The sequence below is a fragment of the Phoca vitulina genome, unplaced genomic scaffold (genome assembly GCF_004348235.1).
Source record: "Phoca vitulina isolate PV1807 unplaced genomic scaffold, GSC_HSeal_1.0 scaffold3, whole genome shotgun sequence".
Classification (NCBI taxonomy): domain Eukaryota; kingdom Metazoa; phylum Chordata; class Mammalia; order Carnivora; family Phocidae; genus Phoca; species Phoca vitulina.
Genome location: NW_022589706.1, coordinates 84821877 through 84966055, shown reverse-complemented (window position 1 = coordinate 84966055; position 144179 = coordinate 84821877). Strand labels below are relative to the sequence as shown.

Sequence of the window (144179 nt, the reverse complement as noted above, 5' to 3'; positions counted from 1 at the left end):
TGTATTTATTTATTTGACAGAGAGAGACACAGCAAGAGAGGGAACACAAGCAGGGGGAGTGGGAGAGGAAGAAGCAGGCTCCCCATTGAGCGGGGAGCCCGATGCGGGGCTCGATCCCAGGACCCTGGGATCATGACCTGAGCTGAAGGCAGATGCCTAACCGACCGAGCCACCCAGGCGCCCTGCCGTATTTGTTTTAAGGCAAATCCCGGGCTTATGATATTTTATTCTTATATACTTCAAGAAGCATTGCTTTAAAATAAAAGACATTTTTCTTACATAACCCCAGTATTGATATCATGACACCTAGCAAAATTAACAATTTCTTATTACCATCTAATGGCCATTTTTCAACTTTCCCTGGCTATCTCCAAAATGACTTTTTAGAGAGATCTCCTCCGACTTTTTTTTCATGCCAATTTAGAGAAACAGGGCCAGTGGTCCTATGAAATGTCCTACATTCTGGATTCTCTGATTGTTAGCTTGTGGTATCATTTAACTTACTTCTCTGTCCTTAGCATTGCCTATAAATGAGAAATCAGATCTTCAATTTTCATTATAATCAAGCCTAAAATTTTCAGCAACAACATCTTAGGAGGTAGTGCGTCCTTCTGAAGGAGGCACACGATGCCTGGATGCCCCACTTCTAGAGAGTCTCAGATAGTCCCCGTGGCTCAAATGGCAATCTGCCCCCACTTTGTAATGTCAACTCTCCACCCCCACCCCCACCCCAGCATATACTATAGGCTAGTACTTTGACATCTTCCAAATGTCCAGTTCCCTATAAACCTTTCATCTAATCCTTTTGCCATCCATTCTGGTAATAGTTGCCTGAATCCTTTATTTTATTGAGGGATGAAAAATTGAGATTTTTATCATTTTATTTTTTGTCCACCTTAACTAAAATTCTTTTGCTTAATTGGAAAGCATTCTTCATGAACTCGGGTCATTTGGGCATCCTACAATAAAATTTATGTGCGGAACTATATAGGTAGGCAGGATAAATCCTTTCTTTTTTTAATTCTTTCCTTAAATGGCAATTTTCAGAGTACCAATTTGGGGCACCAACCACCTCTGATAGTGACAAATGAGTTCTGAGATTTTTTTTTTCCTTTCACTCCCTTCTTTTTCTCATTATCTTTATGAATTCACAGATTTGTATATATTCAATATGTTTCAACCAATCGTAGTCATTATTCTCTTTTGGCTGCTCAAGTTATCCCATTTTGGGTCAGTGGGAGCCCTTTAGAATGGCTGCTTTATCATTTTGTCATGACCTCACAAGTCTGACGGCTTCCTTTCCTTTTGGCACAACAGGATGTTTCTTTTAGTGGGGAAAATTACCAATTTTTTCTCTCTAAAGTATTTATATTTCACAATGAATCTGAATTTAACTACGTCATCAGGTTGAAAATCAACTTATTTCAAAGACTAAAAACCTACTCATGTGCTGCTCACAAAAGACATTTTAATTAATATAGTCAGCAGGCACACACAAGTAAGATTATCAAAGCACTTTGGGCATTTCCTCACTGGTTCTGCAATATTCCTATTAAGTTGGAAAAAGACAGTTTTATCCCCATCTAACAAGGTGAGCTGAATAGAAAAGGAGAAATTTAATTGTACAGAATATGAGATGCATGTAAACTAAGGCATCAGTCGTGTTCTCTCACTATTAACAGAAAGCTAGGCAAGGTTTTAAAGAAATTGTACAAAGCAGTCCAAAAAGTATTATGTAAATGAGACTAACTGGCAGTTATTTAATTAAATTCTAGTTAAGTTGTTTAAAAGAAGTGTTTTGACCATAATTTTAAATATGTATTCCACATAAAAATAGGTAAAGATTGACCAGGGATGTAATGTCCTGACGAGAACATTCATTTATTTATGTAGTCGGTAAATATTTTTGTCCCTAGAAATATGAGACGCTAACATTTAGTCCATAGAGCTGTGATGTTTTAAATTAATTTCTAGAGATAGGAAGCTTTTTCTGTGACTTTAAACCATTCACAATCAAACTATTCCACAACTGTCAAAGGTAGGATTAGAGTATGGTGATATATTTTAAAGACAGATATATGAAGAAGAAATGGGCCTAATTTCCCAAGATATCAAATCCCTTGAGGTCATCAGCACTTGGCAGTTGATAGTCCTTTGTTTTTCACTGTGGTTGGGTTAGGGTTTCAAGCCATAAATCTGCTTTCTTCTCATTTTAGTTGCCAACTTGTCATTATCACCAACCCAGCCAGCCCCAGCCACCTCATTGTCAGGAATCCTTTGTATCAAAGGGTAAGCTTGAGCCAAATGTATTCTTCCTCAGAGGACTCTCCATGGCTGAAAGGCCCAGGTGACTTCCAATAGGGGGATTTTCCATTCAATTTTACGTCTTTGTCAGCAAACGCCTTGTCACCAGGGCTGTTACTTTTCAGTATGATTTTTCAAGTGTTGCCTGACGGCTCGCTTCAGTTTACAGGGCACCACTGTGGAAAGAGCTCTGATCGAGGAAGTGAACATTCTAGGCTGCCTATAAGTCACTCTGAATTGTTGCGTGTGCTCTTGCTCAAGTCATCGACCTTCGGTGACCGTCAGGTTCCTCAACTCCAGATGATCTGTGAGGGCCGTGAGGACTCCAGCATTTTCCCCAACTAAAATTAGATATTCCTCTCCGCAGTCCTCCTAGAAATCCACATCAGCAAAGGGAAACATGCTTAAGGTCTACTTTCCTCATTTGCATCACTGTGCTTTGGGTTTTCTTCAGCTGGTACAAACTCAATCAATAAAATGCAGTCAAGAATTTAGGAGAACTGACTTAAAAACAGTAATTGAGGACCTAGAAACATTCATCAGCAGCTTGAGTTTTTCAAAAAATGGGCTGCCAAATAGAATTGACTAAATTCATCCGAAAATAACCCAATTCCTCATTTAACTTTTTTGCAGGGATGCGACCTTGCTTCAAAGTACCTTGCACCTTGAAAGCCTAGAGGGACCTTCTTTTAGTTGTGGTTATCCCCTTGGAGGCTGCGTAGCAAAATAATAAAGAACATGTGCTCTAGAGTCAAACTACCTAGGTTTAAATTTTACTCCATCTCTTACCAGCTGTGTAACCATGGGCAAGTTACTTAACCTCCCTTTACCTCAATTTCCTTATCTATGAAATGTGGGTAGGAATAGTATCTCCCTCATAAATAAATACATTAAAGTTCTTAGATAGCGCCTGGTACATCCTGAGTCATCAATAAATATTAGGTAGCATGCAGCAAGCCAAGCCACCATTCCTGACCAAAAAGAGAATTTTGATCTCTTTCAACATACCACCATCATCCTTCATCACCTACCTCCAAAAGCTCACAAGTCACTACAGTGTTTTACAGATCACACAACACCTACAGGGACAGTTAAATTTTCAAGGCAGTTCAATAGAGAAACCGTAACTTCCAAATATTTCTAGAACACTTTTTTCAAGTTAGTACCTATCCAGTTGCAAATCAATCAAACCCATGTTGGGTCATTATTGCTCTCCTGAGAGCTACTCAAAAACTCTGTCTCCTGGCAAGGGAAGCAATCTACCTCTTTGGCATTTTTTTCCTGAAAGGTCATATCTACTTGTCTTAGAAATGTCTGCAAATACCGAAATGTGTAAGTTTTTCCCTTTTAACAGGATACTTCAGCCCACCACTCCTATACCACAGACTTCAGCAGCTTTCACTTCCAATATTCATAGCCAATAACCTGCACGAAGATCGATCGAGCACTTCCTCTCCCTATGATTACTACAATGGTTATAATATTTTCATAAGAAAAATTTATAAATAGGTTTCACAAAGAGCAAAATTTTCCCCAAATTCCTTCATGTATGCTGAAGAAAATTAGTTATTTTCACAAAAGTGCTTTTTTTTCCTATTATGAGGACTAGCCAGAGTAGCTTGAAACTATAAGAACATGCCTGAGGATTATTTGCTTGTAAATTAAAAATAGATTCATATTGAAAGTTCAATAGATGACTCTGGAAGTTCCCACCTACATAGTCAACCTTTTTTGGATCAGAAGGAATAATATGAACTAAGGGCAGAGCCCAGAGCTGGCTTGGCATTTGGGGATTGGTTGACTAGGTATACTGTGTTTCTGGTCAAGTGGAGCATTCGAGGACAAGTTTGGGTTTCCCGACAAGGTACCTGGGCAGAGCAGCTGCATCTTGGGCCTAGAAATTTGTTTCCCCAGCTGATAACAACTCAGTGGAGAACTGCCAAGCTTTATGTCTGCGTGTTGGGGCTGGGGGGTGCAGATAATGCACACTGTGATCTGGGGCAAGAACTGCACTGCAGAATTGGTCCCAACAAGGGTAAGGAGCCCGTCTTTTGTATCAACAGATGGGGCCAATTCTGCAGTGCAATTCCTGCCCCAGATCTTCCATGAGGAAAAGCTAGTCTCTAGCTTCCATCACACCCTTGTTTAGTTTTTCCTCCTTGCCTTATCACTACTTCTCCCACTCATCCAGAGAGTACTTTACCAAGAAATAACCTGAATGAGAAACCCCACATCCTAAGAGAGCTGGTACTGCATATGGTCCTAGGAAGTAAAACTGAGGATGGGACTCTGCATCCCTAACCTACTAGCTGGAAAGGAGACCACATCACGGGTGGGAGGTGATGGGCTACTAATTCCTAGCATGGTGATTGCGAAGACATTTAGCGGGAGAATGAAGATAGAACACAGGTGGAAAGAGGTGCGCTAACTGGTGCAAGAGACAGGCATTTAGAAGGTATGTGGGAAATAGTAACTGTAGGGGCTTGAGGATCCATAAAGAGAGAAAAATGACTGGCAGATCTGTTCATCAACAAGTTAAAGCAAAGTGTGAGAATAAAAAAAGAAAACTCTTCATCTCCTACAGCTGGAAGACTTAATTGTAAGAATGGCAGAAGTTGAGAGAGATTGGATTCCCAGCACAAGCCAAGGTCAGGGCCTTGATGGGAAAGAAGTGGGACCCTGAGAATGGAGATGGGGATATTATAGTAGATGCCCTTGAGAACCTTGGCACTTGTACCCCACTTGAACCCACTGATTCCTTAGCACCGCTTCTCGTCACTTTACTGAGTGGTTCGGGATCCACCACCGAGGCCTGTGTGGAGTTGGCAGCAGTTGCTCACCAGAGAAGGGCCCCTGCCGCTTTGCCTTCAGCTGTGTGCAAGCAGGAGGTGTAGGCCCTGGTGAGTCACCCCTAGGACACCATTCAAGTACCCTCCATTCACCGCTTAATCATACGCACAGTCCTTGAACCTCAACTTCCTCACTATCTGCAATCACTCTTTGAGGTATATGAGAGAGTACCAACCAGAAGTGCAATTACCCAGCTTCGCAACAGGAAGCCATATTAATGGATACTGTGACTAGGAAGCCACTGAAGGGAAACGTACTGGCAAGCTTCCTTCCAGTGCCACCAAATGACTGAACGTCACCTTTTCCAGATGGCTGGGCCAATTGAAATCACAGGATTACATCAGGTTACAGGAGCCTTCATCCGAAGACAGAAGGTAGGATTACTACCAGAGGTGTTATCAGATAGCATTGAGATCTTGTGGCAGAGGTTCTGGTAGTTTCAGCAGCAACGATCGAAAGAGGCCGACTGAGAAAAGAGAAGGGAACTGGAGCAGGAGATCTCTTGTCTCATGTGGGGCGCCAGAGAAACACCTGCGGAGCACGGATTTGCCCAAGAATCTCAGCCTCCCCCAGGGCCCTGTCCCACCCCACTCCACCTCACACAGACTGTGGAACCCCGATGGCCAGGGCAACGAACCAGTCTCTTCCTGGCTTCCATGGCGGCTCCCCGGTAAACTGATCAGCAACACTTCTCTTCAAACCTGCCTCCTGACTGTTGAGGAATTTCATAAACCTGACTCTGCCGGAATCTGCACCTAATCTCTACAAACCACCCACAGAAGTTTCTGTAGAGACAGATGTTTACATAAACAAGCAAAGCCCCCCTAATCCATGAAAATGATCTTGCAAAGATGTGCCCTTGATAATAAAAGAGGCACTCATCAGGATTCTCACTTAAAATAACAGAAACCAAAGCCACGCTGGCTGAGGCAATAAAAAAAGGTCCTATATGAGCCCACAGCTCGGAAGGTCCAATCGATAGAGCTGGAGTCGATTGTTTAAATGATGTCAGCTCTTCATAGTCTCTCTCAATCTGTCTGTCTCTGTCTCCTCTCTTTCACTCTGTCTCTCCCTGTGTGTCTCTTCGTGTCTCTGTCCCTCTGCCAGTCTCTTTCTCTTTGTCTCTCTCTGTCTCTGTCTCTCTTGGTCTCTCTTTCTGTCTCTCTATTACTGTCCCTCTCTGTCTCTGTCTCTCACTTTGTCTCTGTTTCTCTCTCAGTCTCTCTCTGTCTCTCTCTCTCTCCAGCTCAGCATGGGACTCAGTCTCTTGAAGGCTCTCCCCAGAGGGTGGCAAAGTGACTCCCAACAGTATCATCATTATGTCTTATTGGCTTAGCAACTCAGGCAGAAAGAAAGGGCGTTAATCTTTCTCAGTAGCACCAGTGAAAACTGCACAATCAAGTGGTATGTTTTGACTGAGATCAAGGGTCCACCTCTTGACCAATCAGTATAAACTGAGGGATGGGAATGCCGGGAAATAAGGTCAGCCTCAACTACCCTGACAATGGGGGGAGGCTGCTGCCCAAAGGAAGAGCAAGTTCCTCTTACCAGAGAAAGGGGAAACAGACAGCAGGTTGACAAGATATGGGTCTTTCCGCTTTCTAAGGTATTTCCTCTTCTGCCTTATTCCTCGGTTAGAGATGTTGGCCTGCAGAGCCTCTCTCCACACTGGGCTGAATGATTGTCCTTCAACCGTAGTCGTAATAGTAGCTCATCCCTTATGTGGTCATTACTATGTGCTACTTTCATGTTTTTACCCATACATTCCTCACAACTCCATGTGAATTTGTTCCTATTATTCGCCACATTTATAGATGAGGAACCCGAAGCACAGAGAAGTAAGGCAAGTTGCCTAGATCTCACAGCAAGGGAGTGGTAGAACCGGGGAGAAACCCAGCTGGCTGGCGCCAATGGGTATGAATATCCATCTTGCTATTTTGCCTTTGGAATACAGATTTCCTTTGTTTAAAGCATGGCCTGAAAAGCAGGGATGACACCTGAAATCTTTTTCACCCTAGGCTTACATAGAGTTCTAATCTCAGAGCTCAACAACTCAGTAGTGGACAACGGTAATTGAAATGTCTTTTTTTTTTTTTTTTTTACATTGAGGTATAATTGACATATAACATTAGTTTCAGGTGCATGGCATAACAATGCAGTATTTGTTTTTGTTGTGAAATGATCACCGCAATAAGTCTATTTAACATCTGTCACCATACACTTACCAATTTTGTGTGTGTGTGATGAGAACTTTTAAGATTTACTGTCTTAGCAACTTTCAAATAGGTACTACAGTATTATTAACTATGTTATATGTATGCTGTCACTATGCTGCACATTATAATCCCATAATTTATTTATTTTATAACTGGAAGTTTGTACTTTTTGAAACCCTTCGTGCATTTTGCCTGCCCCCCCAACTCCCACCTCTGGCAACCATCAACCTGCCCTCTGTATCTATGAGTTAGTTTTTTGTTTAAATACCACATATATGTGAGATTATACAGTTTTTGTCTTTCTCAGACTTTATTTCACTTAGCATAATGCCCTTGAGTTCCATCATATTGTCACACATGGCAAGATTTCCTTCTTTTTTATGGCTGAATAATATTCTATTGTATATATACCACATCTTCTTTATGTGTTCATCCATTGATGGACACTTAGGTTGATTCCATATCTTGGCTGTTGTAAATACTCCTGCAGCGATCACGGGGGTGCATATATCTTTTCCAGTTAGTGTTGTCATTATCTTTGGATAGATACCCTGAAATGAAATCGCTGAATCTTAAGGTAGTTCTATTTTTAATTTTTTTGAGGAACCTCCATACAGTTTTCCATAGTGGCTGCACCAGTTTATATTTTCACCAACGGTGCCTGAAAATTCTCTTTTTTCCACATCCTCACCAACACTTATTTCCTATATTTTTTTATTCAAGTGTAATTACCATAGCATTATATTAGTTTCAGGTGTACAATACAATGACTCAACAATTCTATACATTACTAAGTGTACTTTTAATTGCCTTTATCTATTTCACCCATCCCCCCACCCTCCTTCCCTCTGGCAAGCACCAGTTGGCAACCTCCCCTCTGTATTTAAGAGTCTGTTTTTTTGGTTTCTCTCTCTTCTTTTTTCCCCTATCTTTTTGATAATAGCCATGCGAGCAGGTGTGAGGTGGTATCTCATTGTGGCTTTGATATTCATTTCCCTGATGATTCGTGATGCTGAGCAACTTTCTGTGCACCTGCTGGCCATCTGTACATCTTCTTTGAAAAAAATGACTGAATTTCTTAAAGATTTTTACATGTTGATATTTTGATTCAATCCAAAAAAGCCAGGGAAATAGAGGAAGTCTGAAAAATAATCTCCTCTATAGCAGCATTTCCCAAACTTCACTTATTCACAAACCACTTCCAAATTTTGCTATATCCATATACCACCTCAACTATTATTTATCTGGAATTTTAATTTAACTTCATCTTAAATTGACACACTTTTTATTTGGCCCTGGCTCCAGCCTGATATACTTGAAATCATAGGCTCAATGTTCTAATTGTCTTTTTCCTAAAACAGATTAAGTATAAACACCTGGGAAATCAAATTACAATCACAATCACAATGAGTACCACTTATATTGAAAGAAAGGGTAAAAATAAAAAGACTGACGATGGGACAAGCAAACCACTCACTGCTGGTAATGTAAAATGGTACAACCACTCTGGAAAAAAATTCCCTATATTTCCTATAAAAGTAAAAAAATATACCTATTCTATAACTTGACAACTACAATTCCACCCAAGGAAAGTGAAAATCACTTTACACAAAAAGAATAGAGTATTATTCAGCAATAAAAAGGAATGAACTTTTTACAAGAGGGATGAAGAAAAAAATTAGGCTGAGTGAAAGAAGCCTTATGCAAAAGTTCCATTTATTTGTGGTTCCAAAATAGGGTACACTTACCCATGGTTAAAAAATATATATCTCGGAATCATGGTTGCCTGGGGATAAGAGGTAAGGATGGGGATTAAGGAAGAACAGGCCTCAGGGAGCTTTCTGAGGCGATGGCAATATTGTATATTTTTATAGGAGTTTGGGTTACACAGGTATATGTATGCATTTTGTCAAAGACAGTAAATTTTACTCCCACAAAAAAAATAAACTATAAACAAATATTGAACTCTCAATGATCTGCATGCTAAAGGGTTTTAGGAGAAATGTACTGGTGTCTGAAATGCATTAAAAATAAGATGCATAAAATGCATTAAAAATAAGAGGAGTTGATGGCTAAATCAAGGGAAGGATAGAAAGTTATGCATGTGATAAAGCAAGTAGAATAAAATGTTAATTGTAGAATCTCGGCAGTAGGTTTATGGGTGTTCATTGTAAAATTCTTTCCTATTGGCTGTATTTTGAAATTTTCCATAATAAAATGTTGGATGAAAAGTAAACACGTAACCATTATAATAAACTGTTTGCATAGGTACCACTTGAAAGTGCATCACCTCCCTCCAATATTACCTGCTCGTAGCCTCCAAACATTGCTCTAGCAGAAATTCGCTTTTCTTGATGCCTGGAGTTGCAAAAGAAGATTATTCCAGCTCTGTTTAAGCCTATACAGCTGAGTGAAAAATGTATGGTTTAGATTCATATCCAACTCACTGCTTTTCATGTCAAAAATTACACATTTCCTCCGATTTGTCTCAATCCCAAGCTTTTCTGAAACAAAGGAGCAACTGACTAAAATTGGTAAATGAGCTCTATTCTCCTTTAGGAAAAAGTCATTCTTCAGGAAAAAAGAGGACTTTGGCTTCTGGAAGTCTTGGTCACTGCACAAATATGTCTCTAATTTAAGGCATGGTCGAAAAAAAAAATCAAAGTTGACAATTACAGAACTTGGTAAGTTTCATAAGTGCTGCCACTGAAACCATTCATTGCCTGAGATGCTGTTGACCATCAGCAGGAAAGGCTCAGTTGCCGTATGCAGTTATCAAGCATATAAATCTAATGAAAACTCACATCAGTAGTGGTTTGGACTAAAATATTTTTTCTGACAAATTAATGACAATCATTCACAAGATTTAAACAGTAGTCCTCAATCAGAAGAAACTGAGAAAGCTAGAACAGCAGAGCAAGCAATATAATACAAATTAGAATAGGGGATTTGGAGCATTGGCAGAATAAACAAAATGATTTTTTTTTTTTTAGCAAAGGCAATTACTATCTTGGTCAAGGGAGAAAAAGCACTAAAGACAAATATTCAGCAGTCTGAATAGAGTTTGAAATGGAAAGAGTTTGAATAGATTACATCTGTGAAAGAAAGAAAAAATGGCACATGGGCTTTCTACTTGCTATTGGTTATTCAAAAATTCAATGCTTATAAAACATAAGAATCATCCTAATAGGCACTTATAATGACTCTGTTTATTGAAACTGTAATTCAAATGCAAACTTCCATTTTACAAACTCTCGCATTAAAATGAATAAATTACTTGCTGTTGGTGAAAAAAAAATAACCCCACAATATGCTGTTTGCTTTGTATCTATGAATATGTGTGTCAACTAACAGAGGGGAGGAATCAGATTTATTTTTCTCTTCTTATAACACTGACATGAAAGTCATACCTATTGACTACCTAGATGAGATCTACTTAAGACAGACTAACATAATGAGTTTCATATTCATATTAAGATTAGGGAAATGTCTCTAAGCCTTCAAAATTGCCCCCAAAAGGAAGAGGCCAAACTTCTGTGGCTACACCAAAGATAACTTAAACACAGCTTAAAAGGACAAAAGAGACCCCTGCCAAGAAACCAGAGTGAGGAAAGTATGGATTTGGTCTTGATGTCTACCATTTGGCAAAAAAGGAAAACTTTTGTTGAATCAGTGTGATGGATTGACACACCATGAACATGGCCAGGATCATGCATAATGCAGTGGTACAGATGCTAACAGACTCACAAAGGACACTTCCATTTATTTTTTATAGGCTTTGAAAATTGATCTCTAAAGTGGTCCCAGGTGAATATCTCCTTGGCCCAACAAATCTCTGAGAGTACTTTGATTTTCTTTGCATCCCAAATAAATCTATCCATTGTGGCTTATGCCTCTTAATTGACAAAATGAAAAGATGGAAAAGAAGCCAAGTTTCTGATTAAACTAATGTGCCAGGCCTCTGAATTATGGAAGCCCTCTTGCAAACCCCAAATGGATCATATGGTTTTTCTAGGACTAGTTTTTAAAAAGTGAATAAACAGCAAGACCAACTCTGACAATCCAGGACTGAAATGAATTGCTACAGGATTTCTTTCGAAGCTCCCCAAGCTGGAATAGTTTCCTTCCCCTCCCCAGTCTCATGCCAGAGAACTTTCTCATTATCCTGGCTCATCCATCCCCATCATCCTCTCTCTGTTGCATACTCCTTCAAGTACTTCAATCGCTAGAAACTTCCTAGGTGCTTGCAGCTTAAAAAAAAAAAATAATAACAAACAAACAAACATTGGAGCCCATTGGAAGGGGAAAGGACCACAGTATCTCTACCAAGGAGTAAGCATCTAGGTTAGGGAGTAAAAGTAAAATGCTGCCCTCATTTCCAGTGTCCTTAATGCAGTGGAAGAGTGAGCATACTGCACAGTATGTGGGTGGGGGAGTGTAGGGTGTAGGTTTCAGTTCCGAACTACAATGTTTCCCTCTAGACATCATTTGTAGTTTGGAAATCACACTCAGAGATCCCCGAAAGGCCATACAGGCCTACCTGGATAGGCTGTTGAAAAGGGACATTTGACCATTATAACGCAAATTTGCACTGAGTCCAGGGCTGGCACAAAGATAAATAATATAATATAAAGGGGCTCCTTCTTTAGGATGGCTGGCTGAAAGCAAGTCTTTCATTTCTTCCAAAATCTCACTGAAATGACAGAAGAATAAAATCTAAAATATGAAAACTAGTTTACGAGGACAATTCATAATTTTTTTTCTTTTCTAGACTATTTGAATTTGACAGGTATAATCCTTAGGCAAACATCAGAAACAAGTTTAGCTTAACTGCATGAACTGGGTTTAAAGGAAATCAGAACCATACCAATTATGTTGGAAAATGGTAGTCTCTCCCATCAAAAAAAAGTGCACAAATGCAACATGTGCAAAATTTGGTTTCGTGAAGGGGCGCCTGGGTAGCTCAGTCGGTTAAGCATCCGACTCTTGGTTTCAGCTGGGGTCATGATCTCAGGATGGTGGGATCGAGTCCCACACCGCATAGGGCTCTCCACTCAGCAGGGAGTCTGCTTGGGATCCTCTCCCTCTGCCCCTCCCTCAGCTCTCTCTCTCTCAAATAAATAAAGCCTTTAAAAAATTTTGGTTTGGTGAGCCATTTATATAAACATGATCCTAGGGTGTTAGTTGACTCCCGCTGTAGATGTATTTTAACATTTGGAACTACCCAGTCTACCCACATCTCCTGTTGTAGAGGCTGACCAAAGTGCATGTTTGTCTTCTGTCCATCTGTTTTCCCACCAATAGCTAATAAAAGCAATGTAATCCAGGGTGAGCAAACCCAAAAATTGGACCAGGATAATCAGATACCCTCTTCCACGAATTTGGAATTGGGAAACTGGATCAGCTGTATTTTGATTCACTTGCTACTCAAAGTGGGATCTGTGGGCCAGAGGCATCCATGTCAGCTGGGAACTTGTTAGAAATGTACACTCCTTCCCGAGACCTAATGAGCCATTATTTGCATTTTTGACAAGATCTCTGCATGATTTTGTGGACATTCAAGTTTGAGGGACACTGAGCTAGATGCTAGGGAGGGGGCACTTGAAAAGGAAGGTGGTATAGAACTTGGACTAGGTTGTTCATGGCACCCTGGAACACAGGCAAGTCAAAGTCATGAGAAAAAGGCCATGATATCAGGAGAAGAGGGAGAGTAGAGCAGAGCAGACCTACCGAGAGAAGCAAAGATGAGAGGCCCCCAGGGCAAGGGACTGAGAGTCAGCCCAACCCGGATGTTCCTCCCCAGTCGCGGGACCTGGAAATATTTCACTTCCACATCTTGGAGGGATGCCCTGTGAACCGTGGCTGAACACTTCTTCACACTGAACACTTCTTCAGCACAGGTAGCTCCAGTGGGAGTCCGATGCTAATCCCTGGTTGTTTCTATATGAGCTTCCTATGTGACAGTTTCTACCAAAAGGAACAAAATTTGGGAAGTTTAGTGAAAAAGGGGGAATAAAGCACTTAGTACTCCACGTGATCCACACGACATCTGGAGTATCGTGCTCAGTTTGGACATCTCGCTTCTAAAAGGACACTGACGTTCTGGAGCCCCACCTCCAAGGACAGGCACCAGCTATTCTGAAAGGTTTAAAAATATAATTGATAGAGGAATGCACAAAAAAGGCAGGGAGATTTGGCTTCTGGGGGAGAAAAAAAAGATTTTCAGGAGACATACCTTGAAAAAGGAGATACTATTTTTTAATATTTTAAGGATTAAATGAAGAATTGGTCAGCGAGCCATCAGAGCCGGTCCAGTGGATGGCTGTTACAGGAAGAACGTTCTTGAAACTCCACTGGCATAACAGCTGTCCTCTGAAGTACAAAGCTGCCTGTGACTACAGGCAGTAAGTAGAAAGTGAAGTGAAAGGACCCTCTTCAGAGACTTGGGAAAAGAAATTCTACTTTGAGCATGGAACTAAACCTTTAGGGTATGTTCTATATCTAAGATTGTCCAGTTGCAAGGCCAAGATTACAAAGGCTCTTTTCTCTCTTCCGATCATGAGGAGGTACCATGACTGCTTTAGGGAACTGAGTGATCACTGAAGTCCAGATTTTTCTTTTTCTTTTTTTTATTCTTTTTAAGATTTATTTTAGAGAGCGAGCATGAGTGGGGGGGAGGGGAAGAGGGAAAGAATCTCAAGCAGACTCCCCGCCACCCGACCACCTACGAGATCATGACCTGAGCTGAAACCAAGAGTCCCATGTTTAACCGACTGAGCCACCCAGGCGCCCCCAGATTTTTCTATCTGCTTTATTCTCTGAGAACTTTGCTGAGTTTTATGGCAGTTTTTGAATAAGAAGATGGTGAAAACTGTGGAGGAATACAAAGTTGTTTGGAGTCCAAGAGACAAACTGAAAGAAAGCTGTGAGTTTGGAATGAGAAAGGAACAAACCTGGTCCCAAGAGTTCGAATGTGGCGGAGGATTAAAAATGCTGATGGAGGCAGAGGGCCTTAGCTTCTACTTTCTTCCATTTTGTGATCTTGATTGCCTTTCTGCTTTAATTACTTAAAAAATTATCCCTACCCATTATCTCATGAATTCAAGAAGGACAGACAATTTCCTTATAATTTCCAGCTTGGGACAAACATACACATTGCTATATGAATCTGTTGAATAATTGAGCAAACACAGAAGGCTGCACAAGGATTCGAAAAGCAGAATTTAGAACTGAAAGTTAAGGAGAAAAATGGAACAACGGATTGCTAAAGGTCAGATTTGGTAATAGAGGGTCAAAGCAAATCAAATCATCAACATATGAACGACCCTTCTCCTCATAATTATCTTTTTTTTTTTTTTTACCATACCCAACCAGGTAATTCCAAATGCCAATTTTTATTTTTTTCTATGTATTTCCTCCTTTGTTGTACACAGCCTTTCTCTCCCCATAACCTCCATGATCTCATTCCTCGTTTTGATCCCTCTATTTGCCAAATGTGTTCAAAGTGTGTGGTGAATAGCATTTTCTGCCCTTCTTCAGGCTCTTGCAACTGTGGAGGAAAATTCCCAGCTCAGAACGTGTTAATCCAGCCTGCATGCTCCATGGCTTCAGAGAGCCAGACTTCGGAAAGCCCAGCTCAGATAAATGCAAGGAATGTCAATAATTCTGCTTTGGAATCCATGAAGTGCTTAGTAAAATTTAGGGACAGTTTCTATTGTGTTCTTTTCACCATTTTGCTTTGGAACTGTGAAATATACATTTTCCCCACTTTTTTTGTATTACATGTGGACAGTTTACAGAGAAATAATAATTAATAATAATAATAATAATAATAATACCTTTGTAGGCACCACCAAGACTTAGTGATAGAATATTATCAGGATCTCAGAAGTCCTGGACACCTTAGATACCCATCACTGAAAGCATCCTCTCCTGCCTTCAAAGACAACTAACCTTCAGAATTTTTTGTCAGCAATTTCTTTATAATTGTACCACTTAAGCCTGCATCCACAAACAACATATTATTGGTTTTACCTGCTTGTAAACTTTATATAATGGAATTATTTAGTATGTAAAATTCTCTTCTGTCCTGTTTTACAGATTAACTCAGATTAAACCCTGTTTTTCAGATCAAACTTTTCATGTGTGTAGCTACAATTCACTTATTTTTAGCTACAATACAGTATTCCATAATAAGACTCTAAATAATTTCTTTTTAAGATTTTATTTATTTATTTGAGAGAAAGAGAGCATGAGCAGTGGGGGAGAGGCAGAGGGAGAGAGAGAAGCAGATGCCCTGCTGAGCATAACCTGAGCATGACCTGAGCCAAAGGCAGACACTTAACCGACTGAGCCACCCAGGCTCCCCGAGACTATACAATAATTTCTTTCTCACGTAACTGTTGATGGATATTTATGTGGTCTCCAGTTTTTGTTATTATGAACTCTTTTTTATGTGCCTTGAGATATACAAGTGTAAGGGTTTCCCTAGGATATATGCCTCAGATTAAACTTGATAAACTGTGGAATATGAACATGTCCAACTTCACTTGGTAGTGCCAACGTGATTATGCCAATCAACAGCCCTACCAGCTGTGTGAGAGTCCTGGTTGTTCCACACTCTTGCTAAAAGTTGGACTTGTCTGAGTGAAATGTCTGCCAGAAGCAGGGTGTGAAATGGCATCCCATTATGCTTTGTTCCCTGAATACTAATGTAATGTATTTTGTGTGGTCTTTAGGTCACCTTTGTGTTTCCTCTTCTGCCTAATTTTCTACTGCATTGTTTTCTCTTTCCTATTGCCTTTAGGAATTATTTATATATTTTAGATTTATAGCAACCTTTGTCAGTTATATCTGTTGCAAACTTCTTCTTAACAGTACATCTTGTATCTTGACCCTCCTTATGGTGTATTTTGAGAAAGAGAAGTTCTTAATTTTCACGATAATTTACTGATATTTTCGTTTTGGGGTTCTTGATTGAGAAATTCTTCTTTAACCCAAGGCTATTAAAAAGTGTGCTCCTATAAATGTTTCTAAAAGAATTACAGTTTTGCCTTCTACATTTAAATTTATATTCTACCTTGGATTGATTTTTATGTAAATGTGTAAGATAAGGATCTGTTTCATTATATTCTATATGGATAACCAATTTTCTCGGCTGTCCTTACCGATAGTCCATTCTTATCCCACCAATGTGCATTGCCCGCGCTATCATCTTTCAAGTTGCTATGTGTGGGTCATTTATATTCCATTTGTCTGTTTGTATATTCCTGTAATAGCAACTACACTTCTTAGTTGCTATTGCTTTATAATAATTTCTGCTATCTGATAGATCAAGTCCTCCTATTTAATTCTTCATGGGTAACTTGTGATTTTTCATACACAGTCTATATGCATTTAAATCTACCCACATATATTTGCCTTTTCAATTATTCCTCATTTCTTGTATTTTCATGATTTGATCTGGGATCATTTTACTTCTGTCTGAAAAATTTCCTTTAGTATCTCTGTTGGTGCATGTTTCCTGGTGTCTAATTTTTTAGATTTGTGTTATCTAAAGTTCTTATTTTGCCTTCATTTTTGTAAACAATATTTTTGCTAGATGTTGAAATCTAGTTATTTTCTTTCAACACTTTAAATATATTATTCTGTTTTCTTCTGGCTTTCATCATTTCTGTCATCTATCTTATTTTTGTTCACTTAAAAATATGTTTCTTATTTCTGAACGCTTTTTAAATTTTCTCATTTTCTTTGTATTCAAGGTTTTCTTTGTATGTCTCTTGTTTGGTTTTGTGGCATTTCTTCAATCTGGTTTATTATTTTTCATCTATTTTAAAATATTCTCAGACATTATCTCTTCAAATACTGCTTTTACCATTCTCTCTTTTCTAGCCTTCTAAAATTAAATATATATTTATTTTCTATTGACCTATTTTCTAGCTTACTAATTGTCTGTTCAGCTGTGTCTAATCTTTAAACCCATTTACTGAGTTCTTTATTTTAGTTATTGTCATTTTCAGTTGATTTTTTAATCAATTCAAATTCTTGCTGGAATTCTTTTTCTCAGGATATATTCTTCAATATATAAACCTAAGTTATTTTGAAATCCATGTCTGATAACTTCAATAATTGAATCTCCTGTAGGTCTATCTATTTTTCCTGATTTTTTTTCTTTTCTTTTGGTTTTTGGTCAATTGTCTTATCTCCTGGTTTACCTGTTAATTTTTTGTTGAATACCAGACATCACATATAAAAAAAAATTAGAGAAATAATCAGAAGTTTTGAATGATGTTATGTTCCTCTAGAGAGGATTCACTTTTGTTCATAGCAAAATTAAAAATGAGGTCAGATCACCTTAATACTACTTGGGAATGGACTAATTTGAATCTGTGTGTCTTTGTGAGAGCTGGACTGTATCTAGTTAGTTCTTTTGCCTAGGCTGTAGCCATTCAAAGATCCTGTATGAAAGCTTGGATTGGTTCTGAGGGCCACTCCTCTTTCTAGGCCCTAACCTCTGATTCTTATCTCCTCACCTCCATAAAACTGTCTGCTCAAGAAGACAAGTGACACTGAATATCAGTTTTATCTCTTTGCATTTCTCATTCTTTCTATCCAAGATTTTAACCCTTCAAATCCTCACTGCTTTAGTAGCTCTCTGATGCCTTCAAATGGGCTTTTTTTTAAATTTTATCCAGTTTTCTAATTGTTCACAGCAAATTTCTGATACTCTACATTCTCATAGCCAGATCTTTCTTTTTAAATTTTAAAATTAGCTTGTCAAATTTTATTTTTAAAACATGACATTTATTAAAATATTCTTGAGTTGACATATTTGGTGATAATTGACAACTTCCTATCCGTGAACATGATAAGGCCATCTTTCATGTCTTTTAATTAAATTTTTTATTTTCTCCACAAGGGACCTGGACCCGCTTAGATTTATTCATGGTTACTTCATATTTATATTACTATTGTAATTGATATATATTTTTCTACTACACTTTCTAGTTAGTGTTACAAAGATATAATAATTTTGTGTTACTTCTTGTAATTTAATTGTAGATTCTTTTTGTTTACAAAAAGAACAGCTATATCATCTAAAAATAATGAGAGTCTAATTTCCTTGTTTTCAATACTTGCATAGTTTAAAAAAATTAATCTTATTGTTTTGGGAATATTACCATGCTATCTACAACATCTAGTACAATGTTGAATGAAAGTGATGATAGTAGGACATCTTTATCTTAATCCTGATCTTCAACATTTCACCATTAAATATAATGTTAGCTGTGGGATTCTGGTAGATTTTTCTTCATCAAGTTAAAGAATTTTTCTTTTATTATTTTGCTAAGATTTTGTCATGAATGGATGTTGAATTATATACTGAAAACTTTCTCTGCGTCTAGTAAAAAGTTTTTTCTCTTTTGTTACTTTTTTATACTGATTGGCTTTAAATATTTAGTCAATTTTTCAGTTATTATAGAATTGCCACTCAGTCATGATATGTTATCTTTTTACTATATTGCTAAATTCATTTGTTAGAATTTTGTTCAGACTTTTGCATCTCTATTCATAATTGAGCTTAGCCTGCAATCTTTCTTTCTTGTTCTGTATTTGTCTACTTTAGAAATAAGTGTTGGGCACCTGGGGGCTCAGTTTTTTGAGCATCCGACTCTTGATTTCAGCTTAGGCCATGATCTCAGGATGGTGAGATCAAGCCCTGTATCAGGCTCCATGCTCAGCAGGGAGTCTGCTTGAGATCCTTTCCCTCTTCCTCTCCCTCTCCCTCTGCCCATCCCCTCACTCTCTCTCTCTCAAATAAATAAATCTTTTAAAAAAAGAAATAAGGGTTATATCAACCCCATAACATTTTTTAAATTAAAAAAAGTTTTTTAGGACTTTTTTTTAGAGCAGTTTTAGGTTCATAGCAAAATTGAGAGGAAGTTATAGAGATTTCCCATAAACCTCTTGCCCCCACACCTGCCTCCCCCATTGACATCCCCCACCAGAATGGTACATTTGTTACAACTGATGAACCTACAGTGACACATCACAATCCCCCAAAATCCACAGTTCACCTTAGAGTTCACTCTTGGTGTTGTACATTCTATGGGTTTGGACAAAGGTATGACACATATCTATCATCTGCCTTGTCATACAGAGTATTTTTACTGCCGTAAAAATCTGTGCTCCACCCATTTATCCCTCTCCCTTAACTCCTGACAGCCACTGATCTTTTTATTGTCTCTATAATTTTGCCTTTTCCAGAATGTCATGTAGTTGGAATCATACAGTATGTAGCCTTTTCAGATTGGCTTCTTCATTTAGGAAAACACATTTAAGGTTCCTACATGTCTTTTTTTTACTTGACAGCTCATTTCTTTTTAGTGCTAAATAATATCCCATTGTCTGGATGCACCACAGTTTATTTATCCATTTACCTACTGAAGGACATCTTGTTGCTTCCAAGTTTTGGCAACTATGAATAAAGCTGCTACAAACATCTATATACAGGTTTTGTGTGGACATATTCAAATCCTTTGGGTAAATACCAAGAAGTTGATTGCTGGATCATATGGTCAGAGCATGTTTAGTTTTGTTTTGTTTTTTAAGATTTTAAAAATTTATTTATTTTTGCGAGAGAGAGAGAGAGCAAGCACGAGCAGGGGGAGGGGCAGAGGGAGAAGCAGACTCCCTGTTGAGCAGGCAGCCCGATATGGGACTCGATCCCAGGACCCTGGGATCATAACCTGAGCCAAAGGAGACACTTAACCACCTGAGCCACCCAGGCACCCCAGAGTATGCTTAGTTCTATAAGAAATGCCAAACTGTCTTACAAAGTGGATGTACCATTTTTTATTTCCACTAGCAACAAATGAGCTCCTTTTGCTTCACATCCTTGCCAGCATTTGGTGTTGTCGGTGTCCCAGAATTTGGCCATTTTATAGGTGTGTAGTGGTATCTCATTATTGTTTTAAAATGCAAATTTAAGATGATGTGGAGCACATTTTCTTATGCTTGTAATTTGACATCTGTATATTTTCCTTTTTTTATTCTGTGGAAAAATTTGTGTAATATAAAAATTAGGCATACCTTAAATATTTGGTTGAATTTGCTTGTTAGATCAGTTAGGACTCAATCAAGGAAGCACATCACTGGATATTATAAAATAAAAAATTTATCATTTAGATCTTGCGGGGCACCTGGGTGGCTCAGTTGTTAAGCGTCAGCCTTCGGCTCAGGTCATGGTCCCATGGTCCTGGGATCGAGCCCCACATCAGGCTCCCTGCTTGGCAGGAAGCCTGCTTCTCCCTCTCCCACTCCCTCTGTTTGTGTCCCCTCTCTCACTGTCTCTCTCTCTCTGTCAAATAAACAAAAAAAATCTTAAAAAAAAAAAAAAAGAAAGGAATTAGATCTTGCATAATTTCAGGAGGAACTGGGAAAGTAGGGCCCAGACTGGTAATTTAGAGGATCAGAGGAAAATCACTGATCAGCACTCCTGATGCAATGAGATGAATGGATAAGGTAAAGTTTGCAGAAAAATCTACAAAGCCAGGTGCTCTCACCTTCTTAAGTGGGAGCATGAAGCAGAGCTGGTGCAGAGGTTAATGGAAGACTTTTGCATCTGTGGCAAGTGGTGGCTTGGGATCACTGATGTGCATTAGACCCAACAGTCAAGGAAAAGAGATGAACACCAAGTAAGGGAGAGGGAGAACAATCTGCAACCTGACAGCAATCACCATGGGGAAGAGTGAGACCTAGTGGCACCAACCAATTGTATCACACAAACACACAGAAATAAAATTCTGGGAAACAGTTCCAGTTGACCAAGTTGACACAATGCAAAGATACCAAATATTTAAAGTTTATATTTTCCTTGTGGAAAGATTTTTAAATTTTTTAATTTCTTTAATGGGTTTAGGACTATTCAGGTTTTCTGTTTCTTTCTCTGTCAGTTTCGGTAAGCTGATTTTTTTTTTTTAAGCAATTGTCCATTGGCTTAAATTTGAAATTTTATTGTCAGAAAGTCATTCATACTATTCTCTTACTTTTCAAATTGCTACCACGCCTGTAGTTTTATGCCCTTTTCATCCATAATATTAGTTGTTCATTCTCTCTTTTTCTTTTGATTAATATTGTTGTATATTTGTTAAACTTTTTCAAACAACTAACTTTTGGTTCTTTTGATCCTTTCTTATAATTCTTTTCCTATTTCAGTAATTTCTCCTCTTATCTTTATGAAATCTTTGCTTATACTTTCTTTGGATTTATTCTACTTTTCTTTTTTAACTTCTTCAGTTGGGTGCTTCTTAACTCATTAATCTTCTTTTTTTTCCTTTATAAGGATAAGGATATATCCTTTATAGGATATAATTCCAATAAAATTCCCTCTCAATTCCAGTTTAGTTCTATACCATTCATTGTGGTATATAGAATTTTCACAATTGTTCAGTTCTATGTATTTTCTAATTTCCATTATGATTTCTTCTTTGGCCCATAAGTTATTAGGAAATGTTTTTGTAATTTACAAACATTTTAATTATCAATTTATTATTAACTCTAACTTAAGTTAATTACTTAAGTTCATTACAATCAGAGAATATGGTCTATATCACCATATTCATGTGGTCCCCAGAAATTTATTGAAGCTACATTATGGACTAGCACAAACATATTAATTTCCATGAAGTTATATGTGCACCATATATATCCAATTCTAATTACTGTATTTTAAAGTCTTCTATGTCCTTACTAATTTTTCTGTCTCCCAAGTTTATTAATTACCAAGAGTAGTATGGTAAAATCTACTGTGATGCTATTTTCTTCAATACTTCTGATAAATTGTCAATTTTTTGCTTTATATACTTGAGGATGGGTATTATGTATATATGATTTTACAATTGTAATATATTTCTGGAAAAATAAACATTTTATCATTATGAAGTAATTTCTTATCTCTAGTAATATATTTTATTATTCATCTTCAATTTTCTTCAACTTTGGATACAAAGTTGAACAAGTAAAATGAAAAAAATATCTGCTCCACTAACTTTTTTAGATTGGATGTGAGAATTAATGAGGTCAAATAAGATAAGGAATACAAGAATTAGAAGCCACAATGAAAATGTAAGATATAATTCTGGAGAAAAATATTTTAATTCCCCAGATTCAAAGACGTTTTGGTAGTGCAAACTATCATACATACCCACATCTATAAAAAATGGGATTTGGGTATAAATGGTTTAAAAGCTCAGTCATAGCCCACTCATTGCCATACTTCTTTTAGGTGGTATTTCCTTACCATTGAGGCAACAGATGGAAATACTAATAAAAGCAGGTGATGATAGTGAAAAATTTTTGAAAGTTGCTGTTGACAGAGATCAAGTGGTTCTAGAACTCTAATTATATACTTGCTTACCTATCATTAGAAGCCACCACCTATGTCTTTTGTGCTGCTGTCTCCGAATCTAACAAATTAATATGTATTTAAAACTAATGTCCACATTTGACAGTGTATTTCTACTTGGCTTAACAGCTGCCAACAAATGCTAGAGAAATATCTCCCTAGAATATATAGACAAAGGGGTTATTCTCATAACACATGGGATATTTAATTACTATTTGAATTATGAAAGTAAACTGAGATTTTCAGAAGCCTTATGAGGTTTCTCAAAAACCTCTTCTGCTTATAAGCATCTTGCCTTTAAAAAAAATAGATAAAAACAAAAAAAAAAACAAAAAAATAATTTTCCCAGCTCTACCTGGACATAGATAAACTGTACAATGTTGTCTCATACTAATATAGTCATAATTAATGCTCTTTATCCAATGCACAAAACTTGATGAATAAATGACCAACATATCCCAAACATATATGTCTAAAGTAGTCTTTTTTTTTTTTTTTTTAAAGATTTTATTTATTCATTTGAGACAGAGATACAGAGAGAGAGCGAGAGCATGAGCAGGGGAGAGGCAGAGGGAGAGGGAGAAGCAGGCTCCCCGCCGAGCCAGGAGCCAGACGTGGGGCTCGATCCCAGGACCCTGGGATCATGACCTGAGCCGAAGGCAGACGCTTAACCATCTGAGCCACCCAGGCGCCCCTAAAGTAGTCATTTTAATGTAAAAATGAAATTGAATGTTTAACCTGTCTTGATATTTGTGTACAATGCCTCTTGAAATTCTGACCCAGGTGTTTAGGGCTCTGCTCTTAGCCCCATCTTCATGTGCCACTTGCCTGGATTAGAAGCAGTACAAACAAGTTTACCATACTATAAGCTAATACTATTGAAACAGTGGTCTCAAGAAGAGGCAAAATAATAACAATAATAATATAGTTTAATTTTGTGCCAAGCATTAATGGTAAGCACCGTGCATGCATTATTTCACTTCAAAGCACAACAATCCTATGGCAACAGTAATGTTATTCTCCCCATTGTGGAGATGAGGAAATTGAAGTTTAGAGAGATTAAGTAGTTTGAACAAGGTTACAAAGCTAGTAAACTCCAGTCCTGTGGACTTCAGAGACCATCTTTTTAACCACTACATCATGTATTGTCATTATATACATAATGACATCACCTCGTCTATTTGGAATTGTTGTATCTGCAAGCTAATAATGCAGCTGAAAACAGTAAGGGAAAAATAAAAGGATGCAACATGCCAAAAGTCTAAGAGCTAAAATTTATATACTTTACTTAGGAAATGTTTGTAAACTTGCCTTCAATATACATTTATTCTTACTTTATTTACAATGCTAACTTGCTTGGTTATCTGAACACCACATTTACAAAACAGAAGCAACAAGGAAGGTGGGATGAGGAGCTTGCATGGAAGGTAATTGATGGAGGCATGAGGGCTGACAGCTTGAAAGTACACAGGAAAAGTAATGTAAATAATAGGTTAAAATGTTTGGACTCAAGATTTAAGAACCTTTAATATACAGTAAAGGAGCTCTGATCATCACAAAATGATAGCACTTTATTATGGCTGATATGTAATGAAGCTCTTATTTTATCAAGAAAATGTATACTTATGCTCAACATGTTTTTGTTTTGTTTTTTAAAGATTTTATTTATTTATTTGTCCGAGAGAGAGACAGAGAGAGAGAGAGCACAAGCATGGGGAGCAGCAGGCAGAAGGAGAAGCAGGTTCTCTGCTGAGCAGGGATACCAATGTGGAACTTGATCCCAGGACACTGGGATCATGACCTGATCCCAAGGCAGACGCTTAACTGACTGAGCCACCCAGGTTATGCTCAACATGTTTTATACAATGATAGATATACTTATGCTCAACATGTTTTATACAATGATAGATATACTTATGCTCAACATGTTTTATATAATGATAGAGGAGTTATCCTAGACTGATAAAAGAACATTGGTATTTAAAGCAGTGAAGCCTACAGTATCTCAATACGTTGGAAATAGTAATAATACCTTAGTGTGTATTGGTGCTTGCTGGGACTTAAGTTGTTTTCACACAAAGAATGTTTCATTTTAGAGCTAAAGAAACCAGGGTGCAAACATTTAACTCACTATCCAAAATGACTCCCTAAATGTTCTGAATGATAACAGTTTTACTATACTTTCATTATTTTGGCAGATGAATGGTATAAATTAAAAATAAGAACCCAAATAAATCAGGCATTAATTTGGGATTTATAACTCTTCATTTGGAATACATCTTGGCAACTGGTTGGAAGATGGCAGTGGAATAGGAGGACCCGAAGCTCTCCCTGTCCCACAAATACAATTAGATAACTATGAAATCATCCTAAATACCCCAGAAATGAACCAGAAGACAGCTAAACACAACTAAAGGTAGAGAAGAGGCCACACTGAAGAAGGTAGGAAGTGTGGAGATGGGCTTGGGAGAGAAATGGATCACGGCACTGCTGGAGGTGGGGAGCATGATCATAGAGAAGGATGAAAGACAGATTAGTACACAGGGGAGCACACAGGGAAAAGGAATCCCCATAGCAATTGGCTTGGAAATTAAGAGGGGCCAAATTTCATGAGTTCTTGCAACCAGTGGGGGTTAAAGTTTGGAGTTTAATGCTTGGCTCTGGGAGAACTTGGAGGGCACTTAGGCTGCTATTGGAGAAAAGGCCGGCAAACAGCCCAGAAACACACAGTATGGAAACAGTGATCTGGAGATCACCTGGGGCACACAGTGGGAAGTTATCCACTCATCTCAGAGCACATCCCAGAGAAACATTCATGGAGAGACTGCTCTGGGAACAAAGAAACTGGCAGTGCCATGTCCCTCTCTTACCCCTCAGCATAAACACAGAACCACCTGTGGGAACCAGCACAGCACCGATACTCACTACCTAACTTGCTTACCACCAAGCCCCACCTCCCTGCACTCCACTAGAACTGCCTCTCCTGGTCATGTTTACCTCAGTCCCAGCACAGCAGGCCCCCTCCCCCGGAAGACCAGCCCAAAGCCCTGTTCAAACCATCTCCTGACCTAGAGTTTTGCAGAGCCTTGGTTCTGGTGGTGGTGGTGACAGGGCTCATTTCACAAACAGACCAGCACACACCTGGCTAAAACACGGCACCTTCAGGCCGGGGACCAAATACTGCCCATAACAGGCAAAGAGAGCTGCTGATGACTGGCCCGAAGGATAAAGTGGCCAGGACAAAACGCAGAGCATATGCAGCACACATTGGAGACATTCCTGGAAGCACCAGGCCCTAGGAAGCAGGGGCCACTACATGGCAGGGCACTACAGGATCTCTTCTTCATAAGGCCATTACCCTCAAGAACAGGAGAGGTGGTTGACTTTCCTAAAACATAGCAACAGGCACAGAGACTTAGACAAAATGAGAAGACAGAGAAATCTGTCCCAAATGAAAGAACAGGACAAGGCCAGCCAGAGATCTAAGTGAAACAGGTATAAGTAACATGCCTAATAGAGAATTTAAAGTAATGATCATAAGGATACTCACTGGACTTCAGAAAAGAGTGGAAGACATGAGTGAGACACAGGAAATAAGGAATAACATAGCAGAGATAAAGGGCTCAATAAACAAAATGAGAAACATGCCTGATGGAATGAACAGCAGGCTGGAAGAAACAGAGGAATGTAGAAACATCTAACATGCAAATGGATGTCAAAAGAAAGCGGGAGTAGCAATACTTATATCGCACAAAGTAGACTTTAAAACAAAGACTGTAACAAGAGACAAAGAAGGATACTCCATAATAATAAAGGGAACAATCCAAGAAGATATAACAATTGTAAATATTTATGTACCTAACATGGAGCACCCAAGTACACAAAACAGTTAATAACAAACATACAGGAACTAATCGATAATGATACAATAATAGTAGGGAACTTTAACACCCCACTCACATCAATGGACAGATCATCTAAACAGAAAATCAACAAGGAAACTGTGGCTTTGAATGACACACTGGAACAGATGGATTTAACAGATATATTCAGAACATTCCATCCTAAAACAGCAGAATACACATTCTTTTCAAGTGCACATGGAACATTCTCCAGAATAGATCACATATCATCAGCCCACAAAACAAGCCTCAACAAATTCAGAAGATTGAAGTCATTCCATGCATATTTTCTGACCACAAGGCTATGAAACTAGAAGTCAACCACAAGAAAAAAATCTGGAAGACCACAAATACATGGAAGTTAAATAACATGCTACTAAACAATGAATGGGTCAACCAGGAAATAAAAGAAGAAATAAAAAACCACATGGAAACAAATGACAATGAAAACACAATGGACAAAATCTCTGGGATGCAGAAAAAGCAGCTCTAAGAGGGAAGTTTATAGCAAGACAGGCCTACCTCAAAAAGCAAGAAGAATCTCAAATAAACAACTTAACCTTACATCTAAAGAAGCTAGAAAAAGAACACAAACAAAACCTAAAACAAGCAGAAGGAAGTAAATAATAACTATTAGAGCAGAAATAAATGATATAGAAACTTAAAAAAAAAACAATAGAGCAGATCAATGAAACCAGGAGCTGGTTCTTTGAAAACATCAATAAAATTGATAAACCTCTAGGCAGACTTACCAAGAAAAAAGAGAAAGGACTCAAATAAATAAATTCACAAATGAGAGGAGAGAAATAATAACCAACTCCACAGAAATACAATTACAAGAGAATATTAGGAAAAACTAGATACCAACAAATCAGACAAGCTAGAAGAAATGTATAAATTCCTAGAAACATATAAACTACCAAAACAGAAACAAGAAGAAAATTTGGACAGACCAATTGCCAACAATGAAATTGAAACAGTAATAAAAAAAACTCCCAACAAATAAAAGTCCAGGACCAGATGGCTTCACAGGCATAATATACCGAACATTTAAAGAAGGGTTAATACCTATTCTTCTCAAACTATTCCAAAAAATAGAAAAGGAAGGAAAACTTCCAAATTCACTCTATGAGATCAGCATTACCCTGATACCAAAACCAAATAAAGACATCACTAAAAAAGAGAACTACAGGCCAATATCCCTGATGAATATAGACACAAAAATTCTCAACAAAATACTAGCAAACTGAATCCAACAATACATTTAAAAAATCATTCACCACTATCATGTGGGATTTATTCCTTGGTGAAAGGGTGGTTCAATATTTGCAAATCAATCAATGTGACACATCATATCAATAAGAGAAAGGATAAGAACCATATGATCATTTCAATAGATGCAAAAAAAGCATTTGACAAAGTATAACATCCATATAAAAGCCCTCAATAAGTAGGTTTAGAGAGAACATACCTCAACATAATAAAGGCCATATATGAAAAACCCACAAACATCATCCTTAATGGGAAAGAACTGAGAGCCTCTCCCCTAAGGTCAAGAGAAGGCTGTCCACTCTCACCATTTTTATTCAACATAGTACTGGAAGTCCTAGACATGGAAATAAGACAACAAAAAGAAACAAAAGGCATCCAAATCGATAAGGAAGAAGTAAAACTTTCACTATTTGCAGATGACATGATACATTATATAGAAAACCTGAAAGACTCCACCAAAAACCTGCTAGAACTGATAAACAAAGTCAGTAGAGTTACAGGATACAAAATCAATGTACAGAAATCTGTTGCATTTCTATACACTAATAATGAAGTAGCAGAAAGAGAAATTAAGAAAACAGTCCCATTTACAACTGCACCAAAAATAATAAGATACTTAGGAATAAACCTAACCAAAGAGGTAAAAGACCTGTACTCTTAAAACTATAAAACCACTGAATGAAAGAGGAAAGAAACTGAAGACGACACAAAGAAATGGAAAGATATTCCATGCTCATGGATTGGAAGAAAAATATTGTTAAAATGTCTATACTACCCAAAGGAATCTATACATCTAATGCAACCCCCATCAAAATACCAACAGCATTTTTCATAAAGGTAGAACAAACCATCCTAAAATTTGTATGGAACCACAAAAGACACCAAATAGCCAAAGCAATCTCGAAAAAGAAAAGCAAAGCTGGAGGCACCACAATTCCAGACTTCAATTTACATTACAAAGCTGTAGTAATCAAAACAGTATGGTACCAGCACAAAAATAGACACATAGATCAACAGAACAGCCCGGAAATAAACCCACAACTATTTGGTTAATTAATCTTTGACAAGGCAGGAAAGAATATCCAGTAGGAAAAGACAGTTTCTTTTTTTTTTTCCTAATTTTTTTTTAAGATTTTATTTATTTATTTGACAGAGAGAGACACAGCGAGAGAGGGAACACAAGCAGGGGGAGTGGGAGAGGGAGAAGCAGGCCTCCGGCTGAGCACAGAGTCCGGTGCGGGGCTTGATCCCAGGACCCCGGGATCATGACCTGAGCCGAAGGCAGAGCTTAATGACTGAGCCACCCAGGTGCCCCAAAAAGACAGACTCTTCAATAAATGGTGTTGGGAAAACTGGACAGCAACATGCAAAAGAATGAAATTGGACCACTTTCTTTCACCATACATAAAAATAAATTCAAAATGGATTAAAGACCTAAGTGTGGGCGCCTGGGTGGCTCAGTCGGTTAAGCGACTGCCTTCGGCTCAGGTCATGATCTCCGGGTCCTGGGATCGAGCCCCGCATCAGGCTCCCTGCTCCGGGGAAGCCTGCTTCTCCCTCTCCCACTCCCCCTGCTTGTATTCCCTCTCTCACTGTCTCTCTCTCTCTGTCAAATAAATAAATAAAATCTTAAAAAAAAAAAAAGAAAAGAAGACCTAAGTGTGAGACCTAAAACCATTAAAATCTTATAAAAGACACAGGCAGTAAGGTCTCTGACATCGGCTGTAGCAACTTCTTTCTAGATATGTCTCCTGAGGCAAGGGAAACAACAGCAAAAATAAACTATTGGCACTACATCAAGATAAAAACGTCTGCACAGCAAAAGAAACAATCAACAAAACTAAAAGGCCACCTATAGAATGGGAGAAGATATTTGAAAATGACATATCTGATAAGGGGTTAGTATCCAAAATACATAAAGAACTTCTAAAACTCAACATCCCAAAAACAAATAATCCATTTTAAAAACTGGGCAGAAGACACGAACAGACATTTCTCCAAAAAAAGATGTACAGATGGCCAACAGACATATGAAAAGATAGTCATTATCATTTACCATCAGGGAAATGCAAATCAAAACTATAGTGAGATACCATCTCACACCTGTCAGAATGGCTAAAATCAGTAACACAAGAAACAACAGGTGTTGGCCAGGATGTGGAGAAAAAGGAACCCTTGTGCACTGTTGGTGGGAATGCAAACTGGTGCAGCCAGTGTGGAAAATAGTATGGAGCGTCCTCAAAAAGCTATAATTAGAACTACCCTACAATCCAGCAATTGCACTACTAGGGATTTGCCTAAGAATACAAAAACATGCACCTTAATGTTTATTGCAGCATTATTTAATAATGGCCACACTATGGAAGCAATCCAATTGTCCATCAACTGATGAGTGGATAAAGAAGATACGGTATATATATATATACACAATGGAATATTATTCAGCCATAAAAAGAATGAAATCTTACCATTTGTAACAACATGGATGGAGTTAGAGAGTATAATGCTAAGTGAAATAAGTCAGTTAGAGAAAGACAAATGCCATATTTTTCTCATATGTGGAATTTAAGAAACAAAACAAACAAGCACAGGGAAAAAAAGAAAGAGAGGTAGACTAAGAAGCAGACTCTTAACTATAGAGAACGAAGTGATGGTTACCAGAGGGGAGGTGGGTGAGGAGATGGGTGAAATAGGGGATGGGGATTAGGAGGGCACTTGTGATGAGCACTGGGTGTTGTATGGAAGTGTTGAATCACTATGCTGTACACCTGAAACTAACATAACACTGTATGTTAACTAATTGAAATTAAAATAAAAACTTAAAAAAAAAAGAAGAATGCATCCTGAAGGCTTAATTGTTGAGTGCAGCACATCTTAATTTTCTTCTGGCCCATCAGAAACTGAATCATGTCAGAAGGGCCAAATATTCCCTGTAGAGGGGGAAAAAATTTTGACCACCAGCTAGGAAATTTTCCTGTTTTATAATTTAGATGCCTCTGTTTCAGATGTGTCCATGATTAACATGATACTAAATGTCTGCACGTATTTTCCTATGGAGCTCTGCTGTGGCTAGCGTATGGCCACTGGCTATAGACATACTATGAAGTTCTAAATGGGAAAGTGTTCTCTGCCTCAGGCATGTCTAACTTTGAAGAGCTGAGGTTGAAACAATGCGTAGAACTAGGGTTTCTCATTTAAAGACTTAAAAAAAGAAAGAAAAAGTAAAACAAAGCAAAGCATAACAATACCTTGCCTGTCACAGCTACTTAAAACGACTAGGTATTTTCTTTTTCTCCCAGAATTATTTTTAAGGATTTATTATTTAGTGCTTTTAACACATTTTCGAATTATCACACAATAATCATTTATTCACATGAAGAGGACATGAGCTGCAAATCAAGGCTAATATGTGGAACTGGTTTTAAAAGAATACAGTGTCCTAAGCCTTCATCAGATGCTAGAAAAGAGTTCTGAATGCTCATTTTATATGTAGTGGGCAACACGTAGTCAAATAGAATCACAATCAGGCATTGTGCCCAATGAGACCGTGAGAGTTAGGAAATAAAAATATTTAGTCTGGAAAAAATGCAAATCAAACATCTCAGATGAAAATGCTCTTTTCTAAAAATAAATTTTTAAAGGAGGATATTTCTAGTAGAAACGTGGAAGCACAAGAAAGGAAGCTATCTCTTTGTGGTGACTTGTTGATTACAGAACGCTAAGGATGTTTTCCTTTAATCTGACCGGGGAGCCAGTGTTAGAGCCTGGTTTGGGATTTAACATGGTCCCAATTTATGAGGTATCAGATTCATTGAAAGTCTTGAAGGAAACAGGGATTATCTGGTTCAAAGATAATGTTACATTCTGAGCTACTGTGGTCTCATGTCATCTCTTTAATTATCATTGAAATTCTAAAAGAAAGAGGTAATAAAATTTTTAAAAATTGTATTATCTACACCCTGAAAGCTTCAGAAATACTCACTTTGAGGAGGAGAAAAAAGATTCACACTTCAGAATATAATTTCCCCATAGTTGGCAATGTTCTGAGTATTGTTTTCTGAGGTCATTCCATTCATTAGAAAAAAAAATAGGTCTTCTGATCCTTCAGGGTATCAACTGTCACAGCAAAACTTTATATAGGATACAGAAAAATCTGTATTTGTATAAATCTGGGAAAGGGGTCATACTGAATAATTAAATAAGTTATCCTCCTCACCACTAAATCTTTACCAAAATTTCTAAGTATCTACTTGGAGAGATGTGCTTCAACTCCTTTTTATGCTGACTTCTGGTCTAACCAAAGTCTAAGGAGTTGAAGAAAAATGTAAGAAAAGATAAGCAAAGGGACTAGCTGATGCATAAACTGAATAATCCAAAGGCCCAAACAGTCTACACTTACTGTATTAGGTTGTATAATTTGTAATAACAACATCTTAGCTACAAGAATAAGATTTAATTAGAACACCTTAGGAAGTTTTACTTTATAAAGTTACAACAATAAACTCCAAAATTATTTTTAGAAATGTAACAATAGGAAGCTTTGACAATCACTTTGGCAAATCACTTTCATTCAAATCTAATATTCCTTAAACTATAATTTCTTCCTTAACCAGGAATACAAGAAAATGTTTGTTTTATGGTGATTTTATTTAAATAATTAGAAGAGATCGATTATTCAAAATGAAAATAAACCTGGAAATTTGCTTCCAATCTCATATTTGAAAGTAAGTAAAAATTCTGTGCCAACACATGAAAGGAAAATTTACCATTTTTTTCATTAAAAAAAAATTCCGTGGGGAAGGGATAGTAATGTTTGAGAAACACTGATGTCTCTTGGGTAATTTTTTTTAAATAAAATGTTTTCATTCAAAGATTTTAAAATAGAAAAAATAAGCCAACTAATTCTGAAGAAATCAGGTTCTAAGTTAATACATTTTTTGGTTAATTTATCAAAATTCATTCTGTGAAATTACCAGCATGGACCACACCAGTGATAGGTTAAATGCCCACAATGTATCATACCAGCAATTTTAATATTCTAATCATTTTATGAGATTGAGCTAAATGTTCTGTCCAGATAAAAGGAATTCCCTTATAGCTGAGTAAACTGGTGTGGTTGCCTGCTTTAACCCAATTTCTTCTGGGGCTGTAGAGAAAAAAGTACCTATCTGTATTGACTATTGAAGACAACACAGTTTACAAAGTAATACTGTGCTTTGGTTTCTAATGAGTTACCTAGTGATTCTCCCAGTTACTCATACTTGAAAATCTGCAACAGGACTGCTTGAAGGAAGAAACAAAAGGATGACTTCCTATTTGTCTCCAGGAGCCTGAGTGGGTGATCAGTTGTAGAGATTGTGGAACCCAAATCTGTATTTTCCCTCTACTTTTTGAAATGAAGTATTACCCTTTATTGGTACAGTTTATCCTTTTTGACCTTCCTTTTAATTCCAGTTTTCACCGAGTCAGCTTCTTTTGGTGTGATGGCTCTGGGGCCCTTTGTTGCAATAAGGGTTAGCTGACAGGAGAGAATGTGGCTTCTCAACCCCCAAAGCAATGGGCTGTGCCCCACAGGATGGGAGAGAAAAGCTCTGCTTCGTTGCCTGGGGACCAGAGCCTCTGTCACTGGGTGGTGGAGTGCGGCAGCCTTGCTCTGTGCCCATATACATCTGGGGTTCATTTCTCCATGACGGCCGTTGCATTGCGCCTATACGAAAGGAAAAAGAAACTTGAGGATTCACATCATTCACAATGTCCAGCAAGAGAGGCCCTAATAATAGTGATTGGCGAATAGGCCTGAAAGATGAGACACAGAATGAACCCATTCTCAGACTATCTGGACCCAATTTCTAAAAAATTAGTCTTGGTTGGATGAGATGACTCAAAGGCTATGCTCCCTGACAGTCCTCTCTGACCTTCTCTGTGCACTTCTCTCCCCTTCTGGGAGACTGGAGAACAGAGCTCAGGTTTTCGATGCACTTGTATGCCTATTCCCTAGCATGGTACTCTGCCCGTAGCACGATGCTAACTTAACCTGCACCAACTCATGTTGGCTGAGGTCAATGACTATGGTTCCATGGATCCACCACTAGTACAGCCTGGGTTTTAATGGGTTTTCCAGGAGCAGGGCAGGAATTGGCTCAGAGCGAATTTCGATCTTTTACCTCATTCTCCATTCCCTTTCCCTACTTTAGATCTCTTCGTGCACTTTCAACTCATGCACGCTATGAGACAGCTGGCCATGATTGGGGGGTTGTGATTACTCAAACTGGGAGACAGTTTTAGGAATGGCCCACAGAGAGTGAGTCAAACTGTAATAGAGTGAGCAAAAAGGGAGATATTCTAATTTTTTCCTGTGTACTCAGCTAACCAAGTCCTTAGTTATTTTCTGAGTTTAACAACACCTTGGTCAAATCATTGTGCTACTGATTAACTGGAAAAATTATATGTATCTCTACATTGAATTACTTTTGTAACAAAGAATTATGTGCTTTTAGCTCTTCAAGAAAAACTAATATATAACTATAAGATATTCTATTACTTTCTAATAATGTTAGTATTAACAACAAAACCCAAGCAACTTTTGAAAATGCCGAATGTTTTCATTATGAAGGTAACAACACTGGGAACAGTTTATACATAAAACTATATTTATTGTTGTTTTAATATTCAATTCTTAAGTGTACCTTAATATCCAAGGCCTTCGTCAAAGAAAAAAAAGTTCTACTGAATTTGGGTTACATGGCAATGCACACACGAGACAGACGTAGAATGAGCTTTTCAAAACAAGAATCCTACGTTCTCTCTATGAGGAAATCTGAAGAGTAAGGTAACAAGCATATTTACAAAGGGCAAACATAAGAAAATACAAGCAGAGCTGAAGCCCCTCTCAGGAGAGAAACTGTTTTTTTGTTTTCTTAAGATTTTATTTATTTATTTGACAGAGAGAGAGACAGTGAGAGAGGGAACACAAGCAGGGGGAAAGGCAGGCTTCCCGCTGAGCAAGGAGCCCAATGCGGGACTTGATCCAGGACCCTGGGATCATGACCTGAGCTGAAGGCAGATGCTTAACTGACTGAGCCAGCCAGGCATCCCAAGAAACAGTTTTTTGTTGGTTCCAAGTTTCTTTGAAACTTTCTTTAAAAAAAAAAAAAAAGATTTTATTTATTTATTTGACAGAGACACAGTGAGAGAGGGAACACAAGCAGGGGGAGTGGAGGTGGGAGAAGCAGGCTTCCCACAGAACAGGGAGCCCAATGTAGGGCTCGATCCCAGGACCCTGGGATCATGACCTGAGCCGAAGGCAGACGCTTAACAACTGAGCCACCCAGGCGCCCTCTTTGAAACTTTTTTTTAATTTTATTTATTTGACACAGAGAGAGAGAGAGATAGCCAGAGAGGGAACATAAGCAGGGGGAGTGGGAGAGGGAGAAGCAGACTTCCCGCTAAGCAGGGAACCCTATGCAGGGCTCAATCCCAGGACCCTGGGATTATGACCTGAGCCAAAGGCAGACACTTAATGACTGAGCCACTCAGGCACCCCATCTTTGAAACTTTCTAACCACTTATGATTCAAAATGTGCTCAACCTTGTCCTCTGAGTTATGAAATAAAACTGACATCTGAGCCCCAGGCCCAAGATATTTATCATCATGTAACTCTTAGCAAAAGTATTATGTTAAAGGGTATCTAATTCCATTTCCACCTGACGCAGATTGAGTCCCAGAGCAGCCCGAGAACCCAGGCTGATTATATGGACCTTCTCCCAGTAGCTTGCATGGACTTCACAGATGACCAGGCATCTGGCTGAGGGCCAGCCCTTGATAAGACGTGAACGCTCCCAAATCCCCAGGAGGACCCCCAGATCAACTTAAATTCACAGGAACCTTCCTACTAGAACACAGAACACATTTTCTTAGGGCCATTTACAATTTCACCAGATCTATACCTACAGCTACCAGTACAGATCCCAAACCCCAAGAATGACCCCAAAACCCAACCAAATTCAAAAGAGAGAGTCACTCATTGTGTGCTTGCTCAAAGTGATCCAGCAGACTGGTATGTGACCAGAGTTTTGAGTGAACATGGTAACCTCATGCAAGATAAGAATCCAATCCAAATACAGTTCTCTAAGGCTGTCTGGCATTTCAGTACAGCCCAGCTGCTCACATAGCTTATACATGGTTTAACTATTGTGTCTGTGCTTCCATGAGACTTTCCCACTCGGGAAAACATTCAGGATCCAGGTAAAGATAGCCACTCACCTGGCTCCAGAGAGGAGAACTGGCTGACATCTGCTGGCTCACCATCCTTGAGGGCCACAGGTTGACTTCCATTCCTGAGATTTGGGTGTTCCTTTAGCACCACAAACTACAGAGAACAAAGGGAGGGAGGGAGAGAGAGGACATTGCCATAATTCATCAATTATCTCAACATACATGAAACCAAACTCTATGGCTTCATTATGTTCATCGTATGGAAGGTGAAAGCTGAAAGGCCCTGGCAAATTTCTTTCTCTTGCTAATGAAAGATTCAGTTTTCAGTTGGGAGTCTTATGTTGATTAAGGCAACTGGGCACTACCAGTACCTTTACTGAAGAATCTAGTCTAATTCTGGAATCCTAAATGTTGGGTCATGGATCCCAAGGATCGCACTGTTTTACTTTAAGCAATCCAAGAATCCCTAAGTGTTCTAAGCATTGCCCAAAGACCAGACAAATAAGATCTCATATATGTATGTGCTCCAATTTTTCAAATATGTGTGTGTGTGTCTAGTTAATAAAATTCATTTAAACATGCTATCAAGTTCTGAGTAATTTGGGGTCATTAATGGGTAATAATAACTAATAGGAGAACTACTATTTTTCAGGGATCCACCAAATGCTTTTTCATAGTTGAACACATTGGGTACAAGAGTTCTAAAAGGCAGGCCCAGAATGATTCAGCATTTCTCTTTGGTCAAAAAAAAAAAAATTATTTTTGTCCTTATTATATTACCCACAGTTGATTGGGCACTTGCCATGCAGGCTGACCAGAGTCCACTGGCTCACATTCACACTAGATAGATTTGATACTAAAATAGATCAATGAAAAAAAGAATAGATCAATGCTGTAAGTTATCTCATGCCCTAGGACAAAGAGTGCAATTTGCAAAGTCCTCCCTCACCAATCAGTAACCCAGCAGAGGGACTGCCCCAAGATTTTAGCTGATCATGCTCTCTGTTGGTTCAGAAATGGGCCCTCCACAGGAGGGGCCCATAACTCAGAAATACAATACGGAAAAGGGAATAGGAAAAAAAAAAAAAAACAAAAAAAAAAACAACCACCTCCCTGCTCGTATTTCTCTTTGAGAAAAGTATAGGAAGAATAACGACTGGAGTCAATTAGGGAGAGAAATGTTGGCGAATCCCATGAACATGTGTTTTCATTTTCTTATTTTGCACAATGCTAATTATCCTTCACTGCTTTCTCTTCGTTAATGGTCTCACTGCAGCAACATATTGCCAAATCAGTGCACGACCCACTGTTTCAGGGCACATACCCATTATTTCTGACTAAAGTCAAAATCCAGCCCTCTGCACTGCAAATTTCCCAGCCACATGTTTTTCTGCCAGAAAAACAGAGGTCCTAGAATTCTGGGCTGAGGTGGGGAAGACAGCTGATGGAACCAGATTCGGTTCTGCTGCTTCTCCTGCTAGTTCAGATGCTCGGCTCTCTCCCACTCCCACTGCTATCTGCAGCAGTGGCTGGTGTGAATGACAATTATGGTGGACGGTTATGATGGTGAGGGGCATGGAGCTCAGCAGCCCGAGGCCTCCTACCACAGCTTTGAGCCAAGAAGCTGCTAATGACAGTGGCCAAGTGTTTTAATTTTTTTTTTTAAACTAGATACAGATTGTTTCTCCCTCCTTTCCATGATTTCAATACCATGAATTAAACTTGCTACCCAAAACCTGAATGACACACCATATAGACCGACAGGCACAATATAGGTCATTTAGAAGTCCACAGTCATGAGGGCTCAAAGAACTGAGGACCTTCTGTAGGTAAGTCCACCCAGGAGCACACACTTATGGAATCCAAAGATACAGAAGGGATCTCAGAGGTCATCTAATCCAAACCCGTCAGTGTCCTGAAGAGGAAACAGGAGTTCAGTGACTTGCTGAAGATTAAGACAGCCAATTAGGGGGCGCCTGGGTGGCTCAGTTGGTTAAACATCTGCCTTCGGCTCAGGTCATGATCCCAGGTCCTAGGATGGAGCCCCGCATCGGGCTCCCTGCTCAGTGGGGAGTCTGCTTCTCCCTCTCCCTCTGCTGCTCCCCCTGCTTGTGCTCTCTCTCTCTCTTTGACAAATAAATAAATAAAATATTTTTTTTTAAAAAGACAGTCAATTAGTAGGAGGGTCAGGCTAGACTTCACATTTCTTATTTGATTTTTGTATTTTAAGTATTTGTAGTTTAAGTCTCAGCCAGAAAACAAGTATACACTGAATGCCTCTAAGAGGCAGGATCGGCGATCCCCGATTAGGTAGAAGCATGGCCACAAGGAAGCTCCTCTCTGGGAAAGCACAGTGAGTGGAGGTAGGGGATGGGAACGTGGTCGGGAAGGAGAGAAATGTTGCCTCTACTCCTCCAAAACATCTCCCTAATAAACTTTTCCCTATTCACCCACAGGTTTCAATCCCCCATGGACCTGCCATATATTCCAGCCTCTTCCGCAATTCATGCCACACATAATACCAGCAGTACACACTGAACTACTCAAGTTGTCACTGACAGGTGCCTGGAAATGGAAATTCCAACAGTTTCAAGGGAGCTTAGCCTAGCCCAAGCTCGCCCTATATGGTTTCAAGATCAGTTACTGAAGTGGGTAATTTATGAAGCATTTTGAACTTCCCAATCTCTGTGCTTTTTGGAAAATGTATAGGTTTGCCAGATAAAATACAAGACACGTAGCTAAATTTGAATTTAAATTTAAACATTCATTGTAAGTATGAATTTAACAAGGCATTCTGTATTTTTATTTGCTACATCTGGCAATTATTTTGCTGTTGAAATTTGGGATTTAAAATGTATGTGAAGAAAAGAAATCTTTTTTTTTTTTTAAGAAAAGAAATCTTAAGAAAATTAGAGCATCAACTCCATTTCAATAAAGTAAGTTAATAAACAAACACAATAAATAAAATAATAAACAAACACAAGGGGGAAAAAAAAAGAAAGAGAAGTAGAGCATAATCTTGGGCTTTTAAGACATCAATTTGAAAGAGACTACCTAAAAATTGGGAAAGGCTTTTCACATAACCCATAAGAAGCTACAGGATAGAAAAAAAAGAGAAAAAATGAACTGGGATCCATATGAAGTCAATTTCTTGCTTCATGTAGTTTGGTCACATTACCCAGGGCTGGGGACAAGAGGCCATCCCAGCCTCGCTGTCTGTAGACCTGCTACTGCAAACTTCTCTGCTCGACTCTTCATCAGGACTCTTTAAATTTTTTGATGGCAGCTTCTTAGTCCTGCAATAAAGCCAAAATGTGAGACAATTTCAAAACCCAACACAACTAGTAGCCCACTCAGTGATGGTCAGGCACACCTGCTTTTGCTACTGAAATGTAGGTACTTAAAATGTCTGAGAGAGAAGAAATATTAAGAAAACTAGGAGCATAACTTTAGGTTTTCTAAGGCATTCTTTTCTGCAGAACTTCCCAGATATTTCACTTTTTCCAAGGTTCTGTGAGATGCCTGGGCTCCTCCCACTAGTTTGGTGCCCCCTCCTGCTCAAAGGCATCAGACGCACACAGAGAGGAGGACCCAAGAGAATACTATCTCAGAGGTGCCAAGCTAGGAAATAGAATAGGTCTCTTGCCTCCAAACCTAGCTTTATAAATATTTATTTGTTTCACAAACACAAAGCACAAAGTCTATAGAAGGCATGGTGTCATGCCCTGAGGGGAAGGGCAGTAAAGGGAGGATTTTCACCTGCCCACGGTGGTACAGGTATTCCCTACATTCCCAGAGAACTGGGGCCATTAGTTAAGTGGGTCATAGGCTATTCAGGATTAAATTAGGTAATTCTACAAAGTTTCCTTCTGCCCAGAAGTGTTATGGCTCAATAACGTTGTACAGCACAAACTAACTGTACACACAATGTCTTTTGACACTGATGATAGGGGGAGATAAAGTCCTTGGCAAGAAAATGGAAAATGATCCCCTCAACTTAATATAGTATTATTTTTTTAATTAAATGTATAAATATTTTTGCTCCACAGTTTTTAACTTTTACCTTGAAATTACTGAAAACACAAACCCCAAGGACCTTCCAAGTGAGGGAAAGTACTGATTCTCTTGAACAGAAGTTAATACTTTGCGGGAAATCGACTGAGTGGAAGGCAGCCACGCAAAATTAACTATGCAGCCTATGCGGGGTGTGGGGGGGAAGCAGGTGATGCCTAAGAGAAAAAAAAGTGGAATATAAAATTGCATTATGCTCAGTAACAACCCCATAAACGATGTAGATATACTGACAAGGACTGTAAAACCACTGATGCTTTAGAGCCGTGAAATCCTCAGCCATTTCTTGTTTTCTTTTACTCTTATTCCCCCTTTTAAACAAAGGTGGCAAGTGTGTAGAAAAAGTTCATCTCGAGGAGGCAGGCGTTCCCTTGGGAGGTGCTAGAGGGAGGTTGAAAGTGCCAACGGAAAGACAAGGTCACCTGTAGCAGTGAGCCCCCCACAGCCCCAGCAGCAGCAGCAGGACGAGCCCCACCACGCCGACGGCCACCACGGTGACTTGCTGCTGCCTCCCCTGGCCAACGTGGCGCAGTTCCCATTTCAAGTCTCGGTGCTGACATCGCTCCCCCACGTAGCCAAAGACACAGCTGTAACAACACACAACAGAGGTCAGCGCTAAGCCCTGGCCAAAAACCGCTCATATATTTTCAGATTCGATATCCGGCTGTCTTTCACCCTCTGCATTTCCAGACTCAGCTCTTTAGAAGCATATGGAAAATCCATCAGGGGTCAGTTGAAAACACTCTGATTTACAAGTTAATGCAGCATGGACTTCCCCCTGTGGTCTGTTTGCCCTGGGATTGATGAGGGATTATTTGCATACCACCTCTATAAGGCACTGCAGAACATTGATTAAAGATCAGCTTCTGTTAGGCTAAAATCCTGAGGAGTTACCTCTAAGACCAACACAAAGCAACTCTGCCCTAAGAGCCAAGAGAGTTTTTGAACAAATGTTTGGCCAGATTGCAGAGAGTATAGGTCAAAGGAAGGAAGAATTTGAAGGCAGAGTCCTTCACTGGAGACCAGGCTTATAAAAGTGTGCGTGTAGTCTCTGAACAGGAAGTACAGCCTTGTTAGCCAAGGAAATAAAAAATCACCACTGGCCCTAGAGGAAAGGTCTCAGTGGCAACACGTGAACGTTTGTGTACTTTCCTCACGGGAGAAAAAACTAAATGGAAGAAAAGGGGCTTTCATGGTGTTTCGTTAGTGAAACCCCTAACTAGCATTACCAGCCACCACCACACGCTGCAAACACGTAGATAAAAGTAAATGAAACAATGCTGCCATCTACTGGGAATGTATACTTCCAGAAATTACGGGATCTTGGGTACAATTGTATTCTACTCTTCACAGGAGCATAAACTTCAAAAATAACTTATTAAGCATTTTGAGCTGCTCACTTGTTAGGAATTTCCTCCCCGCTCAGCGCTGGGTCAACTATCTATCCACACCTCATTCCAAAAGGACCTGAAGGAATGAATGCCCAGGGAATTGATACTGGTCCTCCTGGTGGGAAGAGACAGCCCGGAAAAAGCATGAGATGAAGCTGCAGGAGATCTAGATCCTAGCCCCAGTTCTACCTTGAGATGGTCGTAAGAGCATTGGAAAGTCACTTTAAGAGAGAAGAAGAATGAAACTAGCATTTAAGCACGCTATGTATCTGACTGACACTGTGCGGGGCACTTTTACTCATTTTACTTTCAAGAGCAGATTCCCATTCTACAGATGAGAAAAGTGAGGCTCAAAGCAGTTAAGTAATTTGTACCAGGTCATACAGCTGGTGAATGGCAGGGATTTGGTTGGTTGGTTGGTTGGTTGGTTGGTTGAATACAGCTGACACACAGTGTTACATTAGTTTCAGGAGTACAATGTAACAATTTGACAAGTTTATACATTATGCTCTGCTCACCACAAGTGTAGCTGCCATCTGTCCCCATATATCACTATTACAGTATCACTGACTATACCCCTTATGCTGTGCCTTTATTCCCGTGACTTATTCATTCCAAAACTGGAAGCCTGTATCTCCCACTCCCTTTCACCCATTTTGCCCATCCCCCCACCCCCACCGCTCTGGCAGCCATCAGTTTGTTCTCTGTATTTACAGGTCTGATTCTGCCTCTTGTTTGTTTATTCATTTTTTAAGCTTCCATATAGAAGTGAAATTATATGGTATTTGTCTTTCTCAGTCTGACTTATTTCACTTATCCTAATATATTCTAGGTCCATGCATGTTGTCTCAAATGGCACATCTCATCCTTTTTGTGGCTGCATAATATTCCATCACACACACACACACACACACACACACACACACACACACACACACCATCTTCCTTATCCATTCATGTATCAATGGACACTTCAGTTGCTTCTATACCTAGGCTATTGTAAATGATTCTGCAATAAACATAGGGATGCACATATCTTTTTGAATTAGTGTTTTCCTTTTCTTTGGGTAAATACCCACTACAATTATTGGATCGTATGGTATTTCTATTTTTAATTTTTTGAGGAAATTCCATACAGTTTTCCACAGTGGCTGTACCAATTTATATTTCCACCAACAGTGTATGAGGGCTCCTTTTTCTCAACATCCTTGCCAATACTTGTTATTTTTTGTCTTTTTGCTTTTAGCCAGTGAATGACAGGTTTGATCCAAATGGTTTTCTGATTTCAAAGCCTGTGTTCTCTCTGCTACATTGGGCTACTTCCTAAAAGGGTTTTATGCTCTATGCACCCCTGAAAAGCTATTCTTCTAGAACGGATCATGAAAGAGATGATAGGATCTAAGTGTAGGAAGTATAAAGGACCATCACGTTATTCCACGCTTTCCTGGATACTGTTTTAATTCTAACTATCTTTGGTTATAGTCATTTATTACCAATGCCTAGCAGCACTTTTAAACTGTTGGATGTTAATCTCAGAGACTTTGGGGTCTCAAGGAATATGCCAATCACATGGGCAAGAGTCCTGGGGAGCAAAGGCAAGCTGGAATACTGAGGCCTCTCTGAGCCATATATGGCCCAAAGCAGTTGGCCAGCATTTCACACGGATGGGTCCCCCACTACTAGTTCTTTGGGTTATTAATTGGTTCTGTTAAACCAAGCAAAAGATTTCTGGGTTTACTTATTCAGATAAATTATTCAAATCTGAGTTTATTTGGTCAAATAATTTCAAGAAATTCTGGACTAAAGAAAGGTCAACAAGACTTTTCACATTGTGGTGTACTATGATCAAGAACTGAGGGCTAGAGTATGTAGCATTTCTCAGACTGATTTGACCACACAACTCTTTTTTCATGAAACATTTCACAGCACTGGTGTTGGGGCAGCTTGGTCTAAAGAAGACCTGGCCAGAAGCATGTGGGTTGGTTCAAAGCCAAACCAGAATGAATGAGGACCTCCTCTTAGCTCAGGAGGCTTGGTCTTCTGAGATTCTCCAGACCAGGGAACCTTTGAGGAAGACATGAGGCATAGAGACTTCAGTTCTCACATCCTCTGCACCCCAGGCAACCAGGGGATCTCTGTATCTAAGGGGAGCTCCCATTGCCTTCGAGCAAGGAAAGAACAGCCCTTTATAAACCTTCTCATGGTCTTAAGAACACTCTGCAGAATGATGCTGATGAAGTGTTTCTAATAAAAGTTAGAGTGGTGAGCACTCCTAGAGATGTGTTATTATAGAATTTTAAAAATACAAGGTGAAGTCATCGAGACAAAAGGAGGAAAGGGTTGGATGTCTGATTAAACCACATTTTTATTAAATGTAGAATTCAAAAACAAAGTTACAATCTAGATTAGTGGGACCTCTGGTGATATTTTAAATACTGCTTTTGATTAAAGGTCCTTAAATGTGAGTGTTATCTCTAGTTTAATCGTCATTTTGTAGCAACTCATGTTTAAAACATTATCAGGGAATAAGATATTTTCATCAGGATTTAATGACAGAAAGAAAAGCAGTGTACTAAAGAGTTCATAAATCATTTAATGAATTGATGCTATCAGGTCAAATGAAAATAATGTACTAAATGCAATTCGTAATTGTGAAGTACCCTTCACATTATTGTAATGTCTCTTATAATCTAAAGTGAAAGTATCATCGAGAAAAACAAACCATGATCTAATAAAGTAGGACATTGATCTTCACAATTTCATTATTTAGGATAATTAGGAACCATGAACAAGAAAAAAAATTGATTCTTATTATCAAAATCAAGGATAACTATTGTGAAGATTGGACTTACGTTAGAAAATTACAGCATGCAAATATGAACATGAGGGTAGAATTCTATGAGAATTGAGTCATTTTCACTAATATTCACGAGCATTTTTCATTACTTTTGTCTAGCTGACATGATTTATAATGCAAGGCCATTCACTTTGTCACAGAATATAACTTGCTCTTCTAACAATTTAGACTATGTTTCTGCTGATTATTATTCATAAAATAATAAAACCCTTTAAGCTTATAGCATCTATTCCTGAGGATCAGAATATTTTATCACTTCTTCCTCAGGCATGGAGAAATTATCAATGAGTCAGGAGTCTAGCCACGGGGTGCCTATTTATTTTTCAGGACCTATCAGTTCCCTCTGATTGACTTGAAAATACAAAATCCACTAAAAGTAAAATCTGATGCAGAACTAGATATTGCCGCAAGGGAAATGTTTTCTGAGTAAGTACGGTGGGAGGACCTATAATTTCAGGTCACCCTAAACCTACTTTTCAGTTGACTGTGCACACTGTGAAACCATCACGGGGACAAAAAAGGAACAAAGAGAAGCAGGGACTGCTTCCAGCAATTGTCACTAAGTAACAGAAGTGTAAACACCAACTATTAGAAACTGAAGAAAAATAATTTTTTTTCTAGTTTTGAAAATTGAAGGTAAGAAGTCCAGTGTGTATATATAACACTTCTGTAAATTCAGAAATATATTGTAGATGTTCTCCACATATGAGACAGAAAATAAAGTTTTAAGGAATTCTTTCACAAACCTAAGTTTTTCAGCCAGAACAAGAGGTTTAGGCCCCAGATTGTACCAGTAGTGACATCAAGTTAAGTAAAACGGAAAGTCACCAATTCTTTAAATGTATATTTACCATTGGCAGCTTGGGGGTTGGGGGATGATATGCAGGGAGGGTGCAGTACGTACGTACACACACACACAATTTATATATGTGCGTTTATATGTTTTTCCCTAGCAAAAACCGAATTACAGAAAAAACTCCTTGAAACGAATTTTATGAATTAGCTAAAAGGTATGGACTGCAGTCTCATATCTCTGTGCCATCACAAGGACAGCTTGACTTACTTGCATGCGTATCTGTCAACTGCTTCGATGTACATACACACACCGTTATAGAGGCAATAGCCGTCATAGGATGAGGGGCATTCCCGGTAACCATTTCTCACAGCAGGGTGGCCATCCTCCATGAGATGAGAAGGAGACGTAGAGTCTACAAGAATCAAAGACATTACTTTTACTTTCTGAAGTGATTAGGTCTTTCAGGGGTCAATATCCGGAACTAGTCTCTGTGAACAATTTGTGATCTAGTGTCTTTTAGTGACAAGAACTCAGAAGCAGCTCTAGTTTTCACTTTCCTAACCAGACTTCATGTCATTCACCGTGAAGCCAGCCATTCTTTCTTTAGCTTCAGTGTTGTCTGACATAAAGCATACTGGAGGCAAGTAAGAGAACGGTCAATTCTACATTACTGCATGAATCCCGAGTCACTGGTCTCATTATGAAAGCCGTCTGTCATCCACAAACAGCCACCAATGATGTGAAGTGACAGCTAGCTTTAAGAGGGTCTCACTGAACAAAATCTCTCTTTATGGTTTATAAACTACCCACCAATATACAGCCCCTTACCCCCAGTGTCCTGGAAGCCTCAAAAATTTCTCCCATATAATGTTTTTCTTCTAAAAATGATGTAAATATCAGGGGAGCCCTCAAAGACAAGACTAGCAAATCTGACAGAAAAGAAATGTTACCGTAACAGAGGGAATGTCAAAGTGGTAAAGTCCCTTTTATTGAATAGTTCTCTGCTCATTAAAAGGAAAACATTAGGGTGTGTAGCTGACTATATAAATATTAGCAGTCTTTCAATACTATAAGAAGAGCAAATTATCTGAGAAAAATAATGTGTTAAAAAAAGAGACCCAAATAAGTGTGGAAATTTCCCTCCTTAAGATGTTTCCTGCTTGCAGAGCTGAAACAGGTGAACAGCGGGAGGTGGTGGCGAAAGAGCCCCTGATCCTGGTTTCCAGGGTCTGGGTGAAGCCAGCTTCCCGTCTGGGGTACAGGTGGTGAGAAGACACTGCCATGTGGGGAGAGCCTCAAGGAAGCAGAAGTCAACCGTTAACATTCAAAAAGAAAGAAAAAAGAGCTGAAGTTCTAATTCAGATCAAGAAACACTACTTTTTTAAGGTAATATTTTAAAAGCTTTAAAAGTGATTCAAAATGCTAAGGGTCCAGACATCCTTCCTGACCTGCCTTGACCTGCAAAGTTTTTCCAGCAGCCCCAGAAATCAACATTACAAATTAAGACATTAGTCGCATAAAGAGAACCACCTGTATTCCCACCTTTATTGAATTGTGAATAATAGAAAAAGAATTTCTTCCAGATGTTATCAAATTAAGAAAACTTGGACTACTTCACATTCCCAAGCTTAGCATCCACCTAATCAGGAACGTAAACTCACCAGCCGGGTTGAATCGAATGATTCCTAGACTCTCTAGAGCAAATACATTGGGGTATAGAATTTTCCAGAATTAAGTCCCTTCCTTGGGCCTAGACCACCCACCAACCTACCAGTGCATATCCGCCCAGGTTCAGACAGGCTGCCGGCGCACATGCAGGTGTAGTTTCCCTCTGTATTTGTACAGGTGGCATTCTCCCCACAAGTGTGTATGCCCAATCGGCACTCATTAATATCTGCCAGAAACAAAGGAGTAGGGAAGAGAAAAGTGAGGTGCAGAAGAGGACAAAGGGTTATATTACTGGAAAAGCCAACATTCTGGGAGGGGAGCATCTTCAACCTCTGCCATGCTGCATGTTCTCAGAGCCTCTTATTTTTTTGATTAAAAAGTTCTATCATGGGGGTGCCTGGGTGGCTCAGTCGTTAAGCGTCTGCCTTCGGCTCAGATCATGATCCCAGGGTCCTGGGATCCAGCCCCGCATCAGGCTCCCTGCTCTGCAGGAAGCCTGCTTCTCCCTCTCCCACTCCCCCTGCTTGTATTCCCTCTCTCACTGTGTCTCTCTCTGTCAAATAAATAAATAAATAAATCTTAATAAATAAATAAATAAATAATAAAAAGTTCAATCATGAATGTTGGACACAAGGATGAACTGGATCCCTCAGCTGCCTGCCCATTCAGGTGTTCTAAACTCCTGAAATAAGGCTGGATGATTTCCCAGTGTTTGGGAGGAAAGGAGACATCCCAACACACAGTTCAGTGGGAAGGTTGGAGATGGGTAAACTAGCTCTAGAAAAATATTTAGAAAATCAGATCCTAAAGATTCATTCTTAACTGTTGCAAATAGACATCCAGTCATTGACATACATGTTATAGCAAATAAAATATTTCTGCATAAATATAAACTAAGTCATCCCTTTCTTTCCCAACTACCGATGTTTTCTTTCTCAATTACCACCAGCCTAACATTTAAATCCTTCTTCTCCTCAATTTTACATTACTATAAGAAGAACAGTCTCACTACATTCCCTGCATCCCGTATCTCCCCCACTCTACTCCTAAACACCAGTGCCAGATTAACGTCCTAAAGCACATCTCCCATCACTGCACCCCTTGACTCAAATGCTCTCTGTTGCCTAGAGTTGAGCTGCCCAATATGGCAGCCATCACCATGTGGGTGTGTGTGAGCACCTGAACTGCAGCTGGTCTACACTGACATATGCTGTAAGTGTAAAACATCTACCAGATTTTGAAGACTTAGTACCAAAATAAGAAAGAATATAAAATACCTCAATGATTTTTATGTTGATTACATATTAAAATATTAATATCTTGGATATGTTGGATTTAATAAAATATAAAAATTAATTTCACCTGTTTCTTTGTACTTTCTGTAATGTGGCTATTGGAAAATTTTAAATTATGTAGGTAGCTTATATTATAGTTCTACTGGATAGGGTTTGTCTAGAGAAGTAAAACCCTAATGACTGACCCTCAGCTTCTAGTCTTCTACATATGTAATCCAACCCACCTGTTATGAACTGAATTGTATCTCCCCCAAAATCTCTATGTTGAAGCTCTAACCCCCAGTGTGACCATATTTAGAAATGGGGCCTTCAAGGAAGTAATTAAAGTTAAATGAGGTCACAAGAGTGAGGCCCTAATCCAATAGGATTGAAGTTCTTATAAGAAAAGGAAGAGACACCAGATCCCCTATCCCCAAACCACAGCAGAAAGGCCATCTAGTTTACATACACTATACTTAGTGCTCCTGTAGGCTATTCTCCGCCCCCAAATAGACCTGTCATATGCTCATGCATGGAATTCTCCCTGTTCCTTCCCATTTCTGCCTAATGAAAATTTACTCATGCTCCAAGGTCCATCCACAGTGATACTTCCTTCATGAAGTCTTTCCTAATACCTCAAACAGATATTCTTCCAGTTGGGAACTTTCATTGTAGTTTTTACTTCCCTCATAATGCATACCCCTTTTCACCACTTCTCACAGCTCCCTGTCTCTCAGATCCTACTCTTCTCACAAGCAAGCACTACCTCCATCATTCTGGTGTTCCTCACACTAATGAGTACTGTGTCTTTGCACTAATAGGTGCCAAATAAATATTTGTCACATTGAATTGCTGCTATCCCAAATGACTCAAATTGAGTCTTTTTTTTTTTTTTTGCTTACTTCCTGTTGTAATTTCTATGAAATCTCTATAGTCTCTATATCTCTATAATTTCTATAATCTCAATGAACCTTGAGAGTCAGAGAGAGCTTTTCCAAGAAGCAAGAACAAAGATATACTTTTAGCCAAGAAATACAACCACTCCTAAGAATAAGAATAACTTATTATTTTTGCGTGGCATTTATTATGTTCCAAGCATGGTTTAAAGCACTATAGCTACATATATCTGGAAGGAGGAAGGAAAGAAGGAGGGCGGGAAAGAGAAGCAGTGATAGTGGGAGAGGAAGAGGGAAAGGGAGACAGAGAGGGAGAAAGGCAGGGAGAGAGAGAGAAACAGGAATAAGCCCATTCTTCCATGTGGCGTGAGGACTCCACGCCAACCAGGTACGCTGGGCCGTACCCTTTTGCATGTTCACTACTGGAAGGAGGTAGGTTAGTAACAGAGAAACAGAGTTTAATAAGTTTAAACACCCAAAAAGTATGCCTTCTTTTCTCTTCAAAGTAAATTAAATAGAAAGCCTGCTTGTCTAAATTATCTATGAGCCTAATTAATTAGAGCAGTAATATTTTCCTAACTGACAGCCAACTGTGTGCTGAAAAGAGTATTTACAAGTGACTGTGGACTCCACAAAACTAATCTGATAAAGGTCTGATTTAAACCAGCCAGATCCAAAAAAACTTGGGAGTCATGACTGATGTTTCATCTTTAAGCTCAGCATGTGGGAGAAAGCAGTATCATTTCAGTTTCTTATCAGGTCATCTGCCCCTTACCGTGAAAAGATTTGTATGTTTTCAGAAGGCAAAGAAAATACTGGAAGAGACATGTGAAAGCCCTGTTAAACTCCCGGTGAGCACTTCACTGGGCTAGGATGACTTTAGGCAGGTCCCCACTTGTGGGGTGCTACTATGTTACTGACACCTGGCAGGGTACGAGACATCCACTGAGTGAGCTCCCAACCCAGAAGCCACACCCAGACCTTGGCAGAGGACGGTGATTATGAAAGAGGTCTTAATCACTCTTTACTTGTATCTAAATGTCAGTGTCTTGAATCTCCCATCTACTGACACTCATCAAGAGCCGCCTGATGAGCCCTTTCACAGAACCACTCCCCCTTTCCTTTGTGCACAGAGCAGGGACTTCCAACAAGCCTCCATCAGCTCTGCAGTTCACCATGGCTCACCTGCAAAATGCAAGGATAACGAAAATGCTGTAGGACTCCCCCCAAGCCCCATGATGGCTCGAGGTGTGGAGTATTGATGAGGCATTGGCGTCACTCAACCGCGAGAGAAAGAATTTGGAAAGCAGAGGGGCCCACCACCTCTGCAGGGTCTTGAAGCTGACTAGTCCCATCCTAACACAAGGGCACAACCCTGACTGTTCATCCAGAATTGAGATATGTCCGTTTGAACAGGTCACGCAACTTCTCTCTTAGTCTTAACGTGTATGGCACTTAAATTATATCCTGTCTTTTCTCGACCCACCACACCCACAGTGTTTCCCAATCCTCTGAGGCCTGCCTCCAGCCCCCTCCCTAGGCACACACGCTCTCTTACCAAGACAGTGAATTCCATCACCTCGGTAGCCTTCCAAGCACCGGCAGACATAGCCACCTTCAGTATTGACACACTTGGAGGTGGGAGGGCAAATTGTGATGCCCGTCTCACATTCATCCATATCTGTGGGCAAAACGATGAACTAGTGAAATGTGTAGACAATCCTGGCATAAATGAGAATCGTAGGAAAAAATAAGTATAAGCTGACATATAATCATTCAGCCACTCACAGATACTGTTTGCAAATGTAATGCAGACTCTGCATCTTGGTCATAAAGTTCATTTCCGAATCAATTTTTACAGATTGCTTAGGTGTCTGCTTAGCTAAGTATGTGTAAATAAATCAGATTGTGCCAGAGTTTCAGACCATAAAAACTGAGATTTTTACAGCAACCACTAACTTAAAATTTCAAGGCATTCAGTATAAAATGGAAATCGATCCAGCACAATCTATTTATTAAACTAAAACTTATGACCTCAGGTTTTAGGGGGGAAAGTTGTGTTTTTATTGTCATTGGTGAATTTATAAATTTGACTCAAACTCAAATTCATGCTTCTGAAGCCAATTATAAAATTTTCTCCTTAATAGCAACTGCATATATTACATAATTCTAATACAAACTCACTGTAATAGAACAACATACTATATGTTTCATATACTCTATATATGCCATCCTTTGTCTTTTTAACTAATATCAAATAATTTATTCCATCCTGCTGATTACATAAATCCTCTGGAGCTTTTGAATCAGTATTATCTGAAAGAATGTTTCTGGTTCACTATTTTCCAGATATGTGTATTGGCCTTTGCTCTTACCAAAACATAGTTTTCCATCCCCAGTAAATCCTTTCAAACACTGACATGTGGCATTTTCTCCCTCTGAAACACACTGAGCCCGTGTACTGCATCCCACAGGACCACAGTCATCAGCATCTGCAAACAGCGAGAACCCCATCAGATTATTTGCAGACCTTAGGGGGAAAATGGGCTTGAATGTTTTGGGTTCTACAGAATATTCCAGCACTTTCTTTCCAAGTTCTGGGACAGCCTAACCTCCAAAGAGAAACAATTAGTTGACCTGTAAGCTATATCTATATTAAAAGGTCCATAAGCTATATGTTCCCATTTACATGCTTTCAGTAAATCTTTAGTCTTAAAGAACTATTGGTGTTCAAAGAGCCCTGTGTGAACTTGTTTATAATTTTTTAAAAAGCATTTGCAAACTTGAACTATAAAATTTCCAGGAGTAAATGGACTCAAATATCAAACCTTTTATTGTTTATTTGAGAATTCTCAACCATTATGACGTACGATAGGGGTCAATATATTCTTATCTCCCCAAAAGACACAGACTAATATTTAACAAGTAGATCTGTGTACCAACATGGCAGAGACATGATAAATAAGAATTTATTACAATAATACAAGATACAATAAAAAGATTTATTGTCAATGTACTAAAATTATGTCTCATATATATGAGAATATGTATGTCACAATGTATGTTTATTGTCAAGATTTATGCAGTGACTTGCAAACCTCAAGGCGCTTTTACAAAGTCATGAACCATATAAACTAAATGCTGTAAATGGATCATTTCATTTCATACTCCATTGAAATGCAAATCCCCCAGGGGACAGAGCTGCATGTTGAGCCATAAACATGAGCAAGTTCTTTTTTTTTTTTTCTTTTGACTACTTATATATATAATCATTCTCCAAATGCCACAGTTGGAGTTGGGGGGATCTGACATACCACAGCAGGATATAAACTATCATCTCTCTATTCACTGGTAAGTTTGCTCATCTGAGTACAGAAGAGGTAAAAGAAGCCTTCTAAACTTGCCCATAAATTAAAGAAAGTTAGATGATCTAAGTAGGATTCAGGTTCCATGTGAATGCAGACATTGGGTAATTGCATTTGATTTGCTTAGCTATTTGTGTGAGATTTCTCTTGTGGGAACACATGCCCTTCATTCTTGCTTGGTCATCTCCTGTCACTCATGACTCTTCGAGATGGATAAGTTCAGACTAAATCAATTATCCATTTGATTTGGCATTTATTTGGAAGACTAGCTCTCAAGTCACAAGGCTTGTTCAGTGTATAGTGGACAAGATCCAATTACCCAAGACATTTTAAATCACTTGCAGAATTGCCTTAAATTAGAATATGATTCAGGATTTATTTGGTAACTTGCAAACCCCAAGGCAGCTTTTGCATAATGAAAAGCAATGGATATGCCACTGGGGGGTGGGAGATGGGCTATAGCCAAAGTTCTTTCTTCCACAAGTTAGCTCTGGAAGAAATGAGTGCCTGGGCTTCACATCTCTCTTCTCCAAAATATGGGTGACACTTTTTGTCCAGTCTACTTCACATGATAATTGTAAGGACTTGGGGAAAAAAGTGATTTAAAAAAAAAGACTTGAGAATAATAAATTTTATACATATGTAAATATGGATGATAAAGAAGAAGAGTATTGTGACAGTCTGAATCAGAATTAGCCTTATCACACTAGAAAAGACTCTTGGGCCTATTAGTTAAACTACTAAAATTAATTTTTAAAAGTACCTATTACATGAGAGCTGATGGAGAACACAGACAGGGTCTCTGCTTTCTTGTACAATTAGTTACTGAAGTACACGTGAGATAAGCACTCTCAAGAAACAGCCCCAGGTTCTAAGAGAGCTGAAATAACGCTCATCTCACCTGCTTAGGGGACTAGGAAAAGCTTTCTGCGTGAGATCTGAAGCTGAGATCTGAAGGATACACAGGACTTGAAAGGGTGTAGAAAGAGCACTGTGGGCTGAGAACACAGCATCTGTCTGTTACACACAAGGCCAGTGTAAGTGAAGCCGGCCATAGAAAGTTGAGGACAGAGGGGTGCCTGCGTGGCTCAGATGGTTAAGCATCTGCCTTCAGCTCAGGTCATGATCCCAGGGTCCTGGGATCGAGCCCCACATTGGGCTCCCTGCTGAGCAAGGAGCCTGCTTCTCCCTCTCCCTCTGCCTGCCCCTCCCCCTGCTTGTACTCTCTCTCTCTGTCAAATAAATAAAAATCTTAAAAAAAAAAAAAAAGTTGAGCACAGAAAGGCACACACTGAGGCTGGTGAGGTGTGTAAGGACTAGTTCAGCTAGCGCCCAGCAGGCCATGTTAAGAATTTTAAATTTTATTCATGAATTTAGAAGAACTCATTATTTTAGTAAACTTGACAATGAAACCTTTTTATGATTGAATTTCTTTGTCTTGTTGTATACAGATCTACTTGCTACGTAGCAGTCTGTGTGTCTTTGGGGAATAAGAATATATTGATCCTAACCTAAAATCTATTATAGAGTTTTCAAATTCTTTTTAGCATAGACACTTTATTTAAATGAAATCTCACTATGTGAGATATAATATGACCCCTTAGCCTAACATGAGTAGAACTAAAACTTTATAGACTAAGACAAAATAGAACCCAATTCAGATATGGAAAGATGAGGCAGTTTTCACAAAGACAGTCAATTCCATCTATTCTGCACAAGATAGTCTCAGGTATGAAGCCAAACACAGCCTATTATACAGTATATGTATTCCAAATCTTTGGCCTTCTCATCACTCCCCTATCCCACCCATGTGTCAATTTACTACCTGTCATTATCTTGGTCTTTGAATCTCCCAAACATTAGTCTTTCAAATTATGCTCTGGGAACCTTCAGGGATCCTTAGCAACTTTTAAATGGTTTTCAATACTGCTAATATTTATTTATACTGTTTTATTCTATCATTTATTTGTCTCTACACCAGACGGTGACCTTGGAGAACAGGGCTATATTTAGCTCATCATCATATCCCTAGTGCTTAGCACAGCATTTAGAAAATTATTAAATAATCACTAAATGAGTAATATTCTTAGTGTGCTGTTTTCTAGACTTTCTCTTGACATGAATTAATTATTTGGTCATCATTTTCAAAATTTTTGGTAAACTCATTACCTTAATATATCTTAGTCTCAGTTTTCAAATCTGTAAAGTGATGGGTTGTGATAAGAATCAAATTAGAACTTATACATATATATGTATTATATATATACATTATGTGCTTTAAAAAAAATTAGAGGGGCGCCTGGGTGGCTCAGTCAGTTAAGCTTCCAACTCTTGATTTTGGTTCAGGTCATGATCTTGGAGTTGTGAGATCGAGACCCATGGTGGGCTCCGTGCTCAGCAGGGAGTCTGCTTGAGATTCTCTCTCTCTCTCTCTCAAGTAAAGAAAGAAATCTTAAAAAAAAAAAAAAAAAAAAAGAATCAAATTGGAGGGTAAAGTGCCTGGTAAACTCTAAAGCTCCATACAAATTATTATTACCAAAAATATCCACCTCTGTGTATTTTATTAAAAAATCATACTGATAAGTTCTTTTTTTTAGAGAGAGGGAGGGAAGAGGGGCCAAAAGAGAGAGAGAGAGAGTCTTAAGCAAGTTCCACACCCACTGGGGAGCCTGATGCAGGGCTCGATCTCACAACACTAAGATCATGACCTGAGCTGCAATCAAGAGTTGGACGCTTAACCAACTGAGTCACCCAGGCACTGCTGTACGGATAAGTTCTTATAGGGAGAGGTAAGCGGTCTCCAGGGTCTTATACACAGACAAAGTAGTCTGTAGACCACAAAAGTTGGATGAGCACTTTCAGTGTATCTAAGGTCTTAATGTGGAGCCTTCAAACTTATTTTTAGCCACAGATATTTTGTTAAAATAAAATCTTAGAAATATAAATAAATAAAATGTTTCAAAGTAGATCTGCACTGATTACAGGTAGAGAGCAGTGAAGAAGGGGTGAGGTTTACAGAGGTTCTAGGGCTGAGTGAAGCCCAGTTTGAATATAGAGTATAAAAGAACTAGGCTCCCTGAAGTTGTTAAATACTGAAAAATTATTTAGCATCTTGGTGATAAATGTGCAATATAGAAGAACACAATTCTAACATTTGCTGTTTGTAAACTCTGGAGCAGCTGAAGCAACCAACCTATATTTGCGTATCAGTTACTATCTACTTTTCACCCTAATGGAAGTATATAGCTAGATGGGCTAAATATCAAAATTACTAGGTATGGATGGGGACACACTCAAATCTGTTCTGTCTTATTTTTCACCTTTGTTTCTAAGTTAGATTTCTTCCAAAAAGTTTCAGTTCAAAGACTCTCAATGAGTAAAGTTCATGTCCAGTCTAACATGGAATCACCTTCCTCAGGCACAAGGTTCAGAAAAGAAGAAGGACCAAAGTTTGAGTCCAAAGTTTGGCTTCACTAGGTTTGTGTACACTTAGCCAAAGTTAGAGAGCTAATTCAGGATTCTAACTGGTAGGATGGAAATTGTTGGAACCAAAGCTATACTGGAGAACTCCTTATTCATACCTGATACCATGATTTCAGCCACTAGCAAATGCTGAGATTCTGTAATGTTATCTTCAAATCCTCTATTCCTGGATAAGACATCCAATGGCATTACTTGATCTGCTTCACTACCTAGTGAAGGGCAGAAGTTACAGTTACTGTACCTTTTATGATCAAGAAAGTTTGATTTAATTTATATTTATGGCTATTTGCTGGTTGTAAGTTTAGACTTACTCTTACAGTAAGAGCATTCAGGGAAACTAGCAGTGTCCTGATGACTTAGAAAATCTTGCCTGCTACACCATACCCTCCAAGTATCACTCAGCGCACTTGATGGTTGAGGGTCGGGGGAGCCAGAGGGCAAAAAGACAGGAAGGACTCTTTTAGGTACTGGCAAAAACAGTAAGAGTAGAATACTAAAATCCATATGGACATAATCAACTCACAGTCACAGCCCACCATCACTAAGGACAAATTAATAAGATGATCTCCCCAACCTGCCTTCCATATACACTCCTTCTCCTTTAGGCTGCTTTAATACTTATTTTAGCCTTATTTTACCTGTATTTAGAAATGTGGAAGGGCATAAACAAGCCATAATTTGACATAGCTATGGGACCTATGCAATTCCCCAGTACATGGGAAAAATGGATCCCCTAAAACACTAAGTGTGGTCTCTAAGTGTGGTCCATGGACCCCCGGGGTTCCCATTGCACAGAGTCCATAAGGTCAAAACTATTTTCGCAAAATGCAAATACATGTGACATTAGACATTATGTAAGACTGCTGGCATCTCAGCATGAATTAAGGCAATGGGACCAAGCTCAACTAAAGTCATGTTCTTCGCCGCACACATTCTCTCTCTCTCTCTCTCTCTCACACACACACACACACACACGCACACACACACACAAATCCTGTCTCACTTAAGAAGAACCATGATGAAGCGGTAAGATACTAATTTTTTAAAACCTCAACCATGGAATACTTGGCTCTTTAATATTCTATATAATTAAATGGAAAGTATATACAAAACACTCTGGGTACATTCTGAAGTTATGATGGACGTCTGGTCGTCTGGAGGAAAAGCACTTGCGTACTCTTCGAGTTGCAAACTGAAACTAGCCTCTTTTTTCATTGAACATAATTTTTACTTGAAAGGCTGACTGACAAGGGATGTTATTAACACTTGGAAATTTGGCAAGCGTTTTCTCAAAAATGAGGTGAGTCTGTCGTTTCAAGAAAAAGAATTGACAGTACTTATTGCCAATGATAAAAGTTCAGCTTTCAAGTGAAAAGTAGAATTCTGAAAAATTTTCTCCACTACCCTGAGCTTGATGAAAATCCCAAAACTCAAAGACCTGTCTAATGAGTTTGATGGTAACAATTAATGAATGTGACTTGTAAGTGTGTGTGACGCTTGGAAGATACGCACAACTCAGCCAATCTGTATTTTCAAATGACCAACATAATGCCACAAAATCACGCATTGGTAAAAGAGCCACTCAAAGTACAAAACAGACCACTGGATTTTAACGTAGCCGGTTACAAAAAGTTTATTGATACGGCTTCAGATTCCACACTGCAACTATGGTTTAAGAATGACCTGTACAGTTCTGCCATAGTATCAAAAGAAGATATACAAAAAAGTCATCTGAAAAGGCTATCAAATGATCAATCCTCTCTTTTCCAAATCCATGTCTATGTGAGGTCAGATTTTCTTCGTAGGCTTCAACCAAAACAACACAGCAACAGATTTAACATAGAAGCAGATATGAGAATCCAGCTGCCCTATATTAAGCCAGACATTAGGATATAAATGCAAAACAGTGCCATTATGCTCACTATATATTTTTGTTTTAGAAAATCGTTATTTTATTTATTTCCCTAAAAATATATTGTGCTCATACATATTGGAATATTATTGTAAGTTTAATAGATATATTTTTTAAACTTTTAGTTTTAATTTCTAATATTATAAATATTGATAGATATAACCCACATTAGCAAAAGCTCTTTGGGGTTTTCAATTATGTTTAGGAGTGAAAAGGGGTCCTTGGGTGACACCTGGTGTCCGACTCTTGATTTTGGCTCAGGTCATGATCTCAGGGTTGTGGCCCTGAGCCCCAGTGTCAGGCTCTATGCTCAATGGGGAGGCGCACATTCTCTCTCTCTCTAAGATAAATAAATAAATCTTTTAAAACAAGAGTGTAAAGGGGTCCTAAAACCAAAAATATTGAGAACTCTTTTTTCTAAAGCAACAATCAATAGAAAATTCTGAAAATCCAAAATCACCAGTTCTGGTCCATGGATAATCAACCCATTTGTTTGCTGCTAATCTATCACCTAACTTATACCATGCCTACTAGATAAACGAATTAAAAAAAAATCTTTAATAACATTTAAATTCTTTTTGGTATGAAGATATCAAGAGATGAATCCAATGACTCCTTCATTGCTTGCATACATATTCAAGGGAAGCAAATCAGAACTACTGGTTACACAACACATTTGATTTCTTCTTCCTTCCTCTTCCTCAAAGTCATATTTAGTTTTTTAAACATGGATCATAAGCCTTCTCAGGCTACATTCCCTACAGTTATTTACTATAAAGGACTTTGTTTTTCATATTAAGACCAGTTATGTAGTAGAAGGATTGTATATGACTACACTAAAATTGAGGCCATAAAATGCCTAAACAAAATGTCTCTGAACATTATCTGGGGTGGTAAAATGCTGGCATATTTTTTCCAAGTTTGGGCCACTCCACTGTAAATGGGGGGCTGGAGGACTGGAACTCAACATTTTGGATATTATCTTTTGTTTGTTAATTTTATAACTAGAGGAGGTCAATTGAATTTAGTCTTTAATAAGGAGCCCAAACTCTGCAGAGCAGAAAAACAAACAAAACAAAAATACTTGGCATCCCTGAAAGCAGGGAAGCTTTTGGGGGGGGGGCGGTGGTGCAGAGGGAGAGAGAGAATCTTTAAGCAGGCTCCACGTCCAGCACAGAGCCCGATGCAGGGCTCGATCTCACAACCCTGGGATCATGACCTGAGCTGAAACCAAGAGTCAGACGCTTAACTGACTGAGCCACCCAGGTGCCCCAAAGCAGGGAAGCTTTTAATAATACAAAATATTAAACATCAGCAAAAGCATAGAGATTGATGTAGAACTATATTCCTGAGTCAAAATAAGATACTTTAGCCATACAATTTATCATCTTACCTGCCGGTATCTGGTGACCATTCAGAGTCAGACACGTTTTCCCATCTGGGGCTTTCACAAAACCTTCACGACACAAACACTGAGCAGTTCCAAACCTTTCTTGGCAAATATGTTCACAGCCTCCATTTTGATGTAAGCAGGGCTGTGCTCCTTGGGGGGGAAAAAGGTACATTCACAGATGGGCTTGGAGATCAAAAAAGTGCCATTGATACAAGTCACAGGGTACAGCCTTTGGGGGGAGAAACTCAGTATATCTAAATGGAGCCTATATCAAGAGCTATTTCAGAAGAGTTCCTAACGGAGCCAGTTCTAAGATCAGCTCAGAATGTTATTACCTTGTATTTATTGAGTATAGCCAGGACTTTGGTCAAGAAGCTCTTTAGGCAGATGTGATCCCTATTTCCTGACTCATAATCTAGTCAAACTGACAAAGGGCAATTCAGAAGGAAGTTATTATAGGACACTGAATGATGCTCACTCACAGGCACTCTGGGGGGTGGGGGGTTTAGGGAAAGGCCCCAGTAGAGATAGAAGCTTCTACTGCAGGTGTCTAAATCGCCCCCATCCCTCATCCTCACCCTCAGTGACTTTAACCCAAGACTCCTTTTTTTTTTTTAAAGATTTTTTTATTTATTTATTTGAGAGAGAGAGAATGAGAGAGCAAGCACATGAGAGGGGGGGAGGGTCAGAGGGAGAAGCAGACTCCCTGCCGAGCAGGGAGCCCGATGCGGGACTCGATCCAGGGACTCCAGGATCATGACCTGAGCCGAAGGCAGTCGCTTAACCAACTGAGCCACCCAGGCGCCCAACCCAAGACTCCTTGAAAAGGAACAATTTAAGTAGAAGCTGGTCAGGAGAAGTCAACATGAGAATGGAGAGATAAAGCCCAAATTCACTATCAGATTGTCTCAATTTAAACCCAATCCAAATCTCAGGAAATCTTAACATCTACCCAAATTAGTGAGAATTGCAATACCCCCCTCCTCCTCTCCTATCAATTAAAATAGTTACAGATGCCAGCCAAAGAAACACTGTGTGACATGTCCAGTGTACCTGGTTTTGCCAATGGATGAACTACAACCAGTGATGAAGGCTTCAGCATGCTGCCTCGGAGACGTACCCGATTTTTGCCAGTCCTCTTGTTCACCCTTATTACCGATGGCATTGTCCAATCCGAGAACCACACATGATCCTCAAACACAGCCACAGCAAATGGGTGCCCTGGAAGCAGTTTAAATCCATTACATACATCTTGTCTTTGCCATGAATATTTTTAAAAGAACAAGGCTTACAACATGCTCACACGATTCCCACACTAAAGCATTCTTTTAATAGAGCTGCTAAGCAAGATACATGCCCCTACTTTTGCCTGCAGCAAGGAGAACCCACATGATGAGGGAACCTCCTCTTAGAATGGGAACCGCGGGGTATGAGGTCCTCACACTGTCACACAGCATTTGGGGAGTGGGAGAATGTGGGCTGACTGACAGAGTATCAAGAAGGAGGGGGCCAGGGCGGCAATGTTTCTGTGTTTGGTGATTCTGTCACTATAGACTAAACTTCAGTGAGTTCTTTTACCTCTCTTTGCATTAAGTTCCTTGTCTTCTGAGTGGCAACAGTAAGTAGTAGACTAAATTCACAGGTCGTTGTAAGGATCTTTAACAATTTGAAGTAACTGAATAGTAGTCTCCTTAAATTCCCATCTCCAGCAACACATTTCCCTGCATCGGACCCCCACCTCCTTATCTCTCCTGTTATCTAGTATTAGTGCTTTGGCCTGTACTTCTGGTCTCATTCTTCCTGCCTTCTCTTGCACCTTGTTCTGTCAATCACCCCTTTCTTTTACATCTTCACTCTCTATTCTACTAGCTGCCTTCCCTTAGCTGATTAATATCCTCATCTCCCAGGCCCCTCTAGCTTCCTTTTGTCTTTTTCCTTCCCTTATTAGCCAAGCTGTTTACAAGTCATTTATTATCTACTGCCTCCATTTTCATGGCGCCTATCAACCCCTAAGTGGGCTCTTCTGACCCCACCTCCACTAACCCACCCCTCCACACCCCTGCAACTGCCCTGATAAGATATTCAAGTATTTATAGTAAGCAGGGAAATGCTGGAATACACTATCTCAAGGGGCTAGAGGCTAAAGCTAGGGAGCCCCAAATTTGGAAGCTTTAATCATGTCCAGTCACATTTCCTAGGCCAGTTTTTTTGCAAATGAGCAATGGATTTGGTGGATTAGAATGACTATCTCCCTCTTCTGGCAGCAAACTCAAATGACTTGTTCTGGTGACAATGAGTCTCCATCCATCATTATTGACCAGGGCCATTAAAATGCATTTTAGTCTCTAGACTTTTGTTCCCAGTTAAAGCCATAAATGCAGCAAGGAAATTTTTTTATATAGCTATGAGGTTTTTATTGTTGTTGTTATGGCAAAAAACATCTAACGTATCATCTTAACCTAAGCGTACATTTTAGTAGTGCTAAGTACATTCACTTTGTTGTACAGCCAATTTCCAGAACTTTTTTATCTTGCAAAACTGAAACTCTAATATCCATTAAACCACAACTTCCCGTTTCCCACCCCTTTTAGTCACTGGCAAACATCATTCTACTTTTTCTATGAATGTGACTATTCTAGATACTTCAAGTAGATAGAATCATATGGTACTTGTCTTTTGTGACTGGCTTATTTCACTCACCATAATGTCCCCAGGGTTCACCCATGTTGTAGCATGTGTCAGAATTAGCTATGTTTTCTTTTAATCTTTAAAAAAAATTATTTTTCTTATTTTTAATATTGAGAATTAGCTATAGTTTTTCAACAAATACCTCACACTAGACATAATCTTCCTTATTTTTTTAAATAGAAGAGCCACAGTTGAATGTTAAATGAAGAATGAATTCCTCAGGGGCACCTGGGTGGCTCAGTCAGTAATGTACCCAACTCTGGATTTCAGTTCAAGCCATGATCTCAGAGTCATGATATCGAGCCCTGTGTCAGGCTCCACACTGAGCCTGAAGCCTGCTTAAAATTCTCTTTCTCCCTCTCCCTCTGCCCTCTGCCCCTCCCCCGTCCCTACCGTGCACGCAGTCTCCCCCCCCAAAAAAAGAAAGAAATGAATGAATGAATGAATGAATGAATCCTTCAATCTTTACATTGAAAACCCAGAGTGAGCAGCTGAGAAGCCACCTCTCTATGCCAGTAGATGGCACTGTAATGATGGAAATGGTCACTTAGATCTTCTAACAAGTATCTGATAATGGTTTTTTTTAATTTAAATTCAATTAATTAACATATAATGTATTATTTGTTTCAGGGGTACAGGTCTGTGATTCATCAGTCTTATATAATACCCAGTGCTCATTACAACACATACCCTCCCCAAAGTCCATCAATAATGGCTTTTAATAGGAAGTTGTATTAGTCACAGATTACGGCAGCACAGAAATTATTCACAAAGTATCTGTTATGCGTTTTGGTTTAGCATATGGGATCTTTACATTCTGGTTAGGAATTTTCAAATCCCTTTATGCCTTCATATATCAAAGCTATAATTTTCCATTTATTTGGGTGATGTATTTTTTTAATAATATACTCCCCTACCCCCAGACTCCATGACCTCACAGGAACCATTTTTGTTTTACTCTCTACTGTATCTCCACTTCCCAAGATGATTCAATAAATATCTGTTAAGTGCATGGATGAATAAAGTCTATGATCTTACATAAGCTTATGACTTATTGTAAAGTATACCTTTAATTTTTTAAGGAATCTTAGAAGTATGTAAAATTTTCAATTATACTTATGACCTATTCAATGTATAATACGAATCTAGAAACTCATCTCCTCTAAACCAAAAAGAATGGACAAAATAAATATACAGATTATTAATCCACTTCTTCGTAAAAGAGATAGACCAGATTTTTTGCATCTTCTCAACCAACCAGTTTCTGAATCTCTGAAGCATCTTCAATATCTCTCTGACTCTCATTTTGATATTCAATCTACTCCCAAATCCTCTAAGTTTTTCATTCACAGTGATTTTTTTTTTAATACTCTAATCCTCCATTCCACTTTGAAATGGCAATGTTCTATCTCAGGCCTTCATCGACTGTTGACTGGACAACTGCTGTAGACTCCCGACTAATTTCCTTCTCTCCAGATTTCAACCCAACCCTTATATTGCTACCTAAGTGGTTATAGTGAGGTGCCAGTCTTATCATATACATTTCCTGCTCAAGAAAATGCAATGGCTCCTGGTACATTCAGTATTTCTCTCTCTCTCTTTTTTTTAAAGATTTATTTATTTATGAGAGAGGTAGTGCACACTCACGGGAGTGGGGGGAAGGACAGAGGGGAAGCAGACTTCCCACTGAGCAGGGAGCCCCACATGGGGCTCAATCTCTTTACCTGGAGATATGACCTGAGCTGAAACCAAGAGTTACACACTTAGCCAACTGAGCTACCAAGGCATCCCCAGTATTTCTCTTTTAACATTTAACATAGAATACAGCATTTTAAATATATTTATGAACATACATGACACCCAATGAAAAATCTGAAAATAGGAAATAAAACTATCTGTATTAATCTTTGCATATGAATGGATATTCATTAATAGCTAAAGGTGACACTATCACAGTTGTACAAATGACATTGTCTAAAACAGAACAAATGACAACAACTGAATCAAGTTCTTATTCCTAAAGAGGTCTTAAAATTTTTAATATTTTCCTTCTGATTTTGGGAAATCTTGGCAAAGAGAAATGATTATATCTCACTGTGTTTTATCCAGTATTCCAATGTGAAGTTAATCTTTGTAGCTCAGAAATCCCCAAAGAAGTCTGTCAGTCTGTTTGTCTCCATCCCTCTCTCACCATAAGGCTGAGGGAAGGGGGTGTCTGGGGGTGAGTCAGTGTGTGTGTGTGTGTGTGTGTGTGTGTGTGTGTAAACACATTTTGTATTTAACACTTGTCAACACTCAGGTCAAGAGGAAGAAATCACCCATCCCAAAGCCTCACCTACATCGTTCTGGGCAAGTCTTTGGCGTTTTGAACCATCCAGATTGGCCATTTCAATCACAGACAGCTTGGCATCACACCAATACAATTTGTCAGTAAAGTAATCAATCGTTATTCCACTGGGCCAGACCAGATCAGAACTAGCTATAACCAGTCGGCCAATGCCTTGAAGGGAAGAACTTTCAATTCGTGGATTAATCCCCATATCAGTCCAGAATAATCTCCTTTAATCAAGAAAGCATACAACAAATAAAATTTGCATGAAAAAATTCTTCCATTCTTTCATCACTGAAAACGTCAGTGTAAATCACTTTAGAATAAACTGAAGTGGTACGCCAAGGAATATAGAAAGTATAGCAGTGTACATTGGACAAATAATTCTCAATAGCAAAAATTATCTTTTCTATGTAGAACATCTTGGACAGGAAATGCTGAATTAAGGCTCAGATCATTGGATAAAGAAGAAATTATTAGTTTGAAAAATTGTACTATATTACTAATTGAAAATGTGTTCAAGAGCATATTCTTAAATTAGCGTTTCATGCTGCAAAAGGCAATAAAATCTTGTTAGCCTGTCCTTCTGCTATGCATTTATAAAACTCACTATATATGTAAAATTACAACATAAAGGAAATTGAATATTTGTTATCTAGTTTTATACAATGTACTCAGTTAACTTGGTCAATTTTAAGTTCCCCATAAATCGGATGCTGAGGCACATTTTTTTGAGGTCAATATGGTTCATTATCTTTTCTACTGGTTTGTTTAGAGATGGTTACATTCTCACTTTTTTAATCATGTGGCTGGCTCCAAATCAATTACCAATTACTGCCAGTATATTATTTCCCATAGACAAGCATAAATTCCCATTATAAATAAAATGATGTTTTTAATCCTTGTTTTTTAACAACTAGGAAGGAATCCATTATTCTCCTTAATTCTCTAAACCTAAACTAATATTTGTCACCAATAAGTCACTAATTCACAATTAACAACATAGTCCTCTAATCTTTCATGATTTCTATTTCCACTTGTCTAAATCTAGGAATGACCTATCATTCGAACTCATCTGATGTTTTTTTCTGAGTAGAATTCATAAGCCATGCAATCTAAATGCCATCCTTTGCTCAGAAAAGCAATAATGTAGATTTTTAAAGAAAATAGTTTCGTGGGCTTGCATCTAATTGGTTAATGAATTACAGCCCACTTCTTTTTTAAAAAATTAAATTGGCTTAAAAGGACAGTTATCTGAATACAAAATTTTTATGTAAGAATAGAAAGTCAAAAGACATGAAAGGATGAGGAAGTCATGCTAGCTATATCATTTCTGAAAGTTTGAACCAATCTCATGGATTTTCTTGATTTCTTTTTTTTTTTTAAGTCTCTGTGTGTGTGCATGTGTGTGTGCGTGTGTGTGTGTGTTTAAGATTTTATTTATTTGGCAGAGACACAGCGAAAGAGGGAACACAAGCAGGGGAAGTGGGAGAGGGAGAGGGAGAAGCAGGCTTCCCACCTAGCAGGGAGCCCGATGCGGGGCTCTATCCCAGGACCCTGGGACCATGACCCAAGCCAAAGGCAGATGCTTAACGACTGAGTCACCCCGGCGCCCTGATTTTCTTGATTTATGATTCCACTGAACACCTGAGGTCTTAAGACAAATTTTGGATACTAGTATATCAAACATGAACTGCCTCATGACCTCTATAGGAAAGTGCCTTATTTTCACAAATACTTACTTGGCCATTGGATGGACAGCAATTCCTCGTGGCTGAGAGATGTCCTCCTTAATGATTATTTCACGATGTTTTCCATTTAAATCACTCCCTTCAATGAGAGATTTCCTAAGATGCATGTAATATAGAGGAGCTTGTTATATCAACTTTGCTTCTTAAACAAACATACTCCTTTTGCCTGTTACTTACTGAAATGCAAAGATGAGCATTCTAAACTACCTCCATCACATGTGTGCACACACATACACACACTCTCAACACAAGTAAGGGACATCATACGTACACACATGCACACACATCAGGACATACACCCACGAATTCTATTATTTTAAAACAGTCTTTTAATCAGCATCCTAATATTTATCCCACACAACTAAAATACACAGTGAAAGGATAAGGTAAGAGGGGACTGTGTCAGGGGCCTGGCAGGGACAAAGCCAGAGGTGTAACCACCAACCCCTTTTCTTCACAACCTCCCAGCTCCTGCTGAACCCAGTGAAAGCCAGAGGGGAGGAGTTACCATCTTTATGGTCACAGATCACAGGAAGGAGAGAGAGCCCGCTTCGAAGGGCCACAGAGACAGCCAGCACAAGGACAACAGAGGGGAGATTTCTGTTGACTTAATTTTCTTCCATATGATTCTAAGACAAATGGGAGTACTGAAATATTATTTGCTAATCTTTACATTAAAAAAAAAATAGGGGCCCCCGGGTGGCTCAGTCGTTAAGCGTCTGCCTTTGGCTCAGGTCATGATCCCAGGGTCCTGGAATCGAGCCCCGCGTTGGGCTCCCTGCTCGGTGGGAAGCCTGCTTCTCCCTCTCCCTCTGCTGCTCCCCCTGCTTGTGTGCTCTCCCTCTCTCTCTGTCAAATAAATAAATAAATAAAATTTTAAAAAAAATAACCCTTTGGAATCTGGCAGAGGAGAAAATCCTCTTTTCCTGATTTTTCTATCTATTTGTTAAACTGACCTTTATTGTCAAATAAATATTTACTGAGCACCTACTGTGTGTCAAGGATTGGCCTAAGCATTGGAGACAATAGTAAACAAAACCCTGTCTTTGTCCTTACAGAGCTTAGAGTTCAGCAGGAGAGGGACAGGGAATCATAGTCTAGAGAATGTAAAGAATGCAAGTGGCAGACTCAGACAGATGCCTTATTCCAGCATGCCCTCACCCTGTGTACCAACCTGGGCTTCCAAGCAGCATCCAGGAGCAGGCAGGACCGCAGGCTGAAGGGATAAGAAGAACCTCCCCTCCCCACCCCATGTTGTCTGCTCAGCCTGTTTCCCTACTACAAACTAATAAGTATAATTATCTTTGATTCATTCAACCAACATCCGGAAAGGCCTATCCCTTGCTCTTGTGGGCAATGTCCGCATAAAACAGGCCTGCCCAGAAACACAAGGCAGAACTATTCTCTCCTCCCTGTTCTACTAAACACTAAGGAGGTCTCTGGGTGGTTTATTCCAGTGTACTTTCTAGCCAGTCGGTGGGGAAGGAGCTTCATCTAGTCCTCCTCATAGTTTCTATGCAGGAGACAGGCAAAGGCAAAATTGGCTGAGGGCCTGTGCTGGTCAAGGACACTGCGCAAACTACCAATTCAGGGCGCTGGATAATTGGAAGCCATTTGTACAACAGAGCCCCTTTTAAAAGATAATTCTATTCCCAGATGAAGCGATCGTCGGGAAGGTACTGCTGGGTGGAAGGTATTTTTGAACTCAATGTGTCAAATTCACTCAATCACAACTGTCACTGAGCCTGTCCCTGGGTGGGAGGGAAGGAATTCTGAGGCCACTTGCTTGTGACCAGGGGAGACAAAACTGTCAGTTCTGATCTCACTGTTACATCACCTCTAAATTCTTACTGTTTTGGCAGGAGTGAAATGATGAGAATCAAGATGGACATAAGCTCCTGACTCTGGATCTGTCTTAGGCGGGATTGCTGGAATTTACTTTCACAGCTCTCAGAGGGGTTCACCCAATAATACACCTCTATTTGATTCAGCCAGGAAGCAAATCTCTAACTCCAGTGTGGGTAATGAGAAAGCAAGGCAAGCACGGACATTTGGGTGCACACGAGTTCAAGCACGACCCTTGATCTAGTGGAGCATCTTTCTCTTTCTTTCCATGATCTAATTGGTCTCGATGCCACGGGGATGCTCCAAAACCCACCCTGTTCCCAGGGCAGGACTTGTCCATCCAGAACCCTAGAAGAGTGATTTATACCTACTGGTAGGTATAAATCATGAGCAAACATATATTTTTGCCCTCCTGATTCATTTTTACTGGGCATTTGACTTTAAGAATCAGCATTCCTTAATGCTAAATAATAGCATTGCCAGCAGAACGATCAATTAGCTTCCTTCCTACAGTGAGATGTTAATTTGACTCTGTCTTTTCCTCAGCCAATATAAACTGTAAGCATCCACTTGGGTTCTTTTAATTGGCTAAAAGTTACCATAGAATCTAGTATCATGAGCTTGGAATCTCAGTTATTTAAATCCAATTTCTAGCTAATATCAAGGTTTTCAAGCTATAAACCTCTCATTTCCAGACAAATGAAAGGTTTTCTTTTAACAGCTGCCGTTAGAGGGAAGAGGACTTAGAAGGGCTTGTTATTACCGAAGTCAATGAACTCGGGAAGTTGAGGTCTGATTCTCCAGGACACAGAGGTGCGTGACTATCTCCTGAAGGCATTGCCTTGCAGTAGGTACCATGGGGCCATTAATCAAACACTGAAAATTAAAGGTGCCATGCAAATGTGGGAAATACGAGAAGACCTGGCGTGCTCGGAGAGGCCCGGAGTGGCTCACATGTGCTGTCCTGATCAACGTTTACCTTTCTGAGAACAGCCGCGGACAAGCTCTGTTATTATGCACAGCTGACATTTTAAAACGTCCTTTTAAGTAGGTTCAACACAGAGGAGGCTGTTATGGCTGTTATGATTTTTGTCATTACTACAACTGAAATTCCAGATCTACTTCTTGCTGGCTGCTTGCCATTGGGAAAGGTATCTTACCTCTTTAATTCTCCATTTTTTCATCTTTAAATTGGGGATAAGAAAACTTAGCCTTTTGAGATTTACAGTGTCTAATGCATTTCAGTTACGTAATAAATAAATATCCAAAGAATAAAGGAATAAAGGTATGATAAGTAAACAAACAAAAATGAATGAATGAATGAAAATGGACTTACCCTGGATATAAAAGTACCATATTATTGATAACTGTAAACTGCACCGGCGGCACAAGTAGCTCATTTTTTAAACACCTTTTGTTTCCCATGGATTATCCAGACCAAAAGATTTTTCTGGGACATAGGAAACCTACCCCCAAGCATATAAACCTGTTCCCTGGGACTTCTCCTTCTGGGTTGGGACCGCTGACTTCATAGAGGTGAAATCCTAATTAATTCTATCTTCTTTTACTTCAACACAGTTGCATAGGTTGACTACCCTTACACTCTATGGCCTTAAGTTACTCTGAGAAAACATCCTAGAGCACAGCGAATTTCTAAGACTATCTTGGGTCAGCTCTCTGTACTCTGTGGTTGGCTGCCTCTCTCGGAAGCAAGGAGTGGGCTCTCAGTAGCACACATGAGAGATGCAGCCACTTCCCTCCTCCACCTTCCTCCCACCGCCACCATTCCTGGGGCTCACACAAGCCCCACACACACCAAGTGCGGCTGCCCCCCCCTACAGCCCCAAGAGCAGTACGCCCAGAGGGCAGAAACATCATAGCTTCTCTCTAGTTCTGTTCTTTACCACATCAGGGCAAGTAGACCATCTCTCCAACCTCGTGAGGACTTGGCTCACAACTCCCACGTTCAGCCTTGCTCCCTCCTTCATGCTTATTCACGGGGAGACAGCATGTGCCTTCTAGTCTGTACAATGAAGGGGTTGGGCTAGTTGATTCCCGGAGCCTCTTCTAAAGCTCCCTCTGGGTGTGTACACCCTTCCGTTGGCAATTATTTATGGACCGCCTTCTTTGTACATCTCTTGTACTGACATGTAGAACAAGCTTTTGTACTGGGTTTTCCTGGGTCCATGTGCCTTAGCTCCCTGGCTAACATGTGAGCCGACTGCAAAGATGGACACTCCTCATGCTCCTTTGCATCTCCCACGTTACCCAGGATATGGCCTTATCCATAACAGATGCTCAAAGGGTGCTCACTGATTATATTCAGACAGGCTTTGCATTTCTCTGATTACCACAGCCTGAAGTGCAAAAACACATGTTACTTTCTTGGCCCTCACAATTCTCCCTTGGATACAGATCCAGTCTTGGTGAAAGGAGGACCATCCTGCTTGGTAGTGTGGAGGGAATGGAGGGAATGGAGGGAACATTAGGGGCATCTTTCCTCCAGTCCCACCCAAGCACCCAGCATTATTTTCTTGGGTTCAAAGTGGAGGACGAGGCCAGCGGTATCACCTATGTCACCATTCCCATCCCACGTGGCTTAAAAGTGAAGGAGGAAAAAAAAAAAAAAAAAGTGAAGGAGGAGCCCTACCCTCTGTCCGTCCAGTAGAATTTACGGTCAATCCAATCGATGGCAAGACCTTCTGGCATATCTACTGCTTCCTCAATAAGCCTTTCTCGCTGGGAACCATCCCTATTAGCTCTCTCTATCCACTTCAGGGTTGTATGGGCGAAGTATATCTACAAAAAAGAACATAGGCATTTCTATCTGATTTGTTTTTAAAAATTAATGTGGCATATATACAAACATGGTTAGCAAATCTTCAGATCATATAGTGTAATCATTAAGAGATTGGCTTTGGAGATAGACACACCTACAACTGAATTCCACCTCCCACCTCTGCTGCTTCCCAGATGTGTGTAAACAAAGCAAGTTCCTCCATGTCTCAGACCCTCAGTGTCTTCATATATATATATATGTGCCTGTCCCTGGCATATATTTCTATTGCTACTGGGTAATTCATTAATCTTTGATAATTGGTCAATAACCAAGCCATTGTACTTGAACCCTAATGGCTTCTACTGTCTGAAAGGGAGCAATGATAAGCAGTTTAGTGGGGGCCTCAAGCTGGGCTGCGACTTCCACCGCTCAATCCACAGCGCTGCACTTCACTGCAAGTCTGGATACACAGGTTCCTCTCCTGGTTTGGGCCCTTCTTTGTTTAATTGAGTTGGCCAAGTCATTAACCTCAATTTTCTCAACTGGAAAAATGACAAAGTTAGACTAGGTATTTGCTAAAGTTTCTTTCATCTCTAACCATATTTAATTTCTTTTTAATTAATCCATCTTATTCAACAGAACATAACTTGCAGGTGCAAAGCTCCTTTTCAGTCTCCTATGCAGACTAGCAAACCGGTACAAGAATTTTGTGAGAGTATTAAAAACTGCCATGGGTCAGCTGATAATTTAATGATAGCGTTTGTGGAATTTTAGCTGAGTAGGTATATGTACCTAAACTTATAATCAATGATGAGAATGTTCATAAAATGGTAATTCATTAGCTAATGGGTTGTCATCTTTCTAGATAAGATAGAAAAGGTTCTATTCCATAATACAAAAATGAGTACCTCTCATATTAAAAAAACACTAAGCTAGAGCTCTTCTCAAACTCAAATGTGCACACGAATCACCTGGAAATCTTGTTAAAATGCAGGTTCTGCTTCAGGGGTCAGAGCCTGGGAGTCTGCAATACTAACAAGTTCCAGGTGAGGTTGATGCTGCCGGTCCAAGGACCACAGTTTGAAGAGCAAGAACATGAGAACTTGACCAGGGAAATGAAAAACAGCGACATGACTACAAGTTCATTCTAGGTCTCTTTATTCACCTTATACAAAATGCTGACTGTGTAGGAAAAAAACTAGTTTGGTAATAAATGAATCTTGAACTGATTTTTCCTATTAATTATTTTCTTTCTATTAATATAATTCTTCCAGGGAGTCATATAAATTCAGTTCAAGGAAAAGAAAGGAGGATTTTTTTTTGCTAGTGTTTAAGTATAAAACTTCTATTTGCAAAAAGAGTTATATTTGGCTATCAATCCATAGCAATTAAACACAGAATCAATCAGCTTCACTCTGTCTCTTTTGACCATTTACCAGACTGCTTCAAATCAGGAAAACACAAAAATACAAAGCTTAGGGACGCCTGGGTGGCTCAGTCAGTTAAGCGTCTGCCTTTGGCTCAGGTCATGATCCCAGCGTCCTGGGATCGAGCCCCGCATTGGGCTCCCTGCTCAGTGGAGAGCCTGCTTCTCCCTCTCCCTCTGCTGCTCCCCCTGCTTGTATGCTCTCCCTCTCTCTCTCTGTCAAATAAATAAATAAAATCTTTTTAAAAAAATACAAAGTTTAAAATTCTAGGAATGAATGCACTATCTAGTAATAACTAAATAATTAATTAATAACTACGTAAATTTATAACTACTGGGTGATTAAACTCCAGAAGACACCATAACATATCATTTCAAGCACATTCTAACCTAGCACAAATATAACCCACCCCAGCCTCCCACTCATTCTGCTATTGGCAAATAACTAAAAACCTATTTATGGCAGTCCTCCTGTGTGTACAGCACTGTGCTAGCCTCCCAACCTCATCTCCAAAGAGGAAACTAAATTTAAGATCCTGCTCAGTCATTCCCAATAAAATGTCTGAGTCGCAGTAAGGGCCAGGGTAGGGTTATGAGAACAGAAGCATCCTTAACATTTCCCAAAGTATGCTCCAATGTCTGTATCTACATTTTTCTGCGCCTAATCATTCTGAGCTTAGCAGAGGATTGTCAAGTAGCTCAGGTCATCTGTTAGGATAAAATCCTCTACTCTGTCCTTAAACCATAGCCACATCTGCTCAAGAGACAAAACCATACCTTATTTTCCACAGGGTCGTGATCAAGGGCAAAAACCATTCCCATTTGCTGGCTGAGCAGGGTTCTATAATCTGTTCCATCAAAATGCATGTGTCGAATATCTTGAGAATTGGCAAACAGTAAAAATGGTTGTGGTCCTGTTAAATTCAAGTATGCCTCCATTTAAAATATGCCTTGGAACCCAGTAAGCACTTCTGACTTTTCCTTTTCATTGTACCCTCTTTCTGCAGTTCTTGTCTTCTCTATTTCCCACAGTGTGGTGTAGGTTAAGACAGGCAAAAAGATTTCTTCTATGAGGTGACATTCTACCAGAATTCCATTTTACTGGATTCCCCTCTGTCTAGGTGCCTGCTTTTAAAATGCAAATTACTTATAAAAAGAGCCAGCATTAAACAGCCAACACCATAGCTAGATGATGCAAGTCTTAGTGCCATAATCTCCTTGATTCACACGTACGGAAACATACTAATACTAGCAAATTATATTAATTCATGTCCAAATAAATACCCTTCTCTGACCTGAGCACTTCTGAAAGAGAGGCATGATTATCTGAGTTAATAGCAAGACCCCTGATAATTTTCAGAGCTCAGATTATGCTATATTCACTAAGGCTCTAAGATCTTAAGAGTATTGGGGTCTAAGGCAAGTTCTGCAGGCTCCTCATTATGTTATCCCAGATTATAAACATAATGAACCTAGGGAGAGATAACATCAATTTGGTATAAATCTAGGAATCCAAGGCTGGTCAAAGGACACAAGAGATAGAATGTCAGAAGATGAAAAAATTATTCAAGCATTCAACTGCTTATTAACTCTTGACATAAAAAGGACAGAATCTGTCAAAGTATTATGATGGTTACATTCACTGAAGAGATGAAAATCAAATCAATCAACAAATATTTATTAAAAGCCTCTAAACTATGAAGTCTTTTAAAACTATTCTGGTCATGATTTTCACATATATGGGAATGCCATACTTGATGTAATGGCAAATCTTTGCTGAGTGCTAATGAACTTAGAAACATTCCTCAAAAACATGGTTATTTATTTATGTGATTCTTATTTATATTTACAATGTGATTTGTTTTCTATTTCCAAAAACAAAAAATCGGACGTTCCACTCAGAAGCTAAAAGCAATTTAACTCCCCACCTTCCTAAATAAAATGTTTTCACATAATCTTTTTGCAGACACACTTTCAAACGTCCACAGCACCAACCTGATGCCACACAGCTTTTTTTGTCCAGTTGTAGATCATACCCAGGAAAGCAACCACATTCCCAGGAAACTGGGCTGAGAGGAACGCAGAGCTGGCTACAGCCCCCATTATCAGGTGATGAACAGCCTACAAAAACAAGCACTTGCTAATGATGCCACGCCATTCAAAAATATAATAATTTTTCATCAAAATATTGAGTGAACCCAGTATATGTAGGTTTTTAAAACCATTTCCACAATCTTTTATACTGCTGCAATCAAGGTTATTTTTCAGTGACTAGGAGCAAAATGTCACCGTATTCTATTTTCCTATAACCTCATAGCTTGAATGTTAACCCTTCACATCCCAAAAGCCCCTGTCCTCCGTTCTACAACTGAGCTTGAAGACCAAGTGCACCGACAGTGGCTGGAATAAGAAATATATTTTGATGAGTTTGACAGCTGGTCCAACTCTTGCTAGTGAGTAATATATTTTTTTCTCACATATATTTTTGGCCTTGTGATTTTCTTTTTGCTTTCTTTACTTAAAAAAAAGAGCCACACATAACTCTTATGCTAATTTTAAGTTACATCCAGCCCTCTATATGCTTAAGTCTCTATGAAGATAAAAGTAGAGAGGTATTTATTAGCTGCAAGGAATAGGCTAAAAACTCTGCGTCCATCATCTTGCTCAATGCTGGCCACAAATCCAGGAGGCAGGGCTGACTAGCTTCTACAGATGAAAAAAATGAGACTAAGGGAAGGCAAGTAACTAGTCCAAAATAACATTGCTATTAACAGGTAGTGCTACTTCAGAGCCCTTGCCCGTAACTACTACACTATGCTATCTAAAAACAAAAAAACACACAAGTAAAAACCTGATATAAATCTATATATTACTCTGTTGCACAAATATCTTGTAATGTGTGATGTTGGAAAGTCTCTTCTCCTTTATAAATAAGATCAATCTTTAGGTGTCATTCAGAAAATTAATGATTTCAAACGAACAAAAAGTAAATTAACTTACCACTACATGTTTTTCCATCTGTCTCAAGCACTGAGCCTTCAGGACAAAAACATACGGGACCATCTGATGTCAGAACACAGTCATGGCTACATTTGGATGTATTGCTTGGACAGGAAATTAATTCTAATTAATGAAGCATAAGGTCAAGATTAGTGTTAAATCAGATTTGTGAAAATTTAGCAAAATAACTGCTAACAAAAATGCTATGCTAAAAAGAGTAAGTTAAACCAAGGATCAGACATTTATGAAATGCTGTGGTAAGGGAGATGTAAAAATAAAGAAAAATCTCAAATCTAAAAAAATTTAAGAAAGACCTCATTTTGGAAAGTGCTTCTAGCTTCCTCTAAGTTTCTTTTATGTCAAATAATATTTTCAAAGTTATTAGTCATCAAAATATTTTAAATGGAACTTAGCCAAATGATTTGCAAGTTCATCTGGAAAACTAATTGTATATGTAAAAAAAAATTAAGAACATTGTATGAGCATGGTTAGGTGTAGGAAGAGAATGAAAGGCTCTTAACAAACATCAAAATATATCATTAAGGAGCATTAACTAAATGAGTGCAGGAATAGACAGAGAGGACAATAGAACCAGAGAGAAAGCTCATTTTAGAAGACTCAAGTATGCATAAGAATGTAGTATGTGGGGGCGCCTGGGTGTCTCAGTCATTTGTTAAGCATCTGCCTTTGGCTCAGGTCATGATTCCAGGGTCCTGGGGTTGAGCCCTGCATCGGGCTCCCTGCTCTGCAGGAAGCCTGGTTCTCCCTCTCCCACTCCCCCTACTTGTGTTCCTTCTCTCGCTGTGTCTCTCTCTGTCAAATAAATAAATAAAGTCTTTAAAAAAAAAAAAAAAGAATGTAGTATGTGATAAAGGTTTTTTTTTTTTTAAGATTTATTTATTTATTTGAGAGAGAGAGAGGGAGCATGAGCGCGTGCATGCACAAACTGTGGGAGGGGGGAGGGGGAGAGAATCTTCAAGTAGACTCCCCGCTGAGCACGGAGCCTGATGCAATCCCAGGACCCATGAGATCATGACCTGAGCCAAAACCAAGAGTCAGATGCTTAACCGACTGAGCCACCTAGGCACCCCTGTGGTAAAGGTATTTTAAATCATTGAGCATGTAAAAGATCATCCAATATGACACATAAATAACTGAGAAATGATTTGGGGCAAAAGTTAAATCCCTACCCTACACCATACGTCAAAATAAATTCCAAGTAAATCAAAGATTAAAATATAAAATATGTGTACCATAGAGGTCTTAAAAGTTTTGACAATCAAGTGAGATTATGCATGTCATGCTTGGCACATAGTGGATTCTATAACAGATTAACATCATACACTTTAGTATATTTGCCAACAGGTAAATCACTTGGTATTAGAAGAAGGGCAAGTTCCACAGACAGGCACAAATGTAGTGGGTAATTTCCAAAAAAATTCATTACCATCTATTTTTAAATGCCTTAAATGCCATGAGCACTTATGACACTCAGACTGACCTATTCACCATCATTTCTGGAACAGGACTAGACAATATACATGGCTTTAAACATTAATTTCTACTTAGTTATGTTAGTAGATTCAATAAGAAACCTATAAGAAGGTACCTGAGTATATGATCCTAAATTGAAAATGGGCATGTCCATATAAATTCATAGTATATTTCTCTTTTTTAAAAGTGTATTCCTAGCTCTGATGCCCCAAAAGGCTAGACACAATGACTAACTTAGTAGCAGATTATGTTCTCTAAATAACTTTTCTCATTAAAAAGAAGCACTGCTCTTTAAGAAATTGCTAATGCCATGTCTAGAACATAGAATATACGAGACAAGCCTGGAAAATATGTCCTATGAGATAACAAGGCAACTACTGAAGACTACTGGGGTCTTTGAAGAGGCTCCCACTGGCCAAGGAGAAGACAATTTGCTCATCGGTAAGGATAACAACTGCGATAGGTTGAACCATATTAAAAATGTTAAAAACCCATGAGTTCATAATAATATTTAATTTTTAAAAAACACTCACCATTCATCTTTGAAAAGTGTTAAGGAACCATATAGTTTACTTATATAAATAAAGAAAGAAGAAAAAAATCCAACATTTATCCTGCATTTAATGTAAGAATTGTATCTTGAGGTAACAAAAAAGTTAATGAGAGAAAGTGCTCTTTATGAAGCACAACTAAAACTAAATAATACAACTAGATATCACCATTTGAAACCCTTGGTGAAGTAATAGACCTAGTATATTATTGTTAATGTCTGCTACAACCATTTGCTGAAAGACTATTGGACTCTTGTCACTCCCAACCATCTTAGTGTCTTCTTTTGTTTGAAAACTGTCCTGTACCTAAGGCAGGAAGATGGTGGCCTCACAGAACATGAAAAAGTTGCTGGAATAGATCAACTCTAGGCTCCAACCCATTATGAAGAGTGGAAAGTGCGTAGTGCAGTACAAGAAAACTCTGAAAATGATTAGATAAGGCAAACAAAAGTGGTCATCCTCACCAACAACTCTTGTCCGGCCTTGCAGAAATCTAAAATAGAGTACTGTGCCATGTTGGCCAAAACTGGTGTCCATCACTACAGTGGCAATAACATTAAATTAGGCACAGCATGTGGAAAATATCAGAGAGTATACACACTAGCTGTTAATGACCCAGGTGATTTTGATATCATTAGAATTATGCCCAAAGAGCTTTCATGGAAGGTGTCAGAGTAAGAAGATACTAAGCTCATCTCATCCCACGGATACACCTAGAGAACACCCACATCAGTGTAAATAACCCAGAAAACAACCTGAAGACTAGCAGAACAAACTCTCCACAGCTAGTTGTAGAGACATAGCTGGGAACAAACTGACATGGCAAGACATCCCTTGGGAGGGAGTGCCACTGCAAGCACGAAGAATGGAGAAGAGCAGACCCCACCACAGGTACCCCAAGCACAGGGAGACCCACACTGGGAAGATGAAGCTCCATTATATTTAGCTAGGAAAACCAGAGGGGCTTGGCTCAACACCAGGGCCTTTCAATACCAGTGGGCTCAGCTCTGGGAGAGCTGGAGGGCAAAAGGAAACTGAATCCCAACCCTTAAAGAGATAATACAACAAAGAGCCCCACTGAGATACAGCATAAAAGCAACAGTTAGAAAAACACCTGGAGTATACAAGAAGGAGATTTATTTACTAATCTCAGAATGTTCGCAGAAGGGGCAAGGATCTTTAGGAGACTTCTCTAAGAACAAAAGAGCTGGCTAGTGCTATTTCTCTCCCCCACTCTCTGGCCCAGATACACAGACACCTGTGGGAACCAGTAGTGCCAATACTCTCCACCTAGCTTACTAACAACACACCCTGCCCTCACGCTCTCCTATAGACCCTTACTGCATCTAACCTGCCCTAGGCAAGAGTTCTCCAAAGTGGCTCAACAAAATTGTCATTATGCAAGCAGCCCAGTCAGGGGTCAGCACCACTCCAAAGGGACTCCTGTCCTGGGAGAGGGGAACATAAGCACACACACCAGTTTGACTACAAGTCCAGCAGTAGGCTGGGGTAGACAGCAAGTCTGAATGCAAGCCCCAGCCACCACTGAAAACCTCTCAGGAGACAACACAGGGAGAGTTTGGTGCAGCCACAGCTCTGGCAAACACCTGTTGTGACCCAACTTAAGCCCAAAGTGGCTCCAGACTGACCCATTAATAACACAGGGACCAAGGATGTCCACACCCACTATTTTATTTATTTAATACAGGAAATCTTAGCCACAGCACTTAGACAACATAAAGAAATAAAAGTATCCAAATTGGTAAGGAAGATGAAAAACTCTCACTACTTGTAGATGACATGATACTATATAGGGAAAACCCTAAAGACTCCACCAGAAAACTATTAGAACTCATAATTGAATTCAGTAAAGTCACAGGACACAAAATCAATGTACAGAAATCTCTTGCATTCCTATATACTAATAATGAAGCTACAGAAAGTGAAATTAAGGGGGAAAAAATCACATTTACAAATGCACCAAAACCAATAAAATATCTGGGAATAAATTTAAACAAAGAGGTGAGGAACCTGTACTCTAAAAACTATAAAACACTGATAAAACAAATTCAAGATGACACAAAGAAATGGAAAGACATTCCATGCTCATTGATTGGAAGAACAAATATTGTTAAAATGTCTCTACTACCCAAAGCAATCTACAGATTTAATGTAATCCCTATCAAAATACCAAGAGCATTTTTCACAGAATGAAACTAAAACAAATAATCCTAACATTTGTACGGAACCACAAAAGACCGAATAGCCAAAGCAACCTTGAAAAAGAAAAACAAAATGGGAGGTATCACAATCCCAGATTTCAAGATATACTACAAGACAGTAGTAACCAAAACAGTGTGGTACTGGCACACATATAGACACATTGATCAATAGACCAGAATAGAGAGCCCAGAAATAAACCCACAACTATATCATCAACAATCTTCGACAAAGGAGTCAAGAATATACAATGGGAAAAAGACAGTCTTTTTAACAAATGGTGTCAGGAAACTGGACAGCTACATGCAAAAGAATGAAACTGAACCACTCTCTTTCACCATCCACAAAAATAAACTCAAAATGGATTAAAGACCTAAATATGAGACTGGAAGCCTTAAAAATCCTTAAAGAGAGCCCAGGCAGTAATTTTTTCACATAAGCCACAGCAATATTTTTTCTAGATATGTCCCCTAAGGCAAGGAAAACAAAAGCAAAAACAAGCTATTGGGACTACCTCAAAAGAAAAAGTTTCTGTACAGCAAAGGAAACAATCAACAAAACAAAAAGGCAACCACTGAATAGGAAAGATATTTGTAAATGACATATCTGATAAGGGGTTAGTATCTAAAATATATAAAGAACTGATAGAATTCAACACCCAAAAAACAAATAATCCAATTTAAAAATAGGCAGAAGACATAATCAGATATTTCTCCAAAGATGGCCAACAGATGGCCAACAGACACATGAAAAGATGCTCAACATCACTCATCATCAGGGAAATACAAATAAAAACAATGAGATATCACCTCACACCCGTCAGAATAGCACTACTGGATATTTACTCAAAAAATGCGAACTAATTTAAAGGGATACATACACCCCTGTATCTATTGCAGCATTATTTACAATAGCCAAATTATGGAAGCAGCCTAGGTGTCCATCAATAGGTAAATGGATAAAGAATTGGATGTGTGTGTGTGTGTGTGTGTGTGTGTGTGTGTGTGTGTGTGTGTGTGATGGAATATTACTCAGTCATAAAAAAGAATGAAATCTTGCCATTTGCAATGACATGGATGGGGCTAGAGAGAATAATGCTAAGAAAAATTAGTCAGAGAAAGATGAACACCATATGATTTCACTCATATGTGGAATATAAGAAACAAAACAAATGAACAAAGGAAAAAAGAGAGAGAGAGAGAAACCAAGAAACAGACTATTAACTACAGAGAACAAACTGATGGTTACCAGAGGGGAATTGGGTGGGGAGTGGGTCAAATAGGTGATGGGGATTAAAGAGTGCACTTATCACGACCAAAAAAAAAATGAACAACACAGGAACCAAATCCTTTCCACAACAAGTGAAGAGAGCCATTGCTGATAACTGGACTAAAGGCAAACATGGCTCAGTCACAACAACAGGGCACATCAAACACACACAGAAGACACCCCTAAATTGCCAGTTTCTGGTGAACAGGGGACATTGCACTACAGAGCACTACAGGACCTCTTCTTCATAAGGCCACTACTTTCAAGAGCAGGAGACATAGCTGACTTTCCTAACACACAGAAATAGATACGGGGCACCTGGGTGGCACAGTCGGTTGAGCATCCAGCTTTTGGTTTTGGCTTAGGTCATGATCTCAGGGTCCTGGGATCAAGTCCCACATGGAGCTCCACACTCAGCATGGAGTCTGCTTGGATGCTTTCTGCCTCTGTCCCTCCCACTCATGCTCTCTCCCTCTCTAAAATAAATAAATAAATAATCTTAATTTAAAAAAAAGAAATAGACACAGAGAGTTAGACAAAGTGAGGAGATGGAGGAACATATCCCAACTGAAAAACAGGACAAAATCACAGCAAGAGAGATAAACAAAAATAGAAATAAGCAATATGCTTTATAAAGAATTTAATGTAATGGTCATAAAGATATTCACTGGAGTTAAGAAAAGAGTGGCTTATCTCAGTGAGACCCCCAACAAAGAGATATAAAATATAAAAAAGAACCAATCAGAGATGAAGAACTCAGTAACTGCAATAATAACCCTAGAGGGAATAAATAATAGACTAGAGGAAGTATAAGAATGGATTAGTGAGCTGGAGGACAGGGTAATGGAAAGCAATCAAACTGTACAGGAGAGAGAAAAAAGAATAATAAAAAATGAGAACAGGTTAAGGGAACTCAGTGATACCATCAAGCCTAACAACATTCACATTATGGGAATCCCAGGAGAAGAGAGAGAAAGGGGGCAAAAAATTTATTTGAAGAAATAATTGCTATAAACTTCCCAAAACTGGGGAAGTAACCAGATATCCATATCCAGGAGATTCAGAGAGCCCCCAACAAAATCAACCCAAGGAAGTCCAAACAAAGATCCATAATAATTAAAATGGTAAAAAGTACTGATAAAGAGAGAATTTTAAAAGGAACAAGAGAAGAAACAGTTACATACAGGGGAAACCCCATAAAGCTATCAGCTGATTTTTTAGCAGAAACTCTGCAGGACAGAAGAAAGTGGCCTGAGATATTCAAAGTGCTGAAAGACTATAACAAGAGAAAAAGAAGGACTCTATATAATCATTAAGGGAATAATCCAATAATCCAACAATCCATCAACAAAGTAGGTTTAGAGGAAATATACCTCAACATAATAATGGCCATATATGAAAATCCCACAGCTAACATCATAATGGTGAAAAACTGAGGGCTTTTTTCCTAAGATCAGGAACAGGACAAGGATGTCTGCTCTTGCCACTTTTAATCAGCATAGAAATGGAAGTCCTAGCTACAGCAATCAAACAAAAAAAAAAAAAAAAAGGAAAAAAATAAAAGGCATCCAAATTAATAAGAAGGTAGTAAAATTTTCACTATTTGCAGATGACATGATACTCTATACAGAAAACCTTAAAGACTCCACCAAAAAAGTTCTAGAACTGATAAGCAAATTCAATAGCCATAAGATATAAAATTAATATACAGAAATCCATTGCATCTCTATACACTAATAATGAAGTAGCAGAAGGAGAAATTAAGAAAATAATCCCAGTTACAATCACAGCAAAAATAATAAAATGCCTAGGAATAAAATTTAATGAAGGGAGGTAAAAGACCTGTCCTGTGAAAACAATGATGAAAGAAACTGAAGATGACACAAATGGAAAGATGGTCCATGCTCATGGATAGGAAGAACAAATATTGTTAAAACCCAAAGTAATCTACGGATTTAATGAAATCCCTATCAAAATACCAACAGCATTTTTCAGAGAACTAAAACAAATAATCCTAACATTTGTATGGAACCATAAAGGACCTTGAAAAGCCATAGACTTCTTGAAAAACAAAAACAAAACTGGAGGTATCACAATTCCAGACATCAAGTTATATTACAAAGCTGTAGCAATTAAAACAGTATGATACTGGCATAACAGTAGATACATAGATCAATGGACTAGAATAGAAAACCCAGAAATGAACCCACAATTATATGGTCAATTAATCTTTGAAAAAAGAGGAATGAATATATAATGGGAAAAAGCAGTCTCTTCAACAAATGGTGTTGGGAAAACTGGACAGCTATATGCAAGAATGAAACTGGACCACTCTCTTTTGCCATATACAAAAATAAACTCAAAATGGATTAAAGACTTAAACGTGAGACCTGAAACCATAAAAACACTAGAAAAGAGAACAGGTAGTAATTTCTGTGACATAGAATGTTTCTTCTAGATATGGCATTGAAACCAAAAGCAAAAATAAACTACTGGACTACATCAAAAGAAAAGCTTTTTCATAGCAAAGGAAACAATCAACAAAACAAAAAGAAACCAATCTACTGAATGGGAGAAGATATTTGTAAATGACATATCTGATAAGGGGTTAGTATCTAAAATATAAAAACAACTGGTGCAACTCAAAGCCCCAAAAAACAAATAATCCAATTAAAAAATGGGCAGAAGACCTGAACAGATAGTTCTCCAAAGAAGACATCCAGATGGCCACAGACACATGAAAAGATGTGCAACATCACTCATCATCAGGGAAATGCAAATCAAAACCACAATGAGATATCACCTCATACCTGTCAGAATGGCTAAAATCAAAAATACAAGAAACAACAAGTGTTGGCAAGAACGTAGAGAAAAAGGAACCCTTGTGCACTGTTGGTAGGAATGCAAACTGGTGTAGCCATTGTGGAAAACAGTATGGAGGTTCCTCAAAAAATTAAAAATAGAATTACTATATGGTCCAGTAATTCCACTACTGGGTATTTACCCAAAGAATACAAAAACACTAATTCAAAAAGATACATGCACCCCTATGTTTATTGTCACATTATTTACAATAGCCAAATTATGGAAGCAACTCAAGTGTCCATCAACAGATGAATGGATAAAGAAGAAGTGATATATATATATATTTATATATATATATATATAAATATATATATATATAAAATAGAATATTACTCAGCCATAGAAAAGAATGAAATCCTGCCATTTGCAACAACATGGATAGATCTAGAGTGTATAATGCTAAGTGAAATAAGTCAGAGAAAGACAAATATCATATGAACTTATCATATGTAATACTTAGGAAACAAATGAACAAAGAAAAAGAGAAACCAAGAAACAGACTCTCTTTTTTTTATAAGATTTTATTTATTTGTCAGAGTGAGAGAGTGCAAGCAGGTGAAGCTGCAGGCAGAGGGAGAAGCAGGCTCCCCAAGAAACAGACTCTTAACTATAGTGAACAAACTGATGGTTACCAGAGGGGAGATCGGTGGAACCATGGGTGAAATAGGTGAAGGGGACTAAGAGTATGCTTATCTTGATGAACATTGAGTAATTTATAGAATTGCTGAATCACTATATTGTACACCTGAAACTAATATAACACTGTATGCTAATTATACTGGAAATTTTTTAAAAGAATAAAAATAAAGCAAAACACATATTTTTTAAAAAGAAAGAAATATGCCAGAACAGACTAGTGAAAAGTAAATCATGCAAAATTTTTCTTTATTAAAACTGGCCAGGGGCGCCTGGGTGGCTCACTCAGTTAAGCGTCTGCCTTTGGCTCAGGTCATGATCCCAGGGTCCTGGGATCGAGTCCCGCATCGGGCTCCTTGCTCAGCAGGGACCCTGCTTTTCCCTCTCCCCCCACCCCTGCTCATGCTCTCTCTTGCTATCTCTCTCTCTCAAATAAATAAATAAAATCTTTAAAAAAAAACTGGCCAGAGCTTGTTTAAAAAAGAAAAATAAAAGACTATTGAGGAACTTTATAATGGATGACAGAAAGAGAAATGACCAGATATTATGCGTCTCCTGATGGAAGTATAAACACACCTAGGAAGTATTCCTGCCAAAAAATGTCAAAGCTGAATCTGCTCAAGCCTTTATATCTAACTACAAGTTTGCAGAAAGCCAGGGACATCACAGAAGCGCGATCAGTAAAATCCAAAATGTGAGAAGCCACAGGGGAAAAAAACAGTTTCTTCAACAAATACTTGAAAGGAGAAAAAAACAGAGGTGAGGGAATCTGTAGAATAAAAGAGAAGTATTAAGCTAATAAAACACATTGCTCTTGTCTGGATGGTTATTCACACAATTCAACTGTTTAAAAAGACTTTTTAAGGTAAGTTGAGCACTGTCTAGACATTTGGTGTTATTAGGGAATCACTGCTAATTTTTTCAGGTGTGACAATGGTATTGTGATTATACCCAAAAAGTAACTGGATAATAGATGATAGCAGGGAATTACAGCTAATTGTTTTAGATATAATAATGTATCACGATTATGTTTTTACACACTTATCTTTCAGAGAGACATAAGAAAATATGGATAAAGAAACAAGAAATATATAGAGAGAGAGATCTATATACTTGTTTCCGAACCTTAGAAGTTTTGATTTAATAGGTCTGTGGTCCTGTCATTCATGTACATAATAAAACATCAAGGTAATTCTGATGCATACTGCTGATCAAGGACCAACAACCCAGATCATAGCCACCTTGGAAACATCACTGAAAATGAAAGAAAAAAATGCAATAAATACTTACGATGACACCGTTTCCCATCAGGAAGCAGAATAAATCCTACAGGGCATGTGCAATAATAAGATCCGGGGATGTTTTCACATCCGAGAGTACATCCATGATTCCAAAAGGCACATTCATTGACATCTATACAATGACAACAGTAAAACATAGTTATTTTTTAAAATAAATTGTAATATTGCTATTAAGTCAGCACAAAGTAGAATATCTCACACTTGCATTTGCTGTAACTGACCATGGAAAGACTTTTTGCTACCCTCGCAAAGAATGAAAGAAGTCAGTTCAATTGTCATGACAGCCATTTTTACTGTCACAGTTTAAACTTTCAAATATATCTGTATTTTCATACTAGAATTGCCTTCAGGAAAAAGTAGTACAATTTCCCATGAAAAGATGTACCCATTGAAGGCAGGGACTCTTGAAAGTCTTCTCAGAGCTGACAGGAGCCCTTCACCTGAATGTGGGTACATTCCCCAGCAGCTTCACTCCGGTTGAAACCCAGCCTTCCAGGCCACTGTTCTATGCTATAGCTCTCCCCCCAGTAGTCCCAGGTGAGCAGGAGACATATACTTAACTTATACTTCAATGTCAGGTTTACCTGACATCACACCCCAACTAATTCTACTGAATGTGTGCTAACAGCCATTGGATGCTTTTCATTAGTAACGCACTGGACCCACCTCCCAGGTCAAAGAATACAGTATTTCTCCTGGGTTCATTGAATTGGGCCTGAAGCCTCAAAATAGGAGGAGCCCCAGATAAACAGTCTTGGTGCATAGCTTCTCAAGATTCCTGCCAGACTTTATGGGATGTGGTGTAGGAGTCACTTACTCTTTGAAGATCTAATGATAGCTATGGAACTGCAAAAATTTGAAAATACTGACATTTTGCATACTGTCAAACCCACAGAGGTTTGTGGTGTCCACTCAGAGAATCCCTGCCCTATATCAAGCTCTGAGTAGCCTCTAAGAGTATTGGATCTAGGAACACAGCACATAAAGAAGATCTGAAAGTTATTACAGAGGCTTTAACAACAGAAGAAAAAAATAATTTTTCTGGGGAAAAACGGGGGGGATCCTCAAGTTGTTTTGCTTCAAGGCTCTGGATGACCCACTGAAGACCAGCCACTGGCTCAGGTGGGCTGTCCTTGCTTTGGGTAGCTACCCCCCTGCACGTTACCTTCACAGTACTTTCCATCTTGGCTTAAAGTATATCCCTCCGCACATGTGCACAAATGGGACTTCGAGTCTTGACCACACATGCTACCTCTGCAGTTACCTTTCCTCCATTTGCAGGGTTTCTGATCTAAAAGAGAAGATGGTTTACTTGGAGTGGAGATGTATTTTGACGGGGACACTGCTTGATCCCATTGTGGTTCTTAGAAGTCTAATTTCCCCGTGACAAGAGCAGGGGTGCTGTCTTTCCCCGTGGTGGCACTGCTCTGGAGCCAAACAGTGTTAGCCTGGATTCTGAAGCATTCGGAGATGCAGCCCACTTATTTCTCTAATTGTATTATTCCTACCAAAGCACTCAGGATTAGACATCCTAATTAGCTGGAGATTTCATTCCTTGGGTTATAAACACCAAACACTAGTAGCTTTTTCATTCTGCTTTACTTATTTTTTATAAAGATTTATTTATTTATTTTAGAAAGAGAGAGACGGAGAGAGAGCAAGGAGGAGGGGTAGAGGGAGAGAGAGTCTTAAGCAGACTCTGGGTTGAAAATGAGCCCGATGCCCAGCCGGATCTCACAACCCTGAGATCATGACCTGAGCCCACCACCTGAGTGGAAACCAAGAGTTAGGCAATTAAACGACTATACCACCCAGGCGCCCCTCTGCTTTACTTATTTTATATGTATGTATATTTATACATATACAATTCTATACATTTCTCAGTGCTCATCAAGATAAGAGTACTCTTAATCCCCTTTATTTCACTCATTCTGGTTTGCTTTCATAAAAAGAAAAATAATAAAGCACATAAACAAAACTTCTGAAAATGAAATATCTGTTTAAGAAACAAAAATCTTTAATCCTAAGAACATCTTTTTTTAAGTATAATAGTTATAGGTCCGATCTATATATATATTTAGCTGTTTTTAGGATCCTTATTTAAAGAACAACATCTTTCAGACTCAAAATATACCACTGCCATATGTCTTATCCCCAAATTTCTGTGTCCATTGCTGGTGGTATACCATGTTTTACAAAATAGCCCAGTGAAAATAGTAAAATCTGTTTAGTGAGGTAGGTGCTGGGGCTGGATTAGCCAGATAAATGGAACAATAAATGGACAACTTTGTACCTTTGATTTTCAGAGCCAGAGTCAAGAGACAAACTAGTAACGCATATATCCCTATTCCAATTTTGTTCCTTCTTACTTTTTGCCAATTTTAACAATGACAGGACCTTTGTAAAAAGTTCTGGGAAATACAGAGTTAATCCTGAGTCTGAGGGCAGATTTCAGGATCCAACTCAGGTCAGAACTCTGGCAAGAGGTGACAGCAGGGGAAGACTGGGGTCATGGATCCCGAGTCAAGGCAGGGTTGAGATCAATGAGAGTCTGTGAATAATGAGAAGAGCTAAGGACCCAACGGAAGGACTGCTAAAAACACAGTCTTGCTGTGAATGGCATAGGGAACAAACCAGCGAGAGCCTGAGCTCAGCTGTGCAAGAAGCTGAGACCATTCTCCATGTAGGGTTGTTCCTCTGGTCTCTGTTTATCTACTTATAAAGATGTCTCCTCACTCTGACTCTACCAATTTCCTTCTATTCCAAGTCACTAAACATTCCTCTTGACCAATAACACCATGACACAGTAAAAACATACTTTTTCCCTCTTGAAAATGTCCCTGGTGTGCATTGAGACTCCCTGGCATGTCACCCTTTAGAGATTCTGACTTGGTGAATCAAGAGAAAGGCTCAGGAATCTGCATTTTCAACTGAATCAGAGTGATTCTGCTGCCAAGAGTCTTCACAACACACTTTGAAAAACACCTGCCTGATGTACTATTGAAACATCCCGGCCTCCCCTCAATTACGAATACCTCTTTTTAGCAAGTCTGTGTTGTGAACTTAGTTATTTTAAACTTGTTTATTCAGATCTCATGACAGAATTAAATACAAAATCAATCTTGCTGACTATTCAATACTGTTGCAATATTACCTACTGAATCAGTTCGGATTTACACCGAATAGATTCTTGGATATTGATTCCAAGCATTTTGTTTCTTATCCATGCTTTTTCTACCAATCACACATATAGAGCTACATTGCTTTCAGGTCCCTACATGCTTTACTTACCAAATTTTAACTAAGCAAAATAAAAAAATAAAATGATCCAAATTTTAAAAGTAGACAAAATGCACCCACTTCAAATTTCTTAAAAAAAAACAAAACATGTATTTTTTTGAACTTTAATTTTTATAAAGTTTGCAAGGGAATAACAGCAATAAAAATACAGAAATGTCTGACTTGGCCTTTCTTTTTTTATTTTTTTAATATTTTTACTTATGTATTTCACAGAGAGAGAGAGAGCACAAGCAGGGGGAGTGGCAGGCAGAGGGAGAGGGAGAAGCAGGCTTCCCGCTGAGCAGGGAGCCTGATGCGGGGCTCGATCCCAGGACCTGAGATCATGACCTGAGCTGAAGGCAGATGCTTAACCGACTGAGCCACCCAGATGTCCCTGGCCTTTCTTTTTTAATTTGAAGATCTAACTGGCTTTATTAAATGATTCATGAATCCACCAGGACCCTATCTACCAGGTGAAGAGGCAGTCCTCTGACTTAGCCTTTTAAAGGCACCAAAGTGTTACCACTTTCTTGACATAACAAAAAATTAAGGAATTATGCTCCCTATAAATATCCCTTGTAAAAGTCTTGTCAAACCCAGCATGACAGGTGAGTACTGGATTAAGGACTAGGAAAACCAAGTTTTCTGGTTCTGCCTTTACATCGAATCATTATCTCTTTCACCTTGGTTTCCTAATCCATGAATTAAAAGTTTTGGAATAAATATTCTGAAATCCCTTACTTAAAAAAAAAAAAATTTATGGTTCTATACAGAATCAGATGTTTGTGGTAAATTCCTCTAAGTTTATACCTCTAAGGAGTCTCAAGCCTTAATTACTGTTTATAATGTGTTAATAGGGATTCAAACTGCTTATTGAAGAAAAACAATTAGTGTCCAGGGTACGGGAAATGCTCTATTACTCATCTAGCTCCACTATTATTTATTCCTTTTTTGTACTTTTCTCCTACCTCTCGCCTGCACTTACCTGTGCTCTGATCATCATCATCACCATCATCCCATTGTCATCACAATTATATATATGCTTCTTTTTTCCATTAACCAATAAGCTTCTTGAGGATAAGGCATGTAACCCATTCACATTTTATAGCCCAAACAGCACCTAGCCTGGTGCCTTTCACAACACAGGTATACTACAAACATAGACTTCAGGCACAAAAAAAACCCTATGATCATGTCACCTGCAACTTAACTCTTTTATTTCGTTTCTCCTTGAATTTCCAGTCAACCTTAGCGTTAGAACTCAGACTATGCTAGCCCAGTACCCCTTCCATGCTACCATGCTGCTGATGGTTTGAATGGTACTTATTAGCAATATATATCACTCTTTAATGATGAAGATGGCCAGGAAAGCAATCACCATTCTTCTCTAAATGGTTAGGCTGAGGATGCCACCTGAATTCAGGTGCTAAACACTTTAAAAGGTCATTTTAGGAAGTGGTAAAACATAGAGGATTGAGGGCTATATTTTTGTTTAATCTCCGTAATCTTCTGCTGTTCTTTAGCTTCAAATTAGGCCAAAGCTAGTGCTCAACCAGCTGCTGCTGACCTCAGATAACACCCCTTCCCAGAGCTCAGCAGTGTGGCTTAATTACCTCTGAGATCAAATTAAACCTCCTAATCATGGAGTTAATGTCCACCACAAACTGCGCCTTCAAAAACTGCCTGTCTAACACACAGGCTCTCGTGAGCTTTTCTACCGCCGAGTAAATCTATAGATTTTACCCTGGCCCAGTTCTGAAACAATGCGCGTGGGATTCCCCCATCGACTGATCAGCTTTCCTCCACCTCAAATTCAGGGTAAGACTCGCCTCAGCAACAAAGCCTTTCTAGTCTCTTCCATGTGAACCCATTCACTTTAACCAGTCTTATACCTCAGTATCAGCACACCCAGTATTTAGCACATACAATAAAAAATTCAAATAACATTTTATAATGCATTTACATTATCTCATTTAATTTTCATAACAAGCCCTTGAGCTATGCAGAGCACATATTATCTTTCATTTTACAGATTAGGAAACCATGTCTTAAGGATCACATAAAGGCAATAAGGGGTAAACCTGGGATTCAAGCTCAAGCCTTCTGGCTGTAGACCCACCTCTTGATAGATAGATAGATAGATAGATAGATCGATCGATCGATCGATCCTGGGATTCAAGCTCAAGCCTTCTGGCTGTAGACCCACCTCTTGATAGATAGATAGATAGATAGATAGATAGATAGATAGATAGATAGATAGATAGATGATAGACAGAAGATAGATGATAGATAGACACATACTTGTGTGTATATATATATATGTACACTTGTATTTATGTGCATATATATAACTATGGGTTTTTATAGAAAAAATATATATATTATACATATAATATATATTTTTTCTTTTTTGAAAAGATTTTATTTATTTATTGGAGAGAGAGAATGAGATAGAGAGCATGAGAGGGGGAGGGTCAGAGGGAGAAACAGACTCTCCGCTGAGCAGTGAGCCCGATGCGGAACTCGATCCCGGGACTCCAGGATCATGACCTGAGCCGCAGGCAGTCGCTTAACCAACTGAGCACCCCAAGCACCCCAGAACCTAGTTATGTTTTTGTTTCATTTATTTATTGTCTTCCTCATTAATGAGTTCCCTGAATAAATGACTTATTCAATTTCCTCAAAAAACTTCCCAGACTGTATAATATAGCTTTATTCTTCTTTGTTAATAGAAAATAACAAGGAAGAAAATACAAGAATAGTTTCTTGGAATTCCTAATTACAGTAAAAACAAAAACCACTTAGCCAGAACTCAGCTACTTGGTATCCTTATCCATCTAAACCCCTCTAAGAATCAGAAAGTAAACAAATCAACAGTCTCTGAGCAGTTAAAAAATACATGCTTTTTACTCCAGATGAGCCCCTTGGGCCCACTCAGTCATCTCTTATTTTGTACCCATTTCTGACAAATGTGACCATGGCCAGCCCCTAGCATAAAGATGGAAATGCAAGGTGTCCATGCCACTCGCATTGTCACCACCCCACCCCCACTGCATTCCCCATTGCCAGAAATGACTGCATGATTCCAGTGAGCCCAGACATAGCCTCAGCCCAGCTTTCTAGACTGGCCTTACTGGGAGAGGGCTGCTGAGATCCCTCTTGGTCATCTCTCCTACAAAGACTAGAAGCCTCAGTTCAGGGCTCCTCCTGGAGAAAGGTGGTACAGTTTGATGTCAAAATGATAATAACTGCAATGAATAGAAACATGTCAAATATTTTTTAAATCTCTGAGTTTATGAAGATGCTTTAAAAAAAAGACCCTTTATTCTGAAAACAGATAAAGGAAAGAATCAAACATTTAGCTTACTTTTCCTATAAAAGATCCTCTCCAGGAAAATTATAACTGATGTAGAAAAGTTCTTCAGCTAACAAATGCATAAGCAATGATAGAATTAGAATATCATCTCTTTGAAACTCTAACGGAAAAATGGCTCTAGGCAATCATAATAGCTTCTAAAGCTATTATGTGAAAGGCTGATGGGAAACTTTACAATGGATGGACCACTTCGGCAACACCTAAACTGCCAACAAATCTTGAACATCACAGTAAGAACCAGAACTGGGCACTACACGACCCCTGGTGTGGTCTGTAGGAAGCATACAATCCCACCTGCAGTGCCAACCTTCTAAGTGCTCTGACAAAAAAATCTGAATCTGATCAGGCTTCTAGGCCCAAACTATCTGTGTGTAGGAGGCATGGAATCATGTTAAATGACACCATGGGGTTATACTCTGCAAAATCCAAATTGTGGAAAATGCTACAGGACAAATGATCTGGTTTCCTCAACAAATAAATGGCAAAGAAATGCCTCAGATTAGAAAATAAATAGAGTCCCCAGCCAGGCATGTGGAAACCAGCAAAAAGTGAGAGTTGACAGCAAGAAAGAAGAGAGAAAAATGATAGAGAACCATTCCGAATATTTAAAAGATATTTCAAGTGGCAGCAATTTGGTGTCAGAGCAAACTCGCATTTAAAACCCAGTTTTGGGGATGCCTGGGTGGCTCAGGTGTTAAACGTCTGCCTTTGGCTCAGGTCATGATCCCGGGGTCCTGGTATCGAGCCCCACGTTGGGCTCCCTGAGGAGTGGGGAGTCTGCTTCTTCCTCTCCCACTCTCCCTGCTTGTGTTCCCCCTCTAGTTGTCTCTCTGTCAAATAAATAAAATCTTTAAAAATAAAATAAAATAAAAATAAAACCCAGCTTTGCCTCAAACCAGTCTGATGATTGCCCCACCGGCATGTACCTTTGTGTGACCCTCATCATTAACAAAATGTCAATAACTATCTATAAATAATGTTAGGAAGATAAAGCCATCCATATTTTACTAAGATTTCTATGAAAAATTACAGAGATTTGGGTGTTTGAACTGATCATTTAAAATTATATGAAAACAGAAAAAAGTGTTGGTGGAAATATAATATGGTATAGCCACTGTGTGGAATATAGTATGGTGATTCCTCAAAAAATTGAGAATGGAAATACTACATGACCCAGCAATTCACTTCTGGGTATATATCCAAAAGAATTAAAAGCAGAGTCTTGAAGAGATATTTGTATGCCCACGTTCATTGCAGCATTTTTCACAATAGCTAAAACATGGAAGTAACCCACATATCCATCAACAGATGAATGGATAAACAAAATGTGGCATATACACACACAATGGAATATTATTCAGCCTTTAAAAGGAAGAAAGTTCTAACACCTGCTACCACGTGGATGAAATGAGGACATTATGCTAAGTTAAATAAGCCAGCCACAAAAAGACAATTGTATGATTCTACCTCTATGAGGTACGGAGAGCAGTCAAAATCATAAAGATAGAATGTAGAATGGTGATTGCCCGAGGCTGGGAGATGGTATAGCTAATGTGTATGGAATTTTGGCTTTATAAGATGAGAAGAGTTATGGATATTATGGAGATGGATGGTGGTGGTGTTGTACAACTGTGTGGATGTACTTAATGCCACTGAACTATACACTTCAAAATACTTTTTTAAAAATTTTATTTATTTATTTGTAGAGAGAGAGAGCACAAGCAGGGGTGCGGCAGGCAGAGGGAGAAGCAGGCTCCCAGCTAAGCAGGGAGCCTGATGCAGGACTCAATCCCAGGACCCCCAGATCATGACCTGAGCCAAAGCAGATGCCCAACAGACTGAGCCACCCAGGTGCCCCATGTATACTTAAAAATACTTAAGATGGTAAATCTTATGTTATGTGTAGTTAACCACTATGAAAAAATTTGGAAAACAATTGTATGAAAAAAATACTCAAATATCTAGGATGATTCTTTTCTAGAGGTTTCCAAATAGCCAAGGTTTTACAGTAGACATTCCAGCAATGACATAATCAAAATGAATCAGAGTCCCACCTGGGCAGTTTTAACTCTACTAATCACTTCCATAAGCAGGTAGATCTCCAGGTGGAAGCAATTCTCCTTCATGAAATCTCAGAACCAAAGAAATTCAGTAATATTTTTGTGCATGAAATGAATGTGAAGTATTTTGCACAGTGCTGATGGTAGACACCCTTCATTTTCCAAAGAATATGCTTTGGAAACTCTCTTATGAGCATAAAACTGGAATCTACATTTCAAGAGTACAGAAGAAAGCAAAAATATTTGGACCTTTTATAGCAGTATATATGAGCAGTAAAACTAGTTGAAAAAATCCATATAAGTTGAACTTGAAATAATGGGAGATCAATTCTGTGACAGCCAGGGGAGAGGGTTTGTGTGTATGTGTGTGTGTTTGTGTGTGTGTGTGTGAGAGAGAGAGAGATTTTGGCCCCGTGATCTATGCACACCCAAGAATTTAACCACCAGAAGGCCATGGATAGCTAAGAATACACCAAATTACAGGTTTCCCCCAAACAAATAAAGCAAAATCTAAGATATGAAATGAGAGAGAATAGTGATATTATTGCTAATATATAAAATATTGCTGAATTTCTTTAGCATGGTTGAGGAAGAAGCATGGTGTCACCCTGCCTGGGTTCACATCCCAATTCCTCCACAGTGTGACCTTGAACACGCTATTATGACCCTTCCACAACTCAGCTTTTTAACCTATAAAATGGTAGGAATAATCACACCTAGTTCATAGGATTGTTGTGAAAATTAAATGAGATGATATGGGTAACACCAGAGCAGATCATTCTTTACACACTCAATAATTATGACGATTTATTTCTAAGGATGACACAGCCTGTGGCATTTTCTTATTTTGTTTCCTATGCAGCAGCCCATGTGGCTCCCAAATCTATTATTTTTAGCTCAGACCTCTTTCTTGAGATCCAGACCAATTCAAGGAAAAAATAAAAATACACTGAGGCACAGTGAGAGTTAGTTGAGAAAATTGATTTAAAACATTGGGGATTTAGTCATAATATACCAAAGGGAGCAGACTATCTGTCAGACCAAGGGAAGGGGGGCTCTTACAACATCTAAGGAAGATGACACGTACTTAGATATGATACCTCTTTAAAACTTTTTCGTCAGGATATTATTTAGGGGAGAAAGTAACAAAGGGTGTTTATTCATTCTTTTTTTTTAACTGTTTATTTTTTTAATTTGTTCTATAAAATAGAACAAATCTTTTATTTTCGGTTATGGAATAGGCTATACAAAACACTCTGAACATATCTCTGGGCTTCTTGCAATTTCTTTTTTTTCAACTATTATTTATAAATTGTCCTCTAGGCACTGGGAGTACAACCAGGAGGTGTCCACCTGTCCTCATAAGAGCAAGGGAGCCAAGTGAGGGAAATGTGTTATTCTGAGAAAAGCTAACTGAGGCTCACCGTGAGTGGGGCAGGGAAGGTGTTTCTGAAAGAGGTAACGTTTGAGCTACTTCTCGGAGGACAAAGAGAGTGAGCCGGTGCAGAGGAGAAAACATGTTTCTGAACATACCAAAAGGCCGGGGCGGAGGGGGGACGGGGGCTCAGAGCAAGCACGTCTTGTGGAAGGAAATTAAATCTTTGAGCAGGGTTGCAGCATGCAATGTAATGCAGACAATGTTGAGAGGTGCAGCCGAGAACCTTCTGTGAACAGCTGTGAACAGGGTAAATAAAGAGACTGGATTTTCATTATGGGCAACAGAATTGTTGATTGGTTTTAACCGAGGAATGGCATGACTGGGCTCTCATTTCTGAAGGGTTATGCTCCTGGCAGCATGGAGAAGGGAGGCAGAGACGCTGACTAAGCAGAACTTAGGGACGAATTGCTGCGGAAAAGGGCACTAGTGGTTCGATTGCAGGCAGGGGAGTTGTTGGGGGCTGGAGGTTCATTTCATGAGGTGGAAGTGAGGAAAGAAAGAGGAAAGGCTCACGCCGAGATTTCTGCCTTGGGAGATGGAGGTGAGATGCCACTCACTCAGATGGGGACACTGGAGCTGGGGAGAAGGGAGGTGGAAGTTGGTAGGTCAACTATTTCCTTTGTGCCTAAGGCACTTGCAAGAAATCCAAGCAGAAATGCTCAGAAAGCAGATAAATATATGGGCCTTGATAAGGAAATTTTCCATGTGCCACGGCAGGACCCTGAGCCTGCTGGGTGCAGACAGCAAGCAGGTGTGGCTCAGATGAGGGACCTGAGTGACCACTCTCAGGAAACTGGGTAGAAGTATCAGAAAACCAGACCAATGGTGAAACTGTGGCTCTGCTGCGTGGATTGGGGCTCAGCCACCAGGGGCAGCCAGCTCCTCTGTAACCAGCCCATCCAAATCGATAAGACAAGGATTATTTAAACTGACAAACTGCTGTAGTCTTCCTTGTGAGGTTTTGTGGCTTCGCTTTTGTAAACCCCACCCTTGCCCTTGGTCAGACAGTGTTCACTGGGGTTGCTCACTTTCATATGCTCTGAATAAATCCCCAATGTTTTAAATCAATTTTCTCTGCAGCTTAACTCTCACTGTGCCTCAGTGTTTCTCTTTTTTTAAATTGGTCTAGATCTCAAGAAAGAGGTCGGAGCTAGAAATAATAGATTCGGGAGTCAAGTGGGCTGCTGCATAGAAAATAAAATAGGAAAATGCTGGGGCACCTGCATGGCTCAGTCGCTTAGGCGACTGCCTTCGGCTCAGCTCACGATCCGTGAGTCCCAGGATCCAGTCCCATGTCGGGCTCCCGGCTCAGCAGGGAGTCTGCTTGTCCCTCTGACCCTCTCCCCTCTCATGCTCTCTCTCACTCTCTCTCTCTCTCTCAAATAAATAAATAAAATCTTTAAAAGAAATTTTTTTTAAAGGGAAATGCCATAGGTTGTATGGCCCTTAGAGACTAACAATGCACTTAACCATATGAGTGGTTCTAAGAAATCACTTGGGGAAAAGAAACCCTGTTTAATTTTTTTTAACCTGGCCTATCTAAGTCATTTGACCCTGAAACTTTTTTGCCCCCAAATAATCCCATTAAACCCCACAGAACCAGTGTTTTTTAGAACATGCTTTGATAAATGATAGTTTAGTCATTTTGCATGAAGTAAGTCTATTGAGACTCTTGTGTGCATAAATACTTAAATTTTATGTGAAAAATAATACCAACCAGGTTACATGATTTTTCTCAGCCATCTCCCCATTGAAGTAATCTCACTACTAAATGCCTTGCAAACCAAGTACTGCCACCATCCACCTCTCCAGAGGAGCTGAGGTTGCAAGCCCACTATCCAGGAGGAACTAGCCAGCCTCTAGAAGTCGTATGTCCTTAAATGTGAAGGCACTTGGAGAAGCTGATGACAGCTGTATACCACCTGCGTAGGGAGGGACACTTGCATATTTTCATCTAACCCATACAATCAAGAGATTCACAGTCCTTAAATCCCACTTGAAGAGTTCCTGCTCTACCAGACACTAAAAAATTCAAACCTATTTAATGATGGCTAAAGTAACAGTGCTTTTGAAATCAAAAGTCCTTTGCACTTGGGGTGTATGTGAAGCACGTTCTTTGGTCACTGACTGGAACCAGTATGTCCAGTGCCACCTGCCTTCTACATTTCAGGTCTTCCTGCAGCTCTGCAGCTGGCCATGGCTTCCCAACCGAAGTCCGTGATTTGCCAGATGGGTTGAAGCTGCTCTTTAACGAATCACTATAGATTCTCTTCTAAACTTCATGCTTTCAGTGATCATATTTGACCTCCCTATCAAAAAAGCTGAGTAACAGTGGAGGATTCTGGAGAGCTCAAGTGTTTATGGTAGAAAGAATAATAAACTGACAGACTCATCACCAAGATTGTTGTTTCCAAAATCCCTCATTAACAAGCTGTGTAATCTTGGAAAACACACTCTACTTCTCTAGGCTCCAGATTTCTCAATTATGAAATAAGTACAATAATTGCTGATCTTTCTGTGTCACAATGTTACCGTGACAAACAAATAAGATAATGTTCACGGAAGTACTTTGGAAAGCAAGAGATTACACAGAAATGTAAGAGACGGTGATGGACATATCTATAACTATTACTAATGAGACTCAATAATTACTTATTCATAGTTGTGGTTGGTTCTACTTTTGTAGTGAGTCACCACCACTTGGACAATGAGTCATATGTGAAGACAGCTTGAGTCAAAATTTCCCATGGAAGGTATCTGGCAGAATATCAGATTCGCTGCCTTTACTGCATGGATAATGGTCAACCATCTCACTTATAACATTGCCACTAGGTTGTTACTTAATGTTATGCTCCAACCCACAGCTGAATTCAAGTAAATCCGTTTGTAAAAAAATAATTTATCTGAATAAACATTTCATCTCTTGGAATTTATTTTATCTTTGGAAGTTCCTCATCACTTGCATTGAAAGCAGAGTCATTACACAAATTAAATTATGGTTTCTACCTAAGTTTTTAAAGAAATCAGTTAAAAAGTCCTTCTATTAGTTAACTCTTTGAGGATATAAGAAATAATAATGTCAGTTGCCCTAGATTCCAGCCTCCCTTCAGCAATCTCGTGCCTGTCCTGTTCAGTCTCCACAGCTCTCTTCAGGAGCTATGTCTAGGGCAGGAACAAACACATTCATCTACTAACTGTGGCAGGGACACACAGTCCCTACCATTTCCCACACTATTACCAAACCCTAGTGGCACCCAACAGATAGAAAGAAAACAAAGAATTCGATCTCTGCTTCAGAACCTCTCCTGGCTAATTGGGGTAAGAGTAAATATATGTCAAAGCCTGCTTGAAATTAACCTTTTACATATAAAAAATGTTAGTACAACATCATTTGTGTGGTATATAAACCATATTGAAGAGCCTACCTAAAAAAAAGTATATGCTAAAGAATTCAGAGACTACATTTGAAAGTAGAAATTTGGGACTGCGACTAGATTCAGTCAAACCATTCATTTAACTAATGTTATTTAAAATTCTTCATTTATAAATACATCAGTAACCACTGAATAGAGGGAGGTTTAAGTAATAAATAAATAAACAAACAAATAAATAAATAATAGGCATTGGTCCCTGTCTACACAGCATTTATAATCAAGTGGGAGAGAATATCAAAAAGAAAGCAAAATAATATGTAATTACATCTTGGGATGAGTTCAGTGAAGAGTGTACTGAAAAAAAAATCGGAGGTGAGAGGTAGGCCTCTTCACCTCCTCTTGATTGGATGACCAGAGAAGGCTAATCTGAGGACATGACACTTAAGCTCAGAACTGAAGACAAGTCTAGGCCGAGAAAGGAGTGACTGCTAAAGCCCAAAGGCATGAAGGGGAGGGCATGTTTGAGCAACTATGGAAAGACTTGAGTCAGATTCTAGTGAGGGGAGGAGGAGGAGTGTTAGATCAGTTTCATCATATATTGATAGGCTTGGTAAAATGTTACATTTCGATCCAAATGCAAAGGAAAGCTTTTGAAGGATTTAAGCAGGGGAGTTAATGGATCAGATTAACTATTTAAAAGCAAGAGGGGAAAACAGAAGGATTAGTTGAGGGGCTACTACAATAAGCCAGGCAAGAAATGCTGGTTGTTAGACTATGGTCGTAGCAGTAGAGGAGAGAAGTGGATATTTGAGATGTATTTAGGAGGTAGAATGGAAAGGATTTGGCGGTAGATTGAAAATTGGGGCTGAGGCAGTAAGAGAAACCAAGGATGGCTTGAGTAGGTGGACGGGTGGGGACGAAGTGCCAGACTCCATTCAAGGTCAAATATGACTCACCACATGCCCAAGCATCACTCTCTGCCTTGGGCTGTAAGAGTGGATGCAGTACTTTGATTCCAACAGTTGGTACAAATGATGGGTCGAGGTTAATTCTAACCATATCCTTCCCGGTGTGTTTGTTAGCTATCCAAATTGTCTTCTTTTTCCATATTGAATAGAAGATCCGATCACCAAAAAGGGACATTGCAAACAAATTGTGCCTAAAAAACAATAGAAAATATATAAAGAATGGCAGAACATTTCTTCCCAGGCTTATTAACATTTCACTTCATTTCAATTTATTGACTGAGTTTTAATTACCTACCTTTTCAATTGTATCTCATTTAGGTTTAGAAGCAGATACTAAGTTTAAAATTTTATTTATGTATTCATAATCTGAATTAATGGGATATAATTTCTAGCTTCAGCTTCATTGTCCTATTCTTTTGCTAATCAGCATTTAAGTGTGATGAATGTAAAACAGGGAAGAAAATAGGAATACTCTAAGAGTGGATTCTGGTTGTATCCATTTCACACTTGACTAATTTCGGCCTCTTACCACAAGCTGGTGAGTCAGTCACAGACAAGAGAGCATATCAAATGAAATAGGTGCTTCACAAATACAGGACATAGTAATTCCAAAAGATTAGCTATAACTTATAACCAACAAGTGAGAACTTATTAGTTGCCAAAAATCTGTTAATTATTTTTATTTGCATGTCTTTACTTAATTTTACTTACATTTCACAATAACCCCAAGAAATAGCTACTACTATTATCCCCACCTTAAAGGAAATTGAGGTGGCTCGGCTGGTTAAGTGTCTGCCTTCAGCTCAGGTCATGATCTCGGGGTCCTGGGATCGAGCCCCACATCAGGTTCCCTGCTCAGTGAGAAGTCTGCTTCTCCCTCTCTCTCTGCCCTCCTCCCGCACAACTTGTGCTCTCTCTCTCAAGTAAATAAATAAAATCTTAAAAAAAAACAAACTGAGAAGTCGTGTAATCTTCCCAAAGCCACCTGCCCAATAAATGGTAAATCTAGGACATGTACTCATCAAGTTTTTAGACTTCCAAATCTGTGCTAAGCCACTCCACTAGGTCAGCTGGACAAACTTCAAATGGCAATTACTTTAGTTTGCACTAAAACCAAAACTTACTGTGTAAGATGTTTGTTAAAATGGACAGAACCGCCATCATAATTACAGGAACAAATATAAGAATTGCTTCCATCTCTGTTGTACTGAATCCAAAAAAGCCGTTTATCGAGCACATCCAATGACACAGCTGTTATTCTTTCTGTCGTCTCTAACAGAATCTTCTCTTCCACACCATTGAGATCTGCTCTGTGAAGGCTGCCAGCCACCTCTGAAGACCAAAATATAAACCTGAGAGCAAACACATTACATAGACACATAATTGAAGGTAAAGTCACTTAAATGGCCAACTCTCTGTGTTTCAGTCCCTGGATGTCCGCACAGGAGGAGTTGGACTATTTTGAATGCAATTCCAATTCAACAAATATTTATTGCCCTGCTGTGGACATTCCATGTGATTTCAAGTTAAAAAAGGAATTTTTCTTGGGGCACCTGGGTGGCTCAGTCGTTAAGCGTCTGCCTTCGGCTCAGGTCATGATCCCAGGGTGCTGGGATCGAGCCCCGCATCAGGCTCTCTGCTCATCCGGAAGCCTGCTTCTCCCTCTGCCACTCCCCCTGCTTGTATTCCCTCTCTCGCTGTGTCTCTCTCTGTCAAATAAATAAAATCTTTAAAAAAAATTGTTTTAAAAAAGGAATTATTCTTCTCTAGTAGGAAATCATGATAATCAAGAGCACCATTTGTAGAAGGAAGCCTGCCTTGGTTCAAATCCAGACAACCTTTGTCCTTCTGAGTTCAAAATATTATAAGTCTATGAATTACCATCAGATTTTGATATCTATTTCAATGTCTGAAAACAGCAGTTACCTTTCTACTGGATCAATTGCTACATTTGCAGGATAGTTTAAGGCACTTAAGAGAACTCGGGAATTGTTTCCTTTCATATCTGTTACTGTAATGATTCCTTCCTGTTGATTTGACCAAATAAGTTCTTCATTTATCCAATTTATTGCCATTCCTGAAACATTTTTCTCTATGTTGCATACTCTCTGTAAAATCAAATTTCAAAATATTAATATTTTTTCATTCACATCAACATTTTTTATCTTTATGTATAGAAGTCTATTCTTTTAAGTACTTGCCATTTTTTTGTGCATTCATAAAACTATTTAAATCATAAAATAGTCACAGAAATGGTGCCATTGTTTTGATGGAGCAATGTTAACCCTCCCACATGAGTATTTTTGGGCTTTAAATGGAAAATTATCCTATGCTTCTTGAAATTAGGCAATCAACCATAATGTATTAATGATTTCAACTATAATAACAGTGAAATTTCCATGCTATCTTAAAGACAGTGTATCCATTTGCTAATGGAATTTTCCATATTCTCACCTGAACCCAATTCTAAGGTTTGCCAAAATCTGGCAAGATGCCCTTGACTTTTGTGCACAGAGCTCTAAAATAAATGAATTTCTCATTAGAGCCCCACTTTCCTGGCCCCTCCTCTTCCATCAGGCCCCATCTTTTCTACAAGTCTTCAGGGCCCTCACACTATGACCCTATGGCCCAAAGACCAGAGCTTCTCTTTATGCCTCTTGGGTGTAGTGTTTCCTGCTCTCTCATGATAAAACGACCAAACAAAAACCTCTTTTATCTCCTAATTCCAGCGTGTGCAGGTAAACCGGTCAGTCTTCTTGGGGGGTGGAGGGTGGGAGGTAGGGAGAAGCCCTGATTTGTGTGGTTGTAGATTTCCTTGGTTTGTAAATATTCCCACCATTTGGTGTAAATATTCCCAGCATAGCTGATTTCTAGCCACTGACAGGGCATCACTGAACTCGGATGAGGCAGAGATTAGTCTCACCAGCTTGCACTATTCCTATACCTCATGCAAAGTAATCTAGCCAATCCATTGAACCAGTTGCTAATATATTAATATATTAGCTCACCCAGGTGAATTGTATTTTAACGGGTGTTGGTTTTTTTTTTTTTTTGTAAACTGTGTTTTAACTCAAAGAAGAGGATACAATGGTGGATTTTAGGCATCAGGTCAATCCTTTCCTAATAACTTGACACAAATTCACAAGTATTTAACTTTTTTCCCAGATTTTGAGACTCAAGATTTTTGAAACTATTCTACCGGTGGCTGGAGAATAATGAGTAGCCATCCTTGTTAAAGGTGACATTAGTTAAGTCTCAGAGAAGAGATGCGATAAAAGAAATTAGCACTTAATTGAAGCTTTTAAGAATAACTGAAGGGAAAAAGGTTTGAAGAAAAACAAACAAAACAGTGAGCACTTTGTGCTGGGAATAAATGCTTAAGGTTTCTCCAGTCACGAGTCTCTGTAATCCATCTCTCAGGAAATGAGAGAACATTCCTTCTGGGACTCATTTAAAGGTTCCACCAGTTACAGAGAAAGATTAAAGATCTTTTGTATGTACTTGAAGCAAAATACTTTATATCTGACACCTGCTTTATTATTTTTCTTCCAGAGTGCAAACACCTTAAGAATCAAAAAAGGTGGGGTGCCTGGGGTGTTTCAGATGGTTGGGCATCTGCTTTTGGCTCAGGTCAGGATCCCAGGGTCCTTGGATTGAGCCCCACGTCTGGCTCCCTGCTCAGTGGGGATTCTGCTTCTCCCTCTGGCTCTCCCCTCTGCTTGTGCTCTCTCTCAAGTGAATAATGAATAAATAAAATCTTAAAAAAAAGAAGAAGAAGAAGAATCAAGGGCACCCGGGTGGCTCAGTCATTAAGCGTCTGCCTTCAGCTCAGGTCACGATCCCAGAGTCCTGGGATCGAGCCCCGTATCGGGCTCCCTGCTCAGCGGGAAGCCTGCTTCTCCCTCTCCCACTCCCCCTGCTTGTGTTCCCTCTCTCACTGTCTCTCTCTCTGTGTCAAATAAATAAATAAAATCTTTAAAGAAAAAAAGAATCAAAAAAGATTTTCTTCCTAAATATCAGGTGCTAAAACCTATGACAGACATTTTAGACAAAACAGGGTTCCCAAACTCAGCACAACTGACATTTAAGGTCAGATAATTCTTTGTTGTGGGGGTCATCCTGTATATTTTAGGATATAGTTGCATCCCTGGCCTCTGCCCACTAGATGCTATTGGCACATTCTCTCTCCTTCCCAACACAGTTGTGAAAACCAACAATCTTTCCAGACTTTGCCAAATATCCCTGGAGGGGCAAAACTGTCCTCAGCTGAGAACCACTGGAGCCAAAAATAATCATGTAAGTAATCTGTTTTAACCATAAAATGGTGATCTGACTTAATAAACATGTATAGTTTCAAAATTCCATTGACATCCTGACTCCTTTTGGGGTCTTCTGAATATCAGTGGGTTTGTTCAGTAACATGCCACAGATGCAAATTAAACAAATATCTACAAATGCCTGAAACATTTGAATTGGAATGTAATTTTCGTTCATCTGTACATTACTAATTAATGATACCATGTTTGTCAGCCTATACAAAAATCTCTTAAATACTTCAGGGATGTACTTTACCTCTTGCCTTGTCCCATTCAGAAAAACTCTTTGCAAAAGTTGTCTTTCTAGATCTACCCAATAAATTCTTCCTTTATTGTAATGAAAATCCATGATCACTGATACACCAGCATCTGCCACCAGTTGCTCATGATTAGTTCCTTCCAGGTCAATCCTAAAGATACTGCTTCCATGGGAGAAAATTAAGAAGGGTGCAGGACCTGAGTGGGAAGAAAGAAACCAAACTGTATATTTTCAATATTTTATCTGATTTAGACTAAATATTTCCCCATGACAACCAGTACAAGTAGGCTTAATTTGTAATTCCTGGTTTATATTTTAAATAAAGAATGTTATATGAAGAACAAGTTCCTGTGGATGTTCACCATTAATTTTATAAATCATCTTCTTCACAAATTGATTGTAAGAAATGAACATTGCCAAGTTAGGAAGAAAGAACTATTTGAAAAGAAAACCACTTTCTACTCTTACCTGTAAAATGCCATTTTATGTTAAAAAAGAAACCACCTCCTATACTCTGTTGTGGGTAGGGTCTGGATGAATGTAAATTTTAATTATGCAAATTGGAAATAATACTACAGATATTATCATTTTGGAAATGGAACCTACCTCCTCTTCTTCCTTTTGAACAGAACCTCGGGGTAATGACAGAGAAGAAAATAGGGAAAACAAGAGGTCTTTTTTTTTTTTTTTTTAAGATTTTAATTATTTGAGAGTCAGTGAGATCATGAGCAGGGGGGAAGGGTAGAGGGAGGAGCAGACTCCCCCCCTAAGCAGGGAGCCCGATGTGGGACTCGATCCCAGGACCCGGAGATCATGACCAGAGCTGAAGGCAGACACCCAACCGACTGAGCCACCCAGACGCCCGAAAACAAGAGGTCTTAAGTGGAAGCAGGGAAAACTGAGATGCCATCCTGTGAAAGCTCTGAAGTGTTTTGTCCCTGTTAGCATTGCCACATAAAATACAGGATGCCTAGTCAATTTTGAGTTGCATATATATTGCATGGGACATGCTTACACTAAAAAATTATTTCACTGTTACCTGAAATTCAAATTTAACTAGTTGCCATATATTTTTATTTGCCAGATTTGGGTAGTGGACCTCCCTGGATTTTTGATTCCTGCAGGACCTTGCCCTGAACTCTAACCCTATCGTCTCCTGTTCCAGGTGATGGCCACCTTCCCATTCAGACTCCCAGGTAGTCAGCACCTGCTTGGGAATCCAATACCTCTCTTTGGAAACCTCAGCACAAATCATTGGCTGACTCTGCAGAGCTTGCCTTTGATGCTTCAAGAGAATGCCAGAGAATAGCTTCATTTCCTACAGCCAGGTTAGTTGCCTTGGTCTCTTCTGCCTGAGGGTGACAAGGCTCCTTCCACTGTGCCTTTAGATAACTCTGGAGCCTCTGGGATGAGTGGGGCATTGGAGATGAATGCTAACATATTTTTGCTTCCCCACTAGGTTTACATTATTCTGTTTTCACATTAGCCTTTAATACCTTAATGTGACATAGTAAATGTGTTTATTGTTCTGAGGATTAAACGAAATGATGGATTAACCTCCTCTTATTCAGGGATTCTGTTCTACAGTCAGAAGACATTAACTCCGCTTTAGAGGATATTGGAATAGATACAAGAGGAAGGAAGAAGTGCAAGATCATGAGAGTTTGAAATCGGTGCCAGCATACATATCTAAGAGAATTAGCTCAAATCACTCTTCCCATATCTTTCTCACGATAGAAGACCCCTGCACAGATATGGAGGAGAGCCCATTTTCTATTGCCACTCCCGCTGTAGAACCAGAGGTATCATTGAAGAAATGGGAAGGGCATTGGACTGAGAGCCAGGAGGCCTTGTTTCTAGTCCTGGTGCCATAGCTTCCCTACACATCTCACTGGACCTCCCTGCCTGTGTTAGAGGATTAATGGGGAAAGAAATAAAATTGTATTTTTTTAAAGAATTTATTTATTTATTTTGAGAGAGAGAGAGCATGAGCAAGGGGGAAGAGCAGGGGGAGGGAGAACAGACTCCCCGCTGAGCAGGGAGCCCGATGCGGGGCTCGATCCCAGGACCCTGGGATTATGACCTGAACCAAAGGCAGACGCTTAACTGACTGAGCCACCCAGGTATCCCAGAAATAAAATTTTAGATGAGAAAGTATTTTATTAATTGTGGAGCACTATGCAAATATAATTTGCCATTGCTGATTCCCAGAACCAAGGTCTCACTACATAGGTTTGTGCCACTGTTCAGGTTTGAACCCCTGGATGAGAGCATTGGTGTAACTCATTTCTCCCATAGCAATGTGTCCTAGAGGAAAGGAATGAATACAAAAGGTACCCTAAACTGATAGCTACTGATCTGTGGGACTGTAGATTTATCACTAGGAGTCATTTCTTTGAAATGTGTATCATGCATTCTCTATAAACTGAATAAATGTACCCATATTATTAATTTTCTAGTGCACTGATACATGATAAGACCAATAAAACATTTTATTCATTTAAAAGTATTACTAAATGGGGGCACCTGGCTGACTCCATCAGAAGATCATGTGAATCTTGAACTCGGGGTCATGAGTTTGAGCCTCACCTCGGGTGTAGAGGTTACAAAAGAATTAAATAAAACTTAAAAAAAAAAATAAAAGTACTACTAAATGGGAGGTTTCCAGCTTTTTTAAAAAAAAAGGGAGAAAGAAAAGGCACTCTAAACATTTTAGACAGAATATAGCATAATGCTTTGTACATAATAGGTACTCAAAATTTTTGAATAAATAAATAAATGTGTTTTGCTCATTTGTCTGGCTTTAGCCATAGGAACAAAGCTGAAGACACCAGAAGATACATCAAATTCATAAAAGCAGAGTCAATCCTACAGTAGTTATTTTACTAATAGCAATAATAATAATAATGATAGCAACAAACTTTCACATCCTGATCTCATTTATGCTTAACATAACACCATGAACTAGACAGGCCAGATATTACAACGAATAAATCAAAGAGAAAAGAGAAATCTAAAGAATACCTAGATCCATAAAACATGAACCATAACGTTAACTTCAGTAATTTTTCAAAAAATAAATTGAAAATATTTATTAAATTACTAAGTGTGAATTAACTAATGAAATTTCTCTTCTGATTTTTCCCATTCACTGGTGAATCATGGCACCCAGGGTTTATCATAGCCTCTTGGAACTGAAAAGGACCCTAAATATTACCTAATTCATTGTTCCCCAAAATTGTTATTCAAAAGAATCACATGGGGTGCTGTGAGTATGTGTGTCTTTTGCAGATCCCTTCCTTTGAGATTCCAGTTCAGTAGGGGTAGGCCAAGGGCTAGCAATCTGTTTTTTGAATAGACACTCCAGATGATTCTTACACTGGGTGAACTGGAAATCATAGATCTAGTTCAGATGAGGAAATTCAGTGATGTTTCCCAAAGACCCACCCCTGGTTGGTGGCAGAGTTGGAATTAGCAGTCAAATATTGCCCTTTTCCCTGCCTTGGTCTGAGTTGTCATGTGTCAAGACGTTACTATGTTCATTTTACTTATGTAACTGATTTTTTTTTAAAGATTTTTATTTATTTATTGAGAGAGAGAGAGAATGATAAAGAGAGAGCATGAGAAGGAGGAGGGTCAGAGGGAGAAGCAAAATCCCTGCTGAGCAGGGAGCCCGATACGGGACTCGATCCTGGGACTCCAGGATCATGACCTGAGTCGAAGGCAGTCGCTTAACCAACTGAGCCACCCAGACGTCCCCATGTAACTGATTTTTAAAAATCTTTTTAAAGATTTTATTTATTTGTTTATTTATTTATTTGAGAGGGAGAGTGAGCGAGAGAGAGCGCAAGTGGAGGGGCGGTGGGGGGTGGAGGGGCAGAGGCAGAGGGAGAAGCAGGCTCCCTGCTGAGCAGGGAGCCCAATGTGGGGGGTCAATCCCAGAACTCTGGTATCATCACCTGAGCCGAAGGCAGACACCCAACCGACTGAGCCCCCCAGACGTCCCCATGTAACTGATTTTAATTCCACTTCCACTGTTCATTCCTTTTTCTACACTGCGGGCATCATTTTGTATAAATCAGGGCCTGGGTAATTATTTGTAGACCTGAAATGTAATACGATTTTTTTAAAAATGAAAGACTTTGAGAATTAGGCTTGATGGAATAGTCATTCTGTACTACCACTGGAAATGATAATCAGTTAGGGTTTTCAGACTTGTCAGAGACTCTGCACATATCAGTGTGTGGTACAATCCATGGATTTGAATGTCAGCAGGGTGTGCATATTTGAACAGCTAAACTTTCCTGTGTCAAAACCTATGCCGTTCATTTTGGGTGCCATTCAGCAAGAGGGAAGTGCATAGAAAATCAAACATCATTTCTAAGGAATACAAACCCAAAGCCAGCAAACAGGTCACAGAAATCAATCGGAACCTCTGACTTCCCAACCTGGGGGATTAGCAGGGGATCTGCAGAAATAAGAAAGGAGGCCAGGATGTTTGGAGCCCGCTGAAGACTTTTATTAGTGACTCCAAGAACTGGTTCAGAGGTCAGTTAGGACAAGCAGGTTTTGATTGAAGTGGGCAGCAGAAACAGAGTATTTCACAAGAGGCACCTCTACATCGGCTCTGAACTGGTGGGAGTGGCCTCACAGAGGTCAGAGAGAAGAGAAAGCAAAGGTCTTCAGCTACCTGGGGGCAAAGATTCACAGGAACTACAGAACACAGAAATGGTCCTGCAACCAGATTAACAGAAAATCCTCGTCTTCTCTCGGGCCAGCATGGCACCCTGCTCTCCCCACCACTGGTTCCCTGCTCTAAATCTGGAGACAGACTGAAGTTTCACAGGACAGACAGTGAAAAGGGAGCTCTGGACCTTCAGGATTCAACAACACCATGGAAAAAGAATATATATTTAAACTGACAGAACTGGGGCACCTGGGTGGCTCAGTCGGTTAAGTGTCTGCCTTCAGCTCAGGTCATGATCCCAGGGTCCCGGGATCAAGTCCCACATCGGGCTCCCTGCTCAGAGGGGAGCCTGCTTCTCCCACTCCCTCTGCCACTCCCCCTGCTTATGCGCTCTCTCCCTCTAATAAATAAAATCTTTAAAAAACAATAAAATAAAAATAAACAAACTGACAGACCTGATGGAAGAAAGCCTGACACCTCCTTTCACTGCTCCTTCCATAAACCCCTAATAAAAGTCTACCTCTCAAGGGGCTGACTTCAGTGGTGACTTGGGTTTTAAGAAGTGCAGAAAGTTTTATTTCACTCTAAAAGTCCATCTCCATCTGTTTTTCTTTTAATTACCATACTTGAAAGGGCACACATTTAATTTGGGGGCAATCATATCTGTATTCTCAGCTTGTTCATTAGTGTCAACATTCAAGGCAGGTGAGAGAGACACCAAGTGACCCAGAAATAATACATCCAGAAATGGGAGCCAGAGAGGTGAATTTAAATCTTAATTCTATAAGACAAGCTCTGGGGTTCAATTTTGCTTTCTGGAATATGTGAATGAAGTTTGCCTATCTAGTCCCAGAGCAGTGGTAGACATGTATCATCTAAAGCAGAAAATATCTCCTACCTAATCCTTAGCCCAATTCTCATTGTCAGGCTTAAGAGGTCTACTCCCAGGTTCTCAGGATACTAACTGAGACTAGAAGGTTCTGCAAAATTGTTTTTTTTTTTTTTTTCAATAGGACTTCTCAGTCTTTAATGTGCCATGACAATTTTTGATGCTCCAAGAAGGTAGGTGATAAATATCACCAGAATAGTAATAGCCAACATCTTGGGTGTTATCACTAGTGCATTGAATGCATTATTTCAATTAATTGTGTAACACTAGGAGGTAGGGGCTCTCAGCATTTTCATTGTACAGAAGAAGAAACTGAAGTTTAGAGCAGTTAACTTGCCATAGTTACATGGCCAATAAATAACAGATTTATGTTATTTGTAAATAATAAAGTCATGTCTTTCTGATCACAGAGTCTAGCTTTTAAACATCATGCTGTAATGTTTATCTCAAATTGAATTTAACAGGAATTCTTCCTGGATAGTGTCTCATAGTTCAACTGTGTCAAAAAACCCACTTCAGGAAACACTACTCTAGGTATGTTCACCCTAAGGCCAGATTCTCTGCATTCACGTTCCAGGAACTGATTAGAAAGTGGGTCCCTTTAACAAAGGAGCCAAGAACATACAGTGGAGAAAGGACAGTCTCTTTAATAAATGGTGTTGGGAAAACTGCTACAGCCACATGCAAAAGAATGAAACTATACTATTATTTATACCATACACAAAAATTAATTCAAAATAGATTAAAGACTTGGATGGAAGATCTGAAACCATGAAATTCCCAGAAGAAAATGTAAGAGGTAAGCTCTTTGACATTGGTCTAAGTGCTGTCTTTGTGGATCTGACTCCAAAGGCAAGAGTAACAAAAGCAAAAATAAACAAATGGGACTATATCAAATAAAAGCTTCTTTTTTTTTAAGATTTTATTTATTTATTTGATAGAGAGACAGCGAGAGAGGGAACACAAGCAGGGGGAGTGGGAGAGGTAGAAGAAGGCTTCCCGCGGATCAGGGATCCCGATGCAGAGCTCAATCCCAGGACCCTGAGATCATGACCTGAGCCGAAGGCAGGCACTTAATGACTGAGCCACCCAGGCACCCCTAAATAAAAGTTTCTGCACAGCACAGGAAAACATCATCAATTGATAAGGCAACCTACTGAATGGGAGAAGATATTTGCAAACCATGTGTCTGATAAGATGTAAATATGCAAAATAATAGAAAACTCCTACAACTCAACAACAAAAATCCAACCCTATTTAAAAGTGGGGAGAGAATCTGAGTCGACATTTCTCCAAAGGAGATGGCCAACAGACACATGAAAATATGCTCAACGTCACTAATTGTACTAGGGAAATGCAAATCGAAACCATGAGATAACCCCTCACACCTGTCAGAATAGCTATTATCAAAAAGACAAGGAATAACAAGTGTAACAAGTGTTGGTGAGGATATGAAGAAAAGGGAAACTTCATACACTGTTGGGATTGTAAATTGGTGCAGTCACTACAAAAACCAGTATGCAGATTCCTCAAAAAATTTAGATTAGAACTACTATATGAACCAGCTATTCCATTTCTGGATATTTATCTAAATAATATAAAAACACTAGTTCAAAAGATATATACACCCCTATGTTCACTGTAGCATTATTTACACTAGCCAATACAAGAAAACAAATGGAGTGTCCATCAATATATGAATGAATAAAGATATGGTACATAGATATACAGAACGGAATATTACTCAGCCACAAAAAGTAAAGTCTTGCCATTTGTGACAGCATAGATGGACCTAGAGGGTATTGTGCTAAGCAAAAAAGTCAGACAGAGAAAGGCAAACACAATATGATCTTACTCCTATGTGGAATCTGAAAGGAAGGAAGGAAGGAAAGAAGGAAGGGAGAAAGAGAGAGAGAGGAAGGAGGGAGGGAGGGAAAGAGGGAAGGAGGGAGGAGGGAGGGATGGATAAAATAAAACAAACTTATAAACACAGAGAACAGACTAGTGATTACTAGAGGGGAAGGGGGTCAACCATGTGTGACGGATGGTAACTAGACTTGTGGTGGTGATCACTTTTCATTGTATACAGATGTCAAATTATAAAGCTATACACCTGAAACTTATATAATAATAATTTAAAAAGAGTTTAAAAAGTGGGTCCCTTTAAATGGATTCCTACAATTACATCACCTGGATAACTGCATCTCTAATTTTATAATATATTGCATCCCATATATATGTATTCCCTATATCTAATGTACTCCTTCACCATGTTTAAAGCCAGTGGTGCAGACTCTTCAAATATCTCTCCACTTCCACTGCCTCCTTCCTCCTTTCATGTTCTTGCCTCCCTCTTATAAGGACCCTGATGACTATATTTAGGACCCACCTAAATAGTCCAGGATATCCACCCCATCTCAGAATCACATTTGCAGAGTCCCTTTTGCCATATAAGGTAACATTCACAAGTTCCAGAAATTAAAACATAAACATAGGCCACATTCAGTCTATAGCAATTAATAATGTTGAGCATCTTTACATGAACTTAATTAGCATACTTATATTCTCTTTGGTGAAATATCTGCTTAAATCCTTTGCCCATTTTTGAATGCAAGCTGGTGCAGCCACTCTGGAAAACAGGATGGAGGTTCCTCAAAAAGTTAAAAATAGAGCTACCCTATGACCCAGCAATTGCACTACTGGGTATTTACCCCTAAGATACAAATGCAGTGATCCGAAGGGGTACATGCACCCCGATGTTTATAGCAGCAACATCCACAATAACCAAACTATGGAAAGAGCCAAGATGTCCATCAACAGATGGATAAAGAAGATGTAGTATATATATACAATGGAATATTATGCAGCCATCAAAAAAAATCTTGCCATTTGCGACGATGTGGATGGAACTAGAGGGTATTATGCTAAGCTAAATAAGTCAATCAGAGAAAGACAAGTATCATATGATCTCACTGATAGGAGGAATTTGAGAAACAAGACAGAGGACCATAGGGAAAGGGAGGAAAAAATGAAACAAGATGAAATCAGAGAGGGAGATAAAGCATAAGAGACTCTTAATCTCAGGAAACAAACTGAGGGTTGCTGGAGTGGTGGGGGGTGGGAGGGATGGGGCGGCTGGATGATGGACATTGGGAGGGTGTGTGCTATGGTGAGCACTGTGTATTGTGTAAGACTGATGAATCACAGACCTGTACCTCTGAAACAAATAATACATTATATGTCAAAAAAAGAAGAAGAAGAAGAAGAAAAAGAAGAAGATAGTAGGAAGGGAAAAATGAAGGGGGGAAATCGGACGGGGAGACAAACCATGAGAGACTATGGACTCTGAGAAACAAACTGAGGGTTTTAGAGGGGAGGGGGGAGGGGGATGGGTTAGCCTGGTGATGGGTATTAAGGAGGGCACGTACTGCATGGAGCACTGGGTGTTATACGCAATGAATCATGGAACATTACATTAAAAACAAATGATGTCATGTATGGTGACTAACATAATAAAATAAAATTTTAAAAAATTCTTTGCCCATTTTTAACTATGTTATTTATTTTCTTATTGTCGCATGTGAAAGGTTTTTTAAAAATATACTTTGGATACAAGTGCTTTGTCAGATACGTGATTTGCAGACGTTTTCCTTCAGCAGGTAGCAGGTCTTTTCATCCTCTTGAGGTTGCCTTTGGCAGAGCAGAAGTTTTTATTTTGGTGAGGTATAATTTATCAACTTTTTTTCTCTTTTGTTGATCACGCTTTTGGTGTCATTTCTAAGAACTGTTAACCCCAAGACAAAAATTTCTCCTTTGCTTTTTTCTAAAATTTTTATAGTTTTACATCTTAAATTTAGAACTATGATCCATTTTGAGTTAATCTTTGCATAAGGTATGTGGTTTAGGTTGAGGTTCATTATTTTGCTCATAGATACCTAACTGATCCACCATCATTTGTTGAAAAGACTATCCTTTCTCCATTGAATTGCTTTTGCACCTTTGTCAAAGATCAAATGACCATATTAGCTCAAGTCCATTTCTGGACTTTCTAGTCCATTCCATTAATTTATGTATCCATCTCCTGGTTAATACCACAGCTCAGTATAACTTTTTAAAAACTCATAAAAATGCAGTTTTGTAGGACAGTGAATCCTGTTATAAGGTTCCTGTGCTGTAGGTAATCCCTCATCTCAAATAAGCATGTTTAAGTATCTCTCATCTTGTCACTGTAAATTATGCTCAATTTTATTTAAAGACTGCTGCTACCAGACTAAAATACACTCACCAGCATTAGAAAAGTTTTTCCAGATGTTCACACATACACACAAATACACACGTGATAAGACTCAGAAATCACTATTTTTCTACTATATTTCCTACTCTCTGCTGAGCATTTCCAGCTGGGGATATCCCACAGCCCCAAAAGTCCCTCTGCATGTGAAAAATTGAGACTATGCAATACCTTCTGGTTAGTTTGCATTTACTAAAAAGATTGAATGTAACATAAGAATTTTAAAAATTGGCTTAAAGTTCAATGTTTTGATACTTTGATAGCTGTCCTAGACAAAAAAAACCATCCATATTTCATTCACAATTATATCTATGTCAAATGAAAGAAATGCTTCACTGGCTATATGCACAAAAATCACAAAATATATCAATCACTCACAAATTTTATTGAATTAGACTAGCAAATCTCTATCTTCCTAGATTTCAACCAGTAAGTGCAAACTAACCAGAAAGTGTCATATTTTATATTTTTAGCAATTAAAAGGAACAAAAATATTTAGAAGTTTTTTAAAGTTCCAAGAAATGTGTTTACAAGGTTTGTTGTTTTGTTTTGTTTTTTTGAGTGCAGACATAAGAATTTTTAATAGGTGGCATATTGACATTAGGTACCTAATCACATAACAATGGAGATTTTTCCAAACACCTGTTTTCAAACTGCTCTTTCATACACAAGTTTCTTATAATCAGCAGTCACTTCCTCATTGTTAGAACGTCACCTTCAATTTGAAGGGATAAATTTCTATGGTTTTATTTTTTTCAGTAGCATACTAGTAACATCTATTTGTAATCACAGAAAAGGTAAAAAAACAACAACATTGAAACTTATCCTTTTTTTAAAAAGAAAACTATGTAACACTGCCTCTTAAGTGCTTTGCTTCAGGATGCTCTATGGCAAGCCTGTGGGAAGAATAGTTTCATAGTTACTCCCCATCCAATATAAAGTATCACAAAGAACCCAGTTTAGTCTTGTTTTAGAGGAGTAAAGACAATCAGTGGTGTCGCATAGCACTTTGTGCAATTCCAGTTTCAATTTCTTGACAATACTGCTGCCCTGGGAGACTGCCAAGGACTGTCCTATAGGTCCTGCCATGATCTTACCTAAGAATCTTTTTTGCTGATGTGCCAGTAAATGCAGTGGTTCCATTGTCGCTGGTACACTTATGCTACTTGTTTTTCATAATACATTTGTCAATATATAAAGAAGTCATTGACTATGGAGAAAATTTCTTCTCTGATGCATTTTTCCTTTATTGGTTAATGAAAAAGTATCTGTTCTTTGTGCATTTCATTGTTGAAACAGAGAAATGTTAGTTCTTTGTGCATTTCATTGTTGAAACAAAGACAAATGCACAAAGAGTGGCTAAGATCACTGTTGAGTATTTCCTGGCTCCACTACTTATTACTTATTAGCTGTGCGACCCTTTAGCTCATTACCTAACCTCTCTGTGTATCAGTTTTGTCATCTTTTTTTTTTTTTAAGATTTTATTTATTTGCGAGAGAGAGAATGAGAAACAGAGAGCATGAGAGGGAGGAGGGTCAGAGGGAGAAGCAGACTCCATGCTGAGCAGGGAGCCCGATGTGGGACTCAATCCTGGGACTCCAGGATCATGACCTGAGCCGAAGGCAGTCGCTTAACCAACTGAGCCACCCAGGCACCCCACAGTTTCATCATCTTTAAATGGAGATGGAGTAGTCATTTAAGCGTTGACTATTACTTTCTGGAAAATACCATAAGCCAAGATATATTAGAAACACCTTTACTTATACTCAACTGTGTAATTTTTATAATACTTTTTCTTCAAAATTTCAGTAATGCTTTCTGTGAAGTTTTCAACAGTGCTGACAAAAGAACACATTTTAATCTGTTGTTATGCGGTTTTCCATGTATTATTTTAGCTGTGTTCTACCACAGCAGGAAGCAGGGGAAATACGTATTTCACTAATAGTAAGAGGCTTGTCTATTTTTGCTGTAATGTCAGAAATCTCAAGAGACTTCTAACTTTTTATCATTAAGCTTAGTAACTATAGTCTTATATACCCAAACTTTGAACACAATTGTAAAAATCAGAAAAAGTCGTTTCACATTGCTGGATACTCATTTTAAAATATCATGCTTGTCCTGAAGGCTTCATATCACCATTAGCTAACATTTCAAGGCAAATTTTACACTTGTTGTGTGGTTCATCGCTAACATTAATAAACATAAATCCACTTTTCAGGCTGTCTTCTTGTTAATTTTTCTCTTTTATTTCTTATTTTTTGTCAAGTCTAAAGAGACTTACATTGTTTTCGTCTCTTATGAAACCAAGAAAGAGCTTATTCTAGGAAAGAGAGAAGGGTCCTTCTGTCCTTCCATCATTATTCTCTTGAGTTTGAATTAGTAGCGTTGTCTGCAATCTTTAGTTCCTTTGCAGGAAGGTTTTTAAGCCACTTGTTGGATTTTGTCAAAATTAGTTTTGGTAAATCCAACTAATATGGTCTATAAGTCATCAGGTAAACTGCAGCCCGCTCCACACCTGGCTCTCTGAGCTGGGAACCCCACTGTCCCCCCAGGAGATCCTGGGCATTTGGATCAGTGATGTCACCACTGTCCATCCAAACACATAACTAATATTGAATAAATATTTGTTTAATTGATTTGAATTAATTTGCTGGTATAATTTATATAAAAGGAAATCTTAGTCCTTCTTTCAAGGTGATTTAAAGATAAACCACTAGATAATTTAAGAGACTTAACCTAAACCAACTTAATATTATTAATACTTTTTGGTAGGAAGAACTAATCATTACATTGGTGGGCTTTCAAACATCAGTCACAGGAGGTGGCATGTACATGGTAGATTTTATGAGTCCACAGTCCTGAGTTCAAAGTATTACAGGATCCCAATGAGTTACTTCACCTCTCTGGATCTCAACTTCTCATCAGTAACAGGAGACGGTTGGGCTAAATGATCTTCCAGGTCTTTCTAATCTAACATTAACAATTCAATTCCTATCCTGCTGGTCTTATAGAATTCAATAGTTTCCTTGTTTGGGGCATTTTGTAAAGAAGCCTGAGCTTGTGGTAAATTCATAAATAAATGCTATTCACCTTAACACCTATTTTCTGTAAAATGTTTTCTTCTTTCTGCTTCTCTAAACTTCAAATATCAAATTAATAATGTGTCACTATGCGCTCTACAAAAGGAAATAAAACAATAACCTAAAACAAACAATGCCCACGCCTGCCGTGACACATGCTCGACCCTCTGGAGGAAGTCTAGAAAATTCATCAACTAATTACATGTACTTTCATGCAAAATAAGACAACAAGCAAGGTGACACCAGAACCACCTGTCTGCAACTGCCCCACTTTTTCCGGTGACAAGATCAACCTACTTGGGTAATGTACCAACCACAATTCACTCTGCTTAAAATGTGTCCTTTGTTTCAAAATGACATTTCATCCTCTCTGTTGGATGTAATAAAACCTGGTCATTTCATGTGCATTGATGTGTTTATGTTAAAGAGGGATATCCATGAACAGTGTTCTTCTTTTTGGCTTTCTTTTCCAGAAGATAATATATCAATATTGAAAGACAGTAGGAGCACCTGGGTGGCTCAGTCGGTTAAGCATCTGCCTTCAGCTCAGGTCATGATCCCAAGGTCCTGGTATCGAGCCCCACATCGGGCTGCCTGTTCAGCGGGGGCCTGCTTCTCCTTCACCCTCTGCCCCTCCCCCTGCTTATGCTCTCTCTCACTCTTTCTCTCTGAAATAAATAAATAAAATCACATAACATAATAAAAAAAAAAGAAAAGACAGTCACCTATCATCCTTTCTTGAGCATTGTTGGGTGCTTTTTAAATACGATGAAATTTTAGATGAAAATTTTTCTTATGGACCTTTTTTTCTTCTTAGATGAAATTGTTAGTCATGATTCATTAGGATAACCAAGACATAAAACTTTCAGTTGATTTTTTCAAATTTGTTTTCCAAAATACAATAAACTTTTGGATCCACTTAGAGCTTTTAAAATTCTCAACAATGTCGCTTGAATCTAAAAGATTTACATTTCCACATACTGGGCAAATTAACGTTAATGACAGTAACCTTTGCAGTCTCCCTGCAGACCAAGGAGAGGTTAAATTCCTTTCTGTTGAAAATTCTACAGGAGGGGCACCTGGGTGGCTCAGATGGTTAAGCGTCTGCCTTCAGCTCAGGTCATGTTCCCAGGGTCCTAGGATCGAGCCCCGCATTGGGCTCCTGGTTCAGCGGGGAGCTTGCTTCTCCCTCTCCCTCTGCCTCTCTCCCTGTCGTGCGCTCTCTCTCTCTCTCTCTCTGTGTCTCAAATGAATAAATAAAATCTTTAAAAAAAAAAAAAAAAAGAAAGAAAATTCTACAGGAAACAGAATAACTGTATGCTTCAGAGGGAGGGAGAAAAACACCAGAAGATTCCTGGTAGCTTCTGTCTCTGCGCCTGTTTTTAAACCTCATAAGGGAAGGGCCCATAATACACAGGATTGGTGTCAGCAGCTATATAGTGTCAAATTTGATTGATCCTCTATCATCGATCTGTTTATACAAGGATGGAATCTACAGAAGAAAGATCCTTCTTCAAGCTTTTGAAATTTTAACCAGAAAAGTATTGAAATGAATAAAATAAAATATTTCTCAACTGCCATACCATGTGCTGAAGAACAAGGCAGCTGCCATGATATTGTTCGGACTATCTGTATCCTAGCAACCATCCACCCACAAAAAGAACCACCTCATGAATGAAACCCAGGTACCCACACAAAGCTGATCTATAGCCCTTGATAGGCTGTTCTGAATGGAGGGAAGAAGGTAGTGCTTTCCTCTGAGAGGCCTTTTTCTATCCTGTCACTGGGAGGGGGCTTGCAAATAAATCAATGTAAACCATGAGTCACTGTCACAGGGGTCTGCTGGCTCTCAAATGCCTTCACACTCACACAAATTCCAGCGTACTCAGTATCCTGGGAAATACTTGGGAAACCCAGACACAGAGACATTAGCATGGTTAGCCAGGCTTGGGAGACTCAGAAAATCAAGGTCATAAAGTAAAAACAGACGTGCACACCAATTCAGACTCCAGGCTTAGAAGGAAGGTCAAGAGGTGATGAGAGCAAAAGTTTCTGCCTAGTACTCGGCTAAAACAACTGAAGTTTCAATACATTCCAGCATCAAAGTGAGATAGGAAAACTAAAGGGCTCCATAAAAATCTGCTTTTTGCCCCTTTCCTGCTTCTATTCTTGCTAGGACCTGTACCCCCGCTTTACACATGCCTCATAGTACAAATAATGTATGTCTTCCTTGTAAGGGACAAGGAGTTAATGATTTCTTTAGAGTCTTCCAGCACAATAGATAACATCTAAGGGAAGACTGGGCAAGAATGACTGGGTGAGGCCATCCTGTGCATATTCCAGACCACCGGGGTTAGACATCTAGACGCCGAGACCCCCAGGCTCCAAGTGACTTATGGAAGACACCTGAGCTCTTGTCCTTGATCTGACTAGCTCCTGGATGCCTGGAAGGACACGTACACCAGACCACAATCCTCAGTAAAAACCCCAGACCCCAAGCAAAGATGAGACACTCTCTTTTCCTTTTGCAATCTCCCAGCCTCTGTCTGTACCTGCATTCTCTCTATATCTTCAATAAACTCTGCTCTCATTCCCTCCTAGCTCAAGTTTGATTTCTGTCTTGCATATACCCAAGGACCCTCTTGGCTGATCCTGTGGGACCCCCTCCGGGTTCTTGGATCCAGCCTGCCTATTTCAAAACAAAGCAATCAAAAAATACATGGAACAAATAAAAATAAAAACACAATGGTCCAAAATCTTTGGGATGAAGGAGAACCTGGATGGCTCAGTTGGTTAAGTGTCTCACTCAATTTAGGTTCAGGTCATGATCTCAGGGCTGTGAGACCGAGCCCCATATCCAGCTCTGTACTCAGCAGGGAGTCTGCTTGAGATTCTCTCCCTCTCACTCTCCTTCTGCCCCTCCCCCGGCTCATGCATGCTCATGTGCACTCCCTCCCTCTCTTTCAAAATAAATAAATAAATCTTTTAAAAAATTCTTTGGGGGGCACCTGGGTGGCTCAGTCATTAAGCGTCTGTCTTCAGCTCGGGTTGTGATCCCAGGGTCCTGGGATCAAGCCCTGCATCACGCTCCCTGCTCTGCGGGAAGCCTGCTTCTCCCTCTCCCACTCCCCGTGCTTGTGTTCCCTCTCTCACTGTGTCTCTCTCTGTCAAATAAATAAATAAAATCTTAAAAAAAAAAAAAAAATCTTTGGAATGCAGCTAAAGCTGGTCCAAGAGGGAAGATTATAGCAATACAGACCTACCTCAAGAAGCAAGAAAAATTTCAAACAAACAACCTAATCTTACACCTAAAGGAGCTAGAAAAAGAACAAACAAAACCCAAAACCAGGAAGAAGGAAATTATAAAGATTAGAACAAAAATAAACAAAAAAGACCTAAAAAAAACCAATAGAACTGATCAATGAAACCAGGAGATAGTTCTTTGAAAAAATCAACAAAATTGATAAGCCTCTAGCCAGACTCATTAAAAAAAAAGGAGAGAGAGAGGGGGAGATGATTCAAACAAAATCAGAAATGAGAGAGGAGAAATAACAACCAACACCACAAAAAGACAGAAGTTATAAGATTTTTATTCAACAGAGTACTAAAAATCCTAATCACAGCAATCAGGCAAAAAAATAAATAAAAGTCATCCAGATTGGTAAGGAAGAAGTAATACTTTCACTATTTGCTGATGACATGATACTCTATACAGAAAACCTTAAAGACTCCACCAAAAATGTCCTAGAACTGATAAGTGAATTCAAAGGTCACAAGATATAAAGTCAATATACAGAAATCCATTGCATTTCTATACACTAATAATGAAGCAGCAGAAAGGGAAATTAAGAAAACAATCCCATTTACAATCATACCAGAAAGAATAAAACACCTAGGAATAAACTTAATGAAGGAGGTAAAAGACCTGTCCTATGAAAACTATAGAACATTGATGAAAGAAATTGAAGATGACACAAATGGAAAGATGGTCCATGCTCATGGATAGGAAGAACAGATATTGTTAAAACCCAAAGCAATATACAGATTTAATGAAATCCCTATCAAAATACCAACAGCATTTTTCACAGAACTAGAATAATCCTAACATTTGTATGGAACCACAAAAGACCCCAAATAGCCAAAGCAATCTTGAAAAAGAACAACAAAACTGGAGGTATCACAATCCCAGATTTCAAGATATACTACAAAACTCTAGTAATGAAAACAGTGGGGTACTGGCACAAAAGCAGACATATGGATCAACAGAACAGAATAGAGAGCCCAGAAATAAACTCATGGTTATATGGTCAACAGTCTTCAACAAAAGAGACAAGAACATGCAATGGGAAAAAAAACCAGTCTCTTCAACAAATGGTGCTGGGAAAACTGGACAGCTACATGTAAAATAATGAAATTGGGCCACTTTCTTACACCATCAACAAAAATAAACTCAAAATGGATCAAAGACTTAAATGTGAGACCCGAAACCATAAAAACCCTAGAAAAGAGCACAGGCAATAATTTCTCTGACATCAGCCATAGAAACATTTTTTTTGCATATGTCTCCTGGGGCAAGGGAAACAAAAGCAAAAATAAATTATTGGGACTACATCAAAAGAAAAAGCTTCTGCATAGCAAAGAAACTATCAACAAAACAAAAAGACAGCCTACTGAATGGGTAAAGATATTTGCAAATGACATATCCAATAAGGGGTTAGTATCCAAAATATATAAAGAAATTACATAACTCAACACTAAAAAAAAACCCACAAATAATCCAAATAAAAATGGGCAGAAGACATGAACAGACATTTCTCCAAAGAAGACATCCAGATGGCCAACAGACACATGAAAAGATGTGCAACATCACTCATCATCAGAGAAATGCAAATCAAAACCACAGGGAGATATCACCTTACACCTGTCCAAATGGTTAAAACTAGAAACACAAGAAACAACAAGTGTTGGCAAGGATGTGGAAAAAAAGGAACCCTCATGCACCATTGGTGGGAATGCAAACTGGTGCAGCCACTGTGGAAAACAGTATGGAGGTTCCTCAAAGGGTTAAAAAGAGAACTACCCTATGATCCAGTATTTCCACTACTGGGTATTTACCCAAAGAATACAAAACACTAATTCAAAGGGATACATGAACCACTATGTTTACTGCAGCATTATTTATAATAGCCAAATTAGGAAGCAACCCAAGTGTTCATTGACAGATGAATGGATAAAGAAGGGGTGTGTGTGTGTATACACACACACACACACACACACACACATATATACACATTCTATGGAATATTACTCAGCCATATAAAAGAATGAAATCTTACCATTTGCAACAACAGGGATGGATCTAGACAGTATAGTCCTAAGTGAAATAAGTCAGTCAGAGAAAGACAAATATTATATGAATTCAAAACAAATGAACAAAGAAAAATAGAGACAAAAAAGCAGACTCTTAACTACAGAGAACAAACCTATGGCTACCAGAGGGGAGGTGGTGGGGGGATGGGTGAAATAGGTGATGGGGATTAAGAGTACACTTATCATGATGAGCACTAAGTAATGTACAGAATTGTTGAATCACTATATGGTAGACCTAAAACTGATATAACACTGTATGTTAACTATACTGGAAATATAAATAAAATAAATAAATAAAATGTTCTGCATAGGTCATTTGAAATAGACTAAGAAGGCCTTAATTGATTTCCTTAATAGATTAAGGGAAGAGGGCTAGGTACAGATAACACAACCCAGGGAGAAAGGGGGGCCAGCTACCGCAGTGGAAGGCTAATGCCAAGAAAGAGAGATGGCTGGTAAGACTTTGCCAGAGAACAATTGCTTACTTTTTAAGAACAAGAATGAAAAATATTTTAAGTGTCTGATGTGCTGGATCAGGATGTGGCTAGAAGTTTTTGCCCAAAGCCTTCAGTTAGAATCTGTACCCTCATGGTTCATATATGAGAAATATAACAGGGTGGTGTCCAGTGTGAGGTGATGGACTGTGGGAAAGAGACAGCACATGAGGGAAGGGAGGCACAGAGTAGATCAATAATTCAGTGCAAGGACTGAATTATTGATTATTAATCATCACTGTCCCCATGCCCAGGAACCCTCCAAGATAAAGGAGGGAGACACTGGGTTCCCCCCTAACCCAGGATGGAAGCACAGGACATTTTTATTTCTTCTCTTATACACTCTGAGAACAGTCATTCACTATGAATCAGTCCCCTTTACTTGAAAAAAAAAAATTAGCAATCCTTTTGTTTATCTCTTCATACTTAGGTGGAAGCTAAAGCATTTGTTCCATCATTTTATGACTTCTCTAGAACAGTCTCTCCCAAGTAGGATGTGTACTACTTAGAGTCTGTATGAAGATTCACTATTGTGTGGAAAGGAAATATGGGAAATATTATGTGTTGTGTAATGTTCATCATTGTAGTATCGATAGCATGTAAGGAACTGACAAAGAAACACATCCTGAGAGCATGTGCCCACATTTTGTTTGCTCAACGGGATGGAGTTTGGAGACTACTGATGTTAAAAAAAAAAAAAAAAAAAAAAGAGGGGTGCCTGGTGGCTCAGTCAGTTAAGCGTCTGCCTTCGGCTCAGGTCATGATCCCACGGTCCTGGGATGGAGCCCCGCATCGGGCTCCCTGTTCTGCGGGGAGTCTGCTTCTCTCTCTCCCCCACACCCCCCTGTCAAATAAATAAATAAAATCTTTAAAAAAGAAAAGAAAACAACCATTCATACTAAACAAGAAATTATCTCAAATGGATTTTCATGAAGGCAAATTTGTAGATGGTAAAGCAAGATTCTGAATTTATGTGAGCCAAATTACTAGTCCATTTACTTTTAATGGGAAACAACTAGCTGTTCTCTTCTGAACAAAGGCAAAGAATTCCCACCTTCCAACTTCTAAATTGAATGTCAAATATTTGGACAACCCCAACTTGTTCAAAAATGTAAATTCATTTAAAGAATTATTTTATTATTTTTTTATATGACCTCAACCGCTTTAAAAATCTTAGAGAAACTGGTTCCAAATATAAGGAAAAAATATGCAAGAAATTTAAATAATCATTTTCAAGTGGCTTGTTTTTGTTATTGTTATTAAAATAAAATTACTACTGGTAAGAAATCTAGCAAGCAGTTTTAATTTGTGCTTAGTGCAATTTTTTATCAGTTGATATCACAGAAAGGCTAACATTGGAATTGCAGGTCTGCATGAACACTGACTCAAGTCAGTTTAATATGTTTTTGTATTTTTAATAAACATTTCTTCTGATTACAAAAATACAAGTTATAGATGCTGAAATTATTTTGACTACATTTTTTAATGTGGTAAAACTATCCTCAAGTTTTTCAATGTGGCATTTTTCTGTGTGTAAAAAAAAAAAAAAATTCAATTATTGTAGAAGAAACCAAGCCACATTTATAAAATACTACTACTATTACCACCAATAAAAATAATGTTAACAACAATAAAAATATTAATAGCAGTTAAGACTTATTGAGAGCTAATTATATGCCAGGCTCTGTTTTATGCACTTCTTATGTATTAATTTAGTGGTCCTGAACCGAGGCTGCCCATTATGCCTGTTAGAATTGCCAAAGGAGAATAACAAAGAAAATGATGCCTGGATTTCACCCCCAGAAGAGACTCTGACCCAGATGGACCAGGGTGGTAACCTAGACATTGGCGATTGTAATGTGTGGCCAGCATTGAAAACAAATACATTAACATCATCCTGACAACAACAATCCCGAGGGGGTAATTATCTCTGTTTTGCACTAAGGAAAATGAGACAGGATTCACAAGCAGCAGAACTGGGATTTGAACCCAGGTCTGTCTCCAAAACTTAAGCTTTTTACCGCTAAGCTCGACAACCCCTCAAAGACCACAAACCACTGCGTACTTGAGGGGGGGGTTTCACTCCCATGGTATGCATAAAAGATCATTTCTATAATTTCTTTGCAGTTAGATTAAAAAAAACCAAACTTTTGCATAACCTTGGCTGAAAAAACAAACAAGATTCTGATCCTGGAATTACTCCGCTTTGCGCATGACTGGGAGGCTGACCAAGCCGTAGTCAGTGCTGAAATCAGGGATTTCACTGTTTACTGAGTGATCTCCCCGGTTGGCTAACTTAGTGCCCCAGGATCCCTCCTGCAGTCAGCTGTCTCAGGGTTAGCTTGTACTTCTTCCTCACCCTTTATTTACTAAGAAAGCTCAAATAAATAATACAGGTACACATGGCAAACAGGAAAAGTTCCTTTTTTCAGCTCATTTTTCTCCTCCAGGGCAAATAGGCTTGGAAGTTCAGAAGCCCCTTGCCAAGCAGTTTTCCTTATTGCGCTCCCCTCACCTACTCTAGCTCAAATAGAGGCTAATAAAATACTCACGCAATTTAAAAAAAAAAAAAAAAAAGGAAGGGTGGTGGGGGTGGTAGGAAATGAGAAGAAAACCCAGTTCTGTGTTATCAAGTGGTTTACCTGGCTAGCAGTCACATGAATGACAACCTGGCGTAAAGTAACCTGAATCTTGTCCAACCACAAAGCATTCTTCCTGCTGGCCAGAGATGGTCAATGCCAAGGGCAAGTAAAAAGGCGAGTAGAATTTAATTGGGAGAAAAATCAATGATAGCACTCTACCTATTTAGAGAGGAGAAATACTATCCTCTGAAACGCAGGGGGGCCAGGATGTGACCCAGGCAGTTATCAGCTAACATGAGACGTGGAGTGTAAAGTAGGGGGTTTAAACCCGTGACTTGCAAGGAACGAGGGAGCAGAGGCAGAGTCACAAAGTGGCATCCAGACATTCTACACTCTGTGGGGTCTGTGCCATGTCACTGTTCAAATAAGGCACTGTCTGGTATGATCTGATCAAAGGGTTTTAGCCAAGACGTGGAGGAGCCAAGGGGATATTTACTGAGCACCATCTGCAAGCCTCTATGCTAGGTGCATTTTATGTGTTATCTCATGTGATCCCCACAACAATGCTGAAATGGGGTCTTATTATTTCCCAGCAATATTCCAGTATTATTCAAGTATTAAGTAGGTAGAATGGATTTGAAAGGAGGTGTGTTTGCTTCTAAAACCTTTCACTCTGTGACACAGTCCCACTTCACCTACCGTCTCTAGCCTGGGCTTCAGGTTTATTTGGTGCAACTAGTCTCAGTGAAGGCGCCTCTGAGCCACCAGCAGGGGCAGCGAGAAGCACAAGGCGGAGGCTCCTTTGCAAGCAGGAATCCGTTTGTTCCCTGAGACTCTAAAGCTATGTGTAGCAGTTCACTTCTGTCATTTTTTTTTTTTCCTCTCTCAGGTTCTGCTTCTTGACTGGCTCCTACCATCTCCCCTCACATCCCATGCAGATGGCAGAGCCTGTCTCTGGTCATTTGCCAACTACTCTCAGAAAATTCTCCCACCCCAGAGAGGCTCCAGTCCACTTAACATAACTGTCCAAAAGCTTTTACTTCTGCTCCAACAGCTGAGTAACAAGCTCGTGGGGTCATTTCGTCTTTTGTCACCCCCTTTTCGTAGCTATTCTCTAGGACAATGTGATTAGCGGGCCAGGGAGAGACTTCTCATTCATTTAGGAAGAATTTATAGAGTACATATTATAAAAGCAGAAATGTTCTAGGTGCCAGAGACATAGAGGTCACTAGAATTCTGTCCTTCCTTCCAGTACCCTAGGGTTCTGCTCATTTGTTACAATGAGAACTGCCTGGAGACAGAGTCCTGAGATTCTGAGCAAGAGCACCTGACTTCCTTATTCGGAACTTCCTTCATGGGAGAGCCAGGGCAGGAGCCCAAAGTCAGCAGTTTGACTCAGAATTGTTCTCTCTATTCCCATGATTTTGTGCTGTCTTCCAGAGGTTTCTCTTCTGGAAACTTTACCGTGTTTCCCTCCCTCTACCTCTTTTTGGGATCCATACCCCTTTTCAGAAGGTCAGGACGACAGAAAAGGTATGTCAGGGGAGTTTATGCCCTCTAATCAGTAGAAATGGCTGTCTTGTTTGAGCAACAGGTTGGAGACACACCCAAGAAGTAAACAAACCAAATCAACAGTAAGAGAGGGAGAGAGAGAGAGAAAAGGAAGATGGAGAGAGGAGGAGTGGAGGAGGGGACAGAAGGGAAGAAGGGAAGGGGGAAGAGGAGGCGGGAGGGTGGAGAGAGAGAGAGAGATGCTTTTCAGGTGAAGTCCTTAAACAAGATGATTCTTTGCATGTGGTAAAAGTCCCATTTCTCCTTGATGAAAAACCCATTTAATATGGAAGGGGTGTGGCATACTGTCATTCTTAGCAGTGCTCAAAGTTTCAATGCACCTGTTACTCAAAAACTGAAGTTGCCCTCAGAGCTCCAGAAACAGCAGGAGAGGGGAGAGAGGAGAGGAAGTTTAACTTGAAACTTAGCTTTCAAAATGATAGAATCACATTTATTCCCTATTTCCTTCCCATAGTCCTCTGGTGTTTTAGCAACTTCTGAGTTCTTATACAAAGTTATCAGAAAGAAGGATTTTTTCTTTATAGCTTATATAGAAACAGTTTCCCAAAAAACTCCTGTTTCCCCAGCTTCCAACATAAAGCTGACCAGCTAAGTGAGTAGTTACTCCTGTCAGAGTAAAGACAGAAGTTTGCATGAAAAGAAATGTTCAGTTACTTATACATGAGACATATTCACTCACACACGCAAGAACAGTTTGAGAGCCGTGAATTTTTATAGTCGGTAGCAGATTTCCTCTAACAGCCAGGAAGAAAATATACATGCATTAGAAAACAAAAATTACACAAATGTACCCACCCAAAGGCAAATCAGAAAAAAAATGCCCAAGTATACAAAACGGAATGAACAGGTATATGAAGGCAGTTTCTGGGAGGATGTGAATTCCTTTTAATGAGATTACTTACCCACACAAGTAGAATTCCTCTTTCCTGGGGGAGAGCCTCCAGGACAGTTCCATTGTTCCAGGACTGAGAGACTAGCAAAACTACATTTAAAAACTACCGGCATCAGAATGATTAGGAAGAGCAGCATAATCTTGATGGGCTTGAGCTTTCAACAGAAAATAACTTGACTTTGCTTGAGCATAGCCGGGGCAGAGTGGTTACGTCGGACCCCAAGCGTGTCCCCCCTGGGTTGGCGGGCAGCCCTGGGGCATCTTTCACTCTGCTTTTTTGCTGTAGTCCTCCAGCTCGTCCTCCTTCAACTCAAGACAGTGGCCTGCAGCCAGAAAGGGACCCTCGGGAAAGATTTCTTTATCGAAGTTCTTGGGAAGTCAGTAAGAAATACCTGACACCCGTATGACAAATTTCGCAGTTTCACGGCCACTGACTTGTAGAGTTCTGCCGCTGACTTTTGCGGCAACAGGCAGAGTGGTGTAGGCCACGGCTAGAGAGAGGAAAAAGGGAAAGTGATGGAAAGTTCCGACCGCGACCCTTGATGAGGCTGAAAGAAGAAATACAGAGATAGGATTCCTCCCCAAACAGTTTCTCTTTTTGAAAAGTAGAATGACTTCCTTTCCTTTTCAAAGCCCTTTTGGCTCCACCTCCTCTCTCCTTTAGTGACACTTGAGTGAGCCTCTGTTTGCAAATGTGAGTGTGGTCAATTGCTCGCTGCAGGAAAGCGGGGACGGCTGCCAGGGAGGAGATAACTGGCGACTCACCATAAATATTCTGGGCAGAACCAGGGAGAGAGCAATTAGGGGGCTGTGGAGTTGCTCCTGGTGTCTAGGGGGTACCTGCTGAAGAGTGGCTATGTTTTAATACAGGGAAGGATGGAAACAAAGTTAAACTGTGCAGTACAAATCAATAGTGAAAAACAGTGCCTGATAATTCAGACTTGGAGTAATTGATCATTCACGTGAGCAATATTAGAACAAAATGTCAACACCAGTGCACATTCCTGGAGCTTTATCTTTTTTATTTTCTCCTGTATATTTTATAGCGGAATTTGGAAGATTATTCTTTCCAAATCAAAGGGAAATCCCTGAAGCCAAATGAAGAGATACAGTATGCACAGACACCTTTTCTTTCAGCATGAGCATAATAAAACATCATGAGGGGCCAGGAGTGCAAGGAAAGGAGTGGGTTGTTATTACAGAGCCACGTTGGAAAAAATAAGCTAACAGTGCAAAATCTGGGAAGCACTGGAAATCTAGCAGAGCTGACCGCTGTTCCTTCCCAGACAACTTAGGCTCTCTTTTCACCTCTCAGGGATAGAACATAAAAGCTTGACATACCCATTAGTTGTCTCAGTTATTTTGTCAGGAATGCACCCAGAAATATCCAGCTCAGGCAAACCATTTACACCAGATTTGAGAACAATGGAAATTTCTGTCAGTTTACTTCATCCTGGAAAACAAGCTTTCATTTAAGTTGCCCAGAGGTAGTGTTCCAAGTGCTAGTCAAAATGTAGATAAAGCGATAGTCACAAAAACAACAGTCACACTAGTGAACACCCATTCTGGCAGAGAATGGGAAGAACTCCAAGCCTTTCAGTCAAATTTAATTATGTCCTCATCATTCCTCAGATACCGGGTTGCTTTCTGAAACGGCTAAAGTCAGGATTTCTCTGATTTTAGCCGGCCTCTGCCAGACAGCTCTGATTTCTCACAAGAGAAGCAGACCCTGGCGGGCAGCAGAAGTCACGTGGGGGGACATATGGAATATTCCATTGCTTTCTGGACTCACTTGGACTTGAGACTCGGAATGAGTGTCCTACCAATAACCTGCACTAAGTTACTAACCTTGTTAAGCTTCCCCTTCAGCAAAATGCATAGTCAGTGTTAGGACAACAATTAGAAGGACAGTCAAGCATCAGGCTGGATTAGTGGAGAGGAGGAGGAATGACATGAGCACAGATATGAAGTAATCCACAACTATATTCTATTTGGATGTAGAATCTCTTGTACTATTTTTGGTCATAAAAAGGCTCACTTTCCTAATTACATGTCACCTGGGCTAATATGGTCATTAATGTTGAGCATAAGCCCCTTAGGAGATAATGGAGACAGCCATGGCTATGGTGGACATCAAGACTGGGGACTGATGGAAAAGATCAATCTCAGCTAATCCACAGAAAATCCAGAGTTGCCCAGATAGCAAAATCTTAAGCCAGAGCTACCCATGCAGGAAGGACTTGCAGCGATATTTTATTACTCCATATTCTTACTCCTAGATAAACCTGAATCTCTCCTGGGCAGATGAACATCGCCTGTATTTTAAAGTTGCCCAGAAATCAGCGGGGAGTCTGCTTCTCCTTCTGCCCCTCCCCCCATCTCATGCTCTGTCTCTCCCTCTCTCTCTCTCTCAAATAAAATCTTTAAAAAAACAAATTTAAAAGCAAAAAAAAAAAAAAAAAAGAAATCAGTTTTATGGGCCAAATACCCATTTCAGTTTCTGGCATTGAGTCAAATTAACTGATTCATTGATTAATTAAACATCTATATATGATAGGATATTATACACGAAATAGAGGTCATGGGCCCCTAAGTTTAAGAGCTTGCTTAGGCAGATTAACAACAACAAAAAATAGTTTATGAGTATGAGCTAATGAATGGCCAGTCACCAATTATTCTGGGCAACTGCAGCAAACTGTGGACTGGAGCATGCAGTGAAGCTTCGTGTGATAAACAGGAAATCTCAGATCAGAGTGGAGAGGAGGAAAGCCAGGCTGACCATAGGACGTGGAACAGGAAATGGACAAAGAAAATAAATGCTTATTTATTGGATCCTTAGATCCTGAGAGGACATGGATGGATGGGAGGAAACCCTACTGGTGGGTCAGTAAGAGAATTAGGCATTAATGGCAAGGAGACAGCTGTGAATGTTTTTAAGCATAAGTGGACATTAATAGAAGAAGGTAGGCTATTGGGAGACATGGTTATATGTGCTGGTCACCATTCTTACTCTGCAGATAAAATTTTCCTATTGAGGCACAAAGCACCTAATTTTCCTGGGTTACAGATTTGTTGTATGCCCAGCTGCTGTTCATCATCACCACTACCACACCATCAACAGATTGTTCCCTCTATGCCTATGTTCCCAGGCATAGAGGAAGTAGATGCTTTATTCACAGCACCTCCAATCTTCCCCACCACCTTGCAATTCACAAATGAGGTCCATTTCACAAATGAGGACACTGGAGATCAGAAAGACTGAGAAATTTCCCCAGTATCACATCCATTTATAGAGGGCATAAACTCTGAAGTCATTACTGTCTCCTTCTTGACAGTGGTTTTGATAGGAATAAACAGGCTGGGCCATCATCAAAAGAAAGAGCAAAACTTATACTACACACATGCATATGACTGCAGGAACCCGAAGGGACAAGGCAGTGTATTTCCATATGAATAACTTTTAGCACTTAACATCCACCTGCAGAAGCAATATACAAGCTATTTCATGGGCTGCTTCTGTCAATGACTATCAGGTGTATCAGGGTAGTTCCTACAAGTCTGAAAACATTTTCTTGCTTTTCAAAGAGAAAGTTGTCGACATGTGTCTGGCATTCTTGTGATTCAAATGTGAGAGAAATTGAAATGGTCTTAAGGGAAAGAAATTGGGAGGGACACAGTCACAGGAGTTAGCTACACAAGGCAAATTATAATCTATCAAGATACAAATAACAGATGTAAAAGTTTTCTTGAAAAAGAAGGGCAATTGTGCTCCTTAGTATTTACTCAAATGAGCTGAAAACTTATGTCCACAAAGAAAACCTACACACAAATATTTATGGCAGCTTTATTCATAATTGCCTAAGGTTGGAAGCAACCAAGATGTCCTTCAAGAGAAGAATGGGCGCCTGGGTGGCTCAGTTGGTTAAGCGACTGCCTTCGGCTCACGTCATGATCCTGGAGTCCCGGGATCGAGTCCCGCGTCGGGCTACCTGCTCAGCAGGGAGTCTGCTTCTCCCTCTCCCGCTCCCCGCTCTTGTGCTCTTTCTCTCACTCTCTCTCAAATAAATAAATAAAATCTTAAAAAAAAAAAAAAAAAGAGAAGAATGGAAAAATAAACTGTGGTATATCCATACAGCAGAATATCACTCATGAATAAAATGAACCATCAAGCCATTAAAGACTTGAAGGAATCATAAGTGCATATTGTTAAGCCAACTTGAAAAGCTACATACTGTATGAATTCAACTTTATAACATCCTGGAAAAGGCAAAACTATGGAGACAGTAAAAAAGATCAGTGGTGGTCAGGGGTTGCGGTAGGGAGAGATCAATAGGAGGAGAACAAAAGATTTTTAGGGCACTAAATCTATTCTGTATGATATAATAATGGTGGATATATGCCATTATACATTTATGTATTTATCAAAACCCATACAATGTACAACAAGCGTGAACTCTAAACTATAGACTTTAGTTAATAACAATATGCATCAATATTGGCTCATCAATTGTAACAAATGTAGAACACCAATGCAAGGTATTAACAACAGGGGAAAGGGAGGGAGGGAGGAATATGGGAATTCTCTGTACTTTCTGCATAGTTTTTCTGTAAGTCTAAATCTGCTTTTATAAAAACGGTCTATTTTTTTAAGAAAAGGAGGGGAGTCACTATCCACTATCCAGTTAAGCAATGCTATGCTTAATGCACAGATTAAGTAATGCCATGCTTCTTCTACCAAATGAAATCAGATTTTAAAAAGCACTTGATAAACAAGAGTAGAAGAGGAATCTTGACCATGCTCCATTTTTCAGCTAAGTCCACCCCAGTCACCTAGAAAGGTTCCTCTGACCAAGAGGAAGAAACAAGACTCCAGAAACTGGACAAATAAAAAAGAACATAACAATCTATAATATATAATTTATAATTCTATGAAGCAGCAGCAAAATTTAAAATTAAAAGAAAAGCTCATTTTAGACTGTATTGCATTTATCTACATAATCTCAGCCTGCCTGTTTGTTTGCAACCTGAGGAGTTTCTTGGGTGAAATCTGAAACTGACCCTGTACTGGAAGGGCAGGGAGAGGCCAAGAAAGGGGCAGGCCACTCCAGATGGGTAAGTGGAAGCTTTTTGGTTTTTGTTTTACTCCCGAAATGGAGAATTTTATTTAGAAACTGTTTAAAATAGGAAAAAGAAAAAGAAAAAAACCTATCAAGAAAGACCAGGTGAATGGGCACCTGGGTGGCTTATCGGTTAAGCATCAGACTCTCGATTTCGGCTCAGGCCTTGATCTCAAGGTTGTGGGATCGAACCCCGGGGGGCGGCGGTGCTCTGTGCTGGGTGTAGAGTCTGCTTAAAAGTGCTCTCTCCTGCTCCCTCTGCCCCTCCCCACACTCTCTCCAAGAAAGGAAAAAAAGGAAGACCAGGTAGAAAGTGGGTTTCCAATAAAATGGAAGTTCGGGGCAACAAAAGTCTAAAAAGCCACAAAAGAGAAATGGCACCACTGCTTTCCTTGAACAATGGCTAATTTACTTGCATTTTTTGTCATTATTAATCACTGACTCTGGGTTTTCCTCTGAATTCCACACATTGCATGCACTACACAATTTTATCATAAAATACCTGCTTTTTACACACATTTTAGGATAAGCTAGGGAGGTGGCAGTTTTAATAAGCAAGGGAACTTACTTAGGAGGCTCGTCATAGGAGGTTGCAAGACAAGTGGATCTCTGCACTCACTCGCCAGAATCTTAAAAGTTTATACAGAAGCCGTAACGGGGTTCAATCGCATATATCCTACAGATAGTCTCAGCAACACATTGCTCTCTCAAGGGTGCATCCTTGAAATGGCTCCGGCTACAGGAACAATGAGCGGAACGGACCTTCCAAGCCGGGAGAGGAGGTGGGAGCCTCCCGCTGCTTGGTCCATCTGGCGGGTCAACCGGCCTCGCGTCCTCTCCATGATCTCATCCAACTATGCTTCCTTCACCGTGCTCTCAGGTATTTTTATCGTCTGTTTTTTTTTTTTTAAGATTTTATTTACTTATTTGAGAGTGAGAGAGAGGAAATAGCGTGCGCGCGAGAGAGCACAAGCGGGGAGGAGAGGGAGCCTGACTCGGGGCTCCATCCCAGGACCCTGAGATCATGACCTGAGCCGAAGGCAGACGCTTGACCGACTAAGCCACCCAGGCCCCCCTATTTTTAACCTCTAAAAATGTTAAGGTTTAGGGAAAGAACTCTGGCTTTTTTTTTTTTAATCATCCATAATACACTCTTTCCCCTGATTTTCAATTCCACTGAATCTGTAGGAAGCATAGTTCCATTAAGTATAGATTGGGGGCGCCGGGGTGGCTCAGGCGTCAAGCGTCTGCCTTCGGCTCAGGTCATGATCCCAGGGTCCTGGGATGGAGTCCCGAGTCGGACTCCCTGCTCAGCGCGGAATCTGCTTCTCCCTCTCCCTCTGCCCCTCGCCACCTCCTCCCCGCTCGTGCTCTCTCTCTCTCCTCTCAAATCTTTTTTCAAAAAAAATTTTTTTTTTTTTTAGTATAGACTGTTAGAAGGCTGACAGGAGTACTAGAGATGCTATAAACTACTTGCTTGGGCCGCCTGGGTGGCTCAGTTAAACCTCTCGCTCTTGGTTTTGGCTCAGGGATCGCAGGGTTGTGGGATTGAGCCCCGCATTGGGCTCCGAGTTTAGCAGAGTCTGCTTGAGGTTCTCTCTCTCTCCCCCTTTCCCTCCCCCCCCCCCGCCCCCCCCCCCCCCCCCCCCCCGCCCCCCCGCTCATGCTCTTTCTCTCCCTCTCTCTCTAAAATAAAAATTTAAAAAACTGCTTGCTGGAAACTAATGAAAATGTAAACCATAGTTTGCAGTTCTTTCTTTGTTCTTATAATATTTATAAAACTGTGAAATAGTTATTTCCTTTCTTCTACCTCCAAGGATAGAAATTATTTGGGGGGAAAATAATCATAGTTTACCACTTAAAATTGGAAGGATGTACAAAGTAGATGGTAGAAAATATTTGAGTAAATGGTATATTTTTAAAATTTCGAATACCAGAGAAACAAAATAAAGTTGCTTTCATTTGGTTTTCCCAGCCTGACTTGCAATTGAGATGCATTCATTTTTTATTTTTATTAAAATAAAATTTAAAGAGAACAGATCTTATGTATAAAATCTGATGAGTTTTGGTAAATGTATATACACTTTAAACCAACACAATGACCAGGATGAAAAATGTTTCCAAAACCACCAAAATGTCCCCCGTGCTCCCTCCAGTCAATCCCACCCACATCCACAGGTGCACCCATGGTTCTGATGTCTATCATAGGTTAGTTTTGTCTGTTCTTGAACTTGAGAAGAATGCAGTCACACAGTAGGTTTGCTTTTGTATCTGACTTCTTTTGTTCAATGTGTTTTTGACATTCATCCATCTTGCATGTATTGGTACTTCTTTTTTATTGTAGGGCATATTCTTTAGTATGAATGTATCATAATTTATCCATTCTCCTGTCGATGGACATTTGAATTGTTTTTAGGTTTCGTTCAATGAATGTTTTTATTTCTGTTCTGTTAACACCTAATTGCTGGTTCATAGGTTAAGTATATGTTTAACTTCATAAGAAGCTGCCAAACATTTTTCTGAAGGGGCTGCTCCATTTTATACACTCACCAGTGTATAAAATGCATGTAATGCATGTCAGTTCTGGTTGTCTCACATCCTCACCTAAATCTGGTATTATCCATCTTTTAAATTTTAAATATTTTAATAAGCATGACTTAATATTACATTGCAATTTTAATATACCTTTCCCTGATGAATAATAGTGTTGACCATTTTTCATATGTTAATTGATCATGCCTGTTTTGTGAGATGTGTATTCATATCTTTTGCCCATTTCTTTATTGGGTTTTTTCATTTTTTTGTTTTATTGATTTATAGTTCTTTGTATATATTCTGGATATAAATTCATATCTGTGTATTACAAATATTTTCTCCCAGTCCGTGGCTTGTCCATTCATTTTCTTAATAGTTTTCATTGATGAGCAAAAGATTTTAATTCTGATGATTTAATTCCCTAATTCTTTCTTAAAAAGAAATAAATTTTTTCTTTATGCTTACATTTTTTTGTATGTGTTCTCTCTAATAAGTTGTCACCTATTCCAGGCTCAGTATATTCTCCTGGTTTTTTTTCTAGGCACTTTTAGAGTTTTAGCATTTATGTTGGGGTTTGTGATTCATCTTTGTTAATTTTTGTGTATTATGTGAGGTTGGAGTAGAAGTTTATTTTTCTCCACATATATATTCACTGAATATATAGTTCAATTTGGGAAGAACTGACATCTTAATAATACTAAGTCTTCCAATCTATGAACATTATATATTTCTCCATTTATTTTAAGTTTTCTTTAATTTCATCAATGTTTTTCACTTTTCAGTGTAGAACTTTACGTATCTTTTGTTAGATTTATTTGTATTTTATGTTTTTGAATGTTTCTGTAAATGAATAGTTTTTCAATTTTATTTTCTACTTATTTGTGGCTCTTTTATAGAAATAAAATTGAGTTTTATACAGGGACTTTGTATCCTACTACCTCACTAAATAATTCATTATATAAGGAGTTTTTTCAATGAGTCCAAAGCCTAATGTTTTACCCACAATACCAGAAGTAAAATTAAAAATAAGATACAAAGTCATGTTTTTTTTCTCAGCTATCAGCTACCTTTGCTTGCCATCAGTCAGGAGCCACCATCAGGAAAAAGACTGGAAAAGAAAACCTCTACCTGGCCCTATGAAAAGTAGATACTAACTCCATTTTATGGAAGGTAAATCTGAGGTTGGAGAAGTTCAGGATCTTGCCCAAAGTCTCAGAGCTATTGAGTAATGGAGACGCTATGAAGTGATTGAGAGACATACACCACAAGTCTGTCTGACTCTAGAACTTTTGCCTAAACCTCTAGTTTCTAGGGCTTCTTTTATTTTGCTAAAAATGTTAAGATGGGCGCTCATCTCCCCCATCCCCTGTGCCAGGGCACCAACAGGAAAATATGGGTTACCATATCCTTGCCAACTTCTTGATGTCTCCCCTGCATTGAGAATTCCACCTGATAAGGTCCCTCTGGCTGCTGGTTGTGTTGTTTGGGAAACGAAGTTGTTTTTTTCAGTGATCCATAAAGATGTGCCTGGAGACAATAAGAAAAAAGAGGCAGCCATTACATTAAATAAACAGATATCCTGATTATCAAGGAAGTTTAATTCAGTACGCAAGACAGGGAAGTCAAATGAGAATGTAAGAAAACAACCGAAGAATGAATATGAGTGTTTGTAGAATAACAGATAAATGGTGTTATTCCAAACTCTACACAAAGACTTTATGTATATTAGAGAAAGAAGAGAGGAAGGGATTGAGCCACTTCTACTGAGACCAAGACATCCTGGGGCGGTTGTTAAAACACTGAATCTCAGATCCTGTGATCATTCACCTGAGTTAAATCTATGTCATAGAAAGGATTCATTCTCTCATAGGTCACCTGTGGCTCCAGTTTCCCTGGATGCATTCATGTATTCATTTTAGCCCTTTCATTAAATGTATCAGCTAAACCAAGAATAACAAAATTATACAACTATGGCATTGTACAGATAGAACTGCTTGTGCCTGTGTATTTTTAAACTATGCATCAGAATCTGACTCCCTGATTTCTTAAAAGGAAAATTACCTTGTTTCCGGGGAGTTTGGGAATTAGCTGTAATCTTCATTCTTAATCCTCTCAAATGAAGGAGATTACAAAATAAAATTGAGGTCACTGTGCATATATACAAGTAAAACTACGACCTCGGTCCTCCTGCTGTGTGCTGAGGCAAAAAGAAGCATTGAAATTATCTTCTCTGGGCATCAGGCCACAGCTTGTCCAAAATGTAACTTCCAGAAGGGATCCACTTTAGAATTGTGACCAAAATGAACAGAACTGAGGTTTGTGATTGCCTGGCCCGTTCACAATATGGCAGACTTTGGCATGATTCCTGGATTATATTCTTATTCTATGTACTAGGAAATGATATATTTTGTTTCTCACCAGTTGATAAATGGTTAGTTTAATATAGCACATATGTTGATCTTGTATCAAAATAAGTCTGACCTTTAAAAGTCAACTTGCATTTGGTACAACCCTTTTAGCAAGCAATTTGGCAACACATTTCGGAGCCATAAAAATATTCATAGGCGTTGACCATGTAATCTCACTCTTGGCAATTTCTCGCTAAAGGAATATTCTCTCTACTAAAAAAAGAAGTTATAATCATACAAAAAGGTATTGTAATGTTATTCATGGTAGCAAAAATTAGAGTTTTCATTTACAATAACAAATAGTTAAGAAATTATTATGAGAATATGACATACTCATTAAAAGGGACATGTTTACCACAATATTAATAGAAAAATATACAAACTCTTATCTGTCCTACAATTTTAGTATTTATTTTTGTAGAACAGATAAGAGACACAGAAAAACTGATAATAATTTATTTGACTAGGCAGTAAGATTATGGGTTTTCCCTCATTTTTAAGTTAAGATTTGGTTTTTAAAGTTGTAATTTTATTGTATTTATTTATTGCCCATAACCAAAACTTTATTGAAAAACTGACACCAAAATAGGAGATCACTGTTGTATACCTTACAAAATTAAATTACATTATCTTGGTAGAGTAATTGAATTACTGAACTGTTAAGGTTTTTTGCGACAGAACACAAATTCAAGAGGTGGTGTGGATCATTAGTGCTGCCTTCTTCTAAATGAATACCCTCCTGTGAGTCTGGCCTTTCCTCCTATTGGCTGGACAACGCTGTTGAACAGGCTACACAAAGAACCACCATCTCAGCATGGCTGAAAACGGTGGTACTCTTATAGGAACCTGGACAGCTTATATCCATAAAATAGGAATTTGGGCTTTGAACTAGCCATTTCTTTTTGTTTTTTCTTTTCCTCTTCCAAGGTTGATGTAATAAATCTGTAGCCAAAGGGATGTCGATCCTTCTGCAATCCCAGCCAGTCCCAATCTACAAGGCCTGAAGTTGTTGTTTCAAAGGAGACTTAGTAAGATACCCACTGGCCTTCAGATGAAGAGCATTATGTTCAGTGCTCTTATAACCTAAAACCTTGCCCTCAGGTGTGCTGCCTGTGATAGTGCTGTCCTTTGGACTGCCTTGTTTATTAAAAGGAAAATTACATTTAGAATGTAATTCCCTTAGAATGTTTCCTTGCCTCCGACAGAGCCATACTTTACTCAAAATTCCATCTGGAATTCAAGACCTCACAGGTAAGGATTCTGCATCAGCCTCAGTAGTTCGTGTCAAGAACATTCAGGAGTCCAAAACAATATATCCTATTTAGAAACTGGGACATAAGATAAAATGATTCTCCAAAGGATGCTTGGTTTAACATTTCAAATCTCTGTCTTGCCCATTGCTAGCAAATTAATTTTTATCCAACATATTACGTGTTTCCAACATAGGAGGAGAAACATAATAAGCCTCGACAGGACAGTTTTTCCCTGACAATTACTAAGTAGATTGTTTACTTGACATAATTCTTGAAATTAGGCATGTGTGGGTAGAAACATGCACTTAGTACTGTTTTATATGATAATTTCATAGCTCTGCCTTCCTTAACTAGTTTCTTTTCAGTCCATTTTTTATGTATATATACAGATTTACTAAAGGATTTCCTTTAAAATTCCTTCTGAGAATATTTGGAGTTGGCCCACCACTGTGTCTCTTCAAGATGAGACTTTTCCATCACTTCCTATCAAGCTTGTCTTCTTAATAGTGTTAAACATTTCTCTCTCTATTCAAATAAGTGTTAAACTAGTAATGTAATACAGTTATGGAGCTTTAAGACAAACTTCCACATGGAATGTTTCATGTGTAGCAAGTAGTAGATACATAATAATCTTTATCCACATCTGAGTCTTCAACAAGAACAATTTGTCTCATGATTCACCATTCTTGGAGAAAAAATCAGTGCCTAGAGTAGAAAATATAGCCCCCAAGAAGGTAGTCAAATCTGGATTATATTGGCCCAGGGATTAAAAGACAAAGGCAGAAATTGTGGCTGTAAATTGAAGACTTTTACATTTATGGGGAAAACCATAATTTTTTTAATCTCCCACATGTACAGAGAGGTATACCAAAAGCATAGAATCAAATTAAAAGTTAGAAATCATTTTTTAATGTATCAATGATAATTTATCTATGAAATTACAAGGTCTTCTGGATTTGAAAAATATAATAGGCTTGGCATTTATCTGAAAGGATTGGTGTAGTTTGAATCAGTCTTGCAGCACCACAGAAATCATGTTCTACTTCTGAAACCAAAAAACTCCTTCACTCTGAGGAAAAGATCAACTACATTAATTAACTCATCACATAACTAAGAAAGTTGATGCTGGGAATAGTACCTGGATATTATAAATTTCCCATTTCCTTTATGACTCTCTAAAATTATTATTCCTTGGTGTCTGGCTTTTTTTTTTTTTTTTAAGATTTTATTTATTCATTTGAGAGAGAGAGACAGAACACAAGCAGGGGGAGCTGCAGGCAGAGGGAGGGGGAAAAGCAGGCTCCCCGCTGAGCCGGGATCCTGATGTGGGGCTCAATCCCAGGACCTGGAGATCATGACCTGAGCTGAAGGCAGGTGCCCAACCATCTGAGCCACCCAGGCGCCCCCTGGTTTTTTTTGTTGTTGTTGTTTTTTTTAAGTTTTTATTTAAATTCCACTTAGTCAACATACAGTGTAATATTAGTTTCAGATGTACAATTTAGTGATTCAACACTTATATACAACACCCAGTGCTCATCATAAATGCCCTCCTTAATCCCCATCACCTGTTTAAGCCATCCCTCACCCACCTCCCCTCTGGTAGCCATCAGTTTGTTCTCTGTAGTTAAGAGTCTGTTTCTTGATTTGCCTTTCTCTCTTTTCCCTATGCTCATTTGTTTTGTTTCTTAAATTCCACATAAGTGAGGGGTGCCTGGGTGGCTCATTTAGTTAAGTGTCTGGCTCTTGGTTTCGACTAAGTTCATGATCTCAGGGTCCTGAGATTGAGCCCCGCTTTGAGCTCTGTGACCAGTGTGGAATCTGCTACACATTCTCTTCCTCTTCCTTTGCTCTTCTCCCGCTCCCCTGTGCTCCCTCTCGCTTTCTCTCTCTCGCTCTCTCAAAATAAATAAAATCTAAAACAAAATTCCACATGAGTGAAATCATATGGTATTTGTCTTCCTCCGACTTGTTTGACTTAGCATTATACTCTCTAGCTCTATCCACATCATTGCAAATGGCAAGATTTCATTCTTTTTTATGGCTGAGTAATATTTTGTTGTATATATAATATATATATACACACATATACATATATACACATATCTACCACGTATGGTATTTTATGGCTGAGTAATATATATCTTATATATATACATATGCATATCTACACATATATACACATGCATATGTACATATACATACATATATACCCATATATACCACATCTTTATTCATTAGTTGATGGACAATTTGGCTGCAGTAGATAATGCTGCTATAAACATTGGGGTGCGTGTATCCCTTTGAATTAGTATTTTTATATTCTTTGGGTAAATACCTAGTAGTGCAATTGCTGGATCATAGGGTAGTTCTAGTTTTAACTTTTTAAGGAAACTCCATACTATTTTCCATAGTGACTGCACCAGTCTGCATTCCCACCAGCAGTGCAAGAAGGTTCCCCTTTCTCCACATCCTCACCAACACCTGTTGTTTCTTGTGTTGTTGATTTTAGCCATCCTGACAGGTTTGAGATGGTATCTCATTGTAGTTTTGATGTGTATTTTTCTGATGGTGAATGAAGTTGAGCATCTTTTCATATGGATGACTGGCTTATTTTTATTTGAAGTTAATTATCTAAATGGAACTACCCCAAAGTACTCCTACCAGATTGCTAAGTCACATGACCAAACACACATCTTGTCAATGGAGACAGTGCCTGGCACAGAGCAGACACTCAGTGTCTCTTTGTCAAGTGAAGAAATGAATGACTAGCAGGTGAAAAGTAAAAAAGAAGCAGAGGAAAACATCTTGCAGTATGCGTGCATGCATTTGTGTGTGTATGAATACACACACATGCAAATATGGAGAGTCAAAAATCTACCCACAGACAAATAGTTTCCCAAAACCCAACAACAGAAAAATCCTCTGTGAAGGTGATAGTTACGTAAAGTGCCTGTCCCCCACAGAAGTCATCCCCCAAATATGGCATCAACTCTAGGTAAAACCCCACCTCATCATTTGGAAAATTCTGAGGAATCCTAACGGGGAATGGAGATGCATCACTTCTACCCTAGGAGGAAATGAAGCCACTGGGAAGGTGAAGCCGAGCACCCATGTGAGAAGCCCGGTGACCCCATACAACCTCCCAGCTGCCTAGGGAACAAAGCCAGTGTGTGGATCTCAACCTCAAATGCCATGATGAGAGAGAATCTAGTGTGTGGCATTTGAGCCCCATAGCCAGAGACACACCCTGTTTTCTACCACAGCTGTCCATGCTGTTCTTGGATGGGGACAAGGAGGAGGCCAACTGAGAGCAAAGTCAGAGGGCACAGGAGTGAATTTGGTGCTTGGACTCACTTAATATTTAAATAAATTGATCTTTGCTAGACTTAATCTATTTTAAACCAGAACTTTATTTAATGGCTCTGTTCCTTTTTCCAGCATGACACACTGCTTGGAGCAGTTCACACTTACTGACTCTGTACTTAACATTCACCCCAGAAGTTACTGATAAAATCAAGAAACAGATCAAGAGAGAACACCAAGTTCACCAAAACCCAATAGTATGCCTTTTACTTAATCTGCTGTAAACATGCTATTTGTTTTAAAGTGAATAGAGGAAAATTTTCGGTATCTTAGCAGTCTATTTCACATGGTTTTTTTGTTTGTTTGTTTCTAAACACCCAGTTAATCACATTCCTGAGAAGGGTGACATTTCTGGAGCACAGAAAGAATGGTATTCACAGATATTTCCCCAATCACATTTACTACCTCCTGCCAAGAATGTCCAGTTGATTGCTCAAGGGAATGTATCTCACCTGAAATCCCTTGGATTGCATGCATTTGTTTTATACTGATTGTGTTGAGTCAAATTCTATTGGGCATTCAGTCCAGCAACTCTTTTTTTGTTTTGTTTTGTTTTGTTTTAAGATTCATTTATTTATTTTAGAGACAGAAAGCACACAGGGACAGAGGGAAAGAGAGTCTCAACAAACTCCTCGCCAAGCGCGGGGCCCAATTCAGGGCTGGATCTCACCACCCTGAGATCACAACCTGAGCTGAAACCAAGAGTCGGATGCTCAACTGACTGTGCCACGTAGGTGCCCCCTAGTCCAGCAACTCTTAACCGAATTCTGTTCGAAGCCTAAGTAATTCAGCTGCACTAACATGAGGAAACCTGGGGACCAAGAATGGCTCTGACTTTGTACAAAATACTCATCCTTCTGGGTGCTGGTTTCCTTCTCTGAATTAAGAGGGCTGTACCAGATGGCTGGTAAAGTGTCTTTTGACTCAAAGATAGTATGTGCTGTGATTGGCAGTGAATTGCCAATTACAGTTCGTTGTTCATCTCCTGAAAGGAATAAATCACAGCATTTTATAAGGAATCATGGAAAGCCAACTCGTCTACAACAGGTAGTCAAGCACACTTGTCAAGTCTCCTACTGAAAATGGAAGTCTGGCATAAACTAAGAAGTGGAGGAGTCAAATGCCCCCTTCTCTGTGCTAATATTTGCTC

At 39.1% G+C, this 144179-nt stretch overlaps 1 protein-coding gene and 1 pseudogene across 2 annotated transcripts; one reads left to right on the top strand and one right to left on the bottom strand.

Moving 5' to 3' along the window:
• Window positions 1–32600: 32600 nt before the first annotated feature.
• Window positions 32601–130032, bottom strand: EGF (epidermal growth factor). Of its 2 annotated transcripts, XM_032401007.1 has the most exons (25): window positions 129695–130032; window positions 128364–128844; window positions 104493–104692; window positions 101847–102028; window positions 101045–101272; window positions 99909–100111; window positions 86591–86716; window positions 85415–85537; window positions 75090–75212; window positions 74085–74210; window positions 72867–73003; window positions 70535–70683; window positions 66031–66135; window positions 64295–64518; window positions 60325–60492; window positions 59272–59421; window positions 56065–56175; window positions 51494–51610; window positions 50677–50799; window positions 47052–47174; window positions 45548–45692; window positions 40659–40823; window positions 39344–39461; window positions 36214–36319; window positions 32601–33657 (listed from the first exon to the last, which is right to left on the bottom strand). In XM_032401007.1, exons 2-25 carry the CDS (start codon window positions 128488–128490, stop codon window positions 33416–33418), a joined length of 3621 nt encoding a protein of 1206 aa, XP_032256898.1. In that variant the 5' UTR covers window positions 128491–128844; window positions 129695–130032; the 3' UTR covers window positions 32601–33415. The 2 variants fall into 2 exon arrangements, with proteins under 2 accessions (XP_032256898.1, XP_032256897.1); XM_032401006.1 differs by lacking the exon at window positions 129695–130032 and having other exon boundaries at window positions 128364–128926.
• On the top strand, window positions 77454–77868 carry LOC116630233 (annotated as a pseudogene).
• Window positions 130033–144179: the final 14147 nt, after the last annotated feature.

Excerpts from the sequence above, each read along its gene's own strand:
- EGF (XM_032401007.1), bottom strand. The coding sequence starts at position 128,490 with ATGCTGCTCTTCCTAATCATTCTGATGCCGGTAGTTTTTAAATGTAGT. Across the intron at positions 45,693-47,051 it reads ACCTGGGCGGATATGCACTG|ACTCTACGTCTCCTTCTCAT; the intron begins GTAGGTTGGTGG and ends TGATTCTTGTAG. Across the intron at positions 40,824-45,547 it reads GTTGACAGATACGCATGCAA|CTGTGTCTTTGGCTACGTGG; the intron begins GTAAGTCAAGCT and ends GTGTTGTTACAG.